Raw genomic sequence first — 142,494 nt, 5'->3', positions numbered from 1 at the left:
CACTTTTCAGGTGTGAGGAATTGCTGGACGTTTTCAATGTCTCACCTGTGCTCTCCTTTGAGTGCGAGAGAGGATGAGGCGAAGATTAGGTGGCTAGAGAAGCACAGAGCCCCAGCCTTTGTGGGCCCTGAAAGTCTAGCCAAGGCATGCTTAGATCAAGCAGTAGCAGTCAGTGCTGGCACTTTTCAGGTGTGAGGAATTGGTGGACGTTTTCAATTTCTCAGCTCGTGTCTATGAGACGGAGAGATAGTGACCGTGACGTTAGGTGGCTAGAGAAGCGCAGAGCCCCAGTGCTGCTGCGCCTGTGAAAGCGCTTCCAAGGAACGGTGCTGGCTAGCGGTAGCATTCAGTGCTGGCACTTTTCTTGTGTGAGGAATTGCTGGACGTTTTCAATGTCTCACCTGTGCTCTCCTTCGGCTGCGAGAGAAAATGAGGCGAAGATTAGGTGGCTAGAGAAGCTCAGAAACCCAGCCTTTGTGGTGCTCTGAAAGGCTAGCCAAGGCATGCTTAGATCAAGCAGTAGCAGTCAGTGCTGGCACTTTTCAGGTGTGAGGAATTGGTGGACGTTTTCAATTCTCAGCTCGTGTCTACGAGACGGAGAGATAGTGACCGTGACGTTAGGTGGCTAGAGAAGCACAGAGACCCAGTGCTGCTGCGCCTGTGAAAGCGCTTCCAAGGAACGGTGCTGGCTAGCGGTAGCAGTCAGTGCTGGCGCTTTTCAGGTGTGAGGAATTGCAGGACGTTTTCAATGTCTCAGCTTGGATCTACGAGACGTAGAGATAGTGACCGTGACGTCAGGTGGCTAGAGAAGCGCAGAGCCCCAGTGCTGCTGCGCCTGTGAATGCCCTTCCAAGGAACGGTGCTGGCTAGCGGTATCATTCAGTGCTGGCATTTTTCAGGTGTGAGGAATTGCTGAATGTTTTCAATGTCTCACCTGTGCTCTCCTTCGACTGCGAGAGAGGATGAGGCGAAGATTAGGTGGCTAGAGAAGCACGGAGCCCCAGCCTTTGTGGTGCTCTGAAAGGCTAGCCAAGGCATGCTTAGATCAAGCAGTAGCAGTCAGTGCTGGCACTTTTCAGGTGTGAGGAATTGCAGGACGTTTTCAATTTCTCAGCTTGTATCTACGAGACGGAGAGATAGTGACCGTGACGTTAGGTGGCTAGAGAAGCGCAGAGCCCCAGTGCTGCTGCGCCTGTGAAAGCGCTTCCAAGGAACCGTGCTGGCTAGCAGTAGCAGTCAGTGCTGGCGCTTTTCAGGTGTGAGGAATTGCTGGAGTTTTCAATGTCTCACCTGTGCTCTCATTCGACTGCGAGAGAGGAGGATCCGAAGATTAGGTGGCTAGAGAAGCACAGAGCCCCAGCCTTTTGTGTGGCTCTGAAAGGTTAGCCAAGGCATGCTTAGATCAAGCAGTAGCAGTCAGTGCTGGCACTTTTCAGGTGTGAGGAATTGCAGGACGTTTTCAATTTCTCAGCTTGTATCTACGAGACGGAGAGATAGTGACCGTGACGTTAGGTGGTTAGAGAAGCGCAGAGCCCCCAGTGCTGCTGCGCCTGTGAAAGCGCTTCCAAGGAACCGTGCCGGCTAGCGGTAGCAGTCAGTGCTGGCACTTTTCAGGTGTGAGGAATTGCTGGACGTTTTCAATGTCTCACCTGTGCTCTCCTTTGAGTGCGAGAGAGGATGAGGCGAAGATTAGGTGGCTAGAGAAGCACAGAGCCCCAGCCTTTGTGGGGCCCTGAAAGTCTAGCCAAGGCATGCTTAGATCAAGCAGTAGCAGTCAGTGCTGGCACTTTCAGGTGTGAGGAATTGGTGGACGTTTTCAATTTCTCAGCTCGTGTCTATGAGACGGAGAGATAGTGACCGTGACGTTAGGTGGCTAGAGAAGCGCAGAGCCCCAGTGCTGCTGCGCCTGTGAAAGCGCTTCCAAGGAACGGTGCTGGCTAGCGGTAGCATTCAGTGCTGGCACTTTTCTTGTGTGAGGAATTGCTGGACGTTTTCAATGTCTCACCTGTGCTCTCCTTCGGCTGCGAGAGAAAATGAGGCGAAGATTAGGTGGCTAGAGAAGCTCAGAAACCCAGCCTTTGTGGTGCTCTGAAAGGCTAGCCAAGCATGCTTAGATCAAGCAGTAGCAGTCAGTGCTGGCACTTTTCAGGTGTGAGGAATTGGTGGACGTTTTCAATTTCTCAGCTCGTGTCTACGAGACGGAGAGATAGTGACCGTGACGTTAGGTGGCTAGAGAAGCACAGAGACCCAGTGCTGCTGCGCCTGTGAAAGCGCTTCCAAGGAACGGTGCTGGCTAGCGGTAGCAGTCAGTGCTGGCGCTTTTCAGGTGTGAGGAATTGCAGGACGTTTTCAATGTCTCAGCTTGGATCTACGAGACGTAGAGATAGTGACCGTGACGTCAGGTGGCTAGAGAAGCGCAGAGCCCCAGTGCTGCTGCGCCTGTGAATGCCCTTCCAAGGAACGGTGCTGGCTAGCGGTATCATTCAGTGCTGGCATTTTTCAGGTGTGAGGAATTGCTGAATGTTTTCAATGTCTCACCTGTGCTCTCCTTCGACTGCGAGAGAGGATGAGGCGAAGATTAGGTGGCTAGAGAAGCACGGAGCCCCAGCCTTTGTGGGGATCTGAAAGGCTAGCCAAGGCATGCTTAGATCAAGCAGTAGCAGTCAGTGCTGGCACTTTTCAGGTGTGAGGAATTGGTGGACGTTTTCAATTTCTCAGCTCATGTCTACGAGACGGAGAGATTGTGACTCTGACGTTAGGTGGCTAGAGAAGCGCAGAGCCCCAGTGCTGCTGCGCCTGTGAAAGCGCTTCCAAGGAACCGTGCTGGCTAGCGGTAGCATTCAGTGCTAACACTTTTCAGGTGTGAGGAATTGCTGGAAGTTTTCAATGTCTCACCTGTGCTCTCCTTCTACTGCGAGAGAGGATGAGGTGAAGATTAGGTGGCTAGAGAAGCACAGAGACCCAGCCTGTGTGTGGCTCTGAAAGGCTAGCCAAGGCATGCTTAGATCAAGCAGTAGCAGTCAGTGCTGGCACTTTTCAGGTGTGAGGAATTGCTGGATGTTTTCAGTTTCTCAGCTCCCAAATTGAAAACGCAGCCACTGCTCCCACATCGAACGTGGCAGCACTGAAAGCTCTTGCTAGCCAGAACCTTTCCTTCAAAGCGCTTTCACAGCACCAACAACACTGGCGCTCCGCGCTTTTCTAACCACTTAACGTAACGCTCACTCTGTCTCACTCTCGTACAGCTCAGCTCCCAAATTGAAAACGTCCAGCCAGTGCTCCCACATGGAAGCTGCTACCACTGAAAACTACTCTTTGATTTCACCATCCCTACGCTATGCTTTGAACAGCCACACCAACCGTAGGGCTCTGCGCTTGCCTGCCTGCCTAATCTTACACTCATTCTGTCTCACAGTCGAGGCAGAGCTCAGCTCCCAAATTGAAAACGTCCAGCCACTGCTCCCACATCAAACGTGCCAGCACTGAAAGCTGTTGCTAGGCAGCACCTTTCATTCAAACGCTTTCACAGCCCCAACAACACTGGTGATGTCCGCTTTTCAAACCACGTAATGAAATGGTCACTCTCTCTCACTCTAGTAGAGCTCAGCTCCCAAATTGAAAACGTCCAGCCACTGCTCCCACATCGAATGTGCTAGCACGGAAAACTACTCTTTGATTTCACCATCCCTACGCTGTGCTTTCAACAGCCACACCAACCGTAGGGCTCTGCGCTTGCCTACTCAACTAATCTTAGGAACTTTCTTTCTCGCAGTCGAGGCAGAGCTCAGCTCCGAATTTGAAAACGTCCAGCCACTGCTCCCACATCGAACGTGCCAGCATGAAAGCTGTTGCTAGCCAGCACCTTTCATTCAAACGCTTTCACAGCCCCAACAACACTGGTGATGTCCGCTTTTCAAACCACCTAACGCAATTGTCGCTCTCTCTCACTCTCCTAAAGCTCAGCTCCCAAATTGAAAACGTCCAGCCACTGCTCCCACATCAAATGTGCTATCACGGAAAACTACTGCTTCATCTAACCATCCCTATGCTATGCTTTCAACAGCCACCCCAGCCATAAGGCGCTCTGCTTGCCTACCCGCCTAATCTTATGCTCATTCTGTCTCACAGTCGAGGCAGAGCTCAGCTCCCAATTTGAAAACGTCCAGCCACTGCTCCCACATCAAAGGTGCCAGCACTGACAGATGCTGCTAGGCAGCACCTTTCATTCAAACGCATTCACAGCCCCAACAACACTGGTGCTCTGCGCTTTTCTAACCACCTAACGCAATGGTCACTCTCTCTAACTCTCGTAGAGCTCAGCTCCCAAATTGAAAACGTCCAGCCGGTGCACCTTCATGGAAGGTGCCAGCACTGAAAGCTGTTGCTAGCCAGCACCTTTCCTTCAACGCGCTTTCAGACCCACAAAAACACTGGGGCTCTATGTTTTTCTAACCACTCAAGGCAATGGTCGCTATCTCTCACTCTCGTAGAGCTCAGCTCCCAAATTGAAAACATCCAGCCACTGCTCCCACACAGAAGGTGGCAGCACTGAAAGCTGTTGCTAGCCAGCACCTTTCCTTCAAAGCGCTTTCACAGCCACAAAAACACTCGCGCTCTGTGCTTTTCTATCCACCTAACGTAATGGTCACTATCTCTCACTCTAGTAGAGCTCAGCTCCCAAATTAAAAACGTCCAGCCACTGCTCCCACATGGAAGCTGCTACCACTGAAAATTACTGCTTTCTCTCACCATCCCTACGCTATGCATTCAGAGGCACACCAACCGTAGTTCTCTGCGCTTGCCTACCCACCTAATCTTACGCTCTTTCTGTCTCGCAGTAGAGGCAGAGATCAGCTCCCAAATTGAAAACGTCCAGCCACTGCTCCCATATCGAACGTGCCAGCAATGAAAGCTGTTGCTAGCCAGCAACTTTCCTTCAAAGCGTTTTCATAGCCCCAACAACACAGGGGCTCTGCGCTTTTCTAACCACTTAACTTAACGGTCACTCTCTCTCACTCTCGTAGAGCTCAGCTCCCAAATTGAAAATGTCCAGCCACTGCTCCCACACTGAATTTCCTAGCACTGAAAACTACTGTTTGATTTCACCATCCCTAGACTACGCTTTCACAGCAACACCAACCGTAGGGCTCTGCGCGTGTCTATACACATAAACATACGCTCTTTCTGTCTCGCAGTCGAGGCAGAGCTCAGCTCCCAAATTGAAAACATCCATCCACTACTCCCACATCGAACGTGCCAGCAATGAAAGCTCTTGCTAGAGCAGCACCTTTCTTTCCAAGCGCTTTCACAGCCCCAACAACACTGGCGCTCTGCGCTTTTCTAACCACCTAACGCAATGGTCACTCTCTCGCACTCTCATAGAGCTCAGCTCCCAAATTGAAAACGTCCAGCCACTGCTCCCACACGGAAGGTGCCAGCACTGAAAGTTGTTGCTAGCCAGCACCTTTCCTTCAAAGCGCTTTCACAGCCACAAAAACACTCGCGCTCTGCGCTTTTCTAACCACTTAACGTAACGGTAACTCTCTTTCACTCTCATAGAGCTCAGCTCCCAAATTGAAAATGTCCAGCCACTGCTCCCACATGGAAGCTGCTAACACTGAACGCTACTGTTTGATTTCACCATTCCTATGCAATGCTTTCAGAGCCAGACCTACCATAGGCCTCTGCGCTTGCCTACCCACCTAATCTTACGCTCTTTCTGTCTCGCAGTCGAGGCAGAGCTCAGCTCCCAAATTGAAAATGTCTAGCCATTGCTCCCACATCGAATGTGCCAGCAGTGAAACCTCTTGCTAGCCAGGACCTTTCTGCCAAAGCACTTTCACAGCACCAACAACACTGGCACCCTGAGGTTTTCTATCCACCTAACGCAATGGTCACTCTCTCTCTGTCCCGTAGCGCTCAGTTCCCAAATTGAAAACGTCCAGCCACTGCTCCCACAGCAAACTTGCCAGCACTGAAAGCTCTTGCTAGGCAGCACCTTTCCTTCAAAGCGCTTTCACAGCCCCAACAACACTGGCGCTCTGTGCTTTTCTAACCACTTAACGTTATGGTCACTCTCTCTCACTCTCGTAGAGCTCAGCTCCCAAATTGAAAACGTCCAGCCACTGCTCCCACATGGAAGGTGCCAGCATTGAAAGCTTTTGCTAGCCCTCACCTTCCCTCAGCAGTTCTTTCACAGCCCCAATAACACTTAGGTCTGCGCTTGCTCTACCTTCTATCATTCTCCCTCGCCAGAGCCAGCAACAAAGAAGAACACTCACCACGGTCGAGTTCCACACAGAAGTGGCCTGGGTTGAAATCTCTTATTAGTGTTCTCCTTCCCTTGGCATTCTATTCAATGTCCCACCAACACTGGGGCTCTGCACTTGCTCTACCACCTGACACTCACCCTCACCAGTCCCAGCAACCACATGTAAAGTCACCACCTAAGATTTCGACATAGAAGTGGGTGAATGTTAGATGGTAGAGCAAGCGCAGAGCCTAAGTTTTGTTGGCGCCGTGAATGGTCTGCCAAGGGTAGGTCAGGGCTAGCAACAGCTTTCAGTGCTGGCACCTTCCATGTGGGAGCAGTCTCTGAACGTTTTCAATTTTGGAGCTGAGCTCTACCTAGACTAAGAGAGAGAGAGCATAACATTAGGTGGCTAGGCAAGCACAGAGCCCTAGTGTTGGTGGGACATTGAATAGAATGCCAAGGGAAGCAGAAGTCTAACAACAGGTTTCAGCCCAGGCCACTTCTGTGTCGAGTCTACGTAGTGACTTTACATTTTATTGCAGGGTCTGGCGAGTGTGAGTGTTAGGTGGTAGAGGAAGCGCAGAGCCCCAGTGTTGGTGGGACATTGAATAGAATGTCAATGGAAGGAGAAAGCTAGCAACAGCTTTCAGCCCAGGCCAGTTCTGTGTCAAAGCCTTAGGTTGTGAGTAACAGCCCTGTTCCTAAACACAGAAGCACCGCCAAGGGATTTCACACAGAATTTGCCAGGACTGAAAGCTGTTGCTGGCCATAATCTTTCCCTAGCAGCCCCTTAAGAGCCCCACCAACACTGGGCCCTGCTCTTCCCCTACGAACTAACCATCACACTCGGCTACCTACTCACCCTGAACCAGACAGTAGTTCCAAAAGAGACTGCTGCCAGCTACTTCTCCTGCAGAGATCTGGCCAGGACTGAAACTAATGCTGGCCCTCTCTATTGGGTTGGTGTGGCAGGATTTTAGTAGCGGGGGAGGGACTACAGGGGTGAATCCTGTCAGAAGCTGCTAGAAACTTCCTTAACTCCAAGTCAAACCCACCTCTGGCCAAGGCTGAGCCAATCAGCGATGGGGGTAGCGCTTCTGTGGTAACATACTTAAGAAGGGGAAACAAGACTGCTGATAAAAAGACCTGCATCGGAGAGAGGAGTGGGATGTGGGAGAAACAACTATGCCAAGGGATGGTGATGTCCAGCAGCAGCATTCAGTCCTGGCACCTTCCGTGTGTGAGCAATCACTGGATGTATTCAATTTCAGAGCTGAGCTCTACCTACACTGAGAGACACTGACCATTACATTAGCTGGCTAGAGAAGCACAGAGCCCCAGTGTTGGTGGGGCTGTCAAGGGAAGAGGAGGGTCACCAACAGCTTTCAGTTCTGGCACCTTCCCTGTGGGAGCAGTCGCTGGACATTTTCAGTTTTGAACCTGGGCTGTGGCAATACTGCGACAGTGAGTGTAGTTAGGTGGCTAAGCAAGCGCAGACCCCAGTGTTGGTAAGGCTGTGAAGGGGCTGCAAAGTGAAGGTGAGGCCAGCAACATCTTCCAGTTCTGGCACCTTCCGTGTGGGAGCAGTCTCTAGACATTTTCAATTTCAGAGCTGAGCTCTACCTAGATGGAGAGAGAATGAAAGGATCGTTAGGTGGCTAAGCAAGCACAGACCCCAGGGTTGGTGGTGCTCTGAAAGGGTAGCCAAGGCACGGTGAGGTCCAGCAGCAGCATTCAGTCCTGGCACTTTTCGTGTGTGAGGAATCGCTGGACGTTTTCAATTTCAGAGCTGAGTTCTACCTAGACAGAGAGATATCGAGCATTACTTTAGATGGCTAGAGAAGCACAGAGCCTCAGTGTTGGTGGGGCTTTGAAAGTGCTTCCAAGGGAAGGTGAGGGCGAGCAACAGCTTTCAATCCAGGCCACTTCTGTGTCAAAGTCCTAGGGTGTGCCTTTACATTTTGTTGCAGGGTCTAGCGAATGTGAGCATTAGGTGGTAGAGCAAGTGTAGAGCCTAAGTGTTGGCGGGGCTGTGAAAGGGCTTCCTAGGGAGGTGAGGGCGAGCAATAGCTTTCAATCCAGACCACTTCCGTGTCAAAGTCCTACGGTGTGAGTTTACATTTCGTTGCAAGGTCTGGAGAATGTGACTGTTAGATGGTGAGAGAAGCGCAGAGCCCCAGTGTTGGTAGGGCTGTGAAAGAGTTGCCAAGGGATGGTGTGGTGGAGCAACAGCTTTCAGTGCGTGTGTGAGCACCTTCCGTGTGTGAGCAATCGCTGGACATATTCAATTTCAGAGCTGAGCTCTACCTAGACTGAGAGATAGTGACCATCACGTTAGGTGGCTAGAGAAGCGCAGAGGCCCAGTGGTGGTGGGATTGTGAAAGGGTTGCCAAGGGAAGTTGAGGGACAACAACAGCATTCAGTCTTGGCACCTTCTGTGTGTGAGAAGTCACTGAACATTTTCAATTTCAGAGCTGGGCTCTGGCTAGAGTGAGAGAGAGTAAGGGGACCGTTAAATGGTGAAAGAAGATCAGAGCCACGGTGTTGGTGGGGCATTAAATAGAATGCCAAGACAAGGAAAAGGCTAGCATCTGCTTTCAGTCTAGGCGACTTCTGTGTCGAAGAATAGGCAGTGACTTTACATTTTGTTGCAGGGTCTGACAAATGTGTTAGGACACAGAGCAAGCACAGAGCCCCGGTGTTGGTGGGACATTGAAGAGAATACCAAGGGAAGGAGAAGGCTAGCAACAGGTTTCAGCCCAGGCCACTTCTGTGTGGAACTCCTAGGTGGTGAGTGTTTACATGTTGTTGCTGGGTCTGGCAAGGGTGAGTGTTAGGTGGTAGAGCAAGCGCAGAGCCTCAGTGTTGCTGGGGCTGTTAAAGGGCTGCTGAGGGAAGGTGAGGGCTAGGAACAGCTTTCAGTCCAGGCTACTTCTGCGTCAGAGTCCTACCTGGTGATTTTACATTTTTTTGCTGAGTCTAGTGAGGGTGACTGTTAGGCGGTAGAGCAAGCGCTGAGCCCCAGTGTCTCCCCAGACTGCAGGGAGACAGCCTGCCATCTCACCACAGGCTGCAGGAGAATCTCTGCTCCTGCATACCTCCTCCCTCTCCTTCACTGACCTCGGTGTCTGCATAGTTGTTTCTCCCACATCCCACTCCTCTCTCCACTGCAGGTCCTTTTATCAGCAGTCTTGTTTCCCCTTCTTAAATATGTTATCACAGAGGCACTCCCACCATTGCTGATTGGCTCAGCCTTGGCCAGAGGTGGGTTTGACTTGGAGCCAGGGGAGATTCCAGTAGCTTCTGACAGGAGCCACTGCTGTACTCCCTCCCGCACTACCAAAACCCTGCCACACCAACCCAATAGAGAGGGCCAGCATTAGTTTCAGTCCTGGCCAGATCTCTGCGGGAGAAGTAGCTAGTGGCTGTCTCTTTTGGAACTACTGTCCGGTTCAGGGTGAGCAGGTAGCTGACTGTGATGGTTACATCGTCAAGGAAGAGCAGGGCCCAGTGTTGGTGGGGCTCTTAAGGGGCTGCTGTGGAAAGATTTTGGCCAGCAACAGCTTTCCTTCCTGGCACCTTCTGTGTGAAATCCCTTGGTGGTGCTTCTGCATTTAGGGGCAGGGCTGTTACGAGGGTGAAAGCTAGGCAGTAGAGCAAGAGCAGAGCCCCAGTATTGGTGGGGCTGTGAAAGGGTTGTCAAGGGAATATAAGGGTGTCGTGGTTTAGGTCCAGGAAGCAACAAAGCACCACACGGCCGCTCGCTCACTCCTTCCCCCTCTGGTGGGATGGGGAGGAGAAAATATAACGAAAGGCTTTCCCATAGAGTCACGGCGTTCTTCCAGCCCAGCCACCTGCTCCAGCGTGGGGTCCTCCCCGGGCTGCAGGGGAATCTCTGCTCTGCCATTAACCCTCCATGAGCTGCAGGGGGACAGCCTGCCGTCTCACCACGGGCTGCAGGGGAATCTCTGCTCCGGCGCACCTCCTCCCTCTCCTTCTTCATTGACCTCGGTGTCTGCATAGTGCATCGCACTCCTCTCTCCGCTGCCGGTTTTTCAGCAGTCTTTTTCCCCTCCTTAAATCTGTGATCACGGAGGCGCTACTACCCTCGCTGATTGGCTTGGCCTTGGCCAGAGGCGGGTCTGGCTTGGAGCCAGGGAAGCTTCTAGCAGCTTCTCACAGGAGCCGTCCCTGTAGCCCCTCCCCCACTACCAAAACCCTGCCACACAAACCCAACACAAAAGCATAGAGCCCCAGTGTTCATGGGGCTTTGCAGAGGCTGTCAAGGGAAGGTGGCGGAGAAAGCGCAGAGCCCCAGTGTTGCTGGTGCTTGGAAGAGGGTGCCAAAGGAAGGTGAGGGTCATCAAGAAGTTTCCGTCCTGGCACCTTCTGTGTGGGAGCCCTTGCTGGACATTTTCCATTTTGGAGCTGGGATCTTCCCAGAGTGATAGATGTGGGGACTGTTTGTTGAGTAAAAAATCACAGAGCACCAGTATTCATCATGCATTGAAGAGCCTGCGAAGGGAAGTCGAGGGCCAGCAATAGCTTTTAGTCCTGGCACCTTCTGTGCGTCAGCCCTCGCTGGATGTTTTCAGTTTTGGAGCTGAGCTGTGGCTAGAGAGAGCATGTGCGGGATCTTCAATGGCAGAGGAAGCCCAGAGCCCCAGTGGTGGTGGTGCTTTGAAGAGGGTGTCAAATGAAGGTGAGGGCCAGCAATACCTTTCAGTGCTGGCACCTTGTTTTTTGGAGCCCTCACTGGATGTTTTCTATTTTGGAGCTGGCCTCTGACAAGAGTGAGAGAGTGAGGGAACAGTTAGCATGGTAAAAAAGCGCAGAGCCGTAGTGTTAGTGGTGCATTGAAGAGGGTGGTAAAGAGAAGGTGAGGGCCAGCAACACCTTTCAGTGCTGGCACATTCTGAACTAAGAGATCTCGCTAGATGTTTTCAATTTTGAAGCTTGGCTCTGGCTAGAGTGTGAGAGGGAAGGGAATGCTGTTCAGAGTAAGAAAGCTCAGAGCCCTAGTGTTGTTGTCACTTTGAAGAGGGTGCCAAAGAAAGGTGAGGGCCATCAAGAGATTTCAGTGCTGGCAACTTCAGTGTGGGAGCCCTTGCTTGACACTTTTTCCCTTTTGGAGCTGGGCTCTGGCTAGAGTGAGAGAGTGAGGGGATTGTTAGGTGGCAGAGAAAGCATAGAGCCCCAGTGTTGGTGGGGCTTTGCAGAGGCTGCCAAGGCAAGGTGAGGGTCATCAAGAAGTTTCCGTCCTGGCAACTTCTATGTGGGAGCCCTTACTGGACGTTTTCAGTTTTGGAGCTGGGATCTTCCTAGAGTGAAAGATGTGGGGACCATTTGCTGGGTAAGAAATAGCAGAGCACCAGTAGTGGTGGCACATTGAAGAACCTGCCAAGGGAAGGTGAGGTCTAGCAACCGATTTCAGTCCTGGCAGCTTCCAACTGGGAGTCCTTGCTGGACATTTTCAATTTTAAAGCTGAACTCTGGCTAGAGAGAGAGAGGGATTAGTCAACAGGGTAAAAAAGCATAGAGGCCCAGTATTGGTGGGGCTTTGAAGAGGTTTCCAAGGGAAGGCAAACGCCAGCAACAGCTTTCAGTCCTGGCACCTTCTGTGTGGGAGCCCTCACTGGATGTTTTCAATTTTGGAGCTGGGTTCTAAGTAGAGTGATAGAGTGAGCGGATCATTAGATGGCAGAGAAAGCGCAGAGTCCCTGTGTTCGTGGGGCTTTGTAGAGTCTGTGATGCAAAGGAAGGGCATCTTCTCTGTGGGAGCCGTCGCTGTATGTTTTCGATTTTGCAACTGAACTCTGGCTAGAGTGAGAGATTGAGGGTATCATTATGTGGAAGAGAAATGCAGAGTCCCAGTGTTGGTGGGGATTTGAAGAGGCTGAAATGGGAAGGTGTTGGCCAGTAAGAGCTTTCAGTCCTGGCACCTTCTGTGTGGGAGCCCTTGCTGGATATTTTGAATTTCAGAGCTGGGCTCTGGCTAGAGTGAGAGAGGGAAATGAATGATATTCTGGGTAAAAAAGCTCAGACCACCAATGTTGCTGGGGCTTTGAAGAGGCTGCCGAAGGGAGTTTTCACAGAGACACCACCTGGCTGGCCTTCCCAGGGAGCTGGGGGAGGCTTCATTCCCATCATTTAATTTTCATTCAATCATCATTTCATCATCATTTAATCATCAATAAAAATCTTTTCATTAACCCTGCAATGATGACTTCTCTTCATAATTCACCTGTGACAGTCCTTATTCAGTTTGTGCAGAAGTTTTGTGCATATCCAGTTAGCATACCAGGTTTGTGCAGCAGGTTTGTGCATCTACTGATTTGAAGTAGGTTTGTGCACGGTTTGTTTGTGCAGCAGGATTCTGCAGATTCAGTTCGTAGAGCAGGTTTTATGCAGCAGGTTTTGGCACATTCAGGCGGTTTTTTTCTTTCAGCGGATTTCTGTGTATTTTATTAGTGCAGCTGGTTTGTGCATTTTCAGTTTCTGAAGCAGGTGTTTGAAGCACATTTTGCATAGTCTGTATGCAAACAGCTCTCCCCAGCGCACTCTCGCGCTCTCTCTCTCTCTCTGCTGGGAGTTAGTTGTCTGGGTCCCATGGGGTGGGGTGGCTTCTCCCTTGTGGCTCTGTGACCATCACCAGGAGTGGGTGGTACACTGGCCGGCTGGTTGGGCTCTGAGGGTGGTGGCGGCGCTCAGTGTCCCAAGCCTGGCTGGCGACTGCTTACTGGGGAGGTCCCTCACGGGCTACTCTTATTCAGGGCCTTTCCTCTGGAGGGGGAGTGTGGGAGGGAGCGCACGCTCAGCCAGGACAGGGGATGCACCAAGGCTGTGGGGTGGCAGTGGCGGTACTGCAGGCCAGGGAGCTCTTGGGAGGGACTTGGTCAGGGCACAGGAATGGGCTGCTGGGGACTCCAGCAAAGGCAAGCATCAAGGACCACCCTGGGAATGGGATTGTGCCCCGCAGGAGGTGGGGCCTGGGTGTAGTGGCTGGATGGCAGCAGTGGCTGCAGGAAAGGCTCTGGAGGCCAAGGTGGGCAGGAGTGGGCAGTGTACCCGGGCTGTGCTAGCAAGGCTGCAGCTACCCAGAACTCTCCTGGAGCTCCCCATGAATGGCGACACAGTGTGACTGTCCCTGCGTAAGTGCCTAAAGGTGCTCAGACTCCTGCCCAGCGAGCTCACAGAGCACTTGCAGCTATTGCACACAGGTAGGGACCTTGAGGGGGACAGGGCCTAACGCCTGGCCAACCCTGGGAGGTGCTGATGGGAAGGCGGGAGGTGCCGGAGGGAACAGGTGCGACCAGCCCCCCAGCAAGCCGAGAGCCCCGTGCCATGGCCAGCAGGCTGCCTGGGCATGCCAGGGCTGCTCCTGAGACCCGGTGGCAGGCCATGCAGGGACCAGCCCTCTCCCCAGTCGGCTCTGGGAGCAGGGCAGCAGCTGCCTGTGGGGCTGAGCACTGCCCTCAGAGCTGGCAGGCCGGCCGGCCGCAGGGGGTTTCCTGCTGGGATGCAGGGGTGAAAGGACCACAGTCACACGGCCTTTCTCCACATCTTCACTTGCAGATGGACAGGCTGGAGGGCTGGGAGGCACTGCCCTGCAGCAGGGTCACACAGTGTCGGGTCCCAGAAAGGACCATCCTGGACAACCCTCTCTGGGATGGCCGATGTTTGGAATACCCTCGGGCTAAATTAAGGTGATATGCCACCAAACGATCGATTTAAAAGTTTATTTATGGCAGGAGGTATTTGAACCTCTATGACAGAACTATTTGAACCTTCAACCTTATAAAGAAGAATGTACATGAAAGAGAGAAAGAAAGAAAGGCAGAGAGATAGAGGTAAAGGGAAGATCCGAATCACCACCCTGGGTTCCAGTGACGTCGCTCGTCCGGTTCCTTCGGATGGTGGGTGCACACGCGGCTCCATGGGATTGTGCCTTTTATAGTCTAGTCCCCACCTCTTGATTGTGCCATAGTCTAGTCTCCACCTCTCGATTGCACCAGTCACGCCCCTTGAGGACTTACATAACTCTGCATCTTTTCCGCATGCGCCATTGTGGGGGGTGCTTGTGAGGGGTCTTTCGGGTAGTTGTAAGCCCCTTCCTCAAATAAACTCTGTGTGACCTCTGGCCATACATGGTGTGTTACCATGCCGGGTCTGTCAGAACACGGGACTGCGCACCATCCGGCACGCCCCGCGCGTCCAGTACCAGCCACCATCTGGTCTGCGGTCCATTGTTGCTGTGCTGACCATACCTTAGTTTGCCACAATGTTTGAGACATCAACATACGTTAACTCTTTCAGTCTCTCACACATGGGGAGAAAGAGTGCCCACGCCAGCCTTGCCGCCTCTCCCAAGGCTTGAAGAGATGCAGGCAGCTGCACCCCGGTACGCACTTGCAGCTCCAACAGCAGGATCTGCAAATGTCACCAAGCTGCCCACTCTGCCAGCAGCAGCAACCTCCGGATCTTCTCTGAGAGGCAGAGCACATGCCATGGGCCCCGCAGCCAGCGGCCACCGAGAGCTTGTCCTACCTGCTTGGGGCATCCTCAGTGACCGGGGCATGGCAGTGAGGGCTGAGAGATGGGGGCCTGCCCCACACGGCCACACAACCCATGATGTGGCTCTGGAGTCCACAGTCCAGTCACTGGTGTCAGGGGTCCTGAGTCGCATTGTAGCCGCAAGCCGGGGACCCGGCCAGCAGCTGGTGGCACAAGGGCACCTTGCACACACCACTGGTCTGGCAATACCTACGAGAACAGCCCAGGTGCAGGCTGCCAAGGGTTGCAAGGCCCTGCAGCTCAGCCAGGGCCTCATCCCCATGCTCCAGGGCGCACCAGGGCTGCTGGCGAGCTCCGTGCACCAGTTTCCCCAGCAAGGTGCATGGGCAAAGGGCACTGGGCACGGCCAGTGGCAAGGCAGGCCCATCGTCTGCCACCCTTGCAACTTGTCCATGGCAAGCCGCTGCACACACGGCCTGTCAATGCCCTGAAGTGTCTTGTGGTCATGCAAATCAAGACTGAGCACCTGGAGCAGCTGGAGGAAGAGGATGAAGACAAAACATCTGAAGACCTGTCAGGACAGAGTCAACCGGAGGAAGACACCTCCATCCATACCATCTGGGCCAGCCCCAGTCTGCTGAGACTCAGCCAGCAGCCGCACGCAGGCCCCCCCCAGAAGGTGCCCAGCTCACCCGGCAGCATGGCCAGAGACACCATAAGAGGGGCAGATGACCACCCTCAGTGCGCATCTCCTGCCCCATCGGCAGACTCAGACGTAGAGCCAGCAGCTTTTTGCCTGGCCGGAGGTCCTGGGGACCAGGACCTCTGCGCAAGGCTTTCCGCTGCAGCTGCCTCACAGCACAGTGAGAGCAGTGGTGCCCGGCTGCCACGAGGGGCACAGAGCACCTATCCCCAGAGTTTACCAGCTTCTGTTGGTTTGCTTGATTATTGCATTGTGCATATATATTTATGTGATAGAATTCCAGATTCCCCAACATAAGGATTAGAAATGTCCAATACATGACGTTTCCTGTCCTTTTGATATTAACATTCTTTCCAGTGATAGTACTTTACCATAGAGAGTATTAACAAAGTTCCAGGGAATACTTAGTGAACTTTTATTTGGATACTTTCCGTAGTATGCAGGTTGAACGACAGCTCTTCACTTATTTATCCAGGAGTTCAACAGTTCCTAGGGAGAGAGAAAGAAGACTTAGGTCTTGGATCATATCCAAGCCTCAGAAATCATTAATTTCACTCCAACAGCATCCACAGTTTCCCATATTCCTTTCCCTCAAAAGTGCTGCAAAGTGACCCAGTGTTTTCCGAGTGATGGGTGTTGAATTTTCACCCAGTCTCCTGGATGCCACACAAAGGTATTCAAAGCATCCTGCTGGTGTTGGTTCAGCACAGGGGATTGTTCATAACCTCTATATAGTGGACTGCCATTAGGAGTCTGCTGTGAGTTCAATGCTCGTATGGCTTTCCATAAGTTCCTTCCCCAATTAGCATTACCATTTTGACATTTAAGCTGCTGTTGTCCTGGTTTCGGCTGGTATAGAATTAATTTTCTTCCTAGTAGCTGGTACAGTGCTTTGTCTTGGATTTAGTGTGAGAATAATGTTGATAACACACTGATGTTTCAGTTGTTGCTAAGTAGCGCTTATCCTAAGTTAGGGACTTTTCAGTTTCCCATGCTCTGCCAGCAAGCAGGTGTGCAAGAAGCTGGGAGGGAGCCTAGCCAGGACAGCTGACCTGAACTAGCCAAAGGGCTATTCCACACCATAGAACGTCATGCTCAGTATATAAACTGGGGGGAGTTGGCTGGGAGGGGCAGATCACTGCTCGGGCATCGGTCAGCGGGTGGTGACCAATTGCATTGTGCATCACTTGTATTTTCTTGGGGTTTATTTCTCTCTTTTTTTTGTTATATTCCTTTTCATTAAAATTATATTATTATTATTATTATTATTATATTTTATTTTAGTTATTAAACTGTCCTTATCTCAACCCACGAGTTTTACTTTTTTTTCCTGATCCTCCTCCCCATCCCACTGGGAGCGGGGAGGGATGAGCGGCTGCGTGGTGCTTAGTTGCTGCTGGGGTTAAACCACAACAGTTGTTTAAGCAACCCATTCCATCTTTCTACTATATCATTACTCTGAGGTCAATACGGTAAGTGGACACTGAACTCCATGCTTAAGACACCATTCCTGTACTATTTTATTTTTAAAAGATGAACCATGATCTAACTGTATCTCTTGTGGCACTGGGTGCAAAGCAAACCATCAGTTTAATCCTGCTACAGTTGCCAATCCAGATGCAGTGCGTGTAGGGTAAACACTACTCAGACCACTTATTGTTTCAACTCCAGTCATAATAAATTTCCATCCTTCAGAGGTACATGTCATGGGTCCAATATAGTCAACTTGCCAAGTACCCCAAAGGGCTTTCCCTTCCCTAACATTTGCTTGTTGTTGACTTTTGACAAGATAATCCCTCATAGCATTACAAAATCCACAAGTGGTCACTAGTTGAACTACTTGTTGTTTAGAAATTGGCCAGCCTTGTCTTGCTGCACGCTGATACACGTCATATGCACCAGTGTGACCCAACCATTCATGCAGCCATTTACCTAACCATTGAATACTCAGGGTAGAGAAAAATCCTGCTACATTTATACTGGCTAGGCAGTTGGCCATATTGTTCCATTTGGCCACCTGAGTAGTATTTTTCTGATGTGCGGCTACATGCCCTATAGCAACAGGACAGGAGTTGGCGATCTGTTATATTTGTTCCAAATATCTTCTTCCCCATACATCTTGATTCCCTATCTGCCAATTGTGTTTTGCCCAATTTCCTAGCCATTGTATAGCACCAGCCCGTACAGCATAGGAATCAGTGTATATAGTCTGTGCGCCATTTCTAAGAGCTAGTACTATGGCACAGAGCTCTGCTAATTGAGTAGAATCTTCTACTCGTTCAGTAACTGCAAGTTCATTGGCTACAGATACAGCAGCAGCCATTCCTTGCCATTTACCCTGTATTTTACAAGCACTCCCATCAGTAAATCAGACACCATCTGGTTGGTGGGGATTGAATTCAGGAGCATCCTGGATAGGAGAGCACAGAGGCTCCATGTATTCAGTAGGCATTCCTATACATTCCACTACTTCAGTAACTTTATTCTCCTTAGTCAGGCCATCTGCAGTTACACGATGGTGGCTATACAATGCCCACCTTTGTACAGTATCTTATGTGCTACACCTAAAGGCAGTGGTTTACCACCAAGAATAGGTTTAAGAATAGGTATAAGCACATGTAATTTTACTCTTCTTCCCTGAGTCAAAGGTTCAGTTGCTACTAGCCCTTCATAAGCTGCTACTAGCACCTTTTCAAAAGTCATGTAATTGTGCTGAGCATTCTGCCATGATTTGGAGCCAAAAGTAATAGGGAGTTCCTTGCAACTGGTAGGCTCTTGTTGCCATAGTCCCCACCAATATCCGTTCTCTCCAACCTGGATACGTAGTGAGAGGGGCCACATAGGGTGGATAGGTCCCAATGATTGATACACATTCACATTTTCCTTTAGAATCTCCAGGGCCTCTTCATGTTGTGGGCTCCATTCCCAGACTGCATTTTTCTTTAGCAAGTTATAGAGTGGTCATGCTCCTATAGTAAAACCTGGAATATGTGCCCTCCAAAATCCTGAAGTCCCTAGCACAGCACGCAACTCCTTTTTATCCTCATGGATGGCTAACTGTTGGATTTCTTGTAGGACCTCAGCAGGAACTGTTTGCCTCCCACCTATCCATCTGACTGCCAAAAAGGTTACTTCCTGGCTGGGTCCTTGTTTCTTTTCCACTGGTACCTCTATCCCAATTGACTGTGTGTTATAATGATGTCCATAGCCTGTTTCACAGGTTCTGCTGAGTGTCCACCTACGAAGACATCACCTATATACTGCACCACAGTAACCTCTTGTGGTAATTTTAATGTTTCTAGCTCTTTAGCCAGTGTAGCATGAGCAATGGTAGGGCTATGTTTAAACTCTGTGGTGAGTAAATGTATATTGGAGTTCCTACCAGGTAAAAGCAAATCTCTCCCTATCTGTCTCTGATATTGGGATCATGAAAAACATATCCTTCACATCCACTGTTGTCATCCATGGAAAGGCTTGTTCATTAAGAAAATTGACTATATCACTTATACTGGGAACAGCTGCAGTGAGCTGTTCAGTGGCAGTATTCAAGGCTCTGTAATCTACTGTTAGTCACCACTTGCCATTAGGTTTCTTTACTGGCCATACAGGAAAATTGTAGGGGAAATGAGACTTGACAATGATTCCCCATTCTTCCAGCTCCTTTATCAATTCAGTAATAGGATGTCACAGAGTCTCTCAAAAATAGATGAGGCAGGTACTCGAAATGAGATTTATGCTAATCAAAATTGTTTAGCACTCCGACAAACATTAGTAAACTACAGGTTCAGATGTCTGTCAAACGGAACTAATACTACACAGTTGACTTAAGCCTAAATTATAGGGATGATGACCCAAAATGCGCAATCACTCACCCACTAAGGCAAGGGCTCTCAACCTCAGGGAGTTTCCTTAGGCGGCATCCCAACCTAAGGGGAGAGTCCCCAACTGCAGACCCAAGGAGGACTGACTCAATTTGCCCTCTGGCGGGACTCCATTTATACCCTAGTCGAATCTGATCTGTGGTCATATATGGTCAGCAGTCTAGAAACGTCTCTTGACCGAGGTGTTTCATTGGCTGAGGGCCTTGTCTGTCGACTGAAGGGCCTTGCCTTTCCTATCCCTCCACTGAGGTGTATACATGACCAGAGGCACCACGAGGCTGGTCAGCTTGACCCCTAAACGGCGGCTTCTAGTTTTAACTCTTTCCTTTCAGTGATCGAGAAGTTTTGGTCTTTATCGGGGCAGGTGCACCTGCCACACAGGACGAATAGCATCAGCAGGCAATTTGTATTGTGGAATATTAACTAGCTTGCTATGGGGTAAAAGAGCAGCTGTTTGCAACAGATTAACAGTCAGGGATGCATTTGTAGGAGGTAAACTGTGGGGCAAAGAGGGTGGTGTTGTTACCGTAAATTCGGTCGCAAAAGAACAACCCTCTAAGACTTAGTTTGAAGTTTTAGAAGGCAGGCATTCTTTATTACAGCGCTGGATGCACGGGGGATTGCTCCATCTAACGTGCATGCCACATACAAAAACTACAGAGTTTATATCCAGTTATCTAATTAGCAACAATTAGTAAAAACACACCTAAGTTTATACTTATTGGCTAGTGATAAACATTTCACTCATTACTGGTCAGTCATATTTAAATTAACTCCACTTGCGATGTAGATTAGCACGCATGCTGCTTATGGGTGTCGGGGGCGAGTTCGTTCAGTCTTGAATTGAGTCGGTGTTCGTGCTTCCCCCTGCCGCTTTTACCTTTCCCCTAGTTATGAAGGACTTCTCCAGGTTTTGGCTCATTTTGTAATTTAGTCAGCAGAGTCAGGGGTACAATACCGATATTGAGGAACATCTTGCCATTTTATCACATATTGTTACTTGCTGAAGCCTACATAGTTTCTAAGCACAAGGACATCCTTCCTCTTATCTACTGAATAGGACAATGTATGTCTTATTTGGTAGCCTAGTATTTGGCAGACAACACTTAATTACTAAATACAGTTTAGTTATGGTATCAGTGTCCCTATTTCCCATTCTCCCCACAAGTCCACCCATGACTGACCCTTCAATACATCCATACCTAATATATTACGGGAACCCAAAAGTAAGGTCAGGCAGACTGTCTGTCCATTAAACAGTATTAGTTTAGGGAGAGAGCCCCTTATCCAAACACATTTTCCATAATGTCTTATGATCAGTAGTAACAGGGCGTTTCCCAATTTCCTCTTTTTGCTTTTGTCTTTTGCATGGAGACAGGCTGTCTCTTTTCTGTTACATTTATTTTAGCTGAGGTTCTCCCCTGGTTCTTATCCTGTGGGGCACAGAGTGGTAAATCTGCTAGCATACGTTGAAGGATCTCTTGTAAAGTAATACCGTTCAAGCGTGTCTTAATGGCCAAAGCTAAAGATTTCAACACTCCCTCAGCTCCCTTTATTATAGGTTGGAAGTGTACAGGCTCACAAATCACCTCCCAGGGATTTGGTTCTGTGGGAGGGGGTTGTCTGGCACCCAGGGCAACAGGTGCTGGTCCTAATTCAGCTAAAATCACAGTTTTCAGCAGGGCCGCTTGCAGACTGTCTGTCAAGTTGCAGGGCCACACACTTTCCGTGCCAGGTCAGTGGGATGCATAGTACGTCCCCAGCGCAAAGCGCAAGTCCATAAGGGACTGGTAATATTTGGCCCCACGGTATCTAACAATATTCCGAGACCTAATGTCAACGGTCGAGCTTCAGCTGGGGTAAGGTGGAGCTGGTTGGATCTGGCTGTCCAGATCCGTGCTAGCCAGTCCACAGGTGTTTCCCCTGGGTTAGCTCCGTATCTCTCCTCCAGCTCTCTTAACTCCAGGGTAGTAAACCCTCAAGTAGTTGTTGTGGAGGGAGGCGGGTTTTGTGCCCCCGAGGGCGCGCTTTGTTGTTCAGTCTTGATTACTGGTGCCAAGAGAGCAGGGGGCAGGGAACCCTCGTCATCATCACCTTGCCCTGAGGGGAGGGTATACAGGTCTGCTTGTTTCCAGATATCCCCATCCCAATCATCATCATACAAGGCACAATAGACTTTAACCGGGGTGCTGCCTGGCCACTGCGCCTGCTTCTCTGCTTGGGCAGGGGAAAAGGGCAGAGGCACAGGCAGCTCTGCTTGTGCTGGCTTTACTTTCCAGCTCAACACATGTATTAAAAGCCCGAGTGCTCCGGATACAGCCTGGGAGGCTGCCGGCGGAAGGACGCTCCCCAGCCACCCCTGCTAGCCCTGGGGAGGGTGCACACACGTGTGTGCCTGTCTCTCATCACTACACACAACGATCCCTTGAGCATCCTCGATGCCCTGAGCAGTGGTGCACTTCAGAGGAGTTAATAGCAGCTGGCTTTGTGTCTGGGGGATGAAAGGGGAGGAGGGAAACATGCTGCTCAGGGCCGGTTCATTTTCCTACCTGCATGTCCCCTCCCTTCTCCCTGCTACCACCTGTCTGTCTCCTCAGTGGCTGGAGGACCCAAGGCATCTCCCAGGGTAGAGCCCAGCTGGAGATCACAGCTGTTCCGAGCAGCTCTGGGTCCAGGGGCTCCTGAGTCCCCAGCAAACCTCAGGGAAGAGTCACTGCCCACTCCGAGGACAGGCACAGCCAACAGACACCCAGCCAGTTGCTCAGGTCCCGCTGCACAAGGGGATGCGCCAGGATTGTCTCCGGAGCTGCCTCCCTCTGCTGCACTCCCAGCCCTCTGCCCTAGGGAAAGACAAAGCTGGCGATTATTCCCCTGCTTCTCACGCTGTGCCACAGCTACTGCTGCGATGGAGAATTTACAGAAGTGGCCACATTTTAACACTATCGTCCAGTTACCTCTTCGTAAGCTCAGGGAGCAGGAAACCAAGTGTACTGTTCCGGAGAGAGCTGCAGAGTTGGAGGACGATCATAAAATGCATCTTTCACCAATTTCTGCCCTCTTATTTTGTTCACAAAGCCATTCTAATAACCGGTTAGAAAAAAATTTGCACCCCCAAAGCTAAAAGGAAGAGTTTAATTTTTACCCTCTTCCTCTAGCATCCAACCATTTGCAGTAGCTGAGGCTGGATCAGACCTGCCATGTGAATGAAGTCTTGCACTGTGTGCAGGGCTGATCTGAAAGCACCAGTGTTGTCCCAAAATCGGGCATCTTTTATCCGGTGTGCAATAATCCAATCTCACACACAGAGCCGAGATATTTATTTCATGTTTGTACAAAAATGGGTGCTAGGTGGTAATTCCACAAAGCTAGCACACCCGGTTAACACACAGTGGACATTTTATACTATTTGACCATTCGTTATCATGAAAATACTGTTTACATGTAATCCTTCAAGATTCTTATTGGTCCTGGTAGTCCTCGGTTTCATTTAAAGGTACAGAGTTTCCTTTTTCTACCATGCATGCTCAGAGAGGAAGGGGCTTCTGTGAGTAAGGGGCTTCTAGGATTGTGGGTGTGATTCTAAGTATTCTAATGAGACAGTTCGTTAAAGGGTAACTTAACTCCACAATACTGCTGAGTCTGTTTCAAAGTTACCTAAGTAAAGTTGATAACTACTGTCTGTTTGCATTTTCCTTCAAGATGCACCAGATATATCGGCCTCCGCAACATCCTGAAGTGATCAGCCGTCCTTTTGTAATCCTCTATATACATACAAGATAAGATTACTTTACGTGTGACAGCTTACGCATTACACCAGCACCCAGAGTTTCTTCACTACCAAAGGTTTACCTTTTTTTTCTTCAACACCTTAAACTCCACTTGTTCTGATCTCACTGAAAACCTGGACAGCAGGGAGCCCAAAGGAAGAAACAGGGAACCTTTGCAGCCTTGGCCAGGGCTGCTGGCAGCATTGGGTACTTCCTAGGTGAGCACCCAGCAGCAAGGGACATGTCACCCTGCTGTTGTTCCCATGCCACTGGGGACAGATCACAGACCAGGAGCACTGGCAGCTGCATGTGTACCCCTTCCACCTCTCCTTTTGCTCCCTGCCTGCAGTTGCCTTCAAAAACAAGATGGGAACCCCAGGAGCTGCTCCTTCGCAGCTCTCACTAGCACTGTATTGCACGAGACACTTTATTTTCTGTGCCCGTCTTTGTGGCAGCAACCCTATGGGACACCCAGCCCTGCCACATGTGCCCACCATAGGACATAGCAGAGCTGGGAGGAGGAGGCAGGGCAGAGAGAAAGGAAATGGAAGTATTGCACCCCAACAGGGACACAGCACTGAGTCAGGATGCTGGAGCAGGAGGGGTCGCTGAGAGAAACGCTCCCATGATCTCAGCTCTTACTCTCCTCCTTAATCCTCTTTGCACACATACAGGGCCCAGCAGCCTTTGCCCCAAGGCCAGGTCCCACGGTCTCTTCAGCCACACCTGTGCCTCAGTTTCCCTCCTTATAGCATATCAGCACACTACTGGATTTGGGTGTTGCTTGTACCTTCTTTATAGATGTAGCCAGTGAATGCCACTCCCGAGAACCAGTTTTCTCAGGAGGCAGTGGAAGAGGCTCTGCCTCCTGCCGTTAGACAGCATGCCCTGGTGATGCATCCTGGTGGAAAGAGGGCAGCACAAGGTTCTGCAGGACTGGTGCAGCATCAGGGCAGCCCGGGCCTGACAGGAGGTTCCCAGCCCTCTGAGCAGGCAGCTGCCCTCTGCCAGGCAGAAGTGGGCATTAACCAGAAACTCTCCTCCTCCAGATCTCCACACCCCGGCCAGGGTGGCTGACATTCGTGTTTTACACCAGTAGGCCAAATGGCCCGTGGCTCTAGAGAGATCAGAAATCCAACGTCCGATTAAATAAGCATGCATGGCTAAGAAGACATCCAGCACCAGGGCAGAGTCATGCTGCCAAGGAAATAAACCTTACCTAGCCCCAACCACTGGGATGCCAGGATCAGACACCATGCTTGGTAGAAGAGACAGATTCAGCACACATCGAATTTATTAAAATATGCATTTTTCTGGGTCAGTGTTTCCAGATTTACACCAGGATTGATGCCTTATGTAAAAGCCATATCCTCTACAACTTGGCAATAATTAGCCTGTGAGAACACATACAGTTTGATCACCTCTCCTCCTTCTATGTGCCCCCCCAAAGGGTCAGCCCTTCTCACCCTAAAATCTAGCTTAAAACAAAAAAAACCACGAGCTTCCTCCAAACATGTTTGCACCTCTCAGAGAAGAGAAACCAGCCAAATGATTTACCTGCTTTTCTGGCACAAGTCACACAGGGACAGCCCCCTTATACAGACACCTTCTGTAACGTCCCCTGGCAACCCTGACCACATCCCTGAGCCACAAGCCACGGGAACCACCTCTGCACCAGCTCCTGTCCCTTATGCACAGCCTGCCACAACATCGTGGCTCTCATCTGCAATAAATTTCAGTGCTCTCAGCTCAGCTATCAGGCACAGGTTCAGACCTGTAATTACTTGTGGGACAGTTAGTTATTAGTCAATGTCCAGCTGCCAGATTTACAGTCACAGGTGCTTGATGCAGTTGCAGACAGAAAACAACCAATCGTCCATATCTGTAAATAAGCTCTTGGGACATCTGGATGACGTGCAGATCCAGCTACAATTATTTATAAGTGGAACAGAGAGGTCCTGTTAAGCCTTGCCAAGACCTGCCCCTGAGGCTGCAGGCACAACTCCAGCAGATGTGCTGGATGAACCACCAAAAGCATATCAAAGTCACGTCAGATCCAAGTGTTTCTAAACTCCAAGGAAGGAAAGAAACAGCAAAGCTGTTGAACTGGACTTGTTTTTTAGCTAAAGAGCCTCTGGGCCAAGAATTCCCCTCACCTGTGTTCTTTCACCATCACTGAAGTTACAGCTTGGCAGCAGACCTGGGAGTGATCTTGCCCTCTGGCATTGGCAACCTAACAAATATCTACTGCTGCCCAAATGGGCAATTTTCCATGACCTATCTGGTGCTGTCACTGTTGGTCCAAGGTCTTATAAGCCAGAGAGTCACCATGGGGAGGTTTCCCATGTAAATCTCTCTGGGAAAGAGCCAAGCTCCTGGATAAACCCAGACCACAGCAATGCTCTTACAATCACTTTAGATCTGAACATTTGCAAACCTGCTGCTGAACTGCCTTGAGCAGGATGGGAGCTAAGGAGATGGTGGCACAGCAGCAGCTGCAGGGATGCGAGCTCCCGGCTCCTCTGGCTGCATCCCTCCTAGAGAAGGGGCTATTCTGGCACGGGAGAACTGGCAGTACTACCTCCACCAAAGAGCAGTTGCACAAGCAAGAAAAGAAAACCTACAGTAGTTAAAAACACTCAATCAGTCTCCATAAGCTTTTGGGGTGGAAGATGAGGAACAGATCACAGCAGTTGGCTGAGAACTTTTATGGGGTCAGAATTGAGTTGTCCAAGCTGGTACATGCTCAGGGAACTCAGCCCACCACAGGCTAAGACCGTAACAGGACCCGATGTCCACAAACACCCAACACTGTGGGTTTGCATCTCCTCTGGCAGACAGCCCAAGGGCCAGAGGGTCTCCCGTTGCTTTGTGCAGGACAGACACCTCCTGTGTCAGCCACCAATTTCAGTTTCCCACACAAGAACTGACCCCATCTAACATACAAGGTGGTTGCTAGTGTACACAGAGCCTGGGACTATGCCTTTTGGGCCATAATCCTTGTACCCCACGGCTCCCTGACACCCGTCTCCAGCTGCTGTGGTAGGAGGTCCAGCTTCATCGTTTCCATCTCTGATGCTAGAGCATGGGAGAGGGATGGCACCTTCAGAGCCCAAAGGACACAGATCCTCAAGGGCCTACAGTGTAAAAAAAGCAGGTCAAGTTAAAAAGAAACATGCAGTTTTAATGTTTGCAAGTACATGAGCAAGGTTCCTCTCCCTGCCTTCACCCACCCTGCCAGGGTGGGCAGAGGAAGTCAGGGCACAGGAAATCATGTCCTCAGCCAGAGCCATGTGTTCATGAGGCAGGCGGAGATCATGATGAAGTAGACCAGGGCATCCTTCTGATGCCAGGCGTTGCACTGCTCCTCCAGCATGTGGAGCCTCCCCAAGATCCTTGTCAACTGCAAGGGAAACAGTGGGGCCACTCTCAGCCCTGCAGCAAGTTACAGGACACTGGCTGCATCCCAGAGACATGGGACAGCAAGGGATGGAGGGATGGGAGCTGCTGTCTCCTTCAGATCCTCCTTTTCTGGAGCAGCAGCTATCTTTGGGCAGGAGAATTAGCAGCAGTACCTCAGCTCCTGAGCAGATGCTTCAGGAAAAGTTCCTTCCCATCAGAAGAGCATCTGAGCCCTTTACTGCCAGCAGATGAAGGGGTCTGGCTATCTCCTGTAGACCTACAGCCCCTCAAGGTAGGAGCTTGATGAGTCATTGCACAAGTCCTCCCCTGCTTCTCCATTAGCACCAGGGAACCTGGGAAGTCTAAATATTCACCATGTTATCAACACACATTTTATTCACGCTTTTTTCATATGTCATCAATACTGGAATTACATTAATAAATTAACCCTTTCCTTCTTCACCTCCCTACCTCACCTTCCTCCATGAATCGGGTTAAAACAACCCCCTAGGCAACATATCAAACTGCGACAAAATTCCATTCCACCCTTCCTTCTCCCTAAGAGACGTTCTAGGGTTCATACTCCTCCCAATAATAACCCTAGCCTTATTCTCACCTAGCTTACTAGGAGACCCAGAGAAATTCACCCCAGCAAACTCACTAGTCACACCCCCTCATATCAAGCCAGAATGATACTTGCTATTCACATACGCCATCCTACACTCAATCCCCAACAAACTAGGAGTACTAGCCCTAGCTGCCTCAGTATTAGTCCTATTCCTAAGACCACTCCTCCACAAATGCAAACAACGCACAATAGCTTTCTGCCTCCTCTCTCAGCAACTATTCTGAATATTAGTTACTGTGTTGGGTTTGTGTAGTGAGGGAGGGGCTACAGGGGTGGCTCCTGTGAGAAGCTGCTAGAAGCTTCCCTGGCTCCAACCCCCACCCGCCTCTGGCCAAGGCCGAGCCCATCAGCAACGGTGGTAGCGCCTCTGTGATAGCATATTTAAGAAGGGGAAGAAAAACTCCTGCCGGGGTGTGCAAGTAAGATGGAGGAGGAGGAAGAAGGCGGAGAAGAAGAAGAAGAGGAGGAGTAAGAGGAAGAGCAGCAGCAGTGGCAGCTGCTACAGTAAAGAGAGCAGGAGAGGAAGAAGAAGATGGCAGAAGAGGAGCTCCAGTAAGGAGTGGGACGTGAGAGAAACAACCATGCAGACACCGAGGTCAGTGAAGATGGAGGAGAGGGAGGAGGTGCGCCGGAGCAGAGATCCCCTGCAGCCTGTGGTGAGATGGCAGGCTGTCCCCCTGCAGCCCATGGAGGTTAACGGCAGAGCAGAGATTCCCCTGCAGCCCGGGAGGACCCCACGGTGGAGCAGGTGGCTGGGCCCGGAAAAGGCCGCGACTCCATGGGAGAGCCCACGCTGGAGCAGTTTACGGAGGACTGCAGTGTGTGGAAAAGGACTTGAGTTGGAGAAACTCGTGGAGGGCTGACCCCCACGAGAGGGACCCCGCGCTGGAGCAGGGGAGGAGTGTGAGGAGCTCTCCCCCTGTGGAAGGAGCAGCAGAGACAATGTGTGATGAACTGACCGCAACCCCCATTCCCGCCCCCCTGTGCTGCTGGAGGGGAGGAGGTAGAGGAATGGGAGCAAAGCTGAGGCCAGGAAGAAGGGAGGGGCGGGGGGAAGGTGTGTTTCTAAGACATGGTTCTATTTCTCATCATTCTACTCTGATTTGGTTGTTAACAAATTAAATTGGTTTGTTTTTCCCCCCAAATCGAGTCTGTTTTGCCTGTGACCATAAGTGGTGAGTGATCCCTCCCTGTCCTTGTCTCGACTCACGAGCTTTTTTGCTGCATTTTCTCCTCCCCATCCTGCCGGGGGCGGGGGGGGGCTAAGGAGTGAGCAAGCGGCTGCGTGGTGCTTTGTTGCCAGCTGGGCTTAAACCACGACAGTTGCCAACCTCTTCATCCTAACGTGACTGGGTAGCCAACCAGTAGAATACCCATTCATCATTATCGGCCAGCTAGCTTCCCTTACCTACTTCACCATCCTCCTAATGCTCTTTCCCATTACTGGAGCCCTAGAAAATAAAATACTCAACTACTAAAAATACTCAGTTTAATAAAAAAACATTGGTCTTGTAAACCAAAGAGTGAAGATTACACCTCTTCTTGATTATTTCTAGTTATGGTGTGGCTGGGCTAGAGTTGGGCTTCAGATGATCTGGTGGGTGGCAGACATCTTTCACGTGTAAGCTAAATGCTTTCAGGTTATAGCTAAGGCTTGTTATGCTAAGTGCACCTTCCAGTACACTTACCTTGTTATGACTTACCTCATCTTCAGCTGATGTGTGCATTAGCTATGAGGGCTTATAGCTTGTGAGGAGGGTGACAGGCAGTATGTACATGCCCAGTGCTGACTTAAAGGAGGCTCCATTGTCCCGCTTTACTGCTAAATCTGCCTTCTAGGGATGATTTCGCATCCCCTTCCGTGAAGTTTTCTATTTTAGAAAACGTAGCCCGTTTCTTTCGTCCCATGAGCTATACCTTGACCTGTCTTGTTAGCAGGGTTAGGGTTAGTATACTGTTATACTCTCAGGAGAGGTGAGCTGGTGACAGCAGTATGTAGGCTGTCCTGGCAAGGAGCGGTTGGATGTATTGTGGGTTATTGATTACAAACAGTCTCCTCTAGGTGGGTTTGGGGTACCACCAAGTCCTTAGAGGATTAAGTGTTTGTGCTCATACTTCTTGGACAGATACTTCGGTAGGGTAAGTATCAAGATTTAGGACTAGGCATAGTAGGGTAACTAATCCCAGTTTGTGTCTTAGCTTTTGTGGGGTTTAATTAATCATGGACGCTAAGATCATCTTGAGGACAGCTCAGCTCCATTGCTTCAGGCACTGGAGCAGGAGTTCCACTGCAGCTCCTGCAGAGGACACCATGCTGGTCTGGCTAACTCTGGGAGACATTCACACTCTGGTAATAAACTCATGGAGAAACATTTACACCACCATCTGATCCATTCAAGTGTTGACAGCTGTTTATTTAAAACAAAGGCCACTATTGTAGGGGCTTATTGGTCAGTCACAGGCCCTTGTCCTGTGCCCATGCTGCTGGGCCAGCTGGGCACCTCCTGGGGGCCAGCATGGGGGTCCTGGATGAGCTCTGGGACCAAGGGGTTGATGCAGATGTTGTAGATGATGATGTCTTCCCCTTGTGACATCTCTTTGTCACTGTCATTTTCCCACTCACCCTCCTCAGCCAAGGCCCTTGGCTCATCCTCTGGCACTTGCAGGACTGCCCCCGCTGCTGCCTCCACCCACTGCTTGCTGGGCGCATGGGCTACCAGCCACTTCAGCATGTCCTGCTTGCTTGTGGCATTCTTCAGGAGCTCTGGCTGCCACAGGTTGAAAAATGAGTTCACCCTTGTCATGGTTTAACCCCAGCCAGCAACTAACAGCCACTCACTCACTCTCCCCACAGCGGGACTGGGGGGGAAGAATCAGAAAGGTAAAAGTGAGAAAGAAATTTGTGGGTCGAGATATAGATAGTTTAATAATTAAAAAGAAATTTTTAAAAAATTTTTAAGGAAAAAAACAACAAAGGAAGAGGAAAATAAAACCTAAGAAAAACAAGCAATGCAAATGAAAATAATTGCTCACCATCAACCGACTGATGCCCAGCCAGTCCCCAAGCAGCGGCCCCCCTGCTAACCTCCACCCCCCAGGTTTATTGCTGAGCATGTCATCATATGGTCTGGAATATCCCTTTGGGCAGTTGAAGTCAGCTGTCCTAGCTGTGTCCCCTCCCAACTTCCTGTGCACCTCCAACCTACTTGCTGACAGAGTGGTGTGAGGAGCAGAAAAGGCCTTGACGCTGTCTAAGCACTGTTCAGCAGTAACTAAAACATCAGTGTGTTATCAACACTGTTTTCAGCACAAATCCAAAACATAGCCCCATACAAGCTACTATGAAGAAATTTAACTCTGTCCCAGCCAAAACCAGTACATTCCCCATCCCTTATTCCATACCATTTACATCATGCTCAGGTCCCACACTATCACAATACATGCTCATGCACCACCACCACCTCCCTTCCCATCCTTCAGTATATGTATAGATACACAGATATCATTCCCTTAGTCTGTTGACCACACCTCTGTAAAATGTCCATGAATGTCCATAAAAATGTTCATTGCGTTCACTTAGTCTATGACTTTGGGCTCCATCTGTGATGGTGTTCACTAAGGACACGAGAGGTGTTGTGTTGTGTGGAGTCACTGGGCACCAAAACCAGCTCAAGTGGGGTCACTGCTGCATTTGCACTGCTTCTTGTGAGGCTCGTCCTTCATTGGTTCAGGTAGTTTCTGCTGTAGTACTTCCTATAACATGCAACTCAAATAATGGGTTATAACAATTTAAATATATATCAATTACAGTCTCCACTCCCGGTCCCTTTGGGCCAGGTTATAGGGTTTAACATTGCAATGAACTCCTCCCCTTGCCCCTAGTCTGGCTAGCAGTAAGGGGTTCCTGCTATAGTACCTTTGACATATGACAGCCACAGCAGTAGTGACATATAGCATCATGTAACACTGCCATCATACAACTCAAATCACAGGTTATTCTCACCCAGCATTAAATCACCTTGAGGTACACATTGGACTTCCCTGTCTTTCTGCATTACCCACCAAGTGCACCCAGGTCCTCGAGCAAAAACAATCCCACAAATGGGTTTCCCCTTTCCTGAGGAAGGAGTAACCCAGATGGTTTTTCCCAACCAGTTCCTTAGATGTATGACAGGGACCTTATCTCCTTGCACAGTGCGCAGGAGTTTTGATTGGGCAGGGCCAGGTCAACTTGCAGATCCTCTAGTGTTAACTAGCCAAGTGACTTCTGCTAAATTTGTATCCCGATGCTTGAATGTCCCAGCACCCATTGCTCTCAGCATAGTTTTTAACAGTCCATTGTATCGTTCAGTTTTCCCACAGGCTTGTGCATGATAGGGGATGTGATACACCCAGTCAATGCCATGGCTCCTTAGCCCAGGTGTTTAGGAGGTTATTTTGGAAATGTCTGATTCAATTCTTTCAGGGGTGCTGTGTTGCCATAAAACTTGCTTTTCAAGGCCCAAGGTAGTATTCTGAGCAGTGGCATGGGTCACGGTATGTTTCCAACCATCCACTAGTCACTTCCACCATTGTAAGCACATGGTGCTTGCAGGTTCACGGTGGTGTGATATAATCAGTCTGCCAGGCTTGTTTGATTACGGCGCACGTCTTACATTCATGGCTAACCTGTGCAATGGCATCAATGGTCAAGTCCACCCCTCAATCACGAGCCCATTTGTATGTTGAATCCCTTCCTAGACATCCTGATGTGTCATGGGCCCATCGAGCTATAAATAGCTCACCCTTATGTTCCCAGTCCACTTCAATTCTAGCAGCCTGGTCCACCAGCTCATTGTTTCGATGTTTTTCAGTGGCATGACTCTTGGGTATGTGAGCACCTACATGATGTACTTTTACCACCAGGTTCTCCACCCAAGCAGCAGTATCTTCCCATGATTCAGCAGCCCAGATGGGTTTACCTCTGCACGGCCAGTTGCTCTGCTTCCATTGCTGTAGCGACCCCCACGAGCATTTGCCACCATCCATGAGTCAGTGTAGAGGTTTTTCTCATTCAGCAGTATCTAAAGCCAGCTAGACAGCTTTCAGCTCTGCAAACTGAATTGATTCACCTTTTTCTTCAGCAGTTTCAGCAAATTGTTGTGTAGGACCCCCCCCACAGCAGCCTTCCACCTCCAGTGTCTTCCCACAATATGACAGGGCTTACTGCTTTTCATTTGCTGGTAATTTACTATACAGTGGGGCCTCTTCAGCATGAGTCACCTCCTCTGGTGACACTCCAAAGTTTCAGCCCTCTGGCCAGTCCATGATCACTTCCAAGATTCCTGGGCAGTTGGGGTTTCCCATTCGAGCCCATTGCGTTATCAGTGCAACCCACTTACTCAACGTAGCATCAGTTGCATGATGCATAGAGAGGACCCTCCCTTTGAACATCCAGCTCAGCACAGGCAATCGAGATGCCAAAAGGAGCTGTGCTTCAGTACCAACTATTTCTGAAGTGACTCAAACTTCTTCATATGCTGCTAATATTTCTTTTTCAGTTGGAGTGTAACAGGATTGATAAAGGCAGGGCAGGAGGTGGGGAGCAGGGAGAAGTATTCTTGACAGCAAGCAGGGTGACCTGCTGTACGTGAAACTCAAAACTAGCTAGGAGAAATCAGAAGCTTTCACATACTATACCTACACAGCTGCGGTTAAATTGAAACAAAGCAGCCTGATTCATTGCCACAGTTGGTGTAAAATTGGCATTTATTGATTATTCAAAATTACTAATCCCTTGAGCAATTTGTTCACAGCAGACACAAACACTATAACACACATTCAGTCATGTTCTACATGAAAGACGTAAGTCATCTGACTAGACCTTCTCATTCTGTTGTGGAAAGTGTTTGAATTTACTTTCCCCAACCTGATCTTTTGCATCTATTTTAGCTTCTATGAAGTCTCAGTGATAGAGGCACAACTGCAATCAAAATTTAATCAGAAAGAGCTTTGATCTCACTAAGGGCCAGAGGGCTTTGCAGAAACTAACAGATTTGAGGCATCATCTACCTACCACTTTTAACAAAAACAGCCAAGGATCACTCAAGAAACTCTCCTTGGGAGAATGCCTGAACCCATGTTGAAGCCTTCCTCAGGTCTGCCCCTTTTCCTGCCTGGAAGTCATCCAGACAGAATCAGAGGACTTTGGCTCGTGGGTCTGGATTTTTCTTGCATCTGGCAATCCCAGACAGATGTACACCTAGCAGTTCTTCAGCACGTATAGAGAGTCTATAGCATGTCAGCTAGCCATATGTGAAAGAGTAAATCCATTGCTCACTGGAGTCACTGAAGACATGCTATGAAGCACTATGTGTAAATATCATTCAGAAAATTCCAGACAAACATAGCAAGTCAGTCCCATGAAGGGCCTAGAACTGCATGTTCCCAGGCACAGGTGGTGTTTATCTGAAGTCTGAAGGATACCCTGACTGACTTGTGCATTACCATGGACTTTGTATCATCATTACTTCTTGCTCACTCTTGCCCATTTTAGAAAAGGCCTTAAGATCTCCTTTATTAAAGTATTTAATGCTAAAATATTAAAATTATCTGGAATCCTCCAAAACACTTAGACTCAACGTTAGACTCATTTACTACTACATACAAAATTTAAATGGCATCAAGAAAGGAAGCGTATTGAGATACTACAAGGAATCTTGAAGCCTAGTTTTTAAAGCAAAATCAGCACTGAGTTTCTGCATGACTTCTGCATGACTCAGCCCATGCTGCTCTCTTTTAGTAAGTCCATAGTTTTCTTTCACATACTTTGCAAAGGGCATTAGATGTGTCCTAGTAGGAGTGCCATTCTTCCGACTGGGCCGACTCAGGACCAGCTGCCCCCCGCAGAATGCACATGCTAAGTGCTCTGTGTCCAGAGACTTGGAATGACGTCCAGTCCTGAAATGGAAAAATAAGTACTTTGACTTCACACTTGTGGTAGACAGTACTTGTGGGAAAGGGCTCCTTTCTCTTCTGCCAGGCTGCTTAGGTCAGATTTCTAAGCTAGCATTTTAGAACAGGAAACAGACTACATACTTCACACTGTGGAACAATCAAATCTGTATTACACATTTCTCTACCCTAGAACTTTTTCCACTGTCTTTTCAGTTTGGTTCCTTCCTCTGTCTCTTTTACTCTCAGCCTAGTAGTATGAAGTGCTACAACATTTTGAAACACCTCCACAACCCATGTATCAACTACCCCTTGGAGTTTCTCCTCAAAGCCATCACCATCAAATCTCAATGCTCTGTTGCATCTAAGCAACTAATGCATTGCATAGTCATATTAAACACTTCAGGAAGATTCTTTCATATATGAAATACTGTTTCCTCCCACTGCTTCTGGAAGTAGCACATACAATCCTGAGAAAAAAAATCCCATGCATGCTTTCTAAGCATGCATTTAGCCCCTAAAGGGGGAGTCGGGGGTGGGAAGAGAATAATAATAATTTTTTAACACACTTAAAAAAAAAAAATCACACCATTGTCAGCCACTTTCCTGGGCTATGCAGAACTGAATTCACAAAACTTCATGCTCTCTCACTGAGACTGAGGTCATTACATACAGAAGCCTGTGGTCAGCTACGATCTTCCAGAAAAGGCAACACCTTCCATACCCATGAAAGGTAAGAAACCTGTAAAATTACTATAACAACTATTTCTTCTGCTTGATCTCAGCAACATACATAGTTCTCATTTCACAAATGCAGTAAGCAAGACAGAAATCTGATGACCAACATTGCAATCTATCAGTAGATGTATGTCTAGCTTCAATCCTTCACATCATAGTGCTGCTCACATCTGTGTGGCTGCAGACATCTATTCTTCCTTTAATATACACACAAGCTGAAAGAGTCCATGCGGTAAAAGATCAACTAGAAAACTGACCATAGCTTTTATAGAGTTTTAAACCAACAGAAATCATTATATTGTTGGTCTCTACATTTTACTTAGCACTACCATAACAAAGATACAAGATTAGTCAAAATGTTTAGTCTTAATTCAAAGTCATCAAGATACAAAACCCAGAAAGCTTCCTCTGATACTTTGTTCTAATACCTAATTACTGTCACACATTTTGTGCCCAGTTTTCATGAGGACTTGTTCCGCTTTTAAATTCCAGTTACCACTGACTTCTTTCAGCATCAGATGGTCCTCAGTATCTTTACAAGGATGAGCGTATAAAAAGTAACTCAGTCCACCATGCCAAGTCTAGCACTCCCTTGTGGACTGTTTTTCCTTAGATCAAACCTAGTTTGTTGTCATGGCACATTCAAAGATCTTACTTTGTAAAATGTGGATAGATTTCAAAAGAACTTGGAATGCCTTATTTCTGCAACACATGCTAGGGCTTTGCTTACGTGCATTCTACAGGGATGTGCCAGATCCAGTCATTGCTCTGTCAGTACAGGCCCACAAGTATTACTCCTGATGTAGTACTTAGTTAAGAGTGGAAATACCACCCCCTACCAAAAAGCCTATAAGAGGATCAGCGTTGATCATGAAATCAGAGATAAGTGGTCAGAAACTTTTACAAGTTCACTCAATATTAACTACAGTAGAAGGTGAATCCAAATTTACATCATTTGAGCAATGTTTGAAAAGTGAGCAGCCACATGTGGTGTGACCTTTCCCTGCCATGTCCTTCAAAGCTGAGGCATGTATTCTGATCTCTTCCTGCTTCCCAAAGACCTTCCATCATCACCAATGGTCCTCAGAAGACACTTCTGCCTGTCCTGACCTGTGAACTGGAACTGAAACTACCTGGAAACAAACACGTGGAATCATATAGTTGAGGTTCTGTGGGCTCAGGAAATGCAAAGTGACAACTCAGAGAGTATCCCAATTGCTTCACAGTTTAAGAGACCCATGATTCCTAGCCACAGCAGACTGCCAAGTTAGAGACAAAGTTAATACATAGTCATATGCAAGATCAAAACATTACTCACGTAGCTTTGCACAGAACACACTCATAGATAAATTTGTAATTAATCTCATAGCTGTGGCATCGTGTTACTACTGGCAGTTCCGGATGAATCACAGCTGATTTATTGGCATAGAATCTCCAGAATTGTCCATGTCCATCACGAACACCATTGATCAGCCAGGTGGCTGCATGGCAAGCCTCATGAACTAGCGTGTCCCGAAGACGATCTTGGGGTAAGGCAAACAAAAGACATTAAGATCAGTCACGTATGGAGAAGTACAGATTTTCATCCTTGGTCACTACTTCAGACCTTTGACACTCGTTCTTTATTAAGATACAAGAGTTATTTTGGAGGTTGGAATTACCAATGTTTTGGTAAGATAAAATGCCCCAAAACAAGTTTTTACTCCGTCCATTTCCAGTTTTGGGATTAGCCCTAATTCTGCATCCTAGTTACTTCCCTGCACACCTAATCTGTTTGGGGTTTTTTTTGTTTGTTGTTGGTTTGTTTTTTTTTTTTAATGAGACCTGAGACACCTTTATTTAGACCAAGATTCATTGATTGCTTTTGTAACATTGATATTTTTCATCCAGAAACAACTAGAGCAGAGCACTGAATTCTCTCCACAATTACAATAGAATATTTCAGTTGGAAGGGACCTACAATGATCATCTAGTCCAACCGCCTGACCAAAAGCTAAAGCATGTTATTAAGGGCATTGTCCAAATGCCTCTTAAACACTGACAGGCTTGGGGCATCGACCACCTCTCTAGGAAGCCTGTTCCAGTGTTTAACCACCCTCTCGGTAAAGAAATGCTTCCTAATGTCCAGTCTAAATCTCCCCTGGTGCAGCTTTGAACCATTCCCACGCATCCTATCACGGGATATCAGGGAGAAGAGATCAGCACCTCCCTCTCCACTTCTCCTCAGGAAGCTATAGAGAGCAATGAGATCACCCTTCAGCCTCCTTTTCTCCAAACTAGACAAACCCAAAGTCCTTAGCCGCTCCTCATAGGACATTCCTTCCAGCCCTTTCACCAGCTTTGTTGCCCTCCTCTGGATGCATTCAAGTACCTTCACATCCTTCTTAAATTGGGGGGCCCAGAACTGCACACAGTACTCAAGGTGAGGCCACACCAGTGCTGAATACAGCAGATTCAAAAGAGATACACCTCTTTTGACCAGCTAGTTATGCTGTGTTTGATGCACCTCAGGATGCAGTTTGCCCTCTTGGCTGCCAGGGCACACTGCTGACTCATATTGAGCCTGCTGCCAACCAGCACCCCCAGATCCCTTTCTGCAGGGCTGCTCTCCAGCCACTCCTCTCCCAATTTAGACTTCTGCCCAGCATTACTCCATCCCAGGTGCAGAATCCGGCATTTGGACTTGTTAAATTTCATCCCATTAATCACTGCCCAATGCTCCAATCTATCTAGATTCCTCTGCAAGGCCTCTTGTCCCTCAAGAGAGTCAACAGCACCTCCCAGTTTGGTATCATCAGCAAACTTGCTAATGGTGCATTCAACTCCTGCATTCAGATCGTTGATCAATATATTGAACAGGACTGGCCCTAGAATTGAACCCTGAGGAACACCACTGGTGACTGGTCACCAGCCAGACATAGCCCCATTCACGACAAGCCTTTGAGCTCTGCCCTTCAGCCAGTTCTTCACCCAGCACACCATGAACCTGCTCGTCCCACAGTTGGACAACTTGTCCAGAAGGATGCTGTGAAGGACAGTACCAAAAGCCTTACTAAAATCCAGAAAAACTACATCCACTGCCTTCCCTTCATCCACTATGTGGGTGACCTTATCATAGAAGGATATCAAATTAGTTAAACAGGACTTTCCCTTTGTGAACCCATGTTGACTGTGCCTGATGATTGCATTATTCTTTAAATGCCTTTCAATAGTAGCCAGTATGATCTTCTCCATAATTTTTCCAGGAAGTGAGGTTGGACTACCAGGTCTGTAGTTTCCTGGGTCTTCCCTCATGCCCTTCTTGTAAATTGGAATAACATTGGCTAGCTTCCAGTCAGCAGGGACCTCCCCAGACTGCCAAGACCTTTGGTAGATGATCAAGAAGGCTCCTGCCATAACATCCGCTAGCTCCTTCAGTACTCTGGGGTGAATCCCATCAGGCCCCATCGACTCGTGAACATTCAGCTGATACAGCTGGTCCCTGACAATTTCCATATCAACAAATGGAAAGTCACTGTTCCCGCACCTGTGGTCCTCTGACTCAGGGGACTGGGCAGCCCAAGGTCTGTCAGTTTTATTAAAGACTGAGGCAAAAAAAAAAACAAAACATTGAATGCTTCTGCTTTTTCTTCATCCCTATTAGTCAGATAACCATCTTCAACAAGCATCAGTCCAATGTTTTCTTTAGACCTCCTCTTGCTATTAACATACTTAAAGTCTTTCTTGTTATCTGACACAACACTGGCCAGTTTCAACTCTAATTGAGCTTTGGCCTTTCATGTCTTCTCCCTGCATATACAAACCACAGCTCTGTAATCTTCCTGCAAAGCCTGACCTCACTTCCAGAGATCATACAATTTCTTTTTCCTCTTGAGCTCCATGAGGAGCTCCCTGTTCAGCCAAGCTAGCCTTCTGCCCTGCTTGCTTGACTTACAATACAGTGGGATTGCCTGCTCCTGTGCTTCTAAAAGGTGCTTCTTAAAAACTGACCAGCACTCGGGGACTCTGAAGTCCTCAAAAGCAGATTCCCAGGGTACTCTGTTGTATCTCTCAAATCAAATTTATTAAGCTTACTACAAAATATTCTATTAATTTACAGAACTGGTTCTCCTATGGTAACTGCAATATTCATTTCCCCAAATTGGGAGGGGAGGAGGGGAAAACAACAGTTACAGTACCCACCACATAACAGAACTTAATTTAGCACTGACCTGTCTTTATTCCAGCTTTAAATACCGCTAACAAGGTGGCTAGCTACGACAGAAGTAGTCAAGATTTTAGATTGCCATTATAGTACATACAGGATAACAGTAACCTATAGGTCTTCAAATCAGTAAGAAATATAAACAAAATACTGCAGTTAGCATGAATACATCTCTGTTCTCACATTTTGTAAATTTGCCTAGCCTCTCAGAAGGGTTGTGAGGACAAGTACTACCATTAATGGATTTATTTATTCAAGGTAATATGAAATTTCAAAGCAGGGTCCAGTTCCAGATCTCTTAGGCCTCAGATTCATGGTTTTATCTCTAGAACTCACTTTCTCAAAGAAGAATCAACATATCTTTTCTTTTACCTACCTGCAGAGTCACAGACTTTCTCAGAGAGTTCTATGCGAGCATAACGCTTTGCTTCAGGACCTTCTGTCTGCCCAGTTACACAATATCCTGCTGTTTTTCTCATTTTCTTATTCCAGATTATTACCATTTTCTCTGGTAACTGAAAAACAAGACAGTACATGTAATCTGCCCTCTCCTACCTCTCTTTTCTTCTGGCCCTCTGGCTTCCCCTTATATTTACTGCAAAGCCAGTACAGGATGTCTCTGTTAGTGCCCTTAACACCGTTGTCACTTACGATGCAAACCCACCCTCCGTGGCTTCTTATTCCCATCATCAGTTTTTCTGTAACCAACACCAGGAGTTTCACAATGCAGGATGAGACAAAGAGTCCCTTAGTTCCTCTGTTCTGCCTCCAACAGTGGCTAACACATGCTGCTTAAGAAGAAATACAAGGACAGGTCAGGCATAAAACAGAACTTCCTCAAAAAAAGTACTCTTCCCAACTGCTAGTCATTTGCAAGACAACACCTCACTAAGCCACAGATGGTTCCTTTGCATTAAATAGCCATTAAAGTTGTTTTCTGGTGTTTTGAGGAGAGAGAGTGCATATGTATGTTTAAGAATACATATGCATTGTTAGCATCCACAATAGTCTATGATCAGAAGTTCTACAGCTTAATAATTTACAGGTCGAGTACCATCTGCTTTGGTTGGTCTGAACCTGCAGCTTGCCATTTTAATTTGATGCACCTTCACACTGCGAGAGGGTGAATAATCACCCCTTGCTTATCCTCTGTGCTGCTCCTGATTTTATAAGCCCTCATCATATCTATCTTGGTTAGCTCTGTTCTTTCACTAAGAGTTTTCTGTCATCTAAATTAGTTAATGAGCTTAAGCAAATGGTCCAACAGTAGTAAGTGCCAGCACAGGTACAGGGCTGAAGCACTGGGAAGCAAGATATTTTGCTTTCAGCAACAGTGAGCCTGTTCAGCTCAGCTTTATGTGAAATCATGACCTCAGTCTGTCCTCGGTCAGCTCAACAGTAGTTTCTCAGCTGCACAGAAACATTTTCCTTCCTGAAGGAAATTCTATTGGAATTACTGAGGGCAGCATCCTTCCTTTCAAGGATGTTTCTCACCAGAGGAGGGTCTCCAGTATCCCAAAAGATATACAGGTCAAGACAGCAGTTCTCTGAAATTGAACCTTCAATTTGAAACACAATGTATAGCTTCAGGTTCACCCAAAACTGTTATTCAAAGGATAAGCAGCTTTTTAATCTGTTCCAGAACGGCAGACATGAACATGCAATAGGAGTGAATGAAGACTGCATGTAGCATGACTAAGCATGAGGCAACAGGCCCTAACAACAAAGGGAAGTGCTTTTATCCATCAGCTCCCTGCTCCCCAACATACACTCCTGCCACTGGCCTTTTGTCAGCTGCAGGCAAGAAAGTTGTGCTACAACTAGCTATTAGGCTGCAGTAATGCTGCAGAGTTCACTAGTACATGTTACTTCAGTAAAAGCTGAATGAGCAACAGTGGTAGGCAACCTTGAGCTTCTTTCAGCAGCAGAAAGCCATAGCTGCCCTTGCTGAGGTCTACTACCACAGAGGCAGCAACAGAAACACTCCCAGGCTACTGAGCTGATGACCATGCAGGTACTAGAAAATACATGAAGATAAATACCAGTCACCTCTTCAAAGATGAAACTGATCCAAGGCCCCTCATGTAGCAGTTTCTCTCATCAAGGACTCTTGGACACCATCCAGACTGGTCACTTACGGATGGTACACCATTACAGCTGGGAAAGCAAGCCAAGCTGAAAACCACTGCATCACAGTGGTGATAAAAACCCCTTTCAAAGAAATTGCTTGAACTAATTCAAATATAAGCCATTGCTATAAAGCTTAACTTAGTAAAGTTAAGCATGACTGAAGAGGATAAAGAGCAATCACATCAAAAAGTGAGAAGCAACATATTAACCAGCATTTTAGAATTGTAGTTTTTAAGCCAACCTTCTGCTCAAAGATGGTACTATTATACAGACAGTAGAGCTTCTGTGCCAGGTCCTCTTTATTTTTCTTGAAATACTTCACATAGTGGGAAGCTGGATTTGAGAGATCTTGCAAGAAACAGCCAGGCACTGAGCACACCCTCAGCCTGCAAGAACAGCCATAAAGCAGTTTACTGAAGTAGAGATATCACATTGAAAAATAACAGCCACTTCATAGCCAATAAAGACCTCTGGGATGCTGCCACTGGCATAAACCTCTCCTGACTCTTTTCACTAGCTTGCCCTCACGAGGCCAGTGGGGCACACACGCTTATACTGTCGTCTTCCCCCTTCAGGGGCATGAAGGGGCAGAGCTGTTGCAGTAGTTCTGCAGTTATTTCATTAATTCACAAAACTAGATTATGAGGACTCCTAAGTATGAAAAGAGGGTGGCTCAGATCTTTGTGACACAGTGAGCCACAATTATACCAAAACTTGATCAATATATGAACAGCCCTAATGTGATCACCCACAGTAAAGGTATATTTTCAGAAACACAGCCAAAGATGTTCTGGGAATCCTCAGGAATTCATTCAAGGGAAGTAAATATTCCACCAGGATTACAAACTCCAATACTGCAGCATTCTGACAAAGCATCAGCTTTTAAGACATCATTTAAAGGTTTTGTATTGGTGTACACAATTATAAAATGACTAAAGGAAACAGCACATGGCTAAAAGGCAGAATAAAGGCAGCTATTAGAAATGAAAAAGACATTCTTCTGAAAAGCTTAAGCTGCATCCACATATAGAAAAAGAAACATGAATTCTGAAAATTATAAGGATACAGGTCAAAAATATCAAGACAAGCTTGTTAAAAGGCATGAATTACTAATAGAATCAGTTTTGATATATTTTCAGAGGCAGGCAGCTGGATAGATATAATTTGTAGGGCCAGCGCACATTAGAAGTATGCTGTGCCAAGACAAGGAATAGCAAGAGAGCTAACATTTACAAGGGAGATTTGACATTTGTCAGATTTATTTGTCATCAATTCCTCTAAGCGGAGATTAGCTTATATTCTCCCTGTCATACCTGAGACAGAAAGCTTTGATTTCCAGCTACTTAACCATTAACAACTGCTAGAAGCAGTTGTAGCAGAAGTTTCTAGGTACCAGAAAAATCAGAACGTCATCCTAGGCAAAATGCTTAGCATCTCTTTGTCCATCTATAATGGTCCTAGAACATAGTAAAGATGGAGAAACACTTACCTTTTCTCTGTCTTTGCTGATTGTGAACAACTGACCAATTCGTTCCTAGGAATTCTTGCAGAAGCCATTATCCTGGAAGGTGTTTCTTGAAGTGATATGGAGTTTGGCCTTGGTGTCTTGACTCCCTCCCCTTTCAGGGGCTGGGCATCTTCACAGGGTGGCTTGATGTTTTCTAGTTCAACAGAAAGAGTCACAGGATTACACACTGTCAAAGAATCAAGAGCACAGACATCAGCAACCAGGTAACAAACAACAGTGAAAAAAGTAAAATATTCCACCTCAGCATACACACTCTTACTGTGCATACTTGAATGCAAAGGCTTTTACAACTGATGGAAAGGTAATCTGCTGTTATATACTACAAAAATTACCATTCAGTGAAGGAGTGGGAGACTCCAAACTTTCAAAGATTCAGCTAGGAGGAAGTGGAAGGAAAAGCATTTGTGACCTCACTCAGGCATTTCTGTGACACTTCACCAATTCAAAATACACCACCAGCACATTGGGAGCAGTAATGCAGAGACACCATTTGAACAAAAAAATCGTTCTAACTGTCTGTGGTGTACCATAAGTCACGTCATTTGTTTCACAGGCAAGTTCTGATCAGATAGCTGCCTATTTCCCCAGTCCACCTCTGGACAGATTGCTAAAATGACTGACCCTTACACCAGAAATCAAGGACCACTTCAAGGTTTGCAGTTTCAGTAGACACTCTCTCTGCTGGCTTTTCTATTACTGTTCCCCCATTTGGGCCACTTGTCTCCTTTCACTATTCAACTATATACAGAGAAGCCAATGCAGCTGCCAGCTCATTTCTAGAATATGTTTTATAGACCACATTGACATAGTCCAATAAAAAAAAAAAAATTTTGCTCTTTCCCAGGGCATATTTCTATGCTGTCAGCCATCCTCTTCCATAGGTCTCCTTGCCCTCCTTGTTAGTGAGGAAGGCACCCTGTGTTTACTTCTCTAGAAAGAGATTTGTTTTCATCTGCTCTTACTCAGCAATAGCCCTTTTCCCCCCTTTGCAATCTTTCAGCTGGAGCTGACTTCGGTTAGTCAAAGGAGAGAAGGAGCTACTGATTTAGGAAATTCTCATTATTTTATTTAAAATATAGTTTATAAAGTAAATTAGAAATCCAAATACTAAATTAACAGCATCTAAATGGCTCAAAATTTCAGTCTTACCAAAATGACAGCTTCACATTAACTGCTATCATACATAAAAAAAATTAGTTAACATCATTCAAAACCACCAGTTAGATTTGTTTTCAGAACAACTGTAAAAACTAAAAATGCCTACAATTATAGGAATTATAAAAACAAGCAATAGTGAAAAACTTAAATCTTGATACCACAAGACTAGTGGAATCACTTTTCAGAATGCTCAGAGGAATAATTTCTGATTGCATCAAATTCAATTGCAAGATGCTGGGTTGCACTTCCAAAGCATATGCCACACAAATGAAAACAATTAGTAAGTTAGCACTACCATTGCTGCCAACAGGTAGCTTGCAAGTTAGCTAAGAACAATTGCTTACCTATTGTGCTTGGCTGGTAGACAGTTTTACTTGTGCTTAAGATTGGTTTTCGGGGTATACTTCGTTTCCTTATCCGTTCTATTAATGATTCAAATTCGTCATCTGAGCTATCTGATTCTACCTCCGTACTTCGTCGTAGTGCCACAGCTGGCACTTTATTTTCTGTACTCTTTTCACAGCTGCTTTCTTTCCTTCTAACAAGCAAGTCTGGACTGCCTCTGGAAATTGACTCTTTCAGATTTTGTGGAGGTAGGAGTTTTATATACCTCCGACTCTCTTCCAAGTCTTTCGCTCCCCCTTTTTTGTAGTCATGCCATGAACTTCCTACAAAGACAGAATCTTCAGCATCACTTGAAGCCTCTGGATACTGCACTTCTCGGCAGCAAGTGTTTTTCTTTCCAGAAGTCATCAACTTCTTCAGGGTCTGAAGATCCTTCTGTGCTGCAATTCAAAAGAAACAGCTTAAATTTTGATAATTTCATTTAGGAGACCTGCCTTTGTCTTAACACAAAAAATCCCTTGAAAGATAGGAAAACACAAAGAATAGAAAGATATCTTTGCATTTTCTTTATTACACCCTGCTCATTTACCATCATACTAAATGGAAAGTCACTGAAAGATGTATTTAAAAAAAAGCAGCTTAAACCCCATGTATGTATACATCAGCCATCAGGCCTAACAATCCCAAATAGGTAGCTAGCATAATCTTCATTCCCAGTAACAAAAGCTACGTGCATGTAAGAGTAAGGCTGAACATTTCATATTAAAGTTTTATAAAACCACTAAGTGAAGGGTGACTTAAAAAATGCTCAGCCTTAGCTGATTGGACCATAGACTACAGCATAAAGCACACACTTGCCAACAAACAAGGCTTCTGACATCTCAGATTTGACCTATCAAGATCAAGGGATCATGTGAGATCTATTGGTGACACTTTTTTTTAATGATGCTTCTGGTCCACTTTGCTTCCCCCATTTCCCCTCCAGAAAGCATTCCATTAGCTTTTTAGTTTGCAGCTGGCATACATGTTGCAGGGTTGACATTCACACCAGCTGCAAGAGATCCCACCCTTCTTGACCAGGGGTCAGAGCTTCTCCAGGTTCACATGAGATCACTGTTATCATCCCTCATCTACCAGAATTCTGTCACCTGATCACTGGCCTAGTGGCTGCGTAAAGAATTTGAGAGCCCTGTTCACTCCTTTTAGGAAAGTCCAGTTTGCTCATATCAATGAGAAGTGCACCAGACAGCTGTAGTTAGGCTCTGAATGTTAGTAAACCAAGGCACTTTCCATCCCGTGAGGGAAAACAGGGATCCTCTACTCAGACAAGCACTGAAACCCCTCAAGTCATGGTTTGCCAGAGCATCTTGTAGCCAATGTTAACAGGATTACACATAGGACCTTGGCTAAAGAAGCTCCAAATTAAAGGACCCTATCTGCAGCTCTGCAACACCCATAGGCAAGACTGGCCTGATTGCCAACATCTGCATCCAATTAAAGGTATCTAGCTTAACAACAGTTACCTTCTTTCTTTACTCAGTGTCTTTTGGCCACAGAATGTGGTGGTACAGCCATAGGAACGCTACATCCTCTCTCCACAGTGATCATCCCATATTTACAGCTCAGTCTAATCAACCATGAGTTGCTACTCTTCACAGACCCAAATACTAGCAGATAGTCCACAGCATCTGCAGACCTACAACAATGCTTCAAAATGTACACCTGTCAGAACAGTATGACCATGATTCCCTCTGTTACCCTCAAGGAAGAGACCAAGTGATCTTATGTTTAACAAGCTCTCTCAGAAATTTATGAGTTCAGCAATGAATGCTATCTTTCCACCCATTAAAATGCCTGCTTCATATTTGCTGTTGGACAATTACTTACCATCCTTTGTTGTGCTCTTTCTCACTTTAAAGCCCAAAAAGAAATCATCCGAGTCATCAAATACGTCCTTCAAACTGTACAACAAGCAAATAATGTGAAAAAGGTAGGCATAAGCAGGAAAACAGAAGAGTAAGTTTGCCTTACTAAAAAAGCAAACCAAAAAAAGCCACCCAATATAACATTATCAGTTGCTCAAGGCAAATGTTACCAATACATCCATTAATAGGAATGGCAATAGAGCATGTACGCCTCCAAACATCCCATTTTACATTTGACCTGAACATACAGATTGAACACATAACAGTTCTTCTGTCTGCACTCACTTCTATACACATATCTGCCTATGAATCACTAAAACTTTTGATCATTTTTCTGTATTCTGAATAGTAGATGTGATACAGAAAACTAATATATAAACATTGAAAAGTCATTAATTACAGCACCCACCTTGCATCCGCCTTTTTAGAAACAGATTTGGGAGTTTTCATTCTAGCTAAAACTGAAACAATAAAAGATTAATTAAGAACAAGGTTCTATTTCTTTTGTTATGCATTTTTTAATAGAAAAGTTTGCAACTAGTAAAAATTCGGTCTAGTATCTTTAAAAAAAAAAAACAAACATAAGAATCCTTTACATATAATTCCAACTCCCAATTCCTCAAAGCTGACAGCAGCTTTCTAGCATTTCCTTCATTATTCAATCCTTGCCCAGCACAAAGCCAGATAAGAAGTGCTGTTATGTATCTTGCAGTATCTAGTATAGCCTCCTCATATATGTGGATCATTGGGGGTGGAATTGAATGGTTTTATCAGTATTTTCTCCAAACATTTCAATGACTGCAGGTAGTTTTCCTACTGCAAAAAGGTGTCCATATGCTTATTCCACTAAGTGACTCCAAAAAACGTTCAAACAAAATGGTAACGATAATACCCCACTGCAGAACAGCAATTCAATACTACTTCTCAGAAATAAATGCGTTTTATTCGCTCCAGGAATATTGTGGTGACTGCTAAACGTGAAAACATGGTTCAGGCAGCAGTACCGCACATGCTTGAAGTAGCGACTCTTGAGAGATTATCAGAAACGCCATCAAAATTTCACACACCTTCATCATTATGAGAGATTCAGGAAAGTTGAAGGGGAACAAATTTCATTAAAGTATAAATCAGGCTGGGGAAAAGAGAAACAACTGTCCCTTTTTCAGAACATAATGGGCCAAAATAGCAGGTAAGGAGTGTGTGTTCTCACAATCTGAAGCTGCATGCATGACTTCAATGGGATTATAAACTTTTGCACTATGCCATAAGCCCAAAACCAGAAGATAGGTTTGCTTGATAAAGCTTTTATGGCTGATCGGTAGATTCTGGTACCAGGAAGAGCAGCTGAGCTACACCCAAATGCTGAAAGCACACTGTAAGTTAAAAAGCATAGGATGGGACTGAGTGTTATCCTCTAAAGAAGAGCACAAGAGGGCAGAAAAAAAAAAATTCAAGACCTTGAAGCTCAAAAAGTATTTGGAGCAGTAAGTTATTTTCAGTTTTAGCACCCAGTAGTCTTCACCACTACCTTCATTACAAAAGAAGTAAACACAGCATCTGCTGCCTTCCAAGCCACCACATCAAGGTGGCTCATTGAAGCACAAATGGCCAGCAGCTTTCCTAGATGATCATAACTACAGTGTTCCTAGACCATGAAGTAGCACCAAACTAATAAGACTAATAAGCTGGTCACAGGAAACCGAAAGCTTACAGAAAAATATGGCTTGCTACTTAATAAATCAATTCTCTTTAGTTTCTTGTCTCTTGGCACACATTTTCATTTCACTCTTTCCTACAACTGTCACTGCAGTGATAGCATAGCAATAGAATAGCTTTGCAAATATTCTGCTCCAAGCCCCAACTAGTTACTCTCAGCTACCTTCCATGCCAGAGTTGACACATGACTTTGGCCTCAATAGCCTCCTGGATGGAGGAGGCAAAAGAAGAGTAGAAAATAAAAAAGAGGAGACGGTCAAATATTTAAGTTTAAAAACTACAGGAAAGTGAACAATGACCTAATGGACAGTATCAAAATATTTATCAGATTTAAAAGCCCAGAGGTAGTACAGGAACTATATGCAGTACATTTTAATTCAACTGGATGTAAGTAGTAAGGCTTGACAATGCTTAAGATCATTCACATGGCACTGAGCTGGAGCACAGCATGAACTCTAAAGTAATGAGAAATCTGCTTTAAAAGCAGCTGGACTAACACAAGAGTGATAGGCAAAATAAAGATACGACTTGTTGCCTTACCATTTCTACCATCTCTGTTCAAACGTGGAATACGCAATGAGGAACATATTGCAAGATTTACAAACCTTTAAATTACTTACCAGTCTGAAACCCACTTGAGATGTGGTAGAGCCATGATTAGTCCATCTAAGGAATGAGCTAAACAGAACTCTGGCAACAGGAGAAAACCCAGTGTGTACTCAACTACCCTAGCACATAACGGCTATTACCAAAAAGAAAAATAAGAATATCAGGTTTCGTATGTACAGGCTAAACATAAAGATAGGAAGTTATGCACAGCAGAAGGCACCATGTAAAATTTAGTATTCAATTCCATCTTACCAAGACCTTGAGCCACTATGAAAAGCCAAAAACATCCCTCTGACTGGTTAAGACTCATGCAGCGAAAGCCATGACACATAAGAGGGTATTCTAAGTAGTTTAGACATGTGTTTGGAACAGTAACTGCTTAGAGAAAATGTTTATTCAAAGACACTTCCTTCTTAGTCCATGGAGCAAGTGAATGACAGGGAACAGACAAAACTGAGGCAACAAAAAAAAAAATAACGCAAGGCAAAAAACATCCAAGATTGAGACATGAGATTCAAGAACACTCACTGTGGCATATAGCTACCAACACTGCACTGCAAGGAGAAAACGTACTTTGCAGCAAGAGCAATGAAAAAAAAAAATCATCCGTAAAAACTACTTCACTATAACTGGATAGAAATGTGTCCTTTCTGTACTCCTTCAGAAAACAAACTAACATGTGCTATTACTTACACATTTCAAATTCATCATCACTGCTGGAAGAGAAGTACAGGGTATGGCTGCAAAAAATGAATTGCAGGAACATTAGGTCAACAGCAAGTAGATTTGCATCTCCACTGGTCTGAAATACCTGTGAACACTGAGAACCAAATATATACTGAAAAAACACTGAACATCTCAAATAGGTTGAACTGTTTTAAATTATTTTAAATAGAAATATTAGAACTTGTATATTAAAACTTATAACAGCCATATATGTTCAATATTCAAGTGGTAATCAACTACTGTCAAAATTTGAAAGACTGAACCATTTGGAGACACAGGCTTAGGACATACCATTGGTTTAAGTTCAAATTGCATACCGGAAATCAGAAGGGACAGAAAGCTTGTTTCTCATCTTACACATGGTATGTGATCAGGTAGAGAACGCTGTATTGCACTAAGTCTGAAACCTCAAAACACGCAACAATGAGAAACAAGCTGCTTTTGTATAAAATGCAGTTTAATATGGTTGCCATGAATATTTAGCAAACAAAATAGTTTTCATAAAGCTATTTTAAGACACAGAATGGATGCATTACCACTTGGACTGCAATTCTCATGCAAACGTAGAGGCAAGCCATAATACTCTTACCAAATTATTTGTTTCATTTTCTGACAAAAAATAAACGTTAACAACTTGAAAAATACACTATGCAGTTGCTTAAAAATATGAAGACTGCTTATTTTAATTACATTAAAGTTACTCGAACCTTAAAGACTATAATTCTGAAACATGCTAATACCTACCAATTATCATAAAGCAATTGAGGGTGTAATCTAAAATTATATTTAGACAGGATCAGTAAAAATAATGAACGACGAGAGGACACGTGGGATGGGGCTGCTGCCCCACCGAGCACCACCTCACCTGCCGCCCCGTCGGTCCCGGCTCCCTGCGGCTGCTCTCCCTGGGCTGCGTCCGCCTGAAGCCAAATCGCAGTAAGAGACGCCATCGCACGAGTCTGAGGGCCCGCCGCCGGGACGCGCCCCGGTCTCGCGCCCCGCCCGCCCCCGGCATTGACCGTGTGTGGGGGCGGCGGGGCGCTCCCCGCGGCCCTCCCCGCCCCAGGGGGCCTGCGGGCGCCTCTGCTGCGACGGGGCCCCGTCCCGTCCCTCCTCGAGCTGCAAACAAAAGAGAGTGTGAGCGGCCCGTCGGGCCCCGGGACGGGGTGGTGTGGGGGGAGAAGAAGCTGGCGGCCGCCGACGCACCGCTGCCCGCTCCATCCCGATTCAAACCGCCCGCGCCCCGCCACAGCGCTTCCGGGTTACCGGGCCAGGCCGCATGCGCGCCGCACCGCGCCTGCGCACGAGTGGAGCGCGGAGAGCCAGCAGAGCGCCCGCGGAGCCTGCCGTGGGTTCGCCGCTCTTGGCAACGGCGGATTCAGCCACCGGCAAACACAGAAGTAGATCGTAAAAGGGTTGGTAACGCTCCTCGTGACACCAGACAGCTGTTGCTAACAGGAGAGGGTGCGAGACTAACTACTGCCAGGCTTCGTGCCCGGGCCGTGCGGGCAGCAATGGCACCCCACCAAGAAAGGGGGTGCTCATCAGGCAGGGTACACGCAGCACCAGCAGGGACCGGGTGACCTAGGTGCACCAAGCAGCAGCACCTGGCACAAACTGCCGTCTCAAGCTAAGCACAACAAGGCGACAAACTCACCTGCTACACATCAGCAACAGCCCTAGCACCATTAGCAAGGTTGACTCTCATTTCAAATTGCAGTCCTTGACCCACCACAGAGATTTAGGAGTTGGGGAATGCTATTGTTGCTTATTCAAAACAACAATATTAATTTACACATAGGCCATGACCTTCAAGGTACTACAGAGTGTGACCTGAGATGACAGCAGTGTGAAGGCCAGAAGAAACAAGCTGCTGTGAGGCCCCAAAACACTTCCAAATTAAGCACGCACACACAGCAGAGCTTTCATGTTTGGGTGGGTTTAGTCTAACCTAGAGGAAACAGAAACATCTACATACAAGATCTACACTTACCTGGAATTATTTCTGCTGAAATAAACAGCGTTATTTAAAACAAAATTACAGAAAGGAAGACAAAAGGCCAGCAGTTCAGAATACTCTTCTGACAGCAGCACAACAAGGGCAGCAGAAAACGTGAAACGCTGGTCAAATCAGTCAAACTGGCAAACCAAAGCTTTATTTTTTGTTTAAAGTCTTTGCTACAGTACCTAGGACTGCGCCTCTATACATAATTAACAATCACTCCTGAAAGATCTGTATTTGGCACCAGTTTGTGTTTACCTCAAACACTTGTGGGGAGGATTAATTTCAAATCAAATTTGGTTTTTCAACAGAATAGGAGCTGCCATCACGAAGCCAATTAGCTGAGTTATTGGAGAAGCTTAAAAACAAGACAAAAAACCCGAAGTCCTTATCTAAACCAACACATTACAGAGAGCTCCAAAACAGAGGTCAAACATTAAAAGGCTGATATAGGCTCAAGTGGTTTATAAAACCTATAAAAAAAGACTACATCAGCAAATACGCCCTTTCAGTCCACACAGTTTAGAAATTAATGCAGGGAGCAACACTCGCTAGCTGGAAATCTTGTCATGGGAGAACCACACATATACCAACAGGAGTACCCAAAATCAAATGTTAAAATGCTCCAATTCCCAATCCACATAAAAGAGATTCATAGGAAGATTAAATCAATCCATGAAATCATAATTGGTTGGGCAGTTCAAACGTCCCCCAGCAACCACTATGCCACTCATACACATAGGCTCACACGTACAAGGCTCAATCCCATTCAAATTCCTCATGGAATAAAAGGATCCCAGGCTCTATTGAGTCTTTCCCTATCATGCAAGAAATAAGTCTGGCTGTGCTTTAATCACCATCATGTATTACTTCAGCCACAGAGTACTAGGCAGATTAAGTAGAAATGCACAGTTTTTAGCTCATCATCTCTGCAGAAGTGTTTGAGAGGCTCAGTTCCTGGAGAGTTCTGGGTGGGCACACAGTCAGTCTCTCTTCATGCAGACTCACTGGCCTCTACTGGCTTAATCATGTGGTCCGGTTTGTTGCCAGCAGCATAGTGATCCCACATCTGAAGATAAAGCCGCTCCAGGTCCATTGTGTACTGTTTCGTGTTGAACAAAGGACTGGATATTCTCTGCTTCCAGACTTTACCACGTATTTTTTTCAGGCTACAAAAAGAGTTAAAGCAGTCACAAGAGGTTCCAAACACTTTATAATACTGTTTACTTTTGAAATCTACTATTTTCAGCTAACCCAGAACTACCAGTAGAACTATTTCAAAATTATCTGCTCCTCCACTTCCACCAAATTCCTATCACTGTTTCATCCCCTCATCATTTCTGATACAGACCAGCATGACCACTTCAACTCAGAAGAGCTGCGACGTTAACGCATTAACTTCTTGCATTATCTGTACTGTGGTAACTTTTTACAGTGCAATTTTAACTTGCAGTAAGTGACTAACTCCTTAATCTTCAATTTAAAAAGAACTAAAGAACTATATTGCACTTTTTACCAGGTAAGAGCCTGCACATAAACAATTTCTTCAGAATAGGTAGCATTGTTACTCAATTGGGAGCGCTGTTTACTGTAAAAGCAGAAGCTGAGTTAACTGCAAGACAAGAAACCTCTAGAGAGGATTGCCTAGCTATTTTAAATATTAAACTATCTGCAAGATTAAAACTACTGGTAAGTCTCAGCACTGTGCCCAAATACAGCGTTTTACATTATTGATGTTACCACATTACACAGTACAAGTTTGCTTACTATTCCAGATCAGTTCCCAGTTTCACAGCAATATCCTCATATTCCTGTCTACTTTTTGCAATGAGCTCAAGACAACCCAGGCAAGTAAGCTGGGAGGCAGCAACTCGCGATGCAAGAGTCTCGCCTGTAAAAAAAAACAAAAACAAAAAAAAAACCAGAAAAACCACAACTTGAAAACAGGAGTAAGCTTATCAAGTAACATATTGCAGAGTATGAGTTTCCTTCTGCCTCTATAAGAAGCAACGCAGTTTGTTTGGCTTGCTGTTTGTTATTAAAAAATTAATAATATTCAAACCCATCTGTTCTGTGTAGGTTCCCCACCGCGTTACCTGGCATGGTGACCATTGGAGTCCCAGCCCAGAGTACATCCATCCCAGTTGTGTGCCCATTGCAAAGAGGAGTGTCTAGACAAACATCAGCCAATTGCCCTCTCCTCACATGTTCTTCTTTGGGGGCAACAGGAGAAAAGATGATTCGGTTTTGGGAAAGACCCAAGTTTTGTGCGTATTGCTGAATATTGGGTTCTCCTACAGCTGGGAAACGCAGCAGCCACAGTACGCTGTTCGGAACTCTTTTTAGGATCTATAACAAAAATAAAGAAGCAAATACAGAAAGTTCAGTCAGAAACATTTCCTTTTCCGAACAATTACCACATACCAAAATGAAGCAAAAGGCATAATCATTCAATACTTTAATCTTCTGAGGTATAGAGCAGGAAAAAAAACAGATCACCATTTCGAGTGGATTAACTAGGATTGCATTTCTAATCCCACTGAGATAGCAACTCTGAGCTATAGTTCATAGAGCAGTACTTAAGAGAGCAAGTCTTGAAATTTATGATCTCATTTATTTATAGGCCCATGCTATGGAATAGAAAAAAAAAAAAAAAAATCACCCCTCAGGTAGCTCTCAGCAATACACTATAAACTTCACCTTGATACAGACACTCAGTGCTCAGATCTACCAACTGCCAAGGCCAGTTATGACTTGATTGTGCAGACTAGGGAAGACCAAACTTACTTCACAATGGAGTACCAGCATACTTAAGCTGTCCAAGACTTGAATTTTTCAGTGGCACAGATGTGATTTGAAATCAATCTAAAAAATGCTATATTCTATTAACACTAAGTCCTGCAACATGAGCATTGTAAGGATTCAAACGGCTCAGGGTCAGTGTTTTCCACAGAACAGTTACAGTTTTAACTCGCATGAAGTTTCAGCTAACTTGAACAGAACAGCTGTGTTCCAGAAGTCTGACCTTAGATTTTGTATTAGATACAGATACTCACATTAGCCCACATCTGTAAAGTGGAAGGATCAATCTTATAGAGCTGATTAAAGTTACAGTATACAACAGCATCCTCTGGTAAGCCATACTGAGAACGAGTAGTAACAATTATAGTTCGTGGAACTTCTTCACCAGTTGCTGCTTTGTTGTTAATCTAAAGAAAAAAAAAATAGCTATTAGAACAGTGAAATTGCAGGAAACAAGACTATGCCCTGTGGAACTGTCCTGAGACACACTGCAACATTTGTTAGCATCATAAGTTACTGTAAGCATATCTTTGGTTTTATTATATGAAACAAAATTGTCTACTTACCTATAACAAGAATTTAACTGGTACGCGTACACGCTTGTGGATGCCACAATGTTGCAACCACCAAGGCACAAAACACTGGGCATTTTCATGCCCTTGCTGTATCTCCCTGAAATTCCAAGTAACTGGAATAATTGGAAAGAAGAATCATACAAAGAAGCATTACACATGGGACTCCTCCCCTCCTCTTTTCCTTGAGACCAAAAATGAAATTAAGACTTCAAGGAAGAACAAAAAAGTATTTAGAAAAGCAAAGGGGTTTTTTGGTTTGCTTGGTTTTTTGTGGTTTGTTTTTTGGTGGTTTTTTTTTGTTTGGTTTGTTTTGGTTTTTTTAAGATAAAAGACAACAGGCACAGAACAGATAGTCAAGACTGAAGATACAGACTAATATGTAACTGACAGACTGTAAGGAACTAGCTGACAAGGAAATAATGGGAAATGCTGAAAATTAGACTAGAAGAGTTATTAATGGACTTTCAAAAAAGAACGGATCTTACAGCCTTCACAAAGAATAGGAATATGCTAATAAAAACCAGCAGAGGATGAAGTTGGGATAATCAGAATACCATGCAAGAGTCTTGAGGATTAGTAAAATATGATTTTTAATTTTTTTCCTTTCTTTTTTTAATAACGACAGGCAATGCTGGGATAAAAGACAGATAAAAACATCAGTACAGACAGGGTGAAACAGGTACTTAGAGCCTTTATATATATATATATATTTTACATACATATATATTTAAAATTTAGCTCAGTGGCAGTGCGGCCAGCCAAAATAAGCATACTGTTGACAAACTTGACATGAATGACAATGACTCACAATCACTGACTCCCTTAGAAGATGCATGACATAATTTAGTTCAACAAAAGTTGGTAGAAGTGCTACTTATCCAGGTCACTGAAGAGACCTCAGAAACACAATGCACAGTTCTCGTCGAACTATGCCCAAAAGTAGATGATATCAAATTAGAACAAGCACAAACAAAGGTTATAATTAGTGTGATCAAAAGATAGAAATCCTGTTTTAGAAGTGCACCAACAGAGCTTAGATTGTTTCATCTTGGTGGTGGAGTGCTAAGACAAGAATTCTCTATTATTCTCAGGGGACAACAAATTTCAGAATAAAATGCTAATAAGCTTACTGACCAAACTAAGACATAACCTATTACCAACTTAAAGGAAAGTCTTAGTTGTGAACAAAAGAACTCATAAAAAGAAACCAAGGCATGAGATTATGGATAGAGCAGTGATAATAAAAGGTCTCATAAAACCGACGTAAAAGAGTCTCCTGAAGGACTGTAAACTGAATAAAATTCACAAGTCAAAAGAGTTATGCCAATATCAAAACATGGTATTTTTAAAAAGGAAGAACTGTTCTGCAAAGAAAGTATTAAACAAAACCAGTAACTGTCACTATCACTAAAATCCCATGAACTGTTAAGCACTGAGAGGTGGTGGTATAGTGCATAGTTCAGAAAGATGTAAGGAGGTGAATAAACATTGTTGGGATACAGTGGAATAACTTTGCCTGTATTACCCAGCCTTTTTTTTCTCTAAAGGAAAAAACACAACTGAAACTGGGTAACAGCTCACAAATGCCCTGTAGGCTGCAGGCAATGAGCAAGTCTTGCCTTCAAATTCTGAACAACCAAGTGTCTTCTTTATGCAACAAGATTAAATTTCTTTGGACTTTAGATACCTCTTGATATAATCCCTCTATCTTTGGGGGGAAAGATAATCTTCCAGTACATCTGTGGCTTACAACACATTTGTGAGTTCCCTTCAGTATGAGAACTAAACAAATCAACCTGAGAGAGACACATTTGCTTGGAGGTTTTTCTTCCTTGTTATACTAAAACATACAGGTATAACACAAAACTCAAGAGAACAGCGCCTTGAAGTGCCTTACCTGAGTAGTTGCTAATCCATTACTGATGTTGAATCCATTGATAGTTATCTGAATTTGCCCACGATTAATCATCTCAATCACAGCTTCTGCAATTGTGTTCATAGGAATAACTGGCATACTGAGGGCAGCATTGCCGTCTGCACTGTCACAACTGTCAGGACACTTCATCTAAGATAAATCACATAAGCCTCAGAGCAAGTACTGGCTTCAGTCCCTGACACTGAACACACAAAGGAGTAGCTCTCACCTTAACAATCTTGACATCGGGGAGGCTGTCAAGGAAAGCCTTCAAGTCAATGCCATTCAAAACAATTCTGTTATCATAAATATGACCATTGGACTTGAAATCAATGACTGCTTTTTTCTGTTTAAAAAAAAAAAAAGTTCTAAAAAAGTTACAAGATCCTTTACCAAGTACTAAGTGCCATTTTATAAAGACAGCTATTGAAAACACCTACTTTTCTTGCCCTATCTTCCTACGTACCTTCAGATGGGGGAACATGTTGGCGTGGTCTCCAATAAAGAAAGTATTTGGCATGTAAGCTAATTTCTCTGAATACTGCTCAGCCACCTCAACTGGGGAAGTTTCTTTATCTGTGATGATATAATCCATGAACAACGCCCCACTGGTTCCAGGATACCCTAGCCACATAGCCTAAAAAACAAGAAAGCAAGGCTCCAGTCCCAGGTGCATTGCAAAAATAAAGGAAGTTAAAAACCAACATATTTTAAGTTAAATTTTCCACCTACAGATTGAAGTTCCTTCTTGTGCTTTATCAACTAAAGAGAAATCACTAACCCGAAACTTTCACTATCAAGACAGCGAACAGTTCAAAAATGTCCTAAAATTGATCCCTCAAGCAAAAGGCCAAAGTATCCAACTACGTGCAGCTATAGCCAGAATACTAACCATCAATGATTACAGCTTCTCTTACCTGAGACAACTTCTGTAGCCTAGAGTGACTCTGATTCAGGCTTCTCCCATTCTCTTTCCATAGGCGTTTTAGAAAATCTTTAGTCAGAAAAATAATTCTGACATTGACTCTGACTTATTCTAACTAGAATTTCACTAAGCCTAAAGAGATTAAAACACAACAACTCATTTCCACAACTGCTTCAAATACCCTTTCTTTGTTCTCACTAATTGTGCTGGTTTTGGCTGGGATAGAGTTAATTTTCTTCATAGTAACTTGTTGGGTTTGTGTGGCAGGCTTTTAGCAGCAGGGGAGGGGCTACAGGGACTGGCTCCTGTGAGAAGCTGCTAGAAGATTCCCGGGCTCCAAGCCAGACCCGCCTCTGGCCAAGGCCAAGCCAATCAGTGACGGTAGTAGCACCTCTGTGATAGCTCTTTAAGAAGGGGAAAAGACTGCTGAGGTAGAAGACAAGGAGGAGGTACAGCAAAGAGAGGAGTGGGATGTGAGAGAAACAACCATGCAGACACCGAGGTCAGTGAAGATGGAGGAGAGGGAGGAGGTATGCTGGAGCAGAGATTCCCCTGCAGCCTGTGGTGAGATGGCAGGCTGTCCCCCTGTAGCCCATGGAGGCGTAACAGTGGAGCAGAGATTCCCCTGCAGCCCGGGGAGGACCTCACGCCAGAGCAGGTGGCTGGGCCCAGAAAAGGCTGCGACTCTGTGGGAAAGGCCACGCTGGAGCAGTTTACGGAGGACTGCAGCCCGCGGAAAGGACTCGCGCTGGAGAAGCTGGTAGAGGACTGACCCGTGTGAGAGGGACCCCACACTGGAGAAGGGGAAGAGTGTGAGGAGCTCTCCCCCTGTGGAAGGAGCAGCAGAGACAATGTGTGATGAACTGACCGCAACCCCCATTCCCGCCCCCCTGCGCTGCTGGGGGGGAGGAGGTAGAGGAATGGGAGCAAAGCTGAGCCCGGGAAGAAGGGAGGGGCGGGGAGAAGGCGCGTTTCTAAGACATGGTTCTATTTCTCATCATTCTACTCTGATTTGATGGGTAACAAGTTAAATTGATTTCTTTTTCCCCCAAGTCAAGTCTCTTTTGCCTGTGACCATCATTGGTGAGCGATCCCTCCCTGTCCTTGTCTCAACTCACAAGCCTTTCATTCTATTTTCTCCTCCCCATCCCACCGGGGGGGAAGAGTGAGCGAGCGGCCGAGTGGTGCTTTGTTGCCAGCTGGGCCTAAACCACAAGTAGCAGCTGGTATGGGGCTATGTTTTGGATTTGTGCTGGAAACAGTGTTGATAATACAGAGATGTTTTCATTATTGCTGAGCAGTGCTTACACAGAGTCAAGGCGTTTTCTGCTTCTCACCCCACCTCACCAGAGAGTAGGCTGAGGGTGCACAAGAAGCTGGGAGGGGACGCAGCCGGCACAGCTGACCCCAACTGACCAAAGGGATATTCCATACCATATGACATCATGCTCAGCATATAAAGCTGGGGGAAGAAGAAGGAAGGGGGGGGGACATTCAGAGTGATGGCGTTTGTCTTCCCAAGTAATCATTATGCATGATGGAGCCCTGCTTTCCTGGAGATGGCTGAACACCTGCCTGCCAATGGGAAGCGGTGAATGAATTCTTTTTTGCTTTGCTTGTGTGCACGGCTTTTCCTTTACCTATTAAACTGTCTTTATCTCAACCCACGAGTTTTCTCACTTTTACCCTTCCGAGTCTCTCCCCTATCGTACATGGGGGAGTGAGCGAGCAGCTGCACGGGGCTTAGTTGCCAGCTGGGGTTAAACCACGACACTAATGCAAGAAAGCTAGTGGTGTACAGGAACCTCACAGAATTAAGGAGTTCTCTTTCAGGACATAGTCAACAGCCCATAAAGCACATAAAAAACCCAAACTACTCTGCTTTAACAGAATGATCTTATTTGCCTCACATATGCTAAGCCCTAAAAAGTCTCTCTTGCTTTACTGATCAACGTGAGCCTTCAACGTTTTTTCCACTCTGCCAGGAGAAACTCTTCCTACTAACAGCGTTTTTTTAGAGATAGAGCCCTCTAACTTAGTTACCTGAATAGGTGCTGGTCTCAGGGCAAATAATTCATTTCGCGCTCCTTTGGTGTAACCATTCATATTAATGAGAATGTGTATCCCATCTTGATGGATGCGGTCTGCTGCTTTTCCATTACATGGTATCTGAAGAATAAATAAATACATAAGTAAATAGTTATTTTTGTTTTCAGTCTGTCAGTACTAAATGTGGTTAGTCATCAGTGTACCAATGTATAAATGTCAACTGCATAATTTAATTTAGGTGAGACTTAAATCTCGTTACTGCTGGTTTTACAGAGGTATAAGTCCTCAACTCAGTCAAAAAACCCCCTGTTGAAGCCAAGAAAAACCTAAGTTTGCTAGACACAGTTGAAGCAGTTGCTGACAGAAATTGTAACTGTGGTACTTGAAGATTGCCTCTGCACATTCAAATCAGAGGAGTGATACCTAGCATTGCCAAGCTCGGCAAGTCATGCAGAAAAATATCACAAATGGACCACAGAAGAAACTTCAAGCAACACTGAAACTGCTTCAGTTCTTGGCTAAACCAAAAAACAAAGAAGAGCAGAACTTCACACCAGGTATTACCGATGACTTCCATGAAGAACAGCCATACCTTGGAAATTACAATGTGTCTCTTCCTGTCTAATACTGAAAGGTAAACAATTTTCAACACTTTTAAATCCCTCCAAGAATTAACTATATAATTAGTCATTACCTACAAGTAGCTAAAAAAATATTTGATAGATGTCTCTAGTTCAGCAGCAGTAAAACACAAACCAAAGGCTAGAAACTGAGGCTATACAAACCAGGACAGCCCCACCACTACCACCCCTGTAAGGCTAATTAATGATCAAAGCTCATGTAGGCTAAGTGGTAGATTCCCAAACTAAGGTAATGCAGAGAAATAACACCAATACATCTACGAACTCCAAAATTCTCAAGACTAACATCAGCGTAATTCCATAAATGACTGCAACTAAAAATCTCAAACTACAGGCTGCTCTTTCTTCATTTAGGTTTGCTAAAAGGTCAATGCATCAAAAAGGCTCACCTGAGATAAGTCAATGAAATGATTTGCTTCAGCCATCACTTTTACACGGAAGTTTGTACCATCATCAGGACTCAGGGCATAACAGAATACCTAGAAGATGAGGCACCAAAAATTGAGTATCTGCAACAACTTGCCAACAAAATAACTTCGCTATAAAACATATGGTATTGCAATTTTAAATTACATTAGCAAAATTACATCTAGTTTCATACAAATTATATTATATTTATTTGTGTGGCATTTACCAGTTGAAAAAGTCGTCAAAAAAAAGGGGGGGGGACGGACCACTGGGCATTTGACACATTTGCAACAGGCCCCAGTTTTACCCAGTTCTGGTGCCAAAGTATGGCACTGCATCTTGCACAGACATATATACAATGTTCTCATCAGCGCAAGGTAAAGTAATTTTAACAAATGAATTTGTATAAGCATTAAATTTTAAGAGCACCTTTTACGAGACACCTTTGAATTTGTAATTGGTGAGAATCATAATTATGACTCAGGTTGAACAGACAAGCTAACCCTTGGGGAAGCTTTTTAACAGATTCTTTAAACAGTGACTAGTTCCCTCCAATTAAGAAACTGCAAACGCATCTGAGAAACTCAAGGTTGACAGGTTATGTAAATAGGCATCTTTAGCTAACCTACCACATACAAAAGAGAGAACCAATATGCACAGAATTTATTATCTTGCAGGACAAAAGCATGGTTTTAGTAAAATAATAGATAACATCTATTTAGTATTTAAATTAAGCTCTGTAGAGCTTTATAAATCCAGAACAAGAAAGACTGCCCTTTGTCTTGAGCTGATTCAAGGTTAAGTGGCATATTCTCCCCACACCCCACATACTCAGACCACCATTTTAACTGTTTCTTGAAAACACTTGCTTCATAGTTACACTTCGGATAACAATTCAAGCATGCAGCTTTGCCACAAGGATTTCAGACTACAAAGACTTCATGACTAGGAAAAAGCAAGAAGGTAGGGGAAAAAAAAGCCCAAAACCAAAACAAACAAAACGAAACAAAAAAAGATTAATAAAAAACACTTTTGCAAGAACGAAAGACTTACAACCCTTTACAAAGATAAGCAAATTCACATGTCTTAGAAAACAGGAGCTCAAAATCGAGGCAATTTAAACAGCCACGAGGCAAACAACGTAACTGAGAATTAGTTCTATCTACAGGCTCAATCCCTTAACATGACACCCAAATAAATATAGACGTGACTGTCTTTAGCATTGCTAAATTGTGTATGCTCCTTCTGGTGTAAGTGTAGTGTATCATTTCCTTTTGAAAAAGCAGTAGCCAGACCAATCTGAAGTTCATGTTTGTGATTCAGGTATCCCAGAGAAAAATACAGGTTAAAAAAAAAAAAACAGCAACAGAGAGTGAACAAAAAACAGATGCATATCTGTAAATCAGAAGTAATCAGGCAGTAGTAGCTTGATGTTGAAACACACCTACTCAAAGAACAGCAGCTGAAGCTTAAAAAAAAGTTTTCCATGGGCCACAAATCCTACCTGCAGTAATTCTAAGGACAGGTATCTAGTTTGCCTACCTTCTAAATAACACTTCATATTGGTAAAGGAGGATGACTCAGGCTGGAGAACTCTTCTAGCCATAAAAAAAAAGCCCGCTAACAAAAAAAAACCCTAGAAACAAAAGCCTGCCTGCACCAAGAAAAAGAAAGTGCCACTTACAGCCATATTTAAAGCTTTAAGCATGCCATTTATATTTTTACCTCAAATTTGTCTGGGTTATGCATGCCTGGGATTGACTGCATTAGGTGTGAGGTTGGATGGTTCCCAAAATCAGAGCTCACATAGCCAATACGAAGTCGACCTTCACTGGCCTTCAAATCTTTGGGATGCTCATATGGTGGCTTGTGAAGAACATTAATCTGTCAAGAAAACACACACAACTGTTTATAAACTCAGGAACCAAAACCAAATGCTAAACAGAGGGACAAAAAAACCCATGAGTTTGCAGAATTAGCCTTATCCCACACTCAAGTAAGTGGTCTGTGGCCATCTGTTGTTTCAAACCTGCATTATATGTATTGCATTGGAGCCAAGCGTAATGTCCACAAACTGTGTTATGAGATACCACGTACCTACATTCAGCCAAATAAAGACAGACATCACTACTGCAAGTTGACATTTCTGCTTTTTTACCAGTTTATTTTTTAAGTATTCCACCCCTGATTATTAAATATACTGATACCACACCACTAGGACCAGGAAGTTCTCAAACTACAAGCCACTTGTGACCAGAACACTATTCTTGTGAAGCACCACAGCACGCTTTCTGTTCTTCAGCTCACCATCTTCCCCAGACATCAGCTTGTAGCCACTATCACTGACAGAATTATCAGGCTATTAAGACAAGCCAGTTTGAAATCTAAGTGTTATCTTCTGAAGTTTGAGATCTTTACATTAGCTAACCAGACCCTTCCACTGGCTGACTGTATTTTCAATTATAATTGGCAATCTGCTCAAGTAGTCCGCCTCAACATTCACAAGCGCCAACAGCTACGACTCTCTGGTTGAAGAGAAAAAGAAGTTGCATGAAATTTTAGTTGAAGAATTTGCCATCGACTCCCAACTGCACTCTTGGCAGCTTGAGGTGCTGTGCAGTCTCGTGGAAATGGCACACAGTTAAGTAATTACAGCAACAGAAGATATGTTTTTGGAAGAATCTATTCTACTGTACACAAAGTACTCCAAAACAGAATCACAACAAATACTGAAGTACTTCCTACCATGATACATCACCCCTGTAACATTGCTGCCATCACCACTAAAACAAGTGCATTTGGAAATCCCAGAGCCAATCAAACACAAAGCTCGCATGTTCCAGCAAGGATTCACTAGAGGCAAGGTCAGGCTCCAAGTGCTACGGATGCTGGAAAGGACCAGATTTTCAGAAATACTATCATACAGCTGCCTGGATCTGTTTTACTGTCAGGAAAGAATAACTCACTCTGCTTTTCCAAAACGCCCCTCGCATGGACTCTGCAAAACTAGATGAGTAACACTATGTCCTCTCTCTCTACAGGTCAGTGACTCAGAAACTTTACAAAGGCTAATACTAACTATGTGAGTATTAGATTTTCAGTTCAGGCAAAACCACAAAGTACTTCAATCACAATTGGCCTGTATAAAACTTCCTACCTTGTCCAAACACAGATTTCCATGTCTCTCAGCAATAGCCTTCCTAAAACTGTGAGAAAGGGGATACAGCATGCTATGATGCGGGTGGACAGAAGGCAGTCTGTTTTTCTCCAGCTGATCAGCTACAATGCTAACCAGCTTCTTCATTCTTTCATCATAGTCTGTCCAGTCACAGACAATCTAGAAAAAAGAAAAATTAAAATAATATTAGGACAACAGCTTCTTTTGATCTGTACCAGATATTTCACAAGTTGAGACTAATGCTTCTTCCAAAAATGGAAGTGAGAACTTCAGTAATTATTGTTGATGACTGTATAATCTTATCTTCTGATTTAAGACTTAAGTCTACTCTTTACATTTAAATTAGTGATTGGTGGAGGTGATCAAGCTTAGCATTTGCTGCAGAAGAATTTTAAGAATTACAATCAAAGCCTCATCTTCCTCACCTGCAAACAGTGGGCCAAGTTGCAGTAGGCATCTGGGAAATCAGGTTTCAGTTTCAGAGCAGTGCGGTAAGAGGCAATGGCTTCTGGTATATTCCCTGAATCCTGTAAAGACACAGAAATGAGTCAGTAGATAAAAATATACTCAGGGTAAGTACTCACAGTGCCCCACCATACTCTAAGAGTGAATCATTCGCATGTGCTACCTTGTGAATAGAGGCCAGATTGCTGTGGGCATCAGCAAAAGCTGGGTTTATCTGAATGGCACGGGTGTAGCACTGTAGAGCTCCTTGAACATCCTGCATCTCCTTCAAAGTATTTCCCATATTAGAATAAGCATCTGCAAACGTGGGGCTGATTCTGAGAAATAAAGATAATATATGTCACGAACAATAAAAGTTCCTCCTCCAATGAGGAACCATACCCATACCCAGACTTTCTGGTTTGCAAACTCTCTAAATTAAAATATGCTACTGTGAGTCACTTTCTGTACAAACCTATGGCACTTTCCTGTTATGAAAGGCTGGGACTATAACAGATAGCATCCATTTACCTAATAGCCTCTTTGTAATGCATCAGAGCTTCCTGTAACTTTCCTTGCTGTTGCAGAACACTTGCTAAATTTGAATGCGCAGCAGCAAACTCTGGAAACACCTGGAAGAAAAAGTAGTAGAATCTGTCTCTCAAATGCCCCAAGTAGACCATATCAAAAAAATACTTGTGCATTTCTTACTCTTCTTTTTATATGACTCAGGTCTCTGAGCAGACATTCCTCCACTTAGGACCGAAGAGGGAAAAAAACCTAATGTCATATTACACATCCCCAACTTTAATTCCCCATCTCTCCCTCACCACATTCAACTGTACCTCAAGAGCCTTCCGATAAAGACGGACAGCTTCCTCGATATTCCCCTGTTCCCGTTTGATGTTTGCTAGATTGTTGAGAGAATCTGCATGAGTGGGACAAAGTCGAAGAGCTGTATTGTAGCATTCTTCTGCTTCTACCACCTTCAAAAAAAGGGATACTGTTAATACGGTAATATTTATTGTAACTGCGCTGTTTATGAGAAGCCATTATACAATCACTTTTAACAGGTTCAAGGTGGAGATTTCCTGAATCATTCTTCCTTACGACTGAGGGTAACATCCCATCTTAATACAGTTGGTGACACCTGGTGTCTAAAATAAAATTTTTAAAAGTACAGTGAATGTTTAAGAAAGAAAAAAGTACTCCTTACGCTGCCTTTCTCCTTCAAGGCGTTGGCCAAGTTACAATAGGCATCAGGGAAGTGGGGTTGTAGTTCAATAGCCCTCCTGTAGGTGTCTATTGCTAAGTCTATTAGTCCTTGCTCATAATACACACAGGCAAGGTTGCCGTGCACAACTGCGTGATTTGGACTCAAACTCAAGGCTCGTAGATAAGCTGCTACAGCTCTGTAACAAGAAAAAGAAGGTAAACAATCATCCACAGAGCAGCAACTGTATTTACTTGGTCACAAAAACGACCTACATAAAAAAACCAAACTTCAAGGGATACGTATTATTAACACACACAAATCTGTCCTCTAAGATGTTACTGAAAACACAGAAGAGTACTGCCTGAATTAAAAGCCATCCCAATCAAGGGATGAACTATCATTATTCATGTTATTTTAAAGCTATGCTGAATTCTGTAACAACTAGCAGACTAGAAGAAATACTTCGTAGAACAGGAATGTCTTCCTCCCACCTGATGCTGTATAGTAATCAAGTCTGCTGGAAAAAAAGTAAAGCTTTCATCTACTTTTTTTAAACACTCTTCATCCCTAGGATAAGCATGAGACCTTTGCTTCATTTTTTTTCCCAGTTTATTATTCAATTGTAACAATATAAACAGTATCACATTATTACATGTCTTTATTCTCTCCGCTAACCTAACACATGTATCATGCTTTACTTATACTTCAAACTTCACTTTGTTCTAAAGTGAGATATTATATGCTCCTATAGCACTATATAAAAGACTGATGTATTCAAATCCAATTTCTAGAAAAATCACAACAGTATACATAGTAAGTAAATTCTCAAAAAGGTGATGTAAATTCTAAAATGATGAGGAAACATGCCCCTGTTTGGCCCACTAATTCGTAGTTAAAACAGAAATCACTGAATGATTTACACTGTGTGCAATGCAACTAGTTAGAATAATTAACCTGTTCCCTGCAAGCTTTTATTAAGTTTCAAGCCACAAACCGCAGCTACCACAAACTATAATCCAATTAACAGATGCAATATGATATACTGCATATAAACAACGCAGCCTGGATCGTCTTCCAGAAACAAAAGTAAGATTCATGTATCAGATCAGAGGTCTCAAAACAAGTTAAGACAGCAACAGTACTGCAACCCCATGCAAAAACATGATGCCAACACATAACAAAATACAGAATATTCCACCAGATGCTTAGCTGAATTTCAGCATTTCAGCTTGTCTTACACAGAAGGAAAGTTTTAGAAGACACACACTTGTAGATCATGTCCTGAATCACATAACGAAAACAGAGAACTCAAGTGTTCATGCCTTTCTTGGACATCTCATCTTTACCCATCCGCTGCCTTAATTTCAAATCTATTTTCATCAATACCTTCAGAAACTCTCATTTTTAACATTTTATTAAGTACAGGAAAGTAACATAAAGGAATACATTCCACAGGAATTTTTTTTTTTTTTTATTCCAGTAACCTGCTCTGTATGCATTTCAAAGCCATTTGCTTGCTTAGCTTACAGCAGAAGTATTTGCTATACTGTCCAAAGAGATTTTACATCAGGAACCTAATTTGTATCTTGATACATCTGACAGGCCACTGACAGAGCAACAGTACTTATCTGCTTACCTGTCAAATATCCTTGCCTCCTTCAGGACATTTCCCAGATTGATGTAAGCATCCAAAAAATTTGGGTCAAGCGTTACAGCCTGAAAATATTTTTGAAGTAACAGTTTTGAGCATTAACACACAAACATTCTCTATGAAACCTAGTTGGGTGTTTTTTAAATTTGACAAACCCAATCTGTAAGCATCTAAGACTATCAATAACCTAGTAAGGAAGGAAAACTTAAGTTACATAAATGAATCACAGAGCAAAGTCATTTATCTGTAGAAATGACAGTATACACTACTTTCAAATTTATTCATTTGCTTACCTAGTCAGTTGCAAGTACTGCAGAATAAAGGGTTAAACATATTTCATGTTAGGCTGATCATACTTAACACTCCTGCCTACCCATGCTACGCTGCCTTTAATTTGTTTTTATGGGAGAAAACCCTAAAAAACCTGATCCATAACTTTATCTACTGCAAAATAAGACAGCATTTTAAAACTTTAGCAGCCCAGGGAAATAGAGACAGTTTCACAAGGGCGAGAAAAGAGCAAATACATCATGTGTGTAGGGAAAATTCAGTAGCCATTTAACTGAAAGAAAACATTTCCACTCCCTTCAAAACTAATAAAATGCAAAAAACTTAAGAACCAATAAAGTTACAGAAGCAGCAGTAATAAGCTACATGTGAGTATTTGACAGGCCACACTCTTAGAATCTTTCTCATGGGAACTATTATTTCCAAATTAAAATATTTTATAATCTATCACTAACTAGACAGATTCAAAAAAAATCATGAGCAGTTAAAATTATTTTTGTAGATCTTAAGTCATAAATATCAGGAAGAAACTGTCTACCACATCTTAAATCCGGTTTTAGGTCACTTTAGAAACTTAAGAGATTAGTACAAACTGAAATAAGATGCTAACTAGATACTAACTAGAAGGTATCAGACAACTAGTTAGTGACACCAATCTAGAGAAGTCTGAAACAATACTGGTGAAAAATAATCCTGGAGAAGAGGAATTAGTCTGTCACTTAAAACTGTTCTTCTCAGTTACTCAAAGGACAGTAATACCTGAAACAAAATCACAATGGAAAATGATTTTAAGCAGAAAGTTGTTTTTCCCTCTTACACACGAAACATGCAAAACATTATTCCCATCAAATTAGATTTTTGAAAAATTTATTCAAAAAAAGGACTGTAAAACAACTTAATGAATTTTCTTGTATTTGACATGTGTGTGAAGTCCTTAGGGCAATTCTAAACGTATCTCTCTAGCGGCATACAGGCAGTCTGAAACATCAAGAAGTAAAAACACCGATTAACATAGGATGTCAACTAAGAGAATCACAAGAAGTTCTCTGCTGATCAAAATATTTCTATCATCTACAAGCAGACAACTGCATGTACATTAAAGTCTAGCAGTGAAGCTGACTGGCTTAGGTAGTTACCTTTTCAAAATGATGAATTGCAAGCCAAATTTCTCCTTGGGCATTGAAAACACAGCCAAGATTACTCCAAGCCACTGCAAAGTTTGGTTGAGTCTCAATTGCTTTTAAGTAACAGGCCTTGGAACAGTTAAAGAAGAGAGATACAAGGGAAGGGGAATATTTGTAAAAAGAAAAAAATGAGAAAAAATAATTGTTAGTATGCCTTCTCTAACCAGCCAAAAGTGACCCTGCAGTATAGGCTAGCTTGCGCCAAAACTAATGCGCTGCAAACTGTTGTTGATCCTGCGCCAGCGCAAACCAAAACCCAGGTGCAAGCCCACCATTTTTCAGTTATGCTGACAACAAATTAACATGCCTTTAGACACCAGGTCACCACAGAAATCATCTCAGAAATAATTCAGCGGAGATATCTGCCACCCTTAAGTGCATAAAAAACAAAAAATTACCATGTAAAAACAACTTCACTGTGAAACAGAATATTAAATTGTGAAATATTCTAGAACAGATAGAAATTACTTTAAAAAATTAGAAAAACTACTGAAAACATGAAGCCAGTCTTCGGTTTTAATTGTCCTTGTCAAGTGAGATGACACACCCAATCCGTATCTTGTTTCCCAGTTTCTTCAAATACATTCAATCATCTGCAGCTTCAAAACCTCAAATGACAGGATTGCATGAAGGTTTAGGTCCCTGTAATGCAAGCGCAAGAAATCGCTGCGCATCCTAAACAGCACGGCGCCACGCTATCGCTGCGAACTGCTTTGCTATATTGATTGCCCCTAGGTCCAGTGAACGGCCAACCAGAATCATTAATCTACCAGACAGGCCCATACAGAAACTTGCATATTAAATTTGATGTCTGGACTCTAAATGTGTTACAACCCAATTTTATCCAAAAGGCTACAGCCTGGAGCTTGGGCAGTCACCCAATCAGAGATTAATCATCTAGTCAACCGTTCACGAGGGCTTAATCGCACGCAATGCGCGTTACCGCTGCGCAGCCTTTGCGCTACTGCAGGATCACAGCGCATCATCAGAAGAGCAGAACGCTGCAATCCAAACAAAGAAGAAAAAAGGAAAAAAATGAACAACCAGAAGAGTTAGAAGCTTTTACTATTAACTATCTCCAATTATTTCTTTAAAAAAATATTTTAATTTACTTTTACTTTATTTCTTTGAAAGAATTTGTGGCTACTAGTATAAAATATTCTTACATTACTTGCTTGTAATTAAATATTTTAAGCTGTTTCTGAAGCCACAAGACAGAAGATTCAGGCATGGAGGCAAATGGTTTTGCTGTGGCAGTTACAAACCCGTTACCATATTTCTCATCATGTGACTTTTCGGTGCGTTCCTTGCTGGAAGAGGAGGAGGAGGTGTGTGTCTGCCCTAGATCCAGGCCTCGAGCTCCCTTCAGCGAGGCACCTTACGCATGGAATAGGAGGTTTCACCCACCTGAAACCTTCTAAATACAATATCAGTGGTGAAAAACCAAAAACAAGAGAGAAAATAAAACAAGATCATTAGTAAGAGTTCAACAAAGCAATTGCATTTTTTTGGATATGTCTTAACACATGGGAATGAGGACAATCTGTCTGTAACAAGGGAGACATGCAGAAGGGAGAGGGTTAATCAGGGCAATTGCATACAGCAGGGACTTTTTTTTTTTTTGGAAGAAAGGCTCTGAAATATCTACAAAGAAATTAAATTTTAGTTCAAACCGTAAGGAATCTGCTGGCTTGATCTTTCAAATGGACTGATAACCAAAGAAACACATTGCAATTTACTCAAGATGTTTTTCCTTGTTTATTAAGTTCTCACAAAACGGAATAACACTTTCAAACTAGGTGTCTCCAGAGCTCTGAAACAAAGAAGTCAGCAACCTAAGGCAGGCGCAGTGTCTTGGCCTATACCAGTCACACTAAAGCTGCAGTGAAGTGCAATTCATGTTAGCTGTCCGCTTGGTGGGCTGAGAACCAAGTGTCTCAAAGACTGTTCAAACTCTAAATGCTGCTACAAAGTATTTTCAACCTGGATCTGACCAAATCAATTAGGCTGCCCTAGGATGGTACGCACATCCAAGTTGTTAAGAGAAATAAAAAAAAATTCTGAACTTTGAACCTGCACTCCCATTACCCCGTAAAGTTCATAACCCTCCCCAAATGGTGCTGCAGCCAAACAGACAGCTACGCTGTTCATACACTCCACTTTTTAGCATGCGCGTGGGGCTTGGAGTGACAGACGTGGAGTCCAGAGTGTTTCCGAGTTCTCCACACTCCTCACCCCTGCAGCGCGGACGCGTAAGGTGGCTTGTAACAAGACAATTTCTTTGTGCAATCCAAGTTTTAACATGCCAAGAATTTTAAACTCATCTTGGTGTTCAAATTCTCAGTTTAGGAAACACAAGACTGCTAGAAGCCACCTTTCCACTATAGCAAGTTTTCTTTCGATCAGTTCATTTCCCAAACAAACCAGCTTTGTCCTTCTGATTTCTGTATTTTGGGGGAGGGCAGAGGGTAGACATGAAGAAAAGATATTTGGGGGGGTTCGCATACTGCAGCTATTGATCGTTTACTAGCCTTTCTTCCACTATCAAGGGAAGGGAAAAGTTAAAAGAATAAAAATCTTTAAAAGCCAATATTACAAGGTAACATTTGGATAAGTTTCTTCTCCACTTACAAGCCACAAAGGACTTTAGAAGAGCAGCATTTTCAATAGCACCTGCATCGTACAGGGATCTCGAGCTAACCACAGGCTCTCTGCTTGGCACCAGCAGGCAAGCCTCAGATTTGAAGGACTGTTACTTATCTCCAGATAAGAGCATGATGGAGCCCCTGCCCAATACTGCAGAATGGTATCAGATAGTCTAGTTCAGCAGAAAGGCTTGGTAATGTTCCATTTCTTGACTTAAACCAACTTTTAAACATGGACATGCCATATCTTGCCCTGCAACTACTCTGGGGTGTTTCAGTGCCTTCAGTTTTCAGCAGTTTCTCAGACTGTCTGTAGATCAACGCAGATTTGAAGACTTGGTGCAAAGTTCAAGTTTTCAAAACACTGACGTTTACATGTATTCTACCCCACACCTACCTTGGCTTCTTCCAAGCGACCCAGGGCTTTGAGCAGGTTCCCCAGGTCACTACGAACACAGTACAAGTCCTGAAAAACCAAAGTCATGCTATCAGCTTCAGGACTTCAGACACAAAGGTCTTCGCAGAGAAATTGCAAAGGAACGTGCCAGTCCTCTACAGCTTATTTTAAATTCTTAATAAATACATCACAAATGTAAATTATTTTTCTTGACGTAACATTACAACCAACACATAATTTTACTGATTTTAGTACTGTAAAAATACAACCGTAAAGAAGTAGAAAGTAAGAAAGTAGTATTTCATATTTTTATACAGAAATACAAAAGAAAACCGAAAACAAATGCCCCCCTCACAAGCAGCTTAAGTTCTTTTGCCATGCGTAAGTATTTGAAGTCCCTTTTTTTTTTTTTAAAGCATGACGCAAACCTGTATTCTCAAGTTACACGATTGCCGTTATGGCTTTTAACTAGATTATACACAGTGATTTTGCTTCCTGTATCCCCAAAGCAGTTTTTCTCCCTGTTTTTCCCACTAACCCATCCACTTTCAACAGCCTTGCCACATGTTCTTGTTCTTTCATTTGTAATCACAGCACAGGCTGCAACTGCATTACCTAGCAGTAAAGACCACAGAGAATGGGGACATTTTCGTCAATGCTAACTGAAGAAGTTTCTAACCCAAAGAAAACTCAACTCCTGTAAGAAAACACCATCTTACAGTATTTCTAACCAGTGCATAAACTCCACTAGTCGCACCATTTAGCATAGTAAGCCAGACAAGCTCACCTAGGCTGAAGAACACAGCGAAACAAGATTCTGAGCTCTTGTTGGACTGGGTTTGCATTTGCTTTTCCAAAAGAAAAAGGATATATGCTCACCAGACCAATGCTGCATTTGAAGGATTTTTTGACAAAACGTATGACCAAATAGCAAGCGATACCTTCATCATGCTCAGTAGTACTATACAAATTATTTGAGTACGATGCAAAATAAACAGAAGATACCTGTCTGATACATTGTTTACTAAAAATGTCAATTCAAACCAGTTACAACCAAAAATCCAAATGCCACATCTATTTTATAGGAGTCACTTACAGACAGATACTCAGTTTCAGCCCATAAAACATAAAAATGATGCTTCTGTAAACCAGTCCCCAGTGGAAATCTAACCAAGGCAACTCTCATCACCATGAAATTTCTGACTTTGTGATAAAGTAATACCTGATGATTTTTCAAGATCTCACATTCAGGTCTGAGCAGTGATTCTCTCACTGTAATAACACTGCCTTAAAGCACACAAAGCTAAATAGGAGGTTCTTCACTGAAACTTCTGACTTCAGGGGGAAAAAAAAAAAAGCCACCACCAAACCCCAACTCCTTGCCTTTCTGGTATCTCAACAATACAGATCAGTACACAACCAGGAGCCCTTACTGTATTGCAATTTAAAACTTTGTGTGACAGAGGTCTTTCAAAGATCCTTAAGAAAAGTATTAAGTACATCATTAAGTTTATGGTGTACAGGTTAGAGGGAAGGGTTATCACTTGTTCGTTCTTTGATACCTGCTATTTGTGTGTCCTGGGACAGTAGTAAAGTCTGGAGTTCTTCTATAAAATAAAGTGTTACTTACAGGGTTGTACTGAAGGGCAGACACATACGCCTGTACTGCTCCTTCCATATCACCTGCAGCTACCAGCGCAGCAGCCAAATTAATATATCCATCAATGAAATCTGGTTTGAGGCGTAGTGCATGTCTATAATGTTCAATTGCTTCTTGTAGCTGTCCACGTTCCTTGTATACATTGCCTAGATTTGAGTAGGCTTCGGCCAACAGTGGATTCTGTTTAATAGCCAAAGTGCTGAAGTGAGCAGACCTGGAGAAAATTACACAAGTTAGCAAAAAAAAAAAAACCACCCCACCCTTGACTTTCAGTGTTTGCCTGTTTACCTAGTTACTTAATGAACATTCATGCTTAAGTAAGCCAAACATAGAGCCAACAAATCTGGACTTACAGAGCTGTCTTGTGTTTAGCTGCTTCTAGCTTAAACTATCATCTCCCCTGTTCCTATTTTAGATTATACTGAAGAAAGACAACTCCCATTTACAATCAGTAAGGTTCAAGTCGCCTCACCAAACCTGAACTCAACGCACTTGGAGAAAACACTACAGAAATCCTGTGAAGCCTCTTCCAACATTTGCATGCTTTAAGCAATGTTGCACTCAATTCTCTTTTCAAGAAGCAGGACATAGCTGACAGATGTAGATATAAAATTCTGTTGTATCCTCTCCCATTTTATTTTCCCATATCTCAACTGGTATTACAACTTCATTCAGAAGCCCATATAAAATAAATCTCAGTCAAAAGTTCTTACTTCCTTCACCAGCACAGCCAGATTTACAGCTAGAACAAGTAAAGTTCAAAATGCTTGAGGCACAGAAAGCAAGATCAGGAACAGGGAAGCAGAAAGACTATAGAGACAACTTCCAGATGACAAAAATCCTTAACTAATCACGCCTTTCCACAGCAAACAATCAGTCTTGTAACTTAAAAGAAAACAAAACCACAAACCCCCACACTGCAGGTGGAATAAATAAACAAAAGCTTTTGTTTACACAGGTACCTCCAGTACACACGTGTGGCTGATGCTCTGATATTAACGTGTACAATATTAAAATAACATGAATAATGGCAAGATCTGTTGTTTGTTGTAATGCTAGCAATTCCAATTTGTATTTCTCTTACCCTAACAAAATTCAAAAAAGAACATTATTTTTGACCAGTCCTTACTGCTGCCATAAAGTTAAGACAGTATTTGCATTCAGTGATAGAAAAGAAATCAGTGTTAGAACAGAACTTTTGTCAGCTATACTCAGTACTGTTAGAGGTGCAAACTATAAAGCAAGCTTGACAGAACACCTCAAGTCTCCTACCTGTCCAATCTGCGACACTGGAAGTGAATGGACGATAGTAATAAAAGCACACCAGTATTATCAGGCTCTTGTCTCCAAAGCTGCATGCAGTGTCTCTCTGCTGCTTCAAAGTCTCCTGCCTGATACTCACGATGAGCCAACTCCGCTAACCCTTGGAAGGAAAGCATACGTTTCGTTGGTTCTGGAGAATCACCAAAACATTTAAGGGGGGAAAACAAAAAGTTAGATAATGGGAACAAAACAAAACAAAACAAAAAAAAAACCTCAAAACAACGTGAAATAAAGTGTACACAACTGAAGGATGAAAATGTTTGAAATTACATAAAACACTAAAGCACGTGGCAGTTTGAACTCTCAGATCTTTATGCCCCAACCTATTACTATGATATTTCTAACACTATCTGTACAAGTCTATGACTTCATCAGCTAATAACAGGAAACATGTAGACTGTAATGACTGTGAATATTTGTAAGTGAATCATTTTCCATTAACCTGAAATATATATAAAAGGATTCCTGACATGATATTGTACTTTGGTTCATAACAGTAGAAGTGCTGCTAACAGAACAATGACTCTGCTCAGTCTCCCCCAAGACTATAAATCTTATGCTTTGTAGTATCAAAAACAAGTTCTAAAAACTTAATAGGGAAATGAAGGACAGCAGACAAAGACTTCAAAGGGCTTGAACAAAAGAAAGTTTTGCTGTGCCAGTAGTGAAAGCCTTTTAGGAAAAAAAAAAAAAAAAAGGCAATGTGTAACATTCCTTGAATCCTCTATACTCCTACATTCTCATAACAAATAAAAATTCCTTCATAGAAAAAAAAAATTGGCCTTGGAACAATATCTGATGAGAGACAAACACACACTTTAATGATTATGCAAGTGGCCTACAGAAGGAATTATTAAACAGGGTACAGGAAAGGAGTTATTGCTTCTGTAGGCTTAGCTGGAATAGGAGTGACAAAATGGTTTTAGTATTTAAGATACAATCGTGGAGAGCAAAATACTTAAATAAACATCACCTGTTTTAGACAAAACAACCGTAAGTGTGACAAGTAAATAAAATTTCTTACAAAGCACAGTTCTGTTTTAAAATACAGGCAAGTGCAGCTTGGAAAAAACCACTACCGTTCATCCTAGGAAGAAGTGTTGGCCTTGGAATTCTGCCTTTATACCAATGACTCTTACTATTAAAAGATTTGATTACTGCAAGTATCTCTTATTTTTCCTCCTGACGTCCAGCACTTCCAGTACTCTGCAGTCACTGAATTCCATTCATGAAACACTTCCTACCTAGACCTACAGAGTTTTAAAACTTTGAATTTAAATGAAACAGATAAATTTGGAACTTAAATGAAACTGTTAAATCCTTCCTAATACAAGGAAGCACCTCAGTATCTGAGTACACATATTTTTGCAGTTAGGTACTACAAAAATCCTCTGAGACTCTTTAATTCTTTTGTGAGAACTTTAAAGATAGCAGAATCATCACAAAGAGATTAGGTACAGAGTTACTATCTAGTGTTTATTTTACAGAATTGGGATTGATATAAATTATTTTCAAAATTGCTTTTTTAGCACTAGCAGGTTTTGAAGATTGCAAACACTACATGATGTAACTAAAGTTGTTTTTCCAGATAGTACATTGTCTCTGTCAGTACTAAAAACTTTAACTGTTTCACAGTAAGTTGGAACTAGCAAAGCTACTCACTTTCAGATACTTGACAAATTACTAACCAAGTATCTTCATCCAGATTAGATTCCTGTTTTCTAGGAGCCTAGCTTAATAGTTTTCCAAACTCTGACTAAGGGAAAAATAGACTTCAGTATCTGGTTAAACCTACTGGCAATAGACAGACACAACTGTTATTCAACGTGAGAATGACAGCACCATTTACGAAAGTTCAAGGCACTGACAGTAATAATGATACTGGAGTACCAACACACTGTTCCTCACTCCCTCCTTCTGCCGTTAACAGCCACACAGGTTTAGCCCCTCTGGCAGTTGGTGTATTTTCAAGTTCTGCTGATGGCACAAACATAGGGAAGCTGGATAGAGGAAGAGCATGTCCCATGGACTTAACTGAATAATTTCTTCTTCAAATAAATTTCAATGGTGTTACTAAATTTCAAAGCTAAAGCAAAAAAACTCCAAAAGTTTAGACTTCCATTCTTATGACCACTTCGAAAGAACGTTCCAACTGTTATCTAAATGCTACATTTTGCCTACTTAAGCAAAAAGTGAAAGTGAAGTTGCAGCTCCCAGGGCAAGAGAGAAAGTGGTGCAGAAATACTGTATTTAACACCTGGGAATAAGAATTGCTAACAAAAGCAACAAAATAAGTGAAACGCTAAAATTTTCCTTCATTTATCAAGTCTCTTCACAAAACAAACCCCCTCAGAAGAGACAAAGCAAACCAATCACTCAGCGTAAAATAGCCAGTCATCTACCTCCAAACAAGTATTTTAGCAGTGATCCTTGAGAATTTCATTGGAAAGCAGGAAGCGGACAGCTATATCACAAAGTTCAAAACGAGCTAAACTTTTAACAGAAAGTTGGCTGGAAGAAGAGTTCTACAACCCAAAGAATCTATAACACAGCCATCAATGACTGCTCACTAAATCCATTTCTAAAGAAAGTAACTGCAATGAAGAGTCACAGCCAGAAGAATCCCTTATCAAGTCTTGCATACATGAATTTATGTACCTAGGCTAACTTGTGCTACATGCTTTGACTATGACCTTGGAAAAGCCTAGTACATGCTATGACAATGACCTTTCCTGAAACTTCTACAGAATACAAGCAAAATAAAAACCCACACATAACTATCACAAATGTACCCAAGGTTATTTTTTTCCCCCAGAAATAACATCCTAAACACTTACCATACGCTCATGCTCAGTTTTACATTTAAATAAAATCTAGGCCCAGACAGAAGCAGTTGCCACCTCCATCTGGGAGGTGGTGATGATGAGAAGCACAGGACTTTCCCAAATCGTACACATGCTCTTTTCACCTCCACAGATCAAGGCTGCAAGAGGATGCTGCAGCCTCGCTGACTAGACATGCAGTTCTAGCTGAGGAGCAATGAAATACCGTATTGCAGTACTTAGCCTCTCCATCTCCACTTCTGCATCACTACCATTGCTCTTTACAGCCCCATATCTGCGTTACTATCCTGTCTCTTTCTCCACAGATCCTATTTTTTTTTTTGTACTTTTCCCAGACATCGTTTCAGCTTTTCATACTCTTCCTTCCCTCTGGTTACAGAAACCCCCAAAAATCCAGGGGATAAAGCTGTGTTGTCCTTTCACCCTTTCAGTAAGCAGAATACTTCTTTTTCTTGCTCTACAGGGAAAGTGAGATTTCTCCTCTTCTCTCCCCCGTCCCTCAAGTCCTGAATCTGTAAACTAAACGTAGGACAGGATCTTTCTTAGCTAAAGTACGCTATCTTACTGTCCAGAAAAGCACTGTACTTCTCGGCTATGCCACAGAAGGCCTCCTCCTTAAGAATAACGAGAGATAATGGACTAGTCAACATACATTTTGGGTCAAGTTTTTACGCTGCTTCATCTTCTACGCAGTCACCTGATAGTCGGATAAACATAGCAATAAGAGAGCAGCACCCTAACAACTAATCGCTCCGTGATCCTCCAGGAGCGGCTCGCAGCCTGCGGCCGGGCAGCGCCGCCGACAGGAGCCCGCCGAGGGACGAGCCCGGGCCGCCGGCAGCCCGTCGACACCCCGAGGCGAAGAGAGACAAGCACAAAGGCGACGGGGGCGGCGACCGGGGCCGCGCCGCGGGCCGCGCCGGGAGCCACCGCCTCGCCCAGGCCGCCGCTTCTGGAAAGTTCCGCCGGCAGCGGACCCGGCGAGCAGGCAGCGCCGCGCTCGGGGCGAGCCAAGCGCGGCCCTAGGGGGGGCGCAGGCCGCCGTGAGGCCCCGGCCGAGGGCAGGGCAGGGCCCGGCCTCCACAAGGCTGCGGCGCTGCTGGCCCCCGGCGCACCCGTCCCCGCGCGGCAGGCAACGGTACCTGTGCTGTCAGCCACGTTCCCCACGGAGGTCGCCATCAGGAAAGGGGACCGGTGAGGTTCTGGTGGAGGCAGCAGAAGGGCCGCGGGTGCGGAGAGGCCCACTCGGCTGAAGCGGGCGGCGCAGCGCCGAGCTGCCCACGGTCCCAGCGCGCTGAGGCGGCGGCTCCCGAAATGGCGGTAGCGGAGGCAGCAAATTGCCGAATGGCTGCCGCCGGAACTAGCTCCCTCCGGCAAGTAGTCCGGGCGGAGCCAGCCAGCGGTACCGTACGACGCCCCTGTGCGGCAGATGGACCTCCACCGGAACTTCCTCCGTCTCCTTCCGCCAAGCCCGCCCTCCGACAGGCAGGCGTACGACCGAGCGCAGATCTATCTTTGTCAGCTCACGTATCCTTCCGCGCAAAGCCGTTGCGACAAACGCAGCGGAACTGCGCGTGCGCAACTGCCCTCCGTCGTGCGGCTCCCCCCGCGCATGGCGCCGCGGTACATCCAGGTGCCGGCGGCGCGGAGCCTGCCGGGAAGGCAAGGCTGGGGGCGAGCGGGGACCTGCGGGCCCGGCGTACGGCACCTGCGCTCGCCGGGCAGTCACAGCGGGGCGCGGACAAGCGGCAATAAAAGCAGCGCGTCTTTAAACCTTCTCGAGTTTTATTTACAGGAACTCAAGTCAGCGGCACAGCAGAATTTCATAGAGATCCCCAGGGTCTGCACATCCTTTCCAGGTGACTGAAAATGAGGAATCTCCTGTGGATAAATAAGCCTTCCTGAAGGCTCAAATTACTAATTTCTAGGACTAATTGCAACTTAAAAAAAATAGGGTAGCTGTTTACTTAAGTATTCAAAGTAGTTAGGCAATTATCAAAACCAGTCTGGGGTAAGACTTCAGACACTGCCTTCATGCTGTGGTCCCAGAGAAAAACCTTCCCTTCGTGAAATGAAAATTGTTTTATATGAAAGTTGTTTATCAACAGCAGGTATTTTATTTTGAGCAAGCATTTTTTTCCTGACAGACATGCATGTATCCAACAGGCCAGTATTTATGAGAAATTATTTTATGTCTATAAAGACCAAAGAACAAACGATACAAACCTTCATTTGGATTCTGGAACTAGTACAGGCTACAACCCAAAACTTCAGCAGGGCATGCTTGTCTACAGCTTATTTTTCACCATTTACTTAGTCACATAACATGTTTTATAACCGATTAAAATATTACATAAAAAAAAAAAATCTACTTCTTGTTAACACAATCTACACTACACTGTTCCTTATACCAAACTGGGACAAGAGAAATTCAGGAGCCAAGAGTAGCCCAGGATGACCATCATCTCAAGAAAGGGAATTTATTCATCTGAGTCCAGGTCACTGTCTCCTGCAATGGAATGGAAGTCCTCACTGTCTTCCTCATCCTCAGACAGATGGACCTGACTTAATACACTTGGCCCACAGCGTTGCTGTTCTTCCTCTTCCTCCTCTTCTGAGATCTCATATCCTCCAATACTGCTGAAACTAGTATCTCTTGTGTTGGATTTTGGGTCTGGTTCTTCATAGCTGCCGTAACTAGAAGAAAGAAGATACTCTTACTATAACATCATTTCAAATCAGCTGTTGATACCGACAATTCTGTATTTAACTCCTGTAAAAGTTCCCTGGCTTGAAGTCTTTGTGGAACACTCAGAACCACTGTGCACTTCAATTCTGTCAATGGCCAGCTTTTTAAAATAAAAAAAACAGTTCTCCAGATGAAACCATTGTCTACCAGCATCCTCATCCCACTCCCATATACTCAGGGCAGGAAAAACAGATCGCTCCAACACCTTCCATCTGTCACCTTTACTGCAGACAGAAAGGCAGACAGCCCATTCTCATCATCTTCTCTAGCATTTTCTGCTGACTATTGTCAAGATGCCGGGCTGGACTGACCATTTGCCTGACCCAGCATAGCTACCTGTACAATAATTTATTAGGCAAATATCAATAATATCATTAAGGGACTGAATTCCATGGGTAGAAAAAGAACAGAGAATCTAATGCTAATACTCTACAGAGTAGGTTAGTATTCTCTCAAGTGAATGCAAAAAAAAAACCCCTGATATTGCTGTACTTGTCATTTTCTAATAATGGAACTCCTTCCAAAATACAGAATATGCATATTCCTATTCTTTTGGACTTCAGCTAAGCAGTTTCCTTTCAAGTAAGGAAATGCTTATTCTTAGAGAAAAAAAACAAAAACAAGAAACGTGGAGTTAATCAGCTAAATCATCTTTTAACTTCAAAGGCATCTTGTAGTTTCCGAGACAACCTATAAAAATCTGTATTTGTCCTGCCTTCAAAAACCACTATGTACGGGAAATCATCTAACTTATGAGAAAGAACTTCTTTTTAATTTAATCAACATTTTTATTAGTGAAAAATCTAACAGCAAAACCAAATTTCTGTTGATAAGAAGTAAATTGCAATTATTTTAATTCTGGTTGCAACACTAAAAGCAGTGACAAAATAACTTAAAAACCGTGAGATATTCTTCAGCTTTTTTGGATAAACACTTCAGAAATCTTTAAGAGAAGGGATTTTGTTTTAAATAATTATTTTAACAAGATTCTCAGCTCTAATTACCTGATATTACTGTCCTCCATAACATGAGATGTCTCCCCACCATCTCCTTCATAGGACATCATGCTTTCTTCATTGTCCATGCCCATTCGTGTGTTCTCTTGAAGAACATGAGGTTGTTTAGGTCTCACTGCATTGGGCTCCACATCTGAGTCACTGCCACTCTCACTCAGTTGGATAGCTGTGTAATAAACCAACATTTGGTCACAAATCAGCAGTTTTGTTCTGTCAGTTACATACCCATTGTCTTTGTTTAAAGGCTACGATATTGGCTGTAAGGAATGTATACAAAGCAGTGTCTCCACAATGTAGCAGAAAGGGTATCTGGGAGGTGATACCACTTACTGACTACCCAATTCTGATGTTATTCAAAAGCAATCTCATTACCACCATTACTCAAAAAGGCCTTATTGGCTTGTCTACTCTGAATAATTCCCTCTTCTTCCCCCCTAATAATTTTCAGAAGCCATCGCTAAATACCACTATAAGCTTTTCTGCACGGCACGTTTTTTAGTAAAACAGGGCAACAATCTGAAGAACCTCCAGACCCCTCTTCCAGTTCTTGATAACATTGACCACACTGTTTCATATCAAAATAAATGTTGTGCTTTAGTAAACTGCCCGTTCCTGGCTCTGCACACCACATCATAGTCCCAGTCTTTTCAGAACCATTTGCAGTTTCACTTTATGAAATACAATCGACCATATCTTGTCTTAACTCTGCTTTCTTTTGTGTCCATACTTACAGCACTCCTATTCCACTTTGGTTTCAGTTCCATTTATGTTCATCCAGTTTTCTCATCTTGCCCTTTGGTCTCTCTTCCTTTTTGACTACCAGCACCTGGCCTACATATCACAATTATGCTCTATGCTCTCTACTGCATGTTTTTGTGATGGAAGAATGAGAAGATTAGCTGGGTTTGTGAACAACCAGTTCCTATTCAACCTTTTATAAAAAAGGACACCTACATGAGAAAGGATTATCTCCCTCTTCATCACTCCCATCATCATCATCCTCTCCATCCGACATGAGCAAATCTTCATAGAGGACACTGGCCTGGGGCTGCTGGGCTGATCCTTCTTCTTCATCAGCAAGGTCACCATCTGCATCTTCAACTTCCTAGGTCACACAGAACAGGGACAGTGAAGACCAAACAACATATAAACTAAGGCTGCCATTTCTAGCATATGCCTATTATTTATCACACTGTTCATTCTGAAGTATTCACTCATTTCATAATGCTAGCATTTTAAAACTACATTTAAGAGTCTAGCTATTGCTATGAATACTGCTGTCTTTCAGGGTGGCAGACACAGCAGACAACCCTTATACTATGGAGACTTCTACCACAAGTATGCAAGTCAACACGTAGACTATGGCTGGGATTTCTGTAAATATACTCACTGGGGCTGGAGTCTTAGGTTTCCCATCATCATCCTCATCAAACCCTTCAATATCTACGTCAGAGTCTTCCTCGCCCAGCCTACCTCGCCCCTGGCGCATCTGAATGGGGAACACAAATAGCAATACCATTGAGGAAGGCACTACTGGACATAAACCAAAGGGTATGACTGACATCTGGACCACAATGACGGGTGCGGGAGTACAGGGCGGGAAAAGACAGAAAGAAAAATATATGTATATCACTCTCAGAGCAAGGATCCTTTCTCTCTTTATTCCAAGATCAGAGAGCACACAGTCTCCACACACTTTTATCCTGATGTGCTCATCCTTGAAAAGGGAATCTCCAGCCTTGCAGCACCGGAGTTCTTTGTTTACCTAGCTATTTCTGGAAAATACCACTAGATCTTAAAAAGTGCTTATTTTCACAAACTATTTTAAAAGCAGACAGCAGTTTCCAACAAATCTTCTCGTGCCCTTCTCTCTCCTGTTGTTCCCTCAGTCACCATGAGTCCAAGGTAGAGAGGACATGCAGATTCTATCCCAAAGACTATAAACTGAAAGTCTATAGAAAGCTTGAAGACTTCCAAATCTAGAAGGCATTCTCAAAGCTACAAACAGCCACAGTACTAGATGGAACTATTCATATTCAATCTCTGTTTGTCTGGGTTGCTCAGAACAGCTCTCACTAGTCTTTCTGGTACCACTTTCAGTCTCGTGGCCCTCCTCACCTTCTCCTCCTCCTGGTAATTTATTTTCATGGTCATATTACTACATCTCCTTCTACTATTCCCTCTCCTCCAACAATTTTTTTTGTTGTTTAATACAGAATAAAGACTAAGAAAAAATATTCTGTGGTTACTGTAACAAGTTAATTTATAATGATTTAATACCTTTAACCTGTCTGCTTTTTTTTTCTTTTACAACTGTAACGCATCTATGGTGGCAACCATCTCTTCCTACATGTTTGTATAGCTTCTAATCGTCACTGGATGCAACCATAATAATCTAATTATCATCTTCCAAATCTGTAGAATATACTTCACCATTTCCCTATTCAGAATCAACAAGGGATTGCATATTAGCCCTTTGTAGCATGAGTCACCAGGTCTCTACTCCCAGAAGCAGCGAAGCAAACAAATAATCTGCCCTCAGGCAGATTCTTTTGCAGCTTTTGACTCTCTATTCTTTCTTTTGCACTGTCTCAATTCCCAGTGCTCTTTAAATTTTTCCTTTTCCCTCAGAGCAGTCAAAATGAAGGAAATTGCATAACTTTTGAAATGGATTCCCTTCTCTGCTTGGGAAACCTGCTGATCTTTGTGACTTGTTTCCTACAAAGTAATTGCCTCCTTTCGGTAATTTGCTTATACAACCCAAGTCTCCAACCACATGAAAAAAATTGAGGATTCTGACCGAGTTCCTCACTTCTCTGGGGTAGTGATGGGAGTGTCCACAGCAGACAAACTGCTCTCATCTTGATAGACTGAAGCATCATGTGACATACTAAGGGAAGTGTTGCTATCATACAAATCAGGTGGCTAAAGTGTATGTGGAAACAGGAGACATAACATTCTCAGGCACTGAACTGAGACTATGTCATGGTTTAACCCAGTAACTAAGCAGTACACAGCCGCTCACTCACTCCCCCCGCGTCGGGATAGGGGAGAGACTTGGAAGGGTAAAAGTGAGAAAACTTGTGGGTTGAGATAAAGACAGTTTAATAGGTAAAGCAAAAGCCGTGCACGCAAGCAAAGCAAAAAAAGGAATTCTTTCACCACTTTCCATCAGCAGGCAGGTGTTCAGCCATCTCCACGAAAGCATCCATCACACGTAATCCATCCATCTCCATCACACATAACAGTTACTCGGGAAGACAAAACGCCACCACTCTGAACGTCCCCCCCTTCCTTCTTCTTCCCCCAGCTTTCTGTGCTGAGCATGATGTCCTATGGTATGGAATATCCCTTTGGGCAGTTGGGGTCAGCTGTCCCTGCTGTGTCCCCTCCCAACTTCTTGTGCACCCCCAGCCTCCTCGCTGGTGGGGTGGGGTGAGAAGCAGAAAAGGCCTTGACTCTGTATAAGCACTGCTCAGCAGTAACTAAAACATCTCTGTATTATCAACACTGTTTTCAGCACAAATCCAAAACATAGCCCCATACCAGCTACTATGAAGAAAATTAACTCTATCCCAGCCAAAACCAGCACAGACTAGAACAGCATCTTGAGAGGCAATACTGGGATTTCAGGACTACATACAAAATGCATTTTTTTGGCACAGTGTTTATATTATTAAACACTGTTTAATCAAAATAAGCTATTTATTCTTAAAGAACAAACATGGTAAAATGCAACGGCTCACCACCTCAGGTTTGAAGTTTGCCAGATAGCAGCTTTTAAAATAGCAGTCAGTACTTCTATGCAGTGCAATCCTAGAGGGGCCAAAATCGTAAATGGACTCCAAAAGGATTAGATAGATTTAATAGAGAATAGCCCTCTCTGCAGCTCATAAAAACAATGGTCCAGGTGCAACACCAGTTTAAGATGCCTGAACAGCCAATTACCAGAAGCAGAGAGCCTTCTCACACTGTGAGACAGTGAACTGTGAGAAGGACCGCTGTATGTTTGCATCCACTTACTTTTGGTCCCTGCCAGACACAGAATACTTGATTACATCAACCTTTGGTTTGACTCAGCATGGCCCTTTTAATTTCCATTCCTACAATGGAAATGGTGTTGCAACCACAAATGCTGCTATCAGAACTGGAAAAAGTCTATCACATATGAAATAGCAAAGCTTCAACTTTCAATCAATTCTCTGTAAATCACTGTCTCAGGAGTCCCTAAAGCTGACAAAAGTGTTCTAAAAGCTAATCTGTGGTTTGCGTGCCATTTGACCTCTGAAGAGTTAATGAGGAAATACAGATTAGGATTTTGATAAAATGCCATTATAATACACAGTTTGTATATCATGACAATCCTGAAAGTGTTAAGACCAGCAGCAATACCATTTAAACTAGGCAAAACAGGCTTCCTAAGAATTTAAACAGACATGTAAACCTGTCCTGGTTTTGGCTGGGATAGAGTTAATTTTCTTCTTAGTAGCTGGTACAGTGTGTTTTGGATTTAGTATGAGAATAATGTTGATAACATACTGATGTTTTAGTTGTTGCTAACTAGCGCTTATCCTAAGTTAAGGACTTTTCAGTTTTCCATGCTCTGCCAGCAAGCAGGTGTACAAGAAGCTGGGAGGAAACCTAGCCTGGACAGCTGACCCAAAATAGCCAAAGGGATATTCCATACCATAGAACATCATGCTCAGTATATAAACTGGGGGGAGTTGGCCGGGAGGGGCGGATCGCTTCTCAGACATCAGTCAGCGGGTGGTGAGCAACTGCATTGTGCATCACTGGGTTTTTTTCTTGGGTTTTATTTCTTTTTTTTTCCTTCTTTTTTGTTATATTCCTTTTCATTACTATTATTATTATATTTTTAATCATTATTATTGTTAGTATTTTATTTTATTTTACTTTAGTTATTAAACTGCTCTTATTTCAACCCCCAAGTTTTACTTTTTTCCCCCCAATTCTCCTCCCCATCCCACTGGGAGCAGGGAGCAGCTGCATGGTGCTTAGTTGCTGGCTGAGGTGAAACCACGACAAAACCACAGACAGCTCTCTACTTGCTGTATTTGCTTTTTATATCCTGGAGTCCAGCTCCTGAAGACACATACGGGGAGCTAAACATTAGTCATCACAACTGCATTTGAAATAAAGGGAACTAAAGCCAAGCAACCATCACCAGACCTGCCATCTGTGACAAGTTTGGGAGTGTGGGAAGCGGGAGTGTACCTCCAGCCAAGAAGCAGAGGGAAAGGGTGGCCTTCAGATGACAAATTCAAGGGAGGAGCTCAGGAAGCTCTCTCCTTTAGCAAGCACAGAGAAGAAGCAGACAACTAATAGCCAGTTCACTGCTCAGGCCTCTTTTCCTCTCTCCTGATCACCAACTTGGAAAAAAAATTGGAATAGGTAATAACTGCTCTTGGGAAGGAAACCATCAGATAGAGAGAAGAATTACATTTTTGTCTCTCATTCTCTGAGGTATTGAGATCATCCTTGATTCCAACTAATCTTCCTTGAAATGTGTCAATAGATAGTTTCAACAACTAATCACCAAAGACTCCCTTGTAGCCTGACACTCCCACTGCCAGGAAGGTCTTTTTCCGTGATACTCAGTTTCAGTACTCCCACCCTGTTGAATTCAGTCATCATTCCTAGCAAGTTCTTTCTAGCTTCCTAAAATGCTACATTTTGGGGGGGTTTTTTGTGGACAGAGATGGATGGGGAGTGTTAAATATTACCCCCAAACTGTAGACTGCTGTCCTGGCTCCAGCCATATAATCTTTGTATACTTATTGCCTAAACAAATTTTAAACGCATTTTTCTCTTAAAAGTAATCTTACGAGATCTTAAATTGTTCCTGACCTTCAAGCCCCTCTTTTCTGCTCTGACTTGACTAAAATTAAATGCAACTTCCCAGATGTAATCACACCAGACTTGCACAGAATAGAAAAATTACTGGTCTACAATTGGGATGAACAACTGCAAAGAAAGCTTTGCTCTGTCTTCCTACACTGGGTATACAACATTTGAATTTTGATCATTCAGTTATTAGCAGAGAGATCTTTCCTAAGATGATGAACTTCAATAGTTTTTCCAAATAAACAAAAGGCACATCTCAGACACTAGGATGACATTCCCTGAATTGTTACCTAATTTCTCAGGAAACTTCCAAAGGCAGTTTTATTTTTCAGGAATGAACTTGTGATTCCTGGTGAAAGTTATTTACTGATGTTTTTAAAAACAACCAAACAGCCTGAGGCAAGAAGCAGCATTAGGAAAAAAAAAAAAAAAATCTAAATAGCTTAAAAAACTTTGCCAAACTGCAAACACTGAAAAAGCAGTCTGTCATACAATCTCCAATATAAATTATGCTTCCAACTTGGTCTATAATATATACAAAATAACTGACACACACAATTGTCTGCTATAAAATAATGAAGAGTAAAAAAATGTTATTTTCATTAGAACCAAAATAAAGAAATGTAAAGAATCCCACCAAAGAATGCAGAGGAGTTGTACTTCGCTGACCATACTAGGCAGTTTCTTTGCTCATAGCAATAAGCCTCTTCAACAATACCCCCACCAAACAGCGCTCTGGCTTCTTCTCAGCACTACAGTATTGATGTTTTTTCCTCATGTTCTCCTTACCTTTTCACTGCTTGCCTTCTGAGGGTTTCTAACTGCTACACTCGCACAGTCTTTGAATTTCCAACCAACATTTGTACCTGACTGTACAAAGCTCATCTTGAGACCAGTTTTGCAAGCTGCTTGGGAAATTACCTTCTTTGTCTTATGTATCTCACTCTCTGAAGCATCATAACTGCTTCTCATATTTATCCTTAAAAAATAGCTGTTCGCACACCATCCAACAAGATACTCTACTAAAAGACAAACTGCAGACAGATGGAGAACAGTAAACAAAGAGGCACCTCTAGATCAAACATCCAGGAGATTGAAACTAAAAGAAAGGAAGTGAAAACTTTGCTTGGTCACTTGCCTGTGGAGTGTAGGGACCAGGGGTCATAGGATCAAGACTTTCCAGATCTGCCTCCTCTAGTGCTGCTTCCTTAGCAGTAGAGATGTCTCTCTCAAGTTGAGTCAGGTGCTCATCATACTAAGAACAAAAGAAGCTTGCTAAGGTTGCAGCACAGAAAATTCAAACATACAAAAATATTACAGTGGAGTTGTCCACATACCTCAGCTAAAGTTTGATAACAGATGTTTACAATCTCCTGGGCTGTTTTTGTGTACTGACTGTCTGGTCCTGTAGTAAGAAACAAATCTCTTTATGCATTCTGACATTTGCTCAGTTCCAGCTGCTGAGACAGAAAGACTGGGTTTGGTTACGTAGCTCTCATGACACAGGTCCCTAAATCCCAACACCTTCTGATCTAAGGAGAAACATAAAGCAGGGTTCACATTCAGCTAACAAAGAGCAACCAGTTTGTTCCAGCATAAAAAATACGATTTAGGAGATAGGAAGGTTGTACCCTGTCAATCTCAAGGAAATTCCCAGAAACAAATCACTGAAGCAGAGATGTGTACTGAACAAGTAGAAAATCCTCCCCCAATGTAACTGCCCCATTCTGCAGAAAATGGTAAATAAAGCACCACGTGACAGTGAAAACATCACTGTTTAAGCATCTCTCTTCTCAGCAGGAAAGGAAAGCAACAATCAAGCTCAGGATTCACAGCTTCAGGCTTTGACAGCACTGCAGAACAGGTGCCCACATGTATTCGTTTAAGTACAGAAGGCAGCTGAAGCCTTATTTTCACCACCTACCATTGTACTTAATGCTGTTGGCAAGGATGAGGTTAACATCATCCAGGAAAGTCTCTCTGTTCTGGTATTTGTGTTTGGAGATATTCTGGAAGAGATTGTCACCCAGTAAGTAATCAAGTCTAAACATCTCTCAAGTGGCTGCTCAGTTCAAGCTACACACCTTGCGGATAGTCTCCAGATCCATTGGATTAGCAATCACCTTGTAGTAATCAGGAACAAACTTTTTGTTAACTGGATGATGAAATGGCCAAGACTGAAGGAAAGAAAACAGACAAGTTTAGAAAGCTTCTGTGTAGAATTTTTTACAGTTTGAGCTACAAATTTAATAAAGCAAGTCTCCAGAACCGAGCAACACTCAAAATGTATGGAAATTATTTATTACAAGGCATCTTGAATCCAATCATCTAGCTTCAGGAGGGACACAGAAAAAAATCTACCAGTCAGACTGGATTTTTAACTAGGCCTGTTGATACCTGTTTGACAGTAGGAACATTTAATACAAAATAATAATCATACAAAGGACTTTTCTATTTCATATCACTGTTTCCTCCACAACATAACTGCAGCGTCCAGCAAGAATGCTCATTGCTTGTACAATAAACAAAGAATATAAACCTAGGTCTGATCTCACAACAGGGGCTATGTATACCAATTTAGCAGTTCATCATGGTGTGACGGCATAGAAAAACTCTAAAATCTGTTTCTAAACATCAGAAATGAGAACTTGGTGACAACAGAGAATGGAACCAAGAAAGTTTTAAAGAGGACAGGCATTAAGCCCTCTCTCATTCAGTCTAACCACTACAGACTCTTGTTCTTTATTCCATTCAGACACAATACACATTATAGATGAGTGACACTGAAGTCCTTATCTGTGCAGTTTTATCCAGTAAGCTTAAGGGTCTGGGGTTTTTTTTTAATACTAATGAACTAGTACAAAACTGGGTAAACCTGATCAATTAGAAATCAGCTTGTGTTTCGTTTGCACTTGAAAACTGTACCTTTGCAGAGTGCTTCGAGATCTACCAAAGCAAGTGCTATAAGCAGCAGGAGAAGAGTATGTTTTATAATGACCATGCTTAATGAAAATCAGTGACTTCATCCTAATGGGAGGCTGACACAGGCACTATCCAGGAGTGAGAGCAGCAGGAAAAAAAACTGGAACCCAGCCTTCACTTCTGGACCTTTGCTCCAGTGAAGGGCGTGAGTACAGGTATGTCTGTGCCAGTCAGAAAATCACAGGCCAGCTCTCTGACAGAGCTTTTGGTTTTTTTCTCTTTTGGTTTTTGTTTTTGTTTGGTTTTTTTTGCAGTGCACTACCACAATGAAAATATACAGCCACAGGACTATAATCAGCACATTTTGCACATCACACACACACTCTACTCAAGCTACATACATCTGGAACTGCCATCATCTTTTGAGTGACAATGTTATCCAAAATGAAGGAAAAGGCCACTTGATCATCATCATCCAGGAGGGGATTAATTGCTTTTTCTAATCGAGCCAGTTTATCTTCCTTCTGCAATAAAAGTAAGGAACATCAGTGGCTGACCCTAGATTAATAACTGTTAATATCAGGATACTCTGTCCCAAAGAGACTCCTATTCACCTTTTTATGAAGACACTTGTAAGTAAGGGGGGATAATAGCCTAGATATAAGCCTACATACAAGATAAAGTAACTAGAGTAACAAACGAGCACCTGTTTTTTGAGAAAGACTCCCATGTGAACTGTTTAAAATTGTAAAAATTCAAATATACCCCGGGGTGGGGGGAGGAGTTCCCTTATTCTTCTACTCTCCTTAAAGCTCTGTGTTTTGCCTACTCATGTCCTCTATCCTCAAACTCCTCAACCACCCCTGACCATCCCTCCCCTCTCCACTCTAATCACAACTCATTCACAAGACTTGCCTCTTTTAGCTTTTCATCACACAGGTCCAGCATGGACTGAGATATCTGTGTCAGTGAGTGCTTTGGCCCTGCAAACACACAGCAAGTACAGTGAGATACTCCAGCCTGATTAAAAAGGCCAATTACGTCACAATATGACTTAATCTTTACTCCTAAAGCATCACTGATTATATTTCTAGGACAGTTGGGAGTATATCCTCAAGTATATTCTCAATACACACAATTACTAAAGTTTAGTATGGATTTTATATGAGAAAAGGTTATTTGTAACAAATATTCACACTTCTGGTATACATTCCGTTAAAGTTTGGAAACCCTATGGGAAAGCAGCTGTGCCTGAGGAAGACTGGCCTCTAAGCCCTCCACCTTTGCCAAACTTTCAAAGCATAAGTCACGAAATTTCTGTTTCCTTCACTAAATCCAGTCAGTGAAGCAGAGCTGCTAACGAATGCTAATGGACATTTAACAAATATTCAGAAAACCACCACTTACATAATTTCACGATTCCTCAGATGTGGAAACAAGTATTTGCAACAGAACTATGAAAAAAATCTCATTTATGCAGATAAAACAGGGACTTAGCTGTCAAAATAACAAAGGAAGCAATACAGGCACAAAACTAGTGCTGTCAGTGTCACCCCGAATGCTGCACAGCCCAGAGAGACTCAATGCAGCTGGGAGGTTTTTTTGTCTGTCGAATGAATACTTTTTGGACAAAGACCTTTCTATCAACGGTCAGAATACAGCTGACCTACAGTCGCTCAATGAATCAGCACTTTTCCCCAGCAGATGCATGCTCTACTACAGAATCTATACTTTTCTTTTTTTTTTAAACTAGCTTTCTGACCTTCCCAAATGAGGAAAAATTTCTTGCAACTAAGAACCAAAATATGCAAAATCATTACAGTAAACTCTACTCAAAGCTGCATGCTCCAAGGCAATGGCTTCAAAAGGTGTGAACTATTCCTGTTTGTATTGAAAGATTCATTCACTAAAGCATAATACTGAGAAAATACGTTCACAAGTATCTCCCCACCGATCCATGTCTGAAAGCAAAAAGGAAGGACACTCATAATGTAGTCCACTGAAAACAATGTTTTGCTTAGCTTTACCCTATATGAAGGGGATATGCAGGACTTTGCTTCAGTGCAGTTTGACTTAATACATGCACCAGTGCCTTCCAGTCATTGATAGGTCCATAATTGAACTTCAGTGACTACATCACAGTCATCATTTAGTTATTGTTAAATGCTAGGGTCCACTTCTTTCTTATTTATGAATTAGCTCATTAACATTAATATAGTCTTTCAGGTATATCTGGAAAAACATATGTTTATTGTTGCCATGTGACAGTGAATTTATTCTGCTTTTCCGTTGTTTTCGTTATTTCTAAAAGTAAAAGATCCACACCTCATACATGTACAATGTATTAGCAGAAACACAGTTTCCCTGTGTTGTTAATAGCCTACCATTGTATGTCGCACTGTTCTTAACAATTAATTCCAGATGTTCTCTGAACTCTTCTCGGGATGGGTACTGCCGCTTACGAACATTTTCACGCAGGGTTTGTAAATCCATGGGCCGAGTAATAATCTTATAATAATCTTTGACAACTTTTGGATTTACAGGTGTATGAAAGGGGTATGTCTAAGGATGAAAAGAAAAAAATGAGTGCTTATTAACACAGTACTAGCTAATCTCAGTTTAACCTTCACAGTTGAATAGACACTAACATATAAAACCTTTACACAATCAGTTCCTCAACTGCACCAGGCAAAGTACAATAAGCTCAGCCCCACAGTGGCTATCACTTTCTTCTACAAAATGTTCTTTAATACCATTATGAGAAGAAAAATCTCACAAGGAAGTCTCAGATGGTATTTTTGGTTATGCAGCACAAAAGTCAAGAAACTGAACTTTAAATTCTCATTTCAACTCAAATCTTCCATTTAATCTTTTGATTTTGCAAGTTTCTGGTAAAATCTGGTCAGAAACAGTGAAGTACACAATTTTCTCCAGTGCCACATATGCAAAAGTATTCCACATTGCTGCATCGAGTGTTATGCATCTTTTTCTGATTTGGGGGGGATATCACATCCCAGGCTTTGAATATGTATCCATACAGAATTATTCAACATTATTTTCTGATATGGACGTTTTCATCTCAAAAAGATTCTGAGCGGAGATAACTTACGAAATAATGCACACCAACTGTGTGCAGGGCAGCGGGGAAAGGGGTAGCACACCACTCATCTGAGAAAAGCCTAGCCTAATTTTGGTGTGTACAACACATAACCTACTTCAACCTATTGCTTACGACACGGGGTTTTGGTCTCATAGCTTAAACTTACATTAGGAAGATCCCTTATGTCATTTATGATGCCCTCCAAGATGGATGACAGCGTCACCATGGGATCTGTTCGCCGTCGGTGGATAGATTTATGAGGACGCTAAAGAAATCAGAGGCAGAAAAATTAAGGCAGTTCCAGGATGCAAAATATTTACCCACAGAAACCCTAGGCAATTTAGTTTATTAATTTACTGGGCAGGTATCTGTGTTTGTTGTGGTTTAACCCCAGCCGACAACTAAGTACCACGCAGCTGCTCGCTCACTCCCCACCCCACCCCTGGGATGGGGGAGAGAATCAGGAAAAAAAAAAAACCCAACTCGTGAGCTGAGATAAAGACAGTTTAATAGGACAGAAAGGAATGAAAAACAATGATAATGATAATAATAATATGACAATAGTAATACTAAAAGAATTAAACTATACAAAGCAAGTGGTGCACAGTGCAATTGCTCACCACTCATTGACCGATGCCCAGTTAGTTCCCGAGCCGTGATCCGCCCCTCCCAGCCAACTCCCCCAGTTTATATACTGGGCATGATGTCATATGATATGGAATATTCCTTTGGCCAGTTTGGGTCAGCTGTCCTGGCTGGGTCCCCTCCCAGCTTCTTGTGCCCCTCCAGCCTTCTTGCTGGCTGGGCATGAGAAGCTGAAAAATCCTTGACTTAGTATAAACACTACTTAGCAACAACTAAAAACATCAGTGTGTTATCAACATTCTTTTCCTACTAAATCCAAAACACAGCACTATACCAGCTACTAGGAAGAAAATTAACTCTGTCCTAGCTGAAACCAGGACAGCGTTGCATGCAGAGGATGCACAGAGTAGTAAAGAAACTGGCCAGTTGGTACAAACAGAAACAGAGATGCTGCAATCAGCTCAGTAACACCTTCACTCACATTCAGATAATCACAGTGAACGGTTGTCCCTACTCGCCGCTTCTTCTTTGGAGGAAGCTGCTGTTTAGGAAACTTCAGGACGAGTGATTTCCTGCGAACCTCATCCGCACTAGGTAAAAACAAAAAAGTGTAATACTTTCTCCAGCCTTCTTGTGAATCAAGCCCATTTGTCCCCCAGTACTGGCTCTGGTCCCGTCTGCCATAATACCAAATACACAATCAAAATACTGTAGTAATAGTCTATGCAATGCCCTGTCACTTTATTCCTGTGATTAATATACATATGAGTATTCTGCACCAAGCTCTAAATTGTTTTTTCTTACTACCCATCGGTATCTCTGCTTCTTCCCTTACCTCTCAATCAGTTGTTTTCCCAGGACAATTTTTGTTCCTTCTACTTTGATGAGTTCTTCATTATCATTGTGAATGACTGTTTTTTCCAGCTCTTCCTCCTGCTCCTCTGTCATTGCAACAGGATTAGAAGGTGGGGCATTTGTTTGGTAGTAAAGAGGGCAGAACTTATTAGTCCTCATATGGCCAATTGCACCACATGCTCCACATTTTAGCTGCAAAAATATAAGAAAGATGACAGATCAGAATTCATACATAGGCTCCTAGTTTAGAGGCAAAGTATCATTAAAATATCCTAGTCAGACCTTTAGTACATCACTAGAACAGAAAACTGCTCCAACACCCAAGACCTGTTAGCATGGATATGCTTACTTTCAAGTCTGGACGCTCTTTTATTTTCTTGGGCTTCTTTTCTGGAGGGCCCTTGAGTTTCTCTTTTTCTTGGTTCCGTTTTAACCGCCTTAATTGTTCCTGGATCCTGCGCCGCTCCTTCCGCATTTCCTCACGGTGCTGTTCGTCAAATAGAGCAAACTTTCGTCTGGGGGGGGGGGGGGGGGAAGGAGGGAGCAAAAAAGGACCACCAAAACAAAACACACAAGGTTTTCATCTGAGTTGATGATTTACCAGGTACTCTTGTGCCAGGTCAATCACTGCACAAAATTCATAATACCCTCCAAATGGACAGCCATTAAATCTCTCTCTCTCTACACAATTACAGTGCTGGGCTTCTACACTCAATTCTACGTTTCTTCATACTGCCAATAGAATGAAATAGTCTACAGGCAAAGTTAAAAAGAAAAAAAAAGAAAAAGTCATATAGGTCTTACATGAACTCTTCATCCTTGGTAGTCCGTATTCGGCAGTAGGCATCAATAACAGCAGGTTTCCGAACTGTCTCGCACCTCACATATTCCTTCCCATCCTCATCTCTAAACGTGCGATAGATTTTGAGGCGGCGGCCAGTGGCAGAGGAATTAAGGCTGGTTACAGAGGCAGTGTCATCATCTTTGTGAGAGTTTGCTGAGGCTCCTGAAGCTGATGCTACAAGAGAGTGTTTTGTTTACTTTTAATTTTTTTCACACTGTAGAAACATCATCATTTAAATACAGCAGATAGTTTGGGCTTAAAAACTTCCAAGACACAAATTCAGGAAAACCTAAGCAACAGAAGTCTTTCCCTTTCTTGTTCATGTTCTCTTATCATGACATACATCAATCTGAAACAAAGGTAAACTACTGAATTATCCACATGGATTATGAAGCCAGAAGGAACAGCTACAGTCAACAAGGACACGCAGGTGCCTAAGTGCAACCTGTAAGGCAACTGCAACATGGCCCTGCAGATTGCTTAATAGTTACAGTGGGTTTGATCACAGGTATGAAGATCTGGCAGAAACTGAAGGTCAACAATTATCCAGTTCTCCAGCTAGTGTTACAACCAGTGAGCTAGCCTTGTCTCAAGTGACCACAGAATCTTTCCAGCACCATCCATAATTTTGGTTGAGAGATTTTGTTCAAAATAACACTGGATATCTTTTCATAAGGCAACAATCATCACCAAATCTTCCACATATCCCTGACTAAATTATTCCAGTAATTATTTAATTAGTGATTTATTCCCAATCTGGGTTTCCAACAGCAACAATAATGTTGACCCAGATGCAGCAGAGCTCAACTTTGCTCATACACATGCCACAAGTAACAGCGGTTATGAGCACCGTCACACAGACAGAAGTTCATTCACAGGTCAAACACTTTTACATCCCAGTTAGGAACATGTCAAGTTCTCTGTTGGAATGCACCTAAATAAACACATGTCCAGGAGATCCAAATCTGGCAGCTACGCAATTACCTCCCAAACACACTGCTACAGCACACAGTATAACAGACACTGCTATCAGCCTACACATTGTGCCTGTTTCACATACGTAGCTGTGTTTACACACAAGATCCAATTAGAGTACCATAAGCTGGTTACAGGAACTATTTGTGAACACATCTTGAGAAAACTACTCAAAAACAACATCCCCCTCACCCCCCCCCCCAAAAAAAGGAAAACTTAAGCAGCAAGCAGCAGTGAATATCTAAAGAAATACCAGATTAAGTTTATAGTTCAAAATAAGCAAAGCTATGGGGCAAAGAAAACACTTTAAATGCATTTTCAGCCAGTAACTGCTCAGGAGAAGGAAGAAGCCCAAGATAAGCATGTCTATACCTTCTCCCTGTAAGGAATCCACACTCTCCTCTGAGAGGCCAGATCAGCACACTTTGCAGTCTGACACAAAGTTCTGCATCCCTTCCCAGGCACATCCTAGTAGTTGCGGTTACTTACACAGCCCCTTTTTGTCTCTCCTGTCCTTTTTGCCCCTGTCTTTGTCATTGCCACTGTCTTCTCCCAGGAGCATCCTTTGCAATTCCTTTCGTTCCTGCTCTTCTCTTTCCCGAGAGAGCTGAGAACTAGTTTTCTTGTTCTGTAACATATTCTCAATATTCTTTCCCATCTCTTCAAAGTCACTGTCTTCAGCTGAGCTGCTATCTGTGTCTGTTGACAGGATCTCAGTGGATTCCAGAACCCTGAAACAGGAAGCACCTTGAAAGTCAGTTAGTCCCCCCCACCAAAAAAATCAGCCTGTTACCTTCCCAGAAATACAAAGGTAAAAATGACGCAAAGGTTTGAAAACTGATGTTGCAAATCACTACTACAAGAATAAGCATAATATATTCCCTTCTCAGTCCTCCTGTAATCCCCATGTCCAAAAGATCAATTATTCCAAGCCAATCTTCTCCAACAAGTTGATCTCTTCATCATCAACAGTCCTATACTCCCTCCCCACTCTCAGGTGTTGGGCCAGAACAAGGAATAATGCATGAATTCTTCTGGCAGTTCTTAAGAATAGGACATAGAATTGGTAGCTGCTACCCAAGAGAGAGATGGCAAACTGCTGTTAACAAAACAAACAAACAAACAAACAAAAAAGAAAGAAAGGAAATAGGGTGGTGAACTACTGATCTGTGGACCAGTGGAACATCTCATGCCATTATACCTGGCAGACTATGCAACTCATTCTACCTTTCCAAAAGGTCTATGACAGCAAGACACTAAGGCTAACCCATAAGTTTCTATTAACAGCCAAAGCCCTCTTTCTCAGTGCTGTATTTTGTGGGCCCAACCAGCTGAATCAACATCTATACTACTACATATCAGTGAGCCCCAGGTGTACACAGTTCTGGACTTTTAAGGTGGGGACAGGGTGGGGTTCAAGGCTGTAAACATCAGATAAGAACTTACTTATTTTGTAAATCAAAGATGCGCTGACACTCTTCTTTGTATCTCTCCTGATGTTCTGCTACAGAAAACCGAGACCCACGTGCAAATTTGCTCATAGGACCTTCCCCTGAACGAGCCTGCTCTGTAGACATCGTACGTACCACATCAATCACTTCCCACCGGGACAGCTTCTTTATCTAGAAAGAGGAAGACAGACTAGAAAAGGCTTTAGAGACATACAACTGAGGTAGCTGATTGTGGATTTCAACTCCTTTCCACACAAAGTCAGAGTAGAAACGTATACATCCCTTCCACCATCACCTGCTGAACCTGTTAGTGAAGAGAACTCTGTAACCTGCTCCAGGTTCATGCTCACCTCCTCTTCAGGCACTCCAAATTTACGCAGAAGCTGTTTGGCATTTTTGAGAGAAAGTCGGCGCAGATCAGCATCTGTCCCAGTCACTGTCTTTTTCACTGGCTGAGGTTCTTTATCATCCTGTTCAGAGGAAGACGCAGCCTATTAATGTCATCAAATAACAGTCTTTCCTAGGCTTATCTTCTGATATTTTCTCTTCCTGATGCCCCATATTTACTCCATTTCTCCCACATGACTTTCCAGTTATTGCTCCTTGTCCAACCCAACCTTGGGAACTATACCTTCTGCTGAGTTGGTTTGTTTGGAATCTTCACGTAAGAAAATCCTTCACCACAACCGGTAGGATCTGCTACACCAGTCACTTCTAGGAGGCACTTGCCCTTCATAGCAGCAATGAAGGCTCGTGTGGTGTTCCACGGAGCTGTGCGCACCTGCCAGCAAGAAGCAAAACATGCCCTCACAATCCTGCTACCATTGAGGAGAATTCCAAGCTTTTTATTTTGGATTCTTCCAATCATACTGAGAACTTTTCAATTGACATAATGAGGGTGAATTCCACTTCTTGATCCTTCAGCTGCCCTGATAAAACCTCTATGAAGAACCAAAGTGGTAGATAACTCACAAAAGGTATTTAAGGCAAAAAGCCTAGTCCCAAAAGGACCTGGCAAGAAGGATCCCCAAACACAGGTATAAGCTTGACAGCAGAGTTCCCAGGAAAGTCACAAGAACATTTGATCTACCAAATCCTACTTTAAATATAAAGACCTCGTTTCTGTCCTGCCATGCAGATTTAAATATTGGCATGAATGCTCATGCATCACTCTGACAGTACCTCATCATCAATCTTCATTTGGAAATCCTCTTCGTTCTCCTCTTCTGGTGCAAAGAAGGATTTCTCCCCGTAACCTGCATCCTGCAGAGAAATATTAGGAAAAAATGAGAACCTAAAGTCTTAAAAAAGTTACTGGAGAGAGAACTAGAAGTGTATTATGAATCTCCTGTGGAGACTTGTCATGCTGAACAAGCACACTTGCACAGACAGTTGTTTCCAGATTCATTGTGACCCACAGTATCACAGATGTCAAGCTGCCCAGTATTTTGACAAACTCCATAATTAAATACTGCACTCGACTTCAATAAAAATAACCAGTTGTCCTGGTTTCAGGTGGGATAGAGTTAATTTTCTTCCTAGTAGCTGGTATAGTGTTATGTTTTGGATTTAGTATGAAAATAATGTGGACAACACACTGATGTTTTCAGTTGTTGCTAAGTAGTGTTTATACTAAGTCAAGGATTTTTCAGCTTCTCATGCCCAGCCAGCAAGAAGGCTGGAGGGGCACAAGAAGTTGGGAGGGGACACCGCCAGGACAGCTGACCCAAACTGGCCAAAGGAATATTCCATATCATATGACATCACGCCCAGTATATAAACAGGGGGGAGTTGGCCAGGAGGGGCAGACTGCTGCTCAGGAACTAACTGGGCATCAGTCGGCGAGTGGTGAGCAACTGCATTGTGCATCACTCGTTTTGTTTATTCTAATTATTTTATTACTGTCATTTTTTTATTATTATCATTATTATTTTCTTCCTTTCTGTCCTATTAAACTGTCTTTATCTCAACTCACAAGTTTTATTTTTTTTCCGATTCTCTCCCCCATCCCACTGGGTGGGGGGAGTGAGCAAGCGGCTGCGTGATGCTTAGTTGCTGGCTGGGGTTAAACCACGACACCACTCTCTCTCACAGCCACATACTGGTTACTTTCTGCTGTAGAGCTCCACGTAGAAACATAAGACCTTTCTCATACCTTCCCTTTGCTACCTTTAAGCTAACTCAGTATCTAAATAATAGGTGGTAAGAATATAACGTCTCTCTCTAAGAACTTAACTCCCTCTTTACGCAACAGAAAACTTAGCAAGTTGCCCAGTGGTCAGGGGCCTAATTTGCCTACTTTATAGCAAAATTAGCTTTAGGCAGAAGGCGTTACCTAGCCTCACCCTTCACAGAACTACTTGTCAGTAACTTGCCTTATAGCCTACAAAGAGCGTTTACCTTCAGTCGCTGCTCAGCCGCAATCATGCTGTAATAAGCACAGCACTGTTCTGGGGATACCATTGCTCTGATCTCTTCCTCTGTCGGCAATCTGAAATCTGGCTTTAAAACCCACCAATTTGAGTCCATCCCTGAAAAATGCACAGATCAAACACTGAGTAGTTTCCCACAAATGCTGGATGCCATCATAATCCTAACTGTATTTCAAGATTCGGTACCCTACTGCAATACTGGCAAAAGAAGCAAGTATGACAAATCCATGACACTTAGACCACTAAAAGCGATAGGTTTTTTCGCTCTGCATTTGTCTAAATCAACACCCCCAACTCAGCACCTGTTGTATCAGCAAACTCTCATACATTCATGCTCATTCAATGTATAAACTACATTCCAAAAGCATTTAATCCACCTTTCACTTCCTCACCTCAAACTACTTTTCCCCGTGGCTAGCCTAAAAAGCTTTGTATTACCACCTGTTTATCATTCCGCACATACAAAAATCAGAACTCAGGCTCTCAGAGCACTATTAGACTCATGAAGATGGGACAAGTTTCTACTGGCATGTATTTGCTTGCAAAACACAACACAGCCATACACAGAGGGAAGGGAACGTGTATAAGTTGGTGTCATACATTGTTACTTTATAAGTAAATCAGTGCCCAAAGGGTTTTTAAAAAAATGTCTAAATTGTAGTCATTTCTCACCATCAAGCACACTTGTGCCAAAAGAAAGTGCACATTTATAAAAATTGGAACAAAAAGCCCTATCAGATTACATTTCAGTTCTTCAAATAGATGTTTTCAAAAATGGTTTATCAGGAGGAGATGTTGCCTCCTTCTGCTCTGTTTGGAACTCCAAGAGCAGCAAAGAATGGCTGACCGCCACACAAAATCTTTAAATACCTGTGCGTTTGAAATCAGCACAAAGTTTTAGCCTCTTTCGGATGCTACTCTCCGAGTGTGAAGGAAAGGCCTTCTTGATATCCTCCATGCGAATTCTCCGAGGACGGTCTCTGCTTTTCCAGAAGAGGCGATAAATAAAAACCTACAAAATAAGACTCATTTGTGATGTCTGAAGAAAGAATACAACAAACCTGCAAAGACAGTATAGACAATGCTGTTTCTAGTGACTGCTTCAGACTTCCTACTTAAAACTCATTGTTTCTTATAAATTTACTTAGTAAAGTTTTCCAAGCCACATGTCTGCTTCAGGTTCAGCTACTTTTGAGAATGAAATGTGGAAAAAATATTTGTCTTGAAATTTTGTATTATCACATTAGGAATGTTAATGCTTTGGTACAGAAACTTGAACTCTGGGAACGGCAGGGATTTTCCTGCTCTGCAAATACCTCTTGAGTTATAATTTTGAATTAAACTGACAGTTAATTACTAGAAATTTTCTCCAAAATCTAAATTTGGGGATATTTATTTGAATGGTCACTGACAGTCCCAAAGCTTAACTGCCTCAAGATCTAGGAAATCAACAAAGACCTAAGAAGCATCTCTAATTCTGTGCTATGTAATAGGACTGCATAAGATCCCTTGATTGCCTCTTAGTAAAACCCATGTAACTATTATTTTATACAGCATAACCACTTCAAAGTTCATTCTAATTTCTTCAGTTTCCTACACTTTTATATAATCTTATAACCTTTTATTTTGACTAACAAAAAGCCTCTATCATATACTTATCAGACAGGATGCAAGTAAACAGAAGAAGCAAAACAAACAAACAAAAAAAACCCAAAAGGGAGACATAGCAGGGCAATGAGCTTCTGAAATCAAGGTTGTCCACATGAGGCCCATGCCTATGCCATGGGCTTTCTCCAAAGACCCCTCAGATCCCCAAACTATCTCTTATCACATACCTGCAGAAAATCTCTGATATGGGTGTTAGCTCGTTTAGAGTTGGGACCAGGTACTTCATAAAGTGGACACTCCTGACCAACTACAAAAATATCCACTAATTCTCGAACATAATAGCCTTGTCGTGTCCGGATAATCAGGAAATCTGTTTCAGGCATCTTATGTAAATAGATAGGGGCCCGGAAAAGGTTGTTTTCAAATGCCTAATAAGAGAAACAAATCGAAGTTTGAAAGTCAGGTTTTGATCAAAGTTTCTGTAACTCAATCTACAAAAAAGATCTTAAAAAAAAACAAAACAAAAACCCCAGTCATTCCAATGGTATACCATCATTTATATCACAATATATGTAGATGTGCAGTCAGAACATTCCTTGCTTATGCAGAGAATAACCAAGGATGAAGCACAAAGGCATAAGAAAACCTAGAATAAATGCAAAAAGAGTTTAAAGGGCTCTTTGGACTGACCTTTAAGGAGGTACTTTAAAAAGGGACAGAAAGAACACATATGCAGAAGAACACTACAACCACGGAAACCAGCCCAGGACACACGCACAGTCTGGGAATGGGAGAAGGCAACAGAAGCAAGGACTGAAGACTTTGCTCAGGAAAGGAGGTTGTAAGAACCTAACCAGAAAAGCAGAGAGCAGTAGAGTTCAGCATTCAAAGATAAGAAAGTTTAAACTAGCACCAAGAAGGCACTAGACTAAGTGGAACTGGAAAGACCATCCTCTCCTATAAAGGGTTTTCTCCACCCGTAGGGCTTCTACTAGCCTTACCCACTGCTACTCTCCCACACTACCCTCATCCACATTGCAAAGCTTTCCCTGAGATGGCCCTGTCCTCACTTCAAGCCTTCCAGAAGTCCTGTTTTATCCATGATGAAGTCCTCTTAGGCTTGAACAATTAGCATTGTCAGTTCTGTGATGAATCTCTACTATCAACCTTCATCTTACTTTTTTCCTGTGGTACAACATGGACAGAATTATTGCTGCAGCAAGAGCAGCTAGCATTAACTGAAATCAATTTATTTTCACATTTATCATGGATTTTGTAGCCAGGTGGTCCTTACAACATTCTTAATTCCTCTCCCCACCTCAACTGTATGTATTTCAACAACAGAGAAAGGCTCATAAAAGCAGAAGTCTACACACCTGACTAGTAACTGGCATCCAACAGACAACTAGCAGTGCAATTCTCAGAAAGTATACATAAGGTTTTGCTCACACATCCTGGACCATGATAAATCCATGTTTTCTGTCCCCTCCAACACCTGTTTACTGAGCTCCCCAACATTCAAGCAGCTTTGGCCTTCCACTCAGTCCTCTATAACAGTATTTCTAATGTCATTACAAAGCAAAGCAGCAAAGATTCACTTCCTACAATTCCTATCATTCCGACAACAATTTTAAAAAACATACAACAGAGAGGTATTTTTTAAAAAAAGCCAAGAACTGAATTACTATCAGTAAACAAAGAGACTTAAAACTGAAAATGAACCAGAATCTGTTTTTTTGGAAGTTGAGCATTATTTGTGATTCAATAAACAGGGTATGAAACATTCTGCCTATTAGTCCACGTTCAACTTTTCTGTTGTCTTATGCTTGCTTTTCTCACCTGCAGTAACTGGCCTGGATGCAGAGAACCCAGGAACGGAGAAGTGTGACAATAAACAGTCTCTCCATATTTACAGTCTGGAGCTCCTGGATCTTTGCCAGGTTTCTGCAACGTGCAATGAAGGTGCAGTTAGCACTCAGTGAGAGGCAGAAGAAAATCACTGTCCAACAGCAAAACCTGCATACTCACCCTTTTGTAGTAATTTTTAATCTTTGTTGCCATGCCAACCTGCATCATTAAAGGGGCATTTTCCTCACTGTATTCAGCAAGGATGAGATCTCCATCCTTGCCAGTTAGGTCCTGTGGTGTGCGCATGAAGAACATTTCACCCCCACCAGAAGCCTGACGCTCCTGCTCTCTCATCTGTGCCAGTGAAAAGACAGTGTCAGGAAAACAGCACAAGTAACAGATCTGCTGTGCAAATGGAGCCACAGCAGACACCAGATACAGAGAAAAATAACTGTACCTTGGCTTTCTTTTTTATGTGCTTCAGCAGAGGTTGCACAGCATGGGGCCCTGGTTGGGACAAGGCACCAAAAGAGTATTTCTTCAGGGGAGGCCGATGAAATTGTCGGAGTTTCATAGGACCCATATGGGTGGGAAAGAATGGCTGCCGAAGTTCCACTGCTGGGATAGAGTGCTAACACAGGAACAAAACGTGTTAAGAATGACACGTATCATCTCAAAACCAAGATCATCCTGCTATCCTGCTAACCCTTATATAACAGAACCTAGTAATATTTTTAGGTCTGCTGGCAGTAATACTAGTGCATTGAAATTCACTTGTTATCATACATGTTGCCTTTTGACAGAAAGTACTTAGGTCCATATATAGATCTTTCCTTTCTGTACAGAGACGACTTTAATTTTACTATTTCAAATGGTACCCAGTGAGAGGATTTTTTTATTAACTAGGAGCATGCAAAGCCGTTACCCCTATCAGTGGGAGAGAAGTGCATTTGGAATGACATACATTTTTGCCATTACAGAAAAGGCTAGAATCAGATGAGGTTTTAGAAGAGGTCACTGAATACCACAATGAAGGAGGAAAAACACATCACCTCTTCACCTCGGGCTACTGAGCAGTAGTTCAAATTCATCATTATCTAAATTATTTTTATAATATCCAGATTAAAACACACACTCATAGCAGAAGTACAGCCTCACCTCTTGACTATCTGAACCACTTTCCCCCCTCCCACTACTGTTTCAGAAAGAGTCCTACAGAGACACCAAAGAAAAGCACGGCAAGTATGATACAGCAAGATCTAGCACCTAAACCTCAGTTTGATGGGGCAATCAAGAAAAGTTAGTTCAAACTCCTTTCTAATCGTTTTAATTAAATAACATGAAAAAGCTCTCTCATGGACACTTAACTGACCTGCTGTAATCTAAATTGTTTTTCTACAAATCCTAAATCTTACTCTCAGCTAGAAACCTCCTACCAAGACACTCTATCTATCTCTCACTCTATAGCCAACACTACTGTGACTACCTGAATGATGTTGCCTCCAAAGGTTCCTCGAAGTCCCTGCTGTTTGGGGTAGTAAAACTCATCATTGGAGAGGTTCCAGGGATCCTTCACCTCTGGCTGTGACATGTTCTAATTCAATTTTAAACACAGAGAGAGAGGTGTCAAAAACAAACAAACAAACAAACAAAAAAATCACTCCTTCCACGTCATTCCCAACCTGCAAGGTGCTAAAGCTTATGCCAACCTGCTGTGGTTCTTCCTTGATGACACCCGTTTTTCCCAACAGGATTCGACTCTTCTTTAGAGAAGATTCTTTCTTGTTCTCCTTGGATGGAGAGTTCAAAGTCATTTCTTCCTTTTCATCAGGAATTTCTAAAAACACAAGCAATCACACTGTAGGGCACTTGTCCTAGGGTTCCCTTTTCAGCACCGCAACCTCCTACCGAGCTGTAGCTTGGTCCAGACATTTTAGCCTTTTTGTGCAGTTTCTGGGGTGACTGTCCTCCTTCTACACTCCTCCCCCTTTCCCTCCATACAGGTTAATATGAAACCAGCTCAAAAAAACCAGAAAAGCTCCATGCTTAAATCTCTACCTTACCTTCTTCAGCAGTGAGTAGATTTCAGTGGGAGGAGGGTAATTGTGGGGATTGCTTGAGGTATCCACTGCTCAACACAAAATTTACTAATAATCTAATTGATGAAAGTACAAGAAATAGCATCTGTTCTGCCAAAGCTATTCTAAAGAGTTGAGAGTCAAGGCAACAGGAGTGCCCATACTGTTTCCCAACTACATGTATTAATAAACCTTTTCTTCCCCACACATATACACAAGAAAGTGAGTCTGAATCCAAAGATAATATGGACCTGAACCCAAAAGGGATTCCTGAAAAATTCCAGGAAAGGAGTATGAATTTTAAAAGTTAGCAATTTGTGAAGCATGGATTCTCCAAGTAAGATTCTTAGATGAGAAGCAGGGCCTAGTGACATGGGCTTAGTAAACTTCACACACAGATCTCATGTCACCATATATAAAATAAAAATGGGTTCACCTTTGTCACTATTTATACAAACATCTGCAATTTTGTGGTGTAGTTCAGACTTGGAAAGAAAATATTGCAAGTCTGTTTGTCTTTACTTTAACCAAGCTCAAAGTAAGAGTGATTTTCAAGGTTGCTGGCTAATATCAAAACATTTCAATCAATACATATAGACATTCTTAGAACTGACCCACTTTCCTGAGGAAGGAAATGCAATCCAGGCCATATAAAAGTGTAGCAAGATATGCCTATCCTTAAATTACATAACGCTGCCTGAAGATTACCAACACACAGATCTAAGAGAAAGTGGTGATTTTAGTGGTCCAAATAAGAAAAGAATCTCTCCAGCCTGTAGCAATAGAAGCAGGGAGTACATTCAAATCAGACTCCAGGAATACTAAGTAAGTTTGTAGCAGCAACAAAAATGCTGACAGGTGTTACGCAAAGTCATTGCTCCCACGTGCCATTACTGTAGCCTGAAAGAGCCTTAAGGAATCTGCTTCTTCAGGCTTTGAATACAACCCATGCTGAGAATAGCATGCGATACTTTGTGGTTTACCACTCTACCTTCCCTCTTCATACCAACATACATGCAAGTAAAATTAAGACAGTCGTTTCTAAAACACACCAAGAATCAGATTAATTATGTTAAATTTAAGTTTCAGGGCAGTAATTTTTACTCTGCTGTTACTGCTTTTAACTTGGGAGCTGAAAGTATATACCGCACCATTAGAGTTATTAGCGTTGCCGCCTTCTGCTTAGGCCTTTGATTACTTGCAAATTATCTTCAAAAGCCAGAACAAAGAAAGGCCATAAGTATTGCCCAAGTCCATTTATTTCCATTACAGTGTGACTATAAATCCTTGCTTCCATTTCCACTTGTCTTTTCCCATTTGGGTCAAATTTCTGGATGCCATAAACATACCTAGAATTATGTTTTCATCATTTGGATCAAGTGTTAAGACAGGGGGATCCAAGTAGGTTTCCATTGCCTGATCATCCCAGATGATATTGTCTTCCCAACGGCCATATACTAACTCTTCATTATCAATTGGGAAAATAGAGTACCAGGGCTTGTCTTCATCCAGGGAAACTGCAACAATCATAACGTAGAATGCTTAAGAGTTTTATACACTACCTTGGCAGAAACCCATTTCAGAGCTCATCCCCACATCTTATTCCCTCAACCTTCCCCATCTTTCAGGGCTTTCTGAGGCAGGACCTCTAAAAGGCAAAAGAAAACTCATCTTGGAAGCAAAGAGGAAGCAGAGCCCCAAGTCTCAGCTTTACCAACACACAGAGATTTTGCTCCACTGAAACACAAAGAACCTCCAAGAATGAAATAGAGCCTCTAACAGGTTTTAGAGCAAACAAGTATCCCTTTTATCTACGCCTTGTTGCCAAAAAAGGACCCTGTTATTACACAGAACACAAGTCTATATAGAAACATGTGTCACATGCACCTATTCGTAGGCCAAAGTTTGACATCCTCATTACCTTGCTGTTCAGGGGCCTGCTTTTCTTTGCCCTTTGCTATACCTAGGACTCCTGCTACATTTGGTTTCTGTGCTAGTGGAATTGGTGGATTAAGCAAAGAGCCACTGCGGTTCAAACCTAGAGAAAAGGAAAACAAAAGTAAGGTTAGCTTGAGTGGGAGGGTTAGAGGGCATTGCATTGCCTTAAATCAGAACTTGGGGGTTGCATAGAGAGTGATTTCCAGCCTGAACCAGGATGGGCCTACTGCTCATATCACAAAAAGTGTCATGTGTCATTAGTACGGTGTCCTGGTTTCGGCTGGGACAGAGTTAACTCTCTTCTTAGTAGCTAGTACAGTGCTGTGTTTTAGATTTAGTGTGAGAATGATGTTGATAACACACTGATGGTTTAGTTGTTGCTAAGTAGCGCTTATCTTAAGCCAAGGACTTTTCAGTTTCCCATGCTCTGCCAGCAAGCAGGTGTGCAAGAAGCTGGGAGGGAGCATAGCTGGGGCAGCTGACCTGAACTAGCCAAAGGGGTATTCCATGCCATGGAACGTCATGCCCAGTATATGAACAAGTGGGAGTTGGCCGGGAGGCGCGGATTGCGGCTCGGGAACTAACTGGGCATCGGTCAGTGGGTGGTGAGCAATTGCATTGTGCATCACTGTTTTTTTTCTTCCCCCTCCCTTCCTTTTTTTTTGTTATATTCCTTTTCATTACTATTATTATTATTTCATTATTACTACTGTTAGTATTATATTTTACTTTAGTTAAACTGTTCTTATCTCAACCCATGAGTTTTTTTTTTTTTTTTTCTTTTCCTCCTCCTCACCACACTGGGAGGGGGAAGGGGGAAGGGGCTGCGTGGTGCTTAGTTGCTGACTGGGATTAAACCACGACATACGGGTAAGACTTACAAAAAAACGTTCACCCACAGCTTACTGCTGGAGTCTGCAGCCACTTCAAAGTTATGTTTGGCTTGCTTTGCATATGCTGCATGACAATGCATAAGGTGCATTTCTATACGGTCCCTATAAAAGTGAGAGGCCTTGAGCAGACAGTTGCCATTGACAGAACAGTTGGTCTGGCCTCCAGCAGCTTCCTGTCTTATGTCAAACTGTCACAGAAAAAAGGATGGCCAAGCAGACCTCAAGGAATTGTTCTGTGGAGGCAGCTTCTCCCAGGGCAGACCAACTCACCTATGCTGACATGTCACTTATGTCACTCAAGTTAATGCTTCTGGAAGGCATACGACCTAACACATGTGAACAGACCAACCATGTTTAACATGTTACTGTAGCTTTTGATGGGACTCAAACACAGCGAGCCCAAGCCTGGATAGCTCAGGCACAACTGTGCTAAAATGAAAATTGTTATAAAAAGCTATCTCCAATTCACCTACTCAACTCCTCAGAGTGTCTTGTACTCATAGCTGAACAGTAAAGGATTGACACTGGTACCAAATAAAGATCTGACATTCCCATTAGTCTTTCCTTGTAGAAGCAGGATAAGATATAACAAACAGATGATAAACATTCATTCTACACAAGCAATTTAAATTTAAAATGCATCTGTGTCTAAGAGAAGTCTGAGGCTTGTAAGAATTGTTACTTCCTATCTAGAAAAAATAGAATATCATTATTAGTTCAGGAGAAACTTCAGAAGACTTTTACACAATTCTCCCAATTAAAAAAAACATATAAAGAAAATTCCATTGGCCTATAAATAGCAGGTATCCTACGTGTAGCATTGCTTGATACTAATGTAGATGGATCTAGCATCTGGTATTCCACATGGAGAAGAAACCCAGAGCTGATAGTTTCTTTAACAGAAGGGATGTACTCTGTTTCTGTAAAGAAAGTAAGAGTCTCAGAATTCTGAGCAGAGCTGTGATTTTACCCAAAAAACATTCCCTGACAGGAAGAATTATGTTCTGTATTTGAGACGAAAGCATGTAATGAGTCAGCTCAACTACAGCAAGTACAATTCATATCAGACCATCGATTACCTTGTTGGGCATTGTATGCAGTGGCATTTCTAGTCATGCTGGATGGCAGCCAGCCTGCCAAACTTGCCCGCTGTGTCTTAGTCCCTTTGTGCTTGACATCTTCGCCATTCCAGATAACATCATCCTCCCATTGGAGCTGTGTCACCATAAGGAAGTGCTCATCAGCTAGCAGATCATCCTTCTCATCCATCAACCCTGCATCCTGGAAGGAAAGAATAGTTGTTTGAAGACCTGCATTGACTTTATACTTTCAAACTAAAGGATGACAATTAAAAGTCTCATTTTGCATGGTACACAACCATCTACTGGCCCATCACCAAGCTCTCATTGTGCAGCAGTCCCCAGTGCCACACACATCTCCACACCTTCCCCCGCAGTTCCCCTCTCACCCCCTCATCTGTGTGTCCTTTAACCTCCTGCTCCTTCTTCTCTTTCAGCTTGAAACCATAATCAAATCCACTGCCATCTTCAGGGATCCCCAGCATATCATACCAGAGTTGTGCTGGGCCATAGCGCCATTCTGCCACTTTAGGCTTTGTATCTGTCACTTTGTCTGTATCACCAGTTGACTGGGAAAATTTCGATTCCACAGGTGCCATCATGGTAATCTGAAGCACAGCAAAGGAGGGAATGGTTAGACTGATGGTCCCTCCAAGTGTCAGCAAGAGGTTTCTTCCTTCCAAGTTTCCCAGCTTATTCTCGGAGGACAAAAGTATTTCTAAGAAGTGCTTTTCCATACTTACTAGCTGCCTTAAGAATGTTCTGCAATTAGACTTCCAAGAACAGAGAGATTTCTTCTTGATACAAAGAGGATAAGCTCTCCTATTGATCCTGTACCACGGATGCAGCCTTCTCAGTAAGAAGCAATCACCTGAAGTCACTGACTAGTATCTGGAGAAGAGCTTCTGCACAGCTGGAATACAAGCCAACCCTGTCCCCCAGTTTTATTTTGGAGGAAAAGCTCTTTACTCTAAAAGTTGCTGTCCAATCCACTACTATCCCCAGTGCTAGGTGGCGACCCTCTCTAAGTCTTAGATATCCCACCTCATCATCTGAAAGGCACTGCTCAGGAGGGGGAGGAGCAGCAAACTCATATTCCCAAGGAGATTTTCCTTCCATTCCACTCTCAACTACAACTTCACCCTCCTGTATCTGCACTTCTTGTGCCAACTCCCGATGTTTCTTCTTGCGTTTCCTTCGGGCACTACGCCACACCGATGGAACATTCTTTCCAGGGCCAAAGAGACGCAGGAAACGCAGCACCTAGAATAGGAAAAAACAAGAGGGTCAGAGAAAAAAAACACTGTGGAATGCTTGTCTGTCTTTCCCTCACCTGAAAAGCAGAGCACTCTGAAATTGAGAAGCTTGGCCTGTACTATAATCCCAGCCCCTGATGTAATCAGGGTTATACTTGAAAAAAAGTTTCTGATCCATCTGTTTGATGGATCCTTCCTTTTCAGAAGGATTTATTCTTCATTTCAGACACAAAGAAACTCAACAGAGGGAAGAAGGATTGCCTTTACGTATTGGGCATGTGGTAAAACACCACCTGGAAATAATTATTTTCATTTTGAACAATCCACAACCTTCAGAAAGACACACGGAGATTGAGGAAGAGCTGATAAAATTATTAGCAAAAGAGACAAAGCAGAAGACAGTTATATAAAGCAGACATTTCTTAAGCAACCAGATAAAAACAAATACCATGGTCCAGAAATAATACACTCATTTTTATTTCCATCATAATGCAGTTCCCCTATATGCATACTGCATACCTCCAAAATGTGCACTAACAACAATGACAAACTTTCTCTTGTTTCTTCTACGATTATGATTGCTGTTTTTTAAGCACCGGTAATTGTTTCTTCAGAGCACTCTTGTAAAGAGGGAAAGCATTATTCCCAAATTAACTGACAGATTTAGGAAACAAGAATTAGAACCAAAGATTTGTAAAGAGACATCCTATTAATGTTCCCTGTTAATCTGTTACACTGATCCCCAAAGGAGATAATGTTTATATGACCACTCTGTTCATCTCTGCCCACATCCATGTTATCCTTCTTCCCAACCCCCCCCCAAATTACTTCTGAACCCTTTGGCCAGTTTCAACGACCTTTCACCAAGGGCAAAGGTCTCAGACATAGTTAAGCTGCTAGCCGTTTAATGAAACACAAAGTCTGCTTCTCCACATGCTATTTTAAGTGGTTTCATCAAGAAAAACAGTGCTACACTAACATGCACAGTCTCAGACATCAACCAGTCCTCCAGGATTTCAGGCTTTGCCAGCTGTATTGCTCATGAATTAATTATGAAAAGTGCTCAGCATTAACAGCTTGCACTGATTTCTGCACACACTGGGCATGTTCAACACTGAACCAGTCCCTGACATTACATGTTGAGCACCAAACAAACGAACACACCAACTGATACAAAATACAGTAACACAGGAAACACCAAATTTGCAAAAGCCAAGAGAGCATCCAGAAGGCTAACTTCTGTGCTAGAGCCTCACCTAGACTTCTAATAGACAAAGGTTAGCTAAATCACTAACACATAACATTTAATTATGCAAATTGCTCAGCTCCTTACACAAAGCCTGTGATGGAGGTACACATAAAACCAAGTTATCCTGGCTCACAATCATCTGTTCGGCAACTATAAGCTCATCTTTATTCTCCTTCCCCTCCTACATTTCCTCTCCTCTTGACAGCTTTAAGACTTTCAAAATAATTATTGAAATACATCAACCACATTTGCTATTTGGGAGCATTTAGGAAAGTATTGTAATGATTCGCTTTGCGCAAAAACCAATCATTCTTTCAACCAAGTTGTTATTGAGCTAATTTCTGATCCATACTCAGAGCAGTTTTGAGGGAGGATTAAGTAAAGGATACAGATCACAAGAGCACACCAAGTTCAGGACAGCATGAAAGAAGGAGCAAATATTTGCCAGAAAAGCCAGAAAGCAGACAGATTAGCATTACATTTTTTAATCATCTGGCAAAAGTATTCTCTACTACCTCAGAAAAACAATTTTCACAAATCAACAGGCCTTACAGAACAGCAAAACATTATTTCACACCCTGATTTATATAGTTTTTTAAGAGGCTCCTGCAAATGGCAGGGAAAGCATTACATGTTAAGCAGTCTGGAAACAGCAGCACACAGAAACTAAGAAAGTATTGAGGTGAGCAAGAACATCTATGTGATTACTTACTACATACCCTTAATACTATACGATTCACATTTAGAGGGCTTACATGATACAGTTTCTGTCACTTCCACTTATCTCTTACAATACCTTGCCTGGTCGAAATTCCGGGAAGAGCTCTGTAACACTTGGCAACTGTTTGGTAGCATCTCGCTGCATGATTCCTGCAAGAGGAAGTGTGAGTTTGCCTTCCTTGGATTCTGCCTGCCTGGCTTCTTGAGGTCCCATCTCTGACTCAGAATCAGAGCTGCTGCTGAAATCCACCTTGTCGGAGGCAGCAGAGGAAGGAGCAATGATGGAGGGCAAAATGATACCGTCTCCATCTTCAGATACTACAATAGAACAAGCACCTTATAAACAAACAGGTTTCCTCCCTGTCCCCTAGTACAACCCCATAATGCCACAGCTACTGTTTATACCAAGTTATGCAAAAATTAAGCCTCTGCAGGTGTTATGAGTACCATTCTGGTTTAATCTTTCATTTTATCCTAAGCGTTCCAGGTGAATTTCCCAGCCACAACTGAGAGGATGAGATAAAAAAGCAGTTTCATTGTCAATATCAGTATTTGAACAATCACTGGAAATACAATATTTCACCCTACATTTCAGACAATCCTATAACATTGCATATCAGGACAAAGACTCACCTTTAGATGCAGTCTGCAGACCGAATTTTGACGACACGTGGTGCTTGCCGCAGAACGAACTGCTACACAGCAGTGTTTGCTTCCTTCAGACATTCATATTGCCAGAAAGAAGAAGAAAGTCCTCACTCACCAGTGGCAGCTGCTTCCTTTTCATCTTCTTTCTTTCCAGGTACTGGAGGTGGTGGTGGCGGCGGCATCAACTTGGAATCAATATCTTCACAGTCAGCATCGTAATCATCCTCATCTTCATCTAACCAGTCAGGAGACAAGACTGCATATTAAGCAGACAAATAAGAGGGAACCAGGCACCCTTCCCATTTATACTCTCTCATACCTGTCCCAACCTGATGAGAAGACCATGTCTTCTCATTAGTAAGGAGACCGTTCTCATTTTGTAACCAGATGCAAAACTCTTATAAGTTCGACTTTATGCACAAACTCATTTGCAAGATTGAAATTTAAGAATTAGTGGGAAGGAGGGAAAAAGGCAAACTGACAGAAAGATGACTGAAGCACTTAATATATATATATTCTGCTATCACCTCCCCTTATTCACCCTTTGAAGAGCAAATAAAGCTGTTAGAGAAGTAAGAAAAATGTGGTGAAAAAGCCCAAATCACCTTTACATCCCACTAACCACAATATGTCAACAGAAAAGTTAAGTGTAAGGTAGCTTTAAGGAGCATGCAAAGATTTAGCATTTACACTAGCAGCTACTGAAAGGGAAAAGCTCCGTGTTTTTGAAAATCTGTTCTAGGCCAGACAGAGATCCCTGGGACTGACAAAAGAACCAAAGTGCCTTCTGCAGAAAGTCATTTCAGAAAAAGAATTCAAGAGTAAAACAGGAGAGAGATCTTAAGATTGAAGTGACTCTCTAAGGGATCAGGATCTGATCTTTTGAGTGTCTCTGAGAAGCACCTGGCATCCTGCATAACCCCCTTCCTAAGAACAGAGGTTAAAGAAATATGGGCAGGTACTGGGTATTCTCTGCAGGGGATCGCAAAGCAAAAGGAGGATCCTGATTTCTCTTCTGAGTATAGTTTAACTCTAATGAGGAACTAATTCCTTAAAAAAGGAAGATATCAAGCAGTGGCTTCATCCAGTGAACACAGTTTCACAAAAGCTTATATTGGGTTCTTGAAGCAAGGAGTAAAAAGGCACAATGTCACCCGTATAAGAGACTGTCGAGGCCCATTGCCCCAAAATACCTTCTACAGCTAGAGTTGTAACGCTACCTGGTCTTCGAACTGGCTGCAGGCTGCCCATTGCCTGCTTATACCTACGGCTCTCATCTTCTGCCACTTCATTAATATCTGAATAATCAACAGCATCTTCTGTGCTCTTAACCCAGCCTAGGAAGAAAAGAAATCTAGTCACACAAAACTTTATCCTAATATATATTACTAACTTCCGACTTCACTATGTACATACGAATCCTTTCCTATGCTTCTTTTTCTTAGAGGAACAAAAACATCTGATTAACATCTCCCATTGGAGTATTTTTCCCCAACCAAAAGCTCCAAGAGCTCTGAATTTCCCCGAAAGATTGGTAAGTAACCAACTTTAGCAGAAGGAAGACCTTTCACTTACTCAATGAAACTGTTTAACAAGCTCAGAAATAAAAAAAAAAAAGACATAATAATACTGTGCACTAAATAGGCTTGTTTAACACAGGGGGAAACACAGAATAAACTTATTTATGAGGGAGGATAGACAACTAAAAAAAAACATAAAAAAATTAAAGGAACAAGTCTAAAAGCAACCAGGAAATAATGTGGGATTCACTCTGGCAAGGAGAAGGCAAGGCCTTTGCCAGAGGACCTCTGACCAGATAACATCACGATATTCCTTGCAGCCCCAGATGACCTGGGTGCGTTTCTTCCTCTCCAGTAAGAGCTCTAATCCTGCAGCCTCTCTGTCATTTAACTGCAGGTACCCCAGTGCCTAACCTTCCTCGTCCAGGTGGGCTCCATCGGCCTCTGGGCTGTCCTCCTCGCTGGCTGTGATCTCAGTGATCAGATTGCCCAGTCCCAGCACACCCAACCCGGCCAGGTGCTTCTTGGATTCCTGGAAAGACCAGAGCCACGTCCCAGCTGGGAGCCTCTGCCGGCTCCGCCAGCCAGGCCGGGCCGAGCCCCCTAACCGCCTGCTCGGTCCCGTCCTGGAGTGTGCCCCACCGACACTTCCCCGGGCCTGCCCCGGAACCTGGCCCACCGACACCTCCTCCCTAGCCCGCCCCGCAGCCGCGCCGCCGGGACCCCGGTTCCTCTCCCGCCCCTCAGCCCGCGCCGCCGGCCGGGCCGGGCCGAAGTGGCGTCTCTCCGGAGCGACACTGCCCTACCTTGTCGAGGACGCTGTCCCCCTCCAGCTGCCCCGCCTCATTGATGTTGCCGAAGAGAAACCCAGCCAGCGAGAAGGGCTCGGCGCGGCCGCCATCCCCCTCCTCCTCGCTCTCCGAGTCTGACATCGCGACGGTGCCGACCCGGAACCGGAACCGCGACCCAGAGGAGCCGCTGCCGCCACCCCGGGCCGGCAAACAGCGCCCCCGCACGGCCCCGCCCCGCAACGTCCGAAGGAAGTGCAGAGGCTCCGGCATTCACCGAAAAATCGTTTATTGCATTTAAGAAACGGGGTCTGGCTTTCCACAGGAAAGAACTACGTTTAGAACAGGTGCGTTACAAACAGCAGGGTGAGTTAATATGAGAGCCAGAGATATGAGGAAAGGTTTATTACAACTTAATTCCGCATAATTTAAAAAAAAAAAAAAAATCCTTTAAAACTGTTAGCTGTAATACAAATTCTTTTATAGTATAAAATCAAGTTGCCAGTGTATGTATCAGTACCACACTTAAGAGTCTTGGGCTCCCACTGCTGATGGGTGCTCCTCACAGCCCACCCGGGGGAGTGAGGACCCCCATGAGATCCATCCGCTTCTCAGGGTCAGCCCAAGCAGCACCAAGGTTTCTACAGAGCAAGGTTTACCTCTCGGAGACAAAGCACGGTGAGGCTCTTCTAGTTTAAATTTCATAGAAACAACTACAGCTGTAAACTGGAGAAAGCACTTATAGATCTAAGCGCACCTCATAACATCCTTTGGACACAGAATTCCTGAACTGCTCAGCTCCCTGTGGATGGCTTCAGCTATATCTAAAAAAAACACTTAAGTATTTCAGAAATCATTCACAAACTGAAAGATTAAAATTGGTCTCTTCATAGAGAGTCTGTTCTGTGAATTAAGACATACACACTGCGCTTCTATTCAGTAACAAAGTGAGGAATCTTGAACAGTTCGGCAAACCCGCACAGCTTAACCTGGGTTTTCTGATCTCCTGAAAACAGACAAAATCCAGCTGTGGGATTGTGTGAAGTCTGTATTTGTTACCTGCCCACAGGACAAAAAAAAAAAAAAAACAAAACACGTGGGAGGAACGGAATGGATTGTAGACTGAAGCACTGGACTACTTACAAAAAAATGCACCAAGAATTGCAGGGGGGGAAAAAAAGGAACGAAGATCACAAACTGAGAATGCCCACTGAATGGAAAAGCTCGTCGGATCCGTGCGCTCCTGAAGCTCATTCTCATGAAAAGCACAGGCTGGAGGGAACCAGCTGTCAGCCGGCAGGACTTTTGCTCCTGGCAGAAAGCGACAGAAATAGAAGGCATCTAAATGACTATTAATGAGGTACTCCAAAGTCAGTAAAAAGTTTTTGACGGTGTTCAAAGTTCACTTTCTGCTCATTTTCATCACTATCATGTTATTCTCCTCAGTACTGTTGTGCAATCCATTTATTAAGTAATCTAGATAGGGATAAAGTGTTCTAGCATAATGCAATCACAAATGTAATCAATTAAAATAAATTGATTAAGTAGTTGAATTTTATCTCACCATACTCTCTTCCAGTTAACACCAGGATGGCTGCTCTGTGACCCTACAGAAACAGGGGAAGTGTGTGCAATACTTGCTCACAGGATTTCTTCTCCATAAAATTATTGTAATCCAGTTAGGAGTAACCACAAAAGATGCAGAACTAAAAGATTTCAGTATGTAAAAAAGTAAAAACTTTTTAAAACAGTAGTAGCTTCTGTACAAAATTGCAAATATATGTAGCAAAAAAAAAAAAAAGAGGTGCCTGTTGTTGAAATTAAAAGTCTATTTAAGAGCAGTTCAAACATATCACAAACTTTTTAAAGTATATCTCTGAACGAAGCAAAGGTTATGGGCTTGCACCAGGGTAACTAGATAGTTGATTTAGGCCTGACGAGCATTAAAAAAAAATGATGTGCACTGGCTTAAATAAATACATTTTAAACATGATAAACTCTATTGACTCAGTTACTGAAATTTACCTACAGAAAATAATCTTGAATTACAAGGCACAGAGTTAATTGCTCCCTGCAAGTCAAGCCCACACTAAAGGCCTACTACTAAAGTAAAGGCAGAACGTGGTGAGTAGAGATTACCTCACTGAAATACTCCTATGCCCTCACAGCCTGCAGGGCACTGCGGTAGGAGCCACATCTGGAACAGCACTTCTTCTACGAGTGCAAAAGACGCAAAGACGCTCCAGGCAATGGCACTTGGTGAAGAAAAATCTCTAGGCTTCTGCAAACATCATGCATAACGGGTGTTTTGGTGTTGCCTGCGATCAGGCAATGTTTGGAACTTGGTGTTGGTTCACTAGCCACATATACCAGTGTTTGTATTAACTGCAGTTTATAATCTATGGGTTGCAGTTTGCTAAAGCAGTACCAGTACAAGCATACCTCAGATATACAAAAATTGCAGTCAGTGTCAGCATCAGTTACACCAGCTGAAGAAAGGCACATCCTCTTCAAAGAGGGGAATTAGGGCACAAATATGAATGTTTCTATCCACCTGGGTTTTTTGCCCATATCAGATAAAGCAAGGTCAAATTAACACAAGACCCCTAATAACCTTGTTGATGTATTTTCTGTTATCTTGCTAAAATGAGGCTTTTTTCTGCCCAGGGTATACACCAGTGCAGTTCTGCATGTGTGGGAATCACAAGAAAGCAAGTTCTGAGTTACCAGTTGAGGCTGCATCCGGACAAAGACAGCACTGTCAACTTCAGACAACAAAGCCCAGTCCAGCACCATTGGTTTCACACAAAGTATCTTTGAAGCATGCTGCTTTCATACCACCAAGCTGTAAGGTTAAGTCTAAGGAAGGTTTCATGCGCTCACTCCTCAGCTGGTTCCGGAATCACACATAAAGAACAGTGCACATCCTGAAAATAAAAGCCAGCTGCCACTCACTAGAGCTGCTAAGGAAAGTTAAAAACTACGTAAATAGAACTTCAGGTAAAAGAGTTTATAATAACTGATCACTTAGTAGAGAGGAGAAAACTGCCCAGGTAAACCTATCCAGTGACTGGCTAACGATTACAAATTTAACTGAAACCATCAGTGAGTTGCCAGGAAGAAACAAGGGTTCCTGTAAACAGAACCTCCAAATTTTCTGTCAGTGTTCTCCTAGAAAAACAACAAAGGAATTTGCCATAAAAATCTCAGGTGGTGGCCCCAAGAACATTAAGTGAAGCAATGAATTCCTCAAGAGCAAAGTCTGCTATCAAGTCTCTGGGATTCATCAAAGGGATTACACTGAAAAATCTCATTTTGAGAAGTGTCATCCCAACTACCTCAGTCAGTCTGAGAAGGTAACTGTTAACTTTATCCTCAGGGTGCAAAGTCTCTTTTGGAGAGTGAAATAAAAACTCAGTTTAGAAGATTATGGAAGACTTGCATCTAAACTACTCTTCCACTTCTCCAAATCAAAAGTATGAAAATCACTCATCTGAGTGATTCATCATTATCCTAAGTTCCTTACATTAGGAGAAATCAGCTCCTGCTTCTATTAATAAAATCATTGCAGGTGTTCCCTGGGTCTTGCTCATTGCATTAAACATGCCTTATGCTAACTCTTCATATAAACGATCACAGTTCACTATAAGATGAATCTCAGTAATATTTCAGGCATTTTTGCATGTAAACAATTGTTTTCAAGCTTTAAATTGACAAATTAAAACAACTGGACAGCCAGACTTCTGTTTGTAAAACTAATTCAATCAGTAAATAAAGGATGGGAAAAGCAGCAGCTACACTTAAAGCAAAGTTATCAGAACTTGTGCTTTTCAGCAGATCTAGTAACTGATGGCTATCTAGTAAAGAAGTCTGGCTTCAAATAAGTCCCTTTTTTATTTTCCTCCACTAAATAAGGACAGAAGCCAAGTGATCCCTGGAGAAGCTGGAGACTGGAACTTTAGAAGTAAAGTAGCTATTTGACCTCTCAGCTGGAAAAAAATCTGTTGTTTCAGTTTCCCTGAAGCAATAAGACTGCAAGAATATTCGTTGCATACACCATTTCTGCTTAGAGCTGTTAGTGCAAGATGCAAATCTTCAATTTAACTCATTAAAGAGCCCTCTAAGATTCTAGTCAATATTCAACTTCGAACATCCATCACCCAAGGTAACTACAATAAGACACATTTTCTTGTGTTCTTCTTTGTCACAGGATACAGAACTGCACGCACAGCTTCAGCAAACACCTCCCGAACACCCTCCTGATTCAACGCTGAGCACTCCAAATATTTGACTGCTCCAATTTGTTTAGCCAGCGAAGTCCCCTGCTGCGGGGTAGTGGGAGCCAAGCTTTGCTCTTTCAACTTTTTAACTGTTTCCAGGTCATTTCTCAAGTCTCTCTTCGTGCCTACTAAAAGAATGGGAACATTTGGACAGTGGTGAGAAACTTCAGGATGCCATTTGTGCCTCACATTTGCATAGGAAGAGGGGCTACCGATGGAGAAACAGATGACGAATACATTGGTTTGAGGATACGAGAGCGTGCGCAGGCGGTCATATTCCTCCTGTCCTGCAGTGTCCCAGAGATTAAGGCTAACTGTCCGGCCATCAACAGTCATTTGGGCACTGTAGTTGTCAAACACAGTAGGGATGTACTCTTCCGGGAAGGCATTGGTGGTATAGCTGATGAGAAGACAAGTTTTTCCCACAGCGCCATCTCCAACAACGACACACTTTATAGTCTGCATTCTTTACCCAGAAACAAAGTCCTGCACAAAGCAAGGAAAAAAAGTTAGGAAAAGCACACTCAATGATAGTCATTTTAAAGATAAGCTTTAGCAAGTGTTTTTAATATAGCTAACAATTTCTTATCACAGCTAGACACACTCAGTGTCTCAGAAGCCATTATGAAGAGCTCACAGGCTAGAAAGACAATAGTGAAATGCAGATGCAGTGACTTGAGAGCTCAGTGACAACCGGCTGCATTCCAACCATGTAAGTACAAATTAGCCAAATTCCCACAGTCTTGCCTTACTACCAGACAGTTTCCCACAGGCAAAGGGACAAGTCCTTAGAGGTACCTGCAAATGGAAAGGGATCATGACCTCAGATCTAGTTACAAGATACTCTGTCATTTGTAGGTTCACACACACACCTCTGTACACACACACCCTCCAAGATTCACTTCTTGTCTACATATTCTACTGCCTAAACAGTTTACCACAAAGAAAGGTCCAAAAATTATACAATAAACTAAGATACCCATTGCTGGGCTGCACTGCTACTGTTTACTGTAATAATTCACTCAACTCGGGATCAGACGTCAAGAAACTGCATTACTTAGAGGACACCAGATAAAAGGTTCAGAAAGTAGCATGTACAAGAAAAGCTGTTCTTTGAAATGTAACTAGCCATAGTACCCAGATTAGAATACATGAAGAATTTTTCTAAAGAAGCCAAGAACAGATTATTCTCACTAATCAGTGACAGAGCAAGCAGAACTTAATGGGCTTGAGCTACAATAAAGAAAGCTTATACTGAGTACTAGAAAAATACATGCTGTAAAAGATCAGCAATCAAACAGCTTTCCTAGGCAGACTGGGGAATTGTCACAGGAGATACTTGACACTTAAAGGCTTCCCTATCCCTTTCCTGATATGGGAAGGGTAGGTTTGATAATCAAATGGATATAGCCTAAAACTCAACTCATTCTAAACTTTCATCACATGAACAGCAGGAACTTTGAAAATAGCATGGAACAACTACGAGCAGTCATTTGCTGCACATTTGTTGTATGCTGGAGCTTCCACTGCTAGGCTGAACAAGAAGGAACTTGCATCTGCCTTCTCACCCAAATGCCTTTCAGGTACTATCAGTAATCCTCAACTTGCAACCAGCAGCAAATACGCTGCTTCAAACAGAAGAAACAAATAGTGGGAGGAACTATACTGCATATTCCAGAAAGATCACAGCTCCAACACCATCAAAATGGCAAAGGGAACATATGAAAATGAGCAATAGTGAAGCACTCCACTTACAAAAGTCATTAAACCCCCTCCCTCCAACTTCCTCTTCAAGACCATCCAAACAAATCAACAACTCATTACCATTTAAGTCTCAGCTTTGTCCTTTTTGACAAAGTCTGTATCTGCATACTGCCGTGTTCCCACTGGGAGCACACATGATTCTTCTGTACTAAGTGACAATAGACTACCTTAAGCTTTGGCACAAAGCTGCAACAGGCAACTCGAGTGATAGTGACTGTGGTCACTACGATATACAGTGCTTAAGGAAGTATCAATATATGTACACACGTGCTATTGAAAACCAGTCACTGGTGGGAAGCAGTGCAGAAACCTTGCTCCAGAAAGACCCAGCAGGACATTGGAAAGGAAGAATTTGGAGGAAAACAAGCAGAAGGAAGATGCAGAAGCAGCTTATCCTTTTTCAAAGTGGCAGGAATTACATTTCTAAAACAACATGAATCACCTGAAATGAAATCTGGCAAGTACTTTTGAGCTTTGGCAGAAAAGCATACATGCGAGTTTCATCATACATCAAAAAAATCAGTCATCCATTTTCAAGGCTCCAGTCAAGGGTAAAGAGAGATGTGTATGCAACTGCATATTGTAATGGTAATCAGTAAAATGAAGAACAGCACTGACCAGCGAAAGCTGACAGCAGGACTGCATATATTATTCCAGAAGACCTGCACCAAGATTTTCATTTAACAGGGCTGGGGGACAGGGAAGAAAAAAAAAGTAGGTAGGTTCTGTCAAATTAGAGGCTTAGAAACATTTCTTGCATTTTGCAAACCCCAAAGTTGAAACCCCTTTTAATATAAAATTACTTAAAACATTACAAATTAAACATTTTCAGCATTATTAATAGAGGTTGAACACTGTTACTGGCAGCATACAATACAACATATTTCTGAACACAAAGGGTCTAAGTGCTACAAGCAAACAGTGACAGAGTGATGGAAGAGGAGATGTATTTTAATACCATAACACTGTTCTACCTGAAGATGCAACCATAACTCACCATCCTAGTCTCCACTGCTGCTCTCTCTGTAGGGCAGATCACTACCTGCTTTGAGACACTGCCACACTCTCTCCAGCAGCAAGGCTGCCTTCAGAAGTTTCCAAACCCTGTTTCCCCTTCCCACCCAGGTAGCAAACCACCTCCTCAGCTGTGACCACACACTGAAAGAGGGTGAGGAGTTGTTTCATCCAGTTTACCGAGTAGTACCACAATCAACGGTGTTGGTACAACCAAGCCAGTGGTAGCATATGGTGAGAATGAATCACGGGGGAGGAACACCATACACTGCAATTGCTGCCAACGTATCGCTGGACTGCAGCACAGAGAGCAGGTTTTAAAGCTTATTCCTGTGTTTACTTCAAATCACTGAAGTACTAGAAGATGCTGTGCCAGAAACCTTACTGGTGACCGACAATTCCAGAGCAAAAGTTTTTTTCCAAATGAATTACCTATGCAACAGACCAATATTTTGATCAGTCAATAACAAGTGACATCACAGAGATGGCGGAACTAAGTCAGTTGGATACATGCAATAAAAACTCAACTATAGCAACAGAAGTCTCATGGAGAATGAGATACACAAAGCCTTTTATATGCCCTGTTCCTAGTTTCTAAAATAAACAAACTGCAAAGACTTGGAAACAGATCTCTCTCTAAAACACAAACCACGAGCTCCCCCGAGGGCTTACAACTCTATGCATTTGTGTCCAGAGCTTTTCACAGAAAGACAGGGTATCCCAGAATTGCAGCCCTACCTGCACACACCAGGCACTGATATCTGGAGAGTCATCACACCAATGCTGTAAGACAATACAGGCAGTTTCATATATTGGTAAACTGCAAAGCCACGTGTATCCCATACCAGCAGCAGCTAAAATAGCTTGATTCAACCTGATTTAAAATTTCTAATGAAAGTGTATTACCCAAAAATTATTTTGTTGGGGCTTTATTTAAGAGGTCATTAGAGCTTTCAATCTGGAGAACAGTAGTAAGGTAACAAAAAAGCCTGGAACGAGTGCTCTTTCACAGCATTAATATCTTGAATTACCTGACTAATGCTTGGATTTTAGAAGAACAACATTTGCAGTAGGAAATAACTCCATGCAAACATGCCAAAGCATCAGGCTAAGTATGAACTACACAAATATAATTAAAGAGCTTGTAGGCTTTTAAGTATGCTTCTCTGCAGGGCTCCTTTAAAGATCATCTTAGCTGAAAGGAATCATGTGTGGCATATGCAATACAGAAACATACACACACACACACGAGGATACACGATTTAGTACTGAAACACAAAATGTAGAGAAATTAATCAAAAAAAAAAGTAGAAAGAAGATCCTACACTCCAGAACCTGTACGTTGTGAGCAGGTGTGGTTTGGTTAAAGACTTACATGTGGAAGACAAAGTTTTTTTTAATTTAAACCACAACCAAGCAAACAATATTACCTCCATCAGGCCTTTTCTATTAAATCCACATATCGCTTTGTTCAAAATGTATAAAGTCTCTATTTATTTTTTTCTTGTAAACAATTTGCCTAGCAATAAAACTCTCATAAGATGGCAAGAAGCTGGGGTTCAAATTTGCATGGAAAATTCTGTATATTTCTCAAGCACCCTTGAACCTGGCACTGCATGCTATTGGAATATAAATATATGCTGAAAAAATATCATACTCTGAAAACAAAATTACCAACAAACATTACCAAGAGCAGGAAAACTGGTTTAGGGTTTGTTTGGGGTTTTTTTTGGTGAGCTTCAAAAGAATTTTTGGGGAAAACTTTAGAGAGAAAAACGACACATACAACAGGTAACAAGAACTGAAAAAGGGAAAAACATAGATTAACATGTCAACACATCAAAAACAAGACTTAGAATTTAGAAACAGAAAGCTGGGCACAAGCTTCAAAGCCAAGTTTAAAGGTTACTCAGCAAGAGAAAGGACTGAATGGAAAGTCCAAAGTAGTGAGAGGTAATTCAGGTCGCTTAGTCCTGGCAGAGAAAGGACTTTGTTACAGTTAAGGTGGAAGACCATCAGAACATGAAGAGTTCTAGCAGTTACAGCAGAATGGGAAAAATTTTCAAAGCATTAAAAAAAAAATCAAACCCAACCACCCCACAAAGAAGTGTTGTGCAAAAATACGTAGATCAGAGTTATTTCTATCTTGTCCATCAGTGCCTTTGAATTAGAAAACTGGCATTCCTGTTTGGGTTAGTTTCCTTCTCAGGAGATGATGCAAAGTCTGCCTTCGCTGCCTGCACACCTGGCACTTCCTTTGGAATGTGCAGGATTTCAATCGACGTGTCAAGACATCATCTAGAGAGCTGCTCCCGTTCTGACCTAATTACATATTTTCTGGTATCATTAACATGGACAGCTTGCTCTCCTGTAACCCAGCCAGACATTTGCCAGGGAAATTCACTATTTGGATTCCGCTCCCCCTCCCCACAAAGCTATCATAAGTGACATCACAGAATAACTTCATGTTGCACAAAAATTTTTTTGTGGGAGAGAAAAAACTTCTAGATCTTCCCTTTAACACTTCTGAAGGAAAGATCCTTGTCTGCTGAGAGAAGGGAGAAAACAGTGACAGAAAACAGAGAGGAAACATGAACCTGAATTCTTCTGGGGCTTTCTAGATTTATGCTTTTTATACTTCCTGCACTTCAAAACATTCTTGGCAGAGCATCTACTTCTTAGCGGGATATGTCTCTGCCCTTGCTACGTTAACACCAGATGCCTCTTCGTTAGGTGGAATTTAGCTTTGATACTGCTCTTTGATAACCTCATTTTCACAGAGTTTGTCAGGTCTTCCGTATCTCTCTTTCCAGCTTGGATAGGGCCCCATTTTGGCCAAAAACGAGCAAAAACACACTAGGAGTTCAGCTGAAATCACCTGTACTGAGCTGTGTCGTACTCTTCAGCCACCACCTTTGATCAATCCCTCCCTGTTTTGCAGGCTCAGAAGTTTGATACTGCTTTATCAGGAGCAAGCAGAAGCAGAAGTTAAGAAATCTAAACGACTTAATTGCTCATCTTTCAGTAACAAAAACTAGATCAGAGATGATTCACTCTGTCTGCCTGATACGTGAAGTCAGGCAGAAACTTTCAACAATGAATTGGGTGGGTAAGGCAGTTCTAAGTATACCCCACCATCCTCACCCATGCAAAGGAGTTAAAAGATTTTTCATGTGTGCAGCTTAGCCACCAGACCTGACAGGGAAGAGAAAGGGGCTCCCAGCAATTTAATCAAGACTGTGTTACTATTCCACAACAGCTCAGCTTACTCGCCATTGTTTTAGGCAAGGACAAATGAATGGGCAAGTGCCAGACTTTCAGAATGCATGCCAAGAAAGAGTAAAAAAGTTAAATAGTGGACCTCATCCCTAATACCCTTCAGCAATGAATGACCTACTTGGACTTCTCAGTGCCTTTCAAAGTTTTCACACCTCTTTCTGTCCTGCCATTTACCTGCAAGAGAAACAAAACACAGGGCAACAGCCTGAGTGGCAGCAGAGGGGGGGAAAAATCAACAAGCCAAGCCAGATTTCAGGCAGCACAACAGGAACCATGCAGTCCACCACCCAGAGCTGCAAGTGAACAGCAGAATCGAGGAAGCTCACTGTCTGCAGAGCTCTGCCTGTAGGTTCAGCTCCCATGCACATTTTACTGATGCCTAGCAAGAGTGCAGTTCTCACTGGTTGTTCCCTCAGTGTGAATGCTAGAAAGGCCTTACCCCTTTTGGCTCAAAAAGTTGTTTCAAAGAAATAAAGGAAACCACCCAAAACCTTTCATATAAGGTTTTTAAAACCTCTAGCCCTGTCAAATTAGGCTGAAATTGGTTTATCGATTTAAAGATTTTTTTTTTTTTTGCAGGCATGAAACACACGTAAGCTTTACCATGTAAGCAGTATTTCTTAGGGAACCACAGTGAAAATGGAGTGGTCTACATGAGGTATTTGGGCACCTCAACGACACAAACCTCAGTGCATCAACACTCTTACTACAGGCACTTATACTCCAAATTTTATAGGACAGCAATGACATTAGTGACCAAATATCAACAACCTTAAATTCTATGAATCCAAGATTATGTTTATTGGATAATAAATATTTCAAAAGGGCATTAGAAACAAGCTCATGAAACAGCTGCACAGCTGTGAAATAACACTACACCAAGGTGCAGTTGCACAGCCATACAGGAACTAAAAACTAGGACTTCAGGAGGTATCTGAATCCCCAGTATATGAATGTGACATGTATCCTGCCATAATCAAAAGCTGCAGAGTATTAAACTTGGTTTTCCTCCTGCAACCACATGCAGAAGCACAGATTCATCAAGACTGGTACCCTTCACAATTTATTTGAACACGAGCAACCTTGACACGCTTCAAGGGTGAGCACAGTAAAGGAGTCAGGACTGCAGGGTTCTGTGCCCAGATCCACTACACACCTCCTGGGTGATACAAGCAACTTGCAGAGGTCTTGGGTATCACAGTCAGTTCATAAAAAGTGAATAACGTATATCCTTCCTACCTTTTATAGGCCTTATTCATTACTGTTGGCTAAAAGAAAAAAAGACAGTATCTGTCTGTATCTCAGACATGAGGTTCTGTGAAGAGGTGCATTAAGCACATTGCAGGATGAATGATAAATCCAGTTAAAGCATCCCTGATTCCTATTTGAGGTGGAAAAAAAAAACCTGTTAGTCTATCTTCCTGTCATCTTTTGTCACCTGGCATTCATTGGCACTCTAAACACTCTTTATTTTTAAGAAAAGTTGTAACAAAGCCACTGTTGTATTTGAAGGGCAATATGTATACTGAGAAAATCCAAGCTTTTTCCTCGAGAAAAAAGCCTACACACTTTTTTCATTCTCTTCGATTTCTCCTCCTCCACCCGCAAATTTCACTGGGGGGTAAAAAAAAAAAAAAAAAAAAAAAAAAAAGTACTTGGTCAATCAATAACAGTTTTCAAAAGTGTCTTTAAAAAGTTTTGATACGATTAAAACATGAGTTAAAGCATGCACTCAGTGTGTAGTGTATCATGGCTTGTGCGCTACAATATTGTGATATTTGTCAGTCTCGTTTGCATTGAGTACTGCAGTTCTAAAAAGTGAGCAGAAATTACGAGTGGCAAGGAGTCTCTCAGCAGTCTATCAGATTTACACATACAGGCACAGGAAAGTAAAGTAAAAAAAATAAAATACTCCTTTTAAAGTTATGGATCTTTACATGACACCAAATTGTGTGAAAACACTTTGGACTCCAAAAGAATCACAGCCTCATCATGTAAGCAAATCAAACTGCCTATGCAGTTTCCTCCTACTAATTGCAAACCACATATTTCATTGTTTTTCCAAGATATCTGTAAAGTTCCTTCTAAGGACATTTAAAAGCATCTTTTTTTATGGAAATAGTAAGCTAAAAGGCCAAATATGTCTCATAAGCTTAAGTTCCCTATAGAAAAACATGTGTGCAGCTGAACACTGGCAAACAGGCCAAACAGAACCTTCATGCTATATATTTTACATTTGACACAGAAGAGAACGTAAGCTTTTTAAAATCAAAAAATAAGCTTGGGACAAAGAGCACACAGCTAATGATGCTGGCACAAGGAACACCGCACTCCAGCACAGGACACATGTTGCAAGCATAGGGTACACATAAAGAACAAAAGCATTTGAAGTTTTTTTGTAACTCAGAGTAAATATGATGGGAATCACAAGTGTTTATAAAGAGTAAACAGATACCAACTATTCATTGGTTCTTTCAAAAAAAAAAAAAAAAAGGGACATCAAATTAAATCAGAAAGAGGGAGGTTCAGAACAAATAAAAGATAGCATTGCTTCTCAGGGTTTGAGGTTAAGCTAGTAATTCCTCAGTACAGGATGTTACAAATACTGAAAGTTTACAGGACTCAAGAAGAGAACCGTTAAGCTTATGAAAGAAAGCTCTGTAGCGGCTGCTAAATGAGACAGTACCTGTGATTCCTGAAACCCCTCAGCACTCAGAATATTTTAGGTCACTACCTTGATCCACTCTTCCTGAGACAACAATCTGGCAGTTTTTAGAGAGAAGATCAAATATGACTACTCTTACATACCCCTGTAAAGGAAAATCCACTCTCAGCACTGAAACAAGAGACCTTTTCTAAAGGCTAACTCATCATATGCCAACCTTTTATTATATCCACTGGGAGCAGAGGTCGCCTTAAATTTGTCACGGTACTCCTAATGTGGATTAGCATCAGCCTGACTTTAGAACAGCCCGGCCCTACCTTCGGACACTGCGGAAGAGGGAAGAGTAGGACCTGCCCACGGGGCCATTCCAGCCTCCCGCACATCCCTGAGCGACAAATGGGACCAGAGAAAAGCTTGTTCCAAAAGATCCCCCTTCCCCTACGCCTCCAGCGTCTCCGGCCCCCCCGATGAGAACATTCACCTCCACAAACACCACCGAGTGCAGAAGCCGGGACCTGCATCCCATCTCCTACAATCTCTGGAAACTAAGAAAACAACATGCCCCGCGGCTGGGGGGTTGATTACGCCGCTACTCCCAAGCTCGCCCTTCCCTCTTCCGGAGCCGGCTGCTTCCCCAGCGGGGCAGGTGCCGAGGAGCCGCGGGCAGCGCGCGAACAGCCTCCCCCGGGAAAGAAACCGCGACCGCCTCAGCTCCCAGGCCGGGAGAGGCCGGCACCGGCCCCGGGCCGCCGCCCCGCCGACAGAGAGGGTGGCGGCGGCCGGACACGGAGGATCTTCCTCCCCAGCGCGCCGCCTGCCCCGGTCTCCGCCCGGCGGCCACGCTGAGGAGAAACACCCGTAGATGCGCGGGGTGCCCGGGGCCAGGGGCCCGCGGAGACCGCTCCCCCACCGCCGGGCCCGCGGCCACCGCACCTCAGTTCACCTCACGGCCCCTCAGGGCCCGCCGCGGGCCGCGCCGCCGCACGCGGGGAGCCCGGGGCGCCGCCCGCCCCCGCGCACCGGCACAGCGCCCCCGCCGCCGGCCGCCCTCCCGCGCCGCGAGCCCCGCGCTCACCTCTCGCGCCACCGGCGGCCGCTGCTCCCGGGGCGGCGGCGGACCCTCGACCCGGCCGCACCCCGGCGCCTGCCCCCGCCGCCGCCGCGCGCACGCGCCACGCGCCCGCCGCGCGCAGGCGCCCTCTGCCCCGCCGCCGCCCTCGGAGGACCCGCCAGGGGGCGCCGCGGCCGGAGGGTGCAGCCGCCGGGCTGCGCGGCTCTTCTCGGCGCAGGGAGCGGCGGGGCCGCGAGACGGGGACAGGCCCCGGGTGGGGCGGAGCGCGGCGGGCCCTGCCCGCTCCTGCTGTCGGGTTGTAATACGTGAATGTTTTAGTACAGTCGGCAAATGGTGTGCGTCGCCCTCTGCCCCCCTTCCCAGCGCTGGGAGATGTTACATAGCGAAACCCCCTCGGGGATCCCCCGCCTCCCATGGCCTCCTTGTCTGCCGTCGCTTGGTAGGTATCGACCTCTCGCACCCAGGCAGTTTCACTCCTATAAAGATCTTTGCAGAGGAGGACGTCAAGTCCCCGCTGGAGCTGCAGGCAGCGACGACATTCCCCTCGTGCCCACAGTCGCCATCTCCCTCCTAACACCTCCCGGGCCCAGCTCCCCCACCGCAGAGGGAGTGAGGTGGTGTGGGAGGTAAAGCTCAGCTCAGCCTGCTGCCCCGGGGCTCTGCACTGCCCAGAAATGCCAGGGTCAGGCAGAATGCCGGGCCATGAGCACCCTGGCCCCAAGGAGACCTGGCACAAGCACAGGCTGCCTGAGGTGCAGACAAGGGAGCTCCTCCTGTTGTCCTGCCCTGGCCGGGCACAGCAGAGGGAGAGACAGATGGCAGGGTTCAGCTCGCTGATGTTTCTTAAGCGCCTATCAGGAATTTCAGAGTATAACCTTTGCTCTGAGTTTTTATTACTTGCCCCTTCTGACTGGGGGAGAGGGCATACTGCAGCCTGCACATAGCTCTGGGCTGGGTCTGCTCCTCTGGAGCTGGTGCCAAGGTCCTCAGCAGCTCAGGAGCCAGCACTGCTCAGCTGCTGAAGCACTTGACTGTCAGTTGCTCGGTGTTCCCATCTCCAGCTCCTTGTCTTCCTCCTCTGACCAGCTCAAGCTGTCATCTGAGTCCTCCCCCTGCGCTGCCCCGGGCTCCTCTGCGTTGACACCCTCCTTCTCCTGCTTGCCATGGGAGTGCAACCTGCTTTGGGCGAGCTCCAGCCTGGCCCAGGAGCCAGGGCTGACTTTGCAAAGCATGATCTCCACCTTGGTAGGGACCATGCTCACAAAGCTCTTCTCTATCTCGATGACCTAGAGAGAGGGAAAGGTAGAGTAAGCTGGGCCCAGGAGGGCAGGCAGCACATGCTCATCTTTCCCCTTACTGGCAGAGCCCTGCCAGAGGAGGAGGAGAAATCTCCTCTCCTCATGTGCCAGGAGACAGAGCAGGATGAAACCTGGGCTCCAGCTGAGCTTCATGGTGTTATGTCTAAGCAGCACTGCAGTGCTGGTACAGAGCTCAGGAGAGCTCAGCTAGCCGCAGCCACGTGCACAGCTGTGGTACGTCCTCTCTCCACGGCAGTGAGCTGCGCTGAGACACAGGCACACAGACACAAACCCGGCAGCACACTCTGCTGCCCGCGGGCGCAGACAACATGCACCAGAAGTAAAGGCAAGAAATGCACATGCAAATTCCTGAGTCTCACTGCTCCTCCCCAGCCAGCAAGCAGCTGAGAAATCAGAGAGCTAGTCTCTCCTCTCACACCGCTGCCTGCCCGCAGGCACAGCAGGATTGCAGGGGGAGACAGGAACCTGCTGGGCCAAAGACCCTTTGGGGCAGTCTGGGCTGGCAGCAACGACCAGCTCTGCTCTTAGTCCAGGATTGATCGGTGCAGCCACTGGCAGCCTCCAAAACAACCCTCCTCACAATCCCTAAGGCATTTCCTAGCAGAGATGGCTATAAATGCCAGTACCTGGGCAACCAGGCTCCCAGATGATCCCAACAAGAGCAAGCCAGTGCTGTGGCAGCGTTTAAAAGAGAGTAGCCAGGGTGCCTCAGGTAGTGCAGAGCAGTCAGACAGGCACCGAGCCCAGGCACAGTCCTGGCATGGCTCCCAGGGGGTGCTACCACTATGGGATCAATAGAGAAAAACATAATTTCCCCATCAGCCTGTGCTGCTATAGAAAACTGGAGCTCTGGAGATAAACAGGTCCTCTCTGCTGTGACAGCCATGGTGGACCTGTGTTCTCTGCAAGGCTTCGAGAGCTGGCAATGAACCACACCGAGGCAGGGACTATGAAATGGCTGTTTGTTCCACAGATGTGCCAGCCAGGGAAGAGATGGTGTCCCAGGGGCCACAACATTTCTATGCGATAATACGGTCAAAGTCTGCCTCATGCTCCATGGACAGGAAGGACTGTGCAGAAATTGCAGCAACAACCATTTTGCTGCTTTTTCAAAAGTCTGAGAATCCTGACTATGCAGAGAGTAATTTTCCTTATTGGGAGCCTGCATTTGGGGCTGCAAACACTTCTCCCAGAGCACAGGCTGCCTCGCAGCATTGCAGCCCAGCCCCATGCACACTACTGGAATAGGGAAATCCAAGTAAACAGGATCTTACCCCCCAGAGATCCAGTTCTGCCTGGAAAATCTTATTCCCTTCAAAGATGATATGAACCTCAAGCTGAAAGATCAACAGAAAATTATCTGAGTGGGTAGCACAGCACTGCCAGAGCTCTTCCCCCAGACAGTGCAGCTGCCTTCCAGCACCGTAATGCATCCCATGTCCTGGCTCCGGTGTAACGGTCTGGCGATCCCCGTGGCACCTGGGAGCATTTCACCCCCTTCAGAGCATGCCAGGTTCACCTCTGCCACCAGTTGAGGGATTCAAGGCCAGCAAAGCCACCCACTGAGGCTGAAAGCCACTGAGCCAGAGTGGCTGGGCAGATGCTGCTGCAGCAGCAAAGCCACCCGGCTCTCAGCTTGGGGGCGGCAGGTTGGCAGTGCCAACCCCAGCTGCAGCAACAGACCAAACAGGCCATCGAAGACTACCAGGCACCCGGCTGGCTCCTGGCTGTTGGCTCATCAAAATCAGATGCCATGAAAGCACACATCCACAGCCCAGCTCTGCCAGCCCCACTCACCACAGTGCGGTTGGCTTTCACGCTGCTGAGGGTGGGCAGGGGATTCTTGCCATAGACCGTCACCACCACCTGGCTGCTGGTTTGGTGCCAGTCCTGCCGGCACGACACCACCTTCTTGTCCTGCCGGGGAGAGGAACCTGTCACGGCACAGCATCTAGCCCAAGCACACCTCAAACAGAGGGGATGTCTGTGCCAGAGGATGCTCCTTTGCACCTGTCCTTCGCAGAGCGCTGGCTGAGGTTGGCATCAGCTAAGCAAGATCAAACCTTGCCTTTCATGCAGGTTTTTGAGGGAAGGTGGTTCATGCGAAGGTGGGCAGCCCCTGCCAGGCTGTCCCATGCAACATGGGGCATCTGTGCTGTGTTTGGGGTTGCTCCTGAAGGACGTGTCGAGACCAGAGACATTCCCTTCTTGTTCCAGAGTCATTCTGCTGTGCCCAAGCTCATAGGCGCTGTGCACAGTCAGGAAACTCGGTCTGGAGGGCAGTGCAGGGGCTGTTGCTGGACATGGATCATGCCACCATGCTAAATTTGGGAGACAGATGAGCCCCAACTGGCCACGTTTCACCTTTCTCCCAGAGGACCTCCACCTTGTCTGTGCCACAGGGAGCTTTGGCCCCACCAGGCATTTCTGAACATCACCAGGAGACAGACTCCCTGAAGCCCTCAGCATTGCTAGCCAAAGAAATGCCCCAGGAGGAATCCCAGCCCCAAACTCAGGTGACAATTGGCACAAAGCATCTGCATCACAACATCACAGTTCATTCACTGCAGCCTCCTTTACATCCACTAGATATTTTCTGCTCCAGGACAAAGAACAGACTTGGCTCAGAGGGGCTTGCTCAGAGCAGTGCTGACTCAGAGGAACATGATGCACTTTCAGGGATATCCTGGGCCACTTTGGTGCAACTTTCCCAGCTCAAGCCTGTTTCCAGCCAAGAGCTTTCCTGGGGAAACTTAGGCACACACAGACAATATTGGGAATTGGGATCTTTTCCCCATTGCCCTGCCACAACACCATGTTGCTATGTAGATGAGGTCCCTCCTGGGAAGCAGTTGCAGAGGGAAAGCTTCATTAAAACCAAATTCAGTCATCTGCAGTCATCTGTCAAAACTTTTGGGTTTTTTTTGCAGGGCTTTTACCGTGCTTAGCTGCCTGTCCCTGTGCGGCAGCCTGCAGCACTGGCTACATTGTGCCCAGGGCCAGCTCCTGCCTCATTCAGCTTCCTATTGCACATCTGCCCATTGGGTGTGAGAACTGACACGTCTTGTGAATGTAGGAGCAGCATTTTAAACAGCAGATGGGTGAAGATTAGGCATTCAAACCCTGTGCAGTCCTCTGCCGGCAATTATGAAAATTAAGAGAATTAAATGCAGAAACCTGTGTGAATGCAGAGCAAGGGAAGCACTCCTTGGGTGCCAGTAACAGCACTTTGCTCACACGAGTCGCCCCCGCCAAGAGCCCCCTTACCCCCTTCCCCATCCAGCAGTGCCGCCCGCTGCTGCAGCCTGGCTGCTCCAGGAAGGCGCTGAAGTCCATCGTTTTGACTCCGCAGCAGCTCCAGTACTTCATCCTGGGGAGAGTGGGGTGACCTGAGTGGGGAGCACCTGCAGGAGCAGGAGAGGGGACCACAGCGGGCTTCGGGGTGGTGGGGGAGAGGGGCTTGGAACCAGCAGCTCCCCCTGCCCACCTGTCACCCAAGGGGGTGTCACCCACAACTGCACTGGCCGTGCTGCTGAGGCCACACAACCTTGCGATGTGGCACTTTCAGTCCTCAGCAGGGTCAGTTTGCTCCCCAGTAAAGGTTTGTTTCTTACCCCTCATGGAAGACAGGAACGCCAGGATGGAAAGTACAAACCTCTGTGTTGCTCTCTGGGCCCTGGTAGATCTGTGGAGCGAGAAGCAGAGAAAAGTTTCAGGTGTGCCTCTGGCACAGCATGGTATGGCATGGCACAGCCAGGCGTCCGCCCATCAGTGCCCATCCCTGCATAGGGCACAGCATGATGTCCAACATCACCCTTTCACTGGGTCCAGCATCTGTGAGGACTTGCTCTGGGACTATGCCCAGCCACAGCCTGGCACTGGTCCCTGCTCCCTGCCGGCAGGGCAGCCACCCCAGCCTCACTGGGACTCTAGTGTCATCCCTGTGACCCTGGCAGCAGCCCTTCTGTGTGACCTCTCCCAAACACAGCCTGGTCCCAGCCCAGGGCTGGGCAGCACCAGGACAGTGGGCAAGTTTGTACACCACAGAAACTCGCTCCAAGGTGCAAGGGGCTGTTCGTCTATCCTGTCCTTTCCCCTCCTTCCCAGAGCATGTCAGTCTTATGTCCTCATCCACCTCCCGCCTTTTGCTCCCTGCTTGCTCCGCTCTCTGCTGCTTTCCAAGCATGCCGGCCCTCCTGCAGCTTGGTCCCTCCGGCGCACGCCTCCAGGCAGGCAGACAGTCCTACACAAGGCGGCCTTGGGGCAAGATAGAAAGTGGGCTGTGCTGCATTAATTAAATGCTGGTGGGAATTATTCCACATGCATTTTACCTATATGCCCATATCCTGAATATGCGCTATATTTCATTGCAAGCAATTAGCAGCAGTGAAACACAAATGTACCACCAATCCAGGAACCTGGAAGCCTCTTGCAGGAACGTGGCTGGGAGGCGACAGAGGCAGCCACTCCAGGGATGGGATGAGCAGGAGCATACGGAGCCGATGGGCACTGCCACCTCCTACCCGCTCGGCACCCTGCCCTGCACCTGGTGGCAGCTGGGAGATGAGCCCCTGTGCCAGACCTGCGATGCTCCCAGCCATGCAGCGCAGACCATGCAAAGATGGGACCCTGCTGGGTACTTACCACCTTGCAGGCTGCGTTCTTGCAGGTGGTGCCAGCTCTCACCTGGGCAGCCTCCTCCCCTGCAAGAGCAACACAGCTTCATCCCAGGGCGCGTGCCACCTGTGCCTGCCCCCAAACCCTCCCCGCAGCCCCACTGCCAGCTCCCCAGCTTAGCACACACGGCCTCTAAGCACAGCCCATTGCAACGTGCCTCCGAGACGCAGCTCTGTGGGTTTGCAGATGGCTGAGCAAGCAGCACCCACCATCCTATGCTGAACCTGCCACGCAAAACCCCATGCTGAGCTTGCCACATGGAACCTCGCTACCATCCATCAGCTCGTCACTACCTGCGCAACTGTCCTTAGGTGCCTCATCCTTGGAGGACAGGTTCAGTTTCTCCAGTGCCTGCTCCAGAGATCTGGATACTTTAATTGGCAGCAGTTGTCTTGGCTCATCAGAGCTGGGAAACAGCAGAAGCAAAGGCCGAGTGGGTTTTTTTGCAATTTAAGTGTCATTGCCTCTCCTGAGGAAGCAGCAGGGCAGGACACATGCAGAAGAAGTGGCACAGCAGGGTGACACTGTTAGCTGAGCCCGTCTCACCTTGGTCTTTCCCGCTGCATCTTCTCAACTGATTTTGGTCCTTGGATGATGAGCTCCTCCACTGGTTTGGCCTTCAGCTCATCTGAGGTCTCCTCTTGGCTGAAAGGCTCAGGGGGCTTCTCCTTGCTGTGAAACCCCTTGGTGCATCCCTGAGCAGCAGAGGTAAGCCTGATGCCCGCTTTGCCCTCCCTAACCTGGTGGTTGCTCCCAAACCCTGTGAGTTTCCGTGCTCTGGTGGCTCTGTGTCCTGCAGGGATGGGCTCTGACCCTGCACCAGGGCAGGGGCTGCATCTGCAGGGATTCCCGGGGACAAGACGGTGTGGCAGCCTCACTGGGGCCATGGCAGACAAGTCTCAGCTCTGCTGCACCCCAGCCTAGCAGCTGAAGGGCAGCAAGAGACTCCCCCATGTCCCCGGGCCTCTGCTGCCTCCTTTCCCCCCCAGGACTGCTCAGACATTCACAGCTGTGCTGGCGCTTGGGGCATTTGTGTTCATCCCGCAGGATCCTGGTGGGGGATCCCAGCCCCTTCTGGCACCCTTCTCTGGGAGCACCTGCCCTGCACTTCGGGAGCAGCACCCTTGCTTGCAGGCTCCTTGGAAGCAGATAGGAAATCCCCAACCGGCAGGGTGAAGGGGACAGCCTTGGTGTTGGATGGGGACAGGACAGGACAGGGCAGGGCAGGGACAAGGAGGAGAGGACAGAGGAGCAGCGGGTGCATTTAGGCTGTTGGGTCACTCACCTTTATGGAGAGGAACTCGGAGAAGTCTGTTGTGCGTTTCTTGCAACAAGACCAGCCCTAGGCACCGGGAGATGACAAACTGGTCAGGTGTGGGCAATTGCACCAGGCACAAGGTCCCTCCCTGCAGCTGCAGCCCTGGCTCCTGCCCCACTCACCTTCAGGGCATCGTGGAAGATGGGAACGCCGGGGTGATACAGGCAGGAATCTGAAAAGCAAAAATCAGGCAGAACATTTCAGGAGCAATCCTGCCCGCAAGCCACCCGTGATGCCAGGCAGCTCCTGAGCCAGGTCCTGCCATGCAGGCTGCCTGTGCTGGGCTCGGCTCAGCCCTGCTTGGCAGCTCAGGCCGCGGCATGGCGGCCAACACCACAGACCAGGAAAGCAGCACGCATTCCCGCTCACCCTAGTGCAAGGCAGACGAGCCCACCTACCCTTGATGTTGTGCTCAGGATCAAACCTCTGCCCGCAGCCCTTGTTGTAGCACAGCGATGCCATAGCTCAGGCGTACTTGCAGCGTCCTTCACTGCTTCCACAAAAATCCCATCAATCTCATCCCTGGCCGTGATCCCCCCTCTGCTTCCCCACAGTTTCCAGCCCAGGCTCTGGGAGGTGGCTTTGCCTATCTTTGGAGGCAGCCGGAGGACGTGGCTGGTAACTGGAGAGCAGGCTAAAGATGGACATAGCAGCTCAGCAGCTGACAGGACCCGGCGCCCACGTTATCTCGAGAGGCATTTCTGCCCTGCCCCTGCGCCCGGCAGAGGGAATGGGCACTGTGGGTGGCTCTGCACCTGGGGTGGGCAGAGGACCTCGCAGCGCCTGCTGTCCCACCAGCGTCTGGCATGGAGGCATCGGCACCACGCTGGTGCTCATGCTCCGCTCGGGGCAACCTGTGACTCCTCTTGACCAACTGCTCTCAGTTTCTTTAGCATTTATAGAAGCAGCTGAAAGTTTCCTGAAAAAGAAGGGAAGAGACTTCCCAGAGTCCCAGGGCAAAACCTGTGCTGATCTCCCCGAGCCCCAAAAGGCAGGACAATCTGCTAAACAGAGGCACCAGTGGACTAAAGCAGTGCGTGTGGCCAAAACATCCTTCAATGCAGGATCTTGTGCAACCCAGGGATGAAATCTGTCCTCTGGAAGATCATTGTTGTCACAAAAGAAGGAGGGGTTTGCTCAGACTCCCTGCTCCCATTCTGGGACCCAAGGGGTTTCCTCTACAAACAGGAAACCCTCTTGAGATCAAAGGTTTAACTTAGTTCCTACAAGCATCTAAAACAAATACTATTTTCTTGTTTGCAGAGATAGCCATTTCCTGGGTGCTGCCCTGACCTGTCGGAGCACACAGCACCTGGAGAGCGTTTCTGCTCAGGAACCAGGTTCAACACTATCAGACAGTGCAAAGGGCAGGTCCTGCAGGCAGCAGCTGCCCAGGGAGTCCACTCAGGAGGGGAACCCACAGGGTCCGCCATGGCTGATGTAACCCCATCCCTGTCCCACAATGTTTGTTTAACCTAGTTAATCCCCCTACAACAGCCTGCAGGATCTGGTGCCACCCCAAGGGGATCTCCAAAGTCCAGAGTTAGGATGAACCCTTGCTGAAATTCTGGAGCCTACCAGGGAGATGACTCTAGACTCATTTCACACTGCCCTGCTGTTCCACCTCCAGCTCAGTTCTGCCATCCCCACCTTGAGACATCCTGGCCAGCAGCAACGTTGGGCTTTTCTTTGTCATCTCATCAGCAAGGAAGACAGCTCCGCTGGAGGGGAGGACACATATCACCATCAGGCCTCCTTATACGTGGGTAGTTTGTGTATAAACCCACATCCAACCCAAAAGCTAGGAGGGAAACATCAGGGCACTGGGGAACCATCACACCGGCATAAGCCACATGGCAAGCTGATACCTCCCTCGAAGGACTGCAGTGCCTCAAGACACAATAAATGCTCCAACGGTCCCAAAGGTGGGTAAAAAAACACTGCTGGCATCCAGAGCCTCTGCTTAGGCAGGAGGGATCACTTGGGACCCAGGAAGCTGGGCAGAGCCCTGTGATAGGGGAATTTGCAGGCCGGGGGCTGAGCAGAGCTATAGGGTTTCAGATCTCCTTGTCCTTTCCACAAGCTGTCAGCAAGGCTGCAGCTGTCGCCATCCCTGTGCCAGTGAGAATCTGGAGCTCGGGTTACCTCGCACGCCTTGGAGGAAACACCAAGAGGATGCTGTGGCTGATCCACACACTGAGGCTTATCGCAGAGGGACCAGCAGGTAGCTGGGGGGGGCCGCAGCTGAGCAGAGCCCCCTCGGCACCCGAGGAGCAGCGGCAGGCAGCTGAGAGTATGCAGCAGCACTGCTCTGCCCTCGCTCCTCTGCTGCACCGCTGCAAATGTCTGCAGGGAACAAGGTGGCTTGAAAGACAGAACCTACTGGGAACAAGTCACAGTGACATATGGTAAATGGGGGTGTCCACAGCTCCCAGCCCAAGGGAAGGCTCCCCAGGGAGGACAAGGTGAGGGGGTGCAGCCTGGGAGACAGGCACAAGACATCCACCATGAAACAGAGATGAGCTCCAGGGGAACCGCTTGGTTGGCCACCAGCAGACCCAAGGGCCTGGTAGAGCTGGTGCTTTAAAAATTAGGAAAAAGAGGAGATGAGGTTCAGATGATGGCAAAGAGCGTGCTGACCTGCACATCCATCATGCAGCATCTAGTTTGAAGCTGTTGCTTCTGGCAGTTGCATTTGGGCCACAGGGCTGCGTTGCTGAGTCCAGCCCTCCTCCAGGGCAGAGCTCCAAGTAAAGCAGAAGTCACTGTGGGAGCCGGCCGAGCAGGGACAGTCATGACCAACAACTTGGAAACAGCTTGCAAGGAATGGGCCAGCTGAGAATTGAAAATAAAGCCTGTTTGTTTTACGTGCACTTAATTTGATATATAATAGAACAAAAAGGAGGTAGAAAAAAAGGACCAAATGATTCTCAAACCCAACTTAATGTGTTTGCCCTTGAACGATCAGGGTCAGTGTAAAACAGCCCCCCAGCGTCCTGGGGAAAACATGCTGGATGCCTCCAGGGAGAGAAACCCAGCTCAGCCCTGACCCTTCGGTCATTTGGGATGCTCTGCAGAGCCTGGGGTAGCGGGAAGGGAGTGCATTTCTAAAGCATGGAGTAGTTCCTCCATACAAAAGGCTGGTTAGGAGAAGGAAAATCCCTGACATATATATTACCGCTGTGTATGCTACACACAGCTAGTAGGCAGGATTCATGTTTTAGTTATTTGGGAAATAAAATCTTCCCCAGAAGAATATGTGCTGAGCAATTCTACAGCAGAAGTTCTGCCCAGCTGCTCTTCTTCTGACAGCACTGCTCAGGCATAACGCACCAGCTCTTGTCCAAGAGATCTGCACTGATGTACTCAACAGCTCAGAGAACAGGTTTGAAAAAGACCAGAAAACCATCAGAAATGGGGATGCAGGCAATCTTCATCTCTCCATTCAAGAACATTGCCCTTACACAGCTTGGGTTATTACAGGGCTATTGCTCCAACACTCTAGTCTCACTGAACTATTACAACTTCAAACTGGAATCATCTGCACAGCTGATGAGGATTTTCTCCCTGTAGTTCAGGCAGTGTCTTGCTCCCAGAGGTAATTTTGTCTCCTCAGAGCTGAGCTGCTAAAGGAGCCCGTTTACTCCAGTGCTCCCACTGAAAATGCGTGCAGTATTCCTCATCAAAAAGTGCACTTTGGTCCTCAACAGGAACCAGTCCAAAAAGAAGAGTTCAGTCTACTCCTGACTCAGTTTTCTTGTCATTAACTGGCATCCATAATGAAAACCTGCTGCCCAAAATAGCCTGAACTAGCAGGGAGTGTGGGGTTTTACAGGTTTTCCTTTGGAGGGTCCTGTTGCCTTAAAGCATGGTCACTATCAGCTCAGGTAGAGGAGAGTGGCCAGGCTGTAGTGAGGGAAAGTGTCCCAAAGCCAGTGTTGTGCCTGGCTGAGCTCCCTGCTTTCTTCCTCTCCTTTTGGCTACCTCTGGCACCCAGGTGACTCAGCAGGTAGACAAGCAGGTACCCAAGCCATCACCAAGACAGAAGAGAGAATGATGGCTCCTTTCAGCAAGGCCACAGGAAATCACATCTTCCTTCTTTCAGCTCCCAAAGGTAGCTCACTGGAGTAGTTGTTTAGCATATTCCACCACTTGTAGCTTTCTATGATAAATGATGGCTTCTAGTGAGATGCACTGTGCCAGAAAAAAAAGGCAATGTTTGTCTACTGCTTTGATGTGACAAAATTATCCGCGTACCAGTTGGATTTTTCAGATTTATCTTTGATTCTTGCAAATGCAGTCACTGTTGTTTAAGGGGGAGCTGCATAAAGCACAAGTTGTAACTTCTGAAGCCCACAAATGAGGGGGGTTTAAAGCTAACAGCAAAGTGATAAGAACCAGACTGCTCATCAGTCCTTGGCCTGATATGAACTGATACTGCATAAGTGCATTTTAGACAAGCTGATCAGATATGACAGCAAAAGGCAAGGGTGTCTCTTCATGATAGTCAAAATACTTCATCAGTGTGCAACTATGTAATAGCCAGCGATCTGGAAAAGCATGCAGAGGAAAGCATTCCCTTCTGCACACTGGCTGAAGCTCAGCACATCACAACAGTGCTTGTGCAGAGTCCAGCCTCTGGAGCTGCACTCTCTACCTTATCCAAGCAGTGCAAGCACCGACAGCAAAACCCAAAGTTCTTCACCAGACCCCAGCATCTGGAAGCGCTCTGGAGCGAGGCAACCTTGCTTGCTCCTGTGCCCAGCCTTAAATGCTTCTGCACTACAAGCAGTCCCTGGCACCATTTCCTCCTGCTGCATGTCTCTGAAAACCTTAGTAACGGTTTGCTTTACAATTTCCTTACTAGAACCTCAGTCACAGGTTTTCAGTCTCCTCCTTTAAAGCAAATGAGAATTGTTACCTCTAGCATTCACATCAGAGCGTAGTTTTAGTTTTCTTCCTTTGCTGTCACTGGATCTTCAATTTTCACCTCGTACCGGTCTTGTTAGATGGACTTCGAGCAGTGCTAAGTCCCTCCTTCCCCATGATTTTACACACACCGTTACTATATCCCTTTTCTCATGGGGAAAGGCAGTAACCAGACCCATCCTTATCTTATACTTGAACAGGACTGAGGCAGCAGCAGAGTACTGCTGAACATTTGAGTTCTGCTGTTTTCCAAGGCAGCGACTTCTCTTCTGACTCCTCACTAACAAGCAAGCCAGCTGAGCAATAGGCAGGAGAATGAGACACAATACCTGGTGGGTGCAACTTCACAGTTTCTTCTCCTAATACTTCACACTTTGGAATTAAACGATGTACTTACCAAACACCCATGGCATTAGTGAATGTCTGCCAGCCATGTTCCAGACACAAGCCAC

At 44.5% G+C, this 142,494-nt stretch overlaps 5 protein-coding genes and 1 pseudogene across 11 annotated transcripts; 1 reads left to right on the top strand and 5 right to left on the bottom strand.

The window, feature by feature from the left end:
• Positions 1-26,976: 26,976 nt before the first annotated feature.
• On the top strand, positions 26,977-28,626 carry LOC127019792 (cytochrome b-like; annotated as a pseudogene).
• A 4,247-nt stretch (positions 28,627-32,873) lies between these two features.
• Positions 32,874-50,123, bottom strand: GCNA (germ cell nuclear acidic peptidase). Its single transcript, XM_050901768.1, has 10 exons — positions 50,026-50,123; positions 49,128-49,174; positions 46,519-46,570; positions 46,072-46,145; positions 44,184-44,624; positions 42,643-42,814; positions 41,395-41,539; positions 39,400-39,538; positions 36,138-36,342; positions 32,874-34,087 (listed from the first exon to the last, which is right to left on the bottom strand). The coding sequence occupies exons 2-10, from the start codon at positions 49,129-49,131 to the stop codon at positions 33,835-33,837; spliced, it is 1,485 nt and encodes a 494-aa protein (XP_050757725.1). The 5' UTR covers positions 49,132-49,174; positions 50,026-50,123; the 3' UTR covers positions 32,874-33,834.
• A 1,167-nt stretch (positions 50,124-51,290) lies between these two features.
• On the bottom strand, positions 51,291-78,675 carry OGT (O-linked N-acetylglucosamine (GlcNAc) transferase). 5 transcript variants are annotated; one of them, XM_050901929.1, is made up of 22 exons: positions 78,449-78,663; positions 74,413-74,593; positions 73,111-73,354; positions 71,481-71,549; positions 68,391-68,507; positions 66,952-67,031; positions 65,316-65,511; positions 64,945-65,085; positions 64,631-64,731; positions 64,284-64,437; positions 64,081-64,182; positions 63,635-63,814; positions 62,203-62,361; positions 60,459-60,548; positions 59,423-59,548; positions 56,921-57,091; positions 56,684-56,800; positions 56,437-56,604; positions 54,219-54,371; positions 53,259-53,511; positions 52,930-53,053; positions 51,291-52,331 (listed from the first exon to the last, which is right to left on the bottom strand). In XM_050901929.1, exons 1-22 carry the CDS (start codon positions 78,483-78,485, stop codon positions 52,157-52,159), a joined length of 3,138 nt encoding a protein of 1,045 aa, XP_050757886.1. In that variant the 5' UTR covers positions 78,486-78,663; the 3' UTR covers positions 51,291-52,156. The 5 variants fall into 5 exon arrangements, with proteins under 5 accessions (XP_050757886.1, XP_050757887.1, XP_050757888.1 ...); XM_050901930.1 differs by having other exon boundaries at positions 74,413-74,563; XM_050901931.1 differs by lacking the exons at positions 73,111-73,354; positions 74,413-74,593; positions 78,449-78,663 and adding an exon at positions 69,711-69,855 and having other exon boundaries at positions 71,070-71,543.
• Positions 78,676-81,065: 2,390 nt separating this feature from the next.
• Positions 81,066-115,869, bottom strand: TAF1 (TATA-box binding protein associated factor 1). Its single transcript, XM_050901511.1, is given in 40 exon segments — positions 81,066-81,157; positions 81,160-81,237; positions 82,026-82,166; positions 82,458-82,560; positions 83,359-83,362; positions 83,884-83,996; positions 88,075-88,191; positions 88,274-88,341; positions 88,861-88,945; positions 89,021-89,113; positions 90,260-90,382; positions 90,774-90,841; positions 92,243-92,420; positions 93,125-93,223; positions 94,025-94,133; positions 94,379-94,590; positions 94,748-94,913; positions 95,203-95,404; positions 96,758-96,948; positions 97,664-97,839; positions 98,019-98,138; positions 98,300-98,449; positions 98,851-98,931; positions 100,069-100,199; positions 100,971-101,112; positions 101,936-102,136; positions 103,548-103,652; positions 103,737-103,910; positions 104,014-104,187; positions 105,043-105,150; positions 105,266-105,393; positions 106,984-107,175; positions 109,545-109,725; positions 109,910-110,152; positions 110,589-110,807; positions 112,846-113,087; positions 113,533-113,652; positions 114,638-114,754; positions 115,352-115,469; positions 115,744-115,869. Coding segments are annotated over 40 exon segments (5,427 nt in total). The 3' UTR covers positions 81,066-81,128.
• A 128-nt stretch (positions 115,870-115,997) lies between these two features.
• On the bottom strand, positions 115,998-129,850 carry LOC127019555 (rho-related GTP-binding protein RhoG-like). Of its 3 annotated transcripts, none has more exons than XR_007766948.1 (3): positions 129,803-129,850; positions 117,865-120,491; positions 115,998-117,036 (listed from the first exon to the last, which is right to left on the bottom strand). XR_007766948.1 is itself a non-coding variant. In XM_050901659.1 (2 exons), the coding sequence occupies exon 2, from the start codon at positions 120,468-120,470 to the stop codon at positions 119,895-119,897; it is 576 nt and encodes a 191-aa protein (XP_050757616.1). In that variant the 5' UTR covers positions 120,471-120,491; positions 129,803-129,850; the 3' UTR covers positions 115,998-119,894. The 3 variants fall into 3 exon arrangements, 1 of the variants encoding a protein (XP_050757616.1); XR_007766949.1 differs by lacking the exon at positions 115,998-117,036 and adding an exon at positions 117,289-117,332; XM_050901659.1 differs by having other exon boundaries at positions 115,998-120,491.
• Positions 129,851-130,684: 834 nt separating this feature from the next.
• Positions 130,685-137,581, bottom strand: ITGB1BP2 (integrin subunit beta 1 binding protein 2). The gene is made up of 11 exons (XM_050901818.1): positions 137,512-137,581; positions 137,236-137,285; positions 137,081-137,137; positions 136,342-136,490; positions 136,089-136,201; positions 135,763-135,821; positions 134,733-134,803; positions 134,386-134,488; positions 132,916-133,035; positions 132,393-132,455; positions 130,685-131,085 (listed from the first exon to the last, which is right to left on the bottom strand). The coding sequence occupies exons 1-11, from the start codon at positions 137,573-137,575 to the stop codon at positions 130,834-130,836; spliced, it is 1,101 nt and encodes a 366-aa protein (XP_050757775.1). The 5' UTR covers positions 137,576-137,581; the 3' UTR covers positions 130,685-130,833.
• Between the last annotated feature and the right edge of the window lie 4,913 nt (positions 137,582-142,494).

The sequence above is a fragment of the Gymnogyps californianus genome, chromosome 9 (genome assembly GCF_018139145.2).
Source record: "Gymnogyps californianus isolate 813 chromosome 9, ASM1813914v2, whole genome shotgun sequence".
In the NCBI taxonomy this organism is placed as follows: domain Eukaryota; kingdom Metazoa; phylum Chordata; class Aves; order Accipitriformes; family Cathartidae; genus Gymnogyps; species Gymnogyps californianus.
This window is presented reverse-complemented; position numbering and strand designations above follow the sequence as displayed.

Excerpts from the sequence above, each read along its gene's own strand:
- GCNA (XM_050901768.1), bottom strand. Across the intron at positions 46,146-46,518 it reads TCTAAAAAGGCGGATGCAAG|TTTGAAGGACGTATTTGATG; the intron begins GTGGGTGCTGTA and ends CTTGTTGTACAG. Across the intron at positions 39,539-41,394 it reads GTACCATCTTTGAGCAGAAG|TTACCAGAGAAAATGGTAAT; the intron begins GTTGGCTTAAAA and ends CTTGTTTTTCAG.
- OGT (XM_050901929.1), bottom strand. The coding sequence starts at position 78,485 with ATGGCGACCTCCGTGGGGAACGTGGCTGACAGCACAG. Across the intron at positions 60,549-62,202 it reads ATAACCCAGACAAATTTGAG|GTATTCTGTTATGCCCTGAG; the intron begins GTAAAAATATAA and ends CTCATCTTCTAG. Across the intron at positions 52,332-52,929 it reads CTGGGAACTGATCTGGAATA|CCTGAAAAAAATACGTGGTA; the intron begins GTAAGCAAACTT and ends CTCTTTTTGTAG.
- LOC127019555 (XM_050901659.1), bottom strand. The coding sequence starts at position 120,470 with ATGCAGACTATAAAGTGTGTCGTTGTTGGAGATGGCGCTGTGGGAAAA.
- ITGB1BP2 (XM_050901818.1), bottom strand. The coding sequence starts at position 137,575 with ATGGCATCGCTGTGCTACAACAAGGGCTGCGGGCAGAGGTTTGATCCT. Across the intron at positions 137,286-137,511 it reads TCCTGAGCACAACATCAAGG|ATTCCTGCCTGTATCACCCC; the intron begins GTAGGTGGGCTC and ends TTTGCTTTTCAG. Across the intron at positions 136,202-136,341 it reads ATGCAGCGGGAAAGACCAAG|CTCTGATGAGCCAAGACAAC; the intron begins GTGAGACGGGCT and ends GCTGTTTCCCAG.